The 121896-nt window shown below is 52.2% G+C and overlaps 1 protein-coding gene and 1 long non-coding RNA gene across 3 annotated transcripts; both read left to right on the top strand.

Moving 5' to 3' along the window:
- Positions 1–670: 670 nt before the first annotated feature.
- LOC144937737 (uncharacterized) lies at positions 671–14208 on the top strand. The gene is made up of 3 exons (XR_013637770.1): positions 671–975; positions 11552–12616; positions 14146–14208. It is a non-coding gene; the product is annotated as an uncharacterized LOC144937737 (long non-coding RNA).
- A 40-nt stretch (positions 14209–14248) lies between these two features.
- Positions 14249–80048, top strand: LOC144937832 (netrin-G1-like). 2 transcript variants are annotated; one of them, XM_078865340.1, is made up of 7 exons: positions 14249–14623; positions 32208–32851; positions 43211–43383; positions 44496–44516; positions 60615–60782; positions 68973–69107; positions 78869–80048. In XM_078865340.1, the coding sequence occupies exons 1-7, from the start codon at positions 14300–14302 to the stop codon at positions 79144–79146; spliced, it is 1743 nt and encodes a 580-aa protein (XP_078721466.1). In that variant the 5' UTR covers positions 14249–14299; the 3' UTR covers positions 79147–80048. The 2 variants fall into 2 exon arrangements, with proteins under 2 accessions (XP_078721466.1, XP_078721465.1); XM_078865339.1 differs by lacking the exon at positions 60615–60782.
- The last annotated feature ends 41848 nt before the right edge of the window (positions 80049–121896 follow it).

Here is a 121896-nt window from a genome sequence, read left to right as displayed (position 1 = left end):
GCTCCGCACGGCTGTGGTAATGAGTGGTGGCGCACGGCAAGATTCGATGGAAGGGCGAACTGGTGCTGATGATCCTGGCTGATGGTGGGTGGAGGGGCGGGTGTGTGTGTGTGGGGGGAGGATGAGGAGGAGGCTATGGGCTAGTAGTGGTTGGTAGGGGTGGCAGGTTGACCAAGCCTGAAATGAATACCTGGTGCTGTGCGTAAACATCAGTATGGGGGAGACAAAGGCGGCCGGGCGTGGTAATGGCAACTCACCCTTTCGTGTGCCGTTCCGGCCTTCACAGGTGCTCGCGAACAGTACTTGCCCCAACAGTCTGTTAAAGGCTATCCAGGGGATTTTGTATTTGTCTTTGGTAGTCGTGGTGGTGGTAGTGGTGGTGCGGGTGGTATTTGTTGTGCCTGTCTGTGTCATGGTGAAACTCAAAGGAAAGGGTGTGGGGGGAGGGGGAGGATCACGGTCGAGTGTTGCGGTTGTGGCGGCTGTTGCACGGTAAGACGAAAGGGAAGGGCGAGCTACCGTCGAATGATGGTGCCGGATGATAGTGGGTGATGGGTGCAGGGAACGTGTGGGGGAGGGGGAGGGGAAGACGAGGAGGGAGGAGGAGGAGGACAGGGAGGCGGAGGAACGCTCCAAATTAATCACTCACTTTGTGCAGCGACCTGCCTGCCTTTCCTGCTGCCTCGTTGGCGTGTTTGCGTTGCATGCCAGCATCACGCGCGCGCGCGCGCGGACGCACACACACACGCACGCACACGCGCACGCACGCACGCACACCGGCTGGAGAGACACGATGCAAGTCCGGCAGCTTAGGCTCCCACGTGCGGTAACCCCTGAAGGAGGGACACGCAGGCTTGACCGTCACATCCATCACTAGTGGCTCTTTAGCGAGGCGGCCAAAGACGGCTCCTGTGTGGATAAAGGGCGCGCGTAATGCCACCTTCAACGGCAGCGGCCGCGGTGTCAGAAGAGCAGGTGAGTGTAGGTGAGTGTGTACCTGTCTGTGCGACAGTCTGTGTGTGAGTGTAGGTGAGTGTGTACCTGTCTGTGCGACAGTCTGTGTGTGAGTGTAGGTGAGTGTGTACCTGTCTGTGCGACAGTCTGTGTGTGAGTGTAGGTGAGTGTGTACCTGTCTGTGCGACAGTCTGTGTGTGAGTGTAGGTGAGTGTGTGTGTGCATTGCTCTGTGTGTGACCGTGTGGATGTGTGTGTGTGTGTGTGCGATGCGTATAACACATCGGAACTCGGGAGACAAAGGCGGCCGGGCGTGGTGGTGCTGGCCACCCACCCCCTCGTGTGCCGTCCCGGCCTTCATAGGTGCTCGCTAACAGCACTTGCTCCAACAGTCTGTTACGGCTATACCGGGGATATTTGTGAGTGTAGGTGAGAGTGTGAATGTGTGAGCACGTGTCTGTGCGTGAGTGTGGGTTCGAGTGAGTGTGCAAGTGTGCGTGTTGATATCTGTGCACGTGTTCGTGAGAGAGAGAGAGTGTGTATGTGTCTGCGCACGTGTGCGCGTGTGCACGGACGTGTGTGTGTGCGTGTGTGCACGTGTATGTGTGCGTGTGTGCACGTCTAAGTGTGCGTGTGTGCACGTGTATGTGTGCGTGTGTGACTCGAGTTCGATTCTCGCTCACGACGGCAAACACCGGTGCCGGTTATCTTGAACATGTCCTGGGCCTCCCCTAGGTCGACTTAGCCTCAAATAAGTACCTGGTACGGTGTGAAAGCATCGCCACTAGCGCAGTTGGCTACGTACGGTGCGACAGAAGTTCAACTTAGACAATACATACATAAGTGTTCGCTAACAGCACTTGCCCAAAAAGTCTGTGAATGATATACAGGGGATGTTTGTCTTTGTATTGTAATGCACCCAATAGAGTCCTGCTAAAAATATACTGTCGTGGAATTACTGAATTGTAATGAATCTCAGTGTTTTCAGAATACTGTCTGCAGGGTGTGTATGGCGAATGTGTGTCTATGTAATACTCCAGAACAACACCTTAGCCTTAACCGGAAAAAACATGTAATTGGCGACGTTTCGGGTAATGACCCTGCTTCAGAGCATACTTTATGTGCGACATGAATAATGGGCATCACTCGATGAAGGGTGATCGCTTGAAACGTCGGTGTTTAAAAAATGCTTCTAAGGCCACAGTGTTATCCTTTAAGAATGCGTAGTTTGTATGTGTTACTTGTGTTTGTGCACCACTGCCAACGCATCAACAACAGCAGCAGCAACACAATAAGTTAAATGCTATAGAATATCGTAACCGCGTGAGTAACCGATGTGAAATTATCACTGACTGGACGGGCAAGAGATTTCACGCGTATTTTAGTTGAATCGTTTTCATAATCGATCACCGGTTCCGACGGCCGGGCACCGGTGATCGACAGTCATGACTTGCACAGATCGGCACGCGAGAAGCCGACAAACCGCACGGTGGCCCAAGTTTCCGTGGTTTCTCAGTGGCAAGGTGGATGGGGGCGAGCCCTGCAATTGCTCCATCACGCCTCGACTGGCGGAAGAGGCTCCGCGAAGAGCGGCGTTTCTCGACTCATTTTCATAGGGGGGATGGGGCCAATTTCGCCGATCAGACATCGTCAGAGCGAGGGCCCGCCACTCATTTAAAACCATTTCGGGTTTGGACACACGGGAGCGCGATGGTGGACAGCAGCAGATTTGTGTGGATTGTCGCGGGCCGCACTAAAGGCCACCACTGGGGCCGTCAGTGGCCCGTAGTCCTTGCAATGAAGAACTGTGCCCTCGAGGGTGTTTGGCCTACTCTTCCACCCTGACGGGACTGTCTTGGAAGAGGTGGCCGTACCCACACTTTGCCCCACCGCACGCGACCTACCGATACACAAACTGTGGTGAACCCATCTGCACTGCTCGGTGGACCGAGGCAATTTAATTTGGGGGGACGGGGGGACGGGGGGATTTTTTCAGCTGCCGCATCGGGAGATAGGAATCGAACCAGGCGACTTTCACTGATGTTGTCAGTGGCTGTGAGCGGGATTCGAACTCGGGTAGCCGGGTTTGTAGCACAGTGCGCTCAGCGCTACACTACCGAACCACATCTACTCCTACTCACTCACACACACACACGTGTTGTACACACACACACGTGCTACACACACACACGTGTTGTACACACACGTGCTGTACACACACACACACGTCCTGTACACACAAATACACGTGTTGTACACACACACGCACACGTGTTGCACACACACACACACACGTGCTGTACACACACGTGCTGTACACACACGTGTTGTACACACACACGTGTTGTACACACACACACACACGTGTTGTACACACACATGTGTTGTACACACACACACACGTGCTCTACACACACACACGTGTTGTACACACACACACACACGTGCTGTACACACACACACGTGTTGTACACACACACATCGGCCTAATCAATTGAAGTATTTCCTTTCAGTCAATCTTTCTGTTCAATCATCTCCGCTTTGATTAAGGCCCATCGCCCGAAACGTTAGCCCTCTTGTGTTATACAGTTTAAGATACATTTTGTTATACATAAATATATTACTTTTGCAGAGCAGTAGGCGTGCAACAATTTACTGTCCTGACGATTCGATAAAAAAAATAACTTTCTCACAGTTCAGAGTCGCGATTTGAATTCAATATACCAATTATATATTCAATAAATATTTATTTTAAAAAATGTAGCGCCCACCAGTGGCTGCGCGGGTCACATGATAATTGTTGTTGTTCGTTTGATTTTTAAACCACAGTTGCTGAGCGCGGTGCCCAAAGGCCAGCAACAAACGGCACCTCCAGAGTTTTGACAGAAGAGAGGAGAGAGAGAGAGTTAACGACGCTTCTTGTAGCGAGCAATGGTTGAAGTGAGCACGCCTAAGGCAAACACAGAGGCGATGATGGGAAGAGGTGAGAAGCAGAGAGAGAATCGTTTGTGCCATACTCACAATATCGATCCTGAACGCGAGCTATCACTTTTCATCGATGAGTCGATGCATTGTGACGTCAGTGCAAGGCGGTCATTATGGCAGCTGCTGCGGGTTTATTTATTTACTTACTTCATGCGCATGGAGTCGGTTTGATATTAAGCTTCATTTAAAAAAACTCGTACCAGTTTGGGATTAGGAGATAAATGTAATCCAGTTAGTCCAGGGTCCTTCGTTGCAAGGCCCGCGGGCAACTGGAGGCCCTTGGCGGCCTTCGTGCGGCCCTTGAAGTGCGGCCCCCGACACGACACAACGCGTGAACACACCAACACCATCACCGCGTGCTGCTGTCAAACCCCAAACGGTTTCTGATGTGTGGCGGTCCTCACACTGATGATGTCTTGTCGACGAAAGTGACCCCTCCCCCACCCCCCTCTGAAAATGAGTAAAGAGCGCTGAGTGGAATCGCCTTCACTGAGCGCAATGAAGGAGATTCCAGTTCCCCGTTCGTGTCACGGTTAGGGCAACCACCTGAATATTGATCGACAAAATTGAGGAATCCGATTAGCTATAAAGCTCTTTTTTCGCACATGTTAGGGCGCTGCGTTCAATTCACCGTCGCCACGCACTCCACCAACCCGCACGGACAATCGTCGTCTTCTTCTTTAGTACGGCCGATGTATGTTGAACTTCTTTCGCACCGTACGTAGCCCACCGTGCTAAGCCGATGTGGTAGTAGATGTTGACGCAGAGCGACAACTACAATGTCACATGCAGGTGGTCAAGCCAGACAACCTCGTCAAGGAGTTGCCGAGTGTATCGTCACTGCTGTGACGTCTCCTTCGTCGTATTTGTCGACCGGACATTGCGTCGTTACACGTTGTACGGTCCGTTCTGGATGCCCGCAGTCGCAGACTGGGGAGTGTTTCGTTTACAGTTGTGCATCGGGTATCCACATCTGCCACGGTGTGTGTCGTGGGTGCGGCTTAGGGTGGGCCAGGAGCTTCGTGTAAGATCAGAATCAGGGATCTTCTGCGTTGGGTCTTTGGCAAGTTGTGTGTTTGTGAGTTCTTTTGAATTCCATTCAGCTTGCTGGTGAAGTCTGGTCAAACAACTCCCTTGACCGATGCGATGTCGGGAGGCGGCTCTACAGCAGTGGGTTGACAGAGGGATTATGCACGGCGTGCGGTGTCGTTGGGGGTGTAGTCATGCATCGATGCATGACTTCATATCGATCCCTAAGCTCGTGATACATGCATCACATTGCACGCGGATGCATCGACGTTGTCAGATTTGTCTCTGTTGTGCATACGAGATTCACGTGACCCCTGCAGCCACGAGAGGCTGCTCAATCCACTACATTCACGGAACAATGTTCGTCAACGCAGTGGATATGTGGACGTATGCGGGGAGCGGTGGTGCAGCGGTTGGTTGGTTCCTAGGTTGACTCAGACACAAATTAGTACCTGGTGCGGTGTGTAAACATCGCCACTGGGGAGACAAAGGCGGCCGAGCGTGGTGCTGTCCACCCGCCCCCTCGCGTGCTTTGCCAGCCTTCATAAGTGCTACTCACTAGCAGCACTTACCCCAACAGTCTGTCAAGGCTATACGGGTGATCTTTATCCTTGTGTGTGTGTGTGCGAATCGATCGGCTGTGACCCAGAGGGCCAAGTGGCCCCGCGGGACAGTCGCTCTGCGGCTCGCGTCGAGGCGGGGGCGATGGTTGCGTATGGGCGATCAGCAAATAATTAAGTTGGCACAGATCGAAAGGATCGATATTTCGCTGGGAGAGGAGCTTAAGAATTCTGCCGTGAGCCGTTCGTGCCTCTGCTCCACCTCCCCGCCACGCCACTCCACCCACCTCCGCGTCCCCATCGGCGTCAGGCCACGTGGACGCAACGCAAACACCAGTAGCATGTATGTATGTGTGCTGAACGTCTTTCGCACCGTACATAGTGTGGTGGGCAGGGGCGTCCAAAGGGGGGGGGTGTGCGGGGCCCGGGGCAAACCCCACCGTGTGCCCCCCCCCCGACGCCTTCAAAGTAAACGGGGAGTATCACTTCAGACAACGTGACGTCCAAGCGCCCCCCCCCCCCCAAATTGCGGGGCGCGGGGCGGCCGGCCACAATTCGCCGTGTACCCTAAGGGACGGCTCTACTAACGGGTATCAGAAGATTACGCGTGCTTTAATTGGGGGGGTGGAGGTGGGGGGAGGGTACGTCCAGGCAAGCTGGCCACTCTCACCCCGACGACCCAATTCCCAGACAGGCACAACATCGCTCGACACCGCCTCTTTTAATCTGGACGAAATAAATAAACGACGGTGGCGTGTCCTTGTTGTCCCCCAGGCATATGCCCGCGTCTCGGCGTCACGTTCGGCCATGGATTCATTTCTCGCCGAATATATATGACGTGTTTGTTTGTGTCTCTGTCGCCGGTGTAAAGGAATGCGTGCTGCATAGGTGGGCAGAGCACGATTTGGTAGCCACAGCCTTACATAAACAGGGATACTGGGTGTGGTGTGCCGGGCACGGAAGTATACATTCATCACCGGCGTGCATTTTGAAATCCACTGCAATTTAGCGCTTGAAATGTTTAATTAAACGACGTTATTTCCTCCACTACTGTCAACATCAACCATGTCATAGACACTGTACATAGAACCTCATGTCCCTCTGTCATGCAGTAGTAATAATAATACGGCTGCGTTCAAGCAATCAGGAGCCTAATTAACGTCCTTTGTAAAATATGGCCCCACAGGACACGGCCGTGTCATCAATAATGACGGCAGATGCAGCAGCAGCGATGGCTGTTGTAGCAGCAGCAGTTGAAGCAGTAAAAGTTGAAGCAGCAGTTGTAGCAGCAGCGATGGCAGTTGTAGCAGCAGCAGTTGTAACAGCAGCAGTTGAAGCAGTTGTAGCAGCAGCAGTTGTAACAGCAGCAGTTGAAGCAGTAAAAGTCGAAGCAGCAGCAGTTGTAGCAGTAGCAGTTGTAATAGTAGCAGTTGAAGCAGTTGTAGCAGCAGCAGTTGAAGCAGTTGCAGTTGAAGCAGTTGTAACAGTTGTAACAGTTGTAACAGCAGCAGTTGTAACAGGAGCAGTGGAAGCAGCAGCAGTTGAAGCAGTAAAAGTTGTAGCAGCAGCAGTTGTAACAGGAGCAGTTGTAACAGGAGCAGTTGTAGCAGCAGTTGTAACAGTAGCAACAGCTGTTGCGGCAGTTGTAGCAGTATTTGCAGCAGTAGTCGTGGCAAGAGTAGCAGCTATAGCAGCAGTAGCAGCAGCTGTTGCAGTAATGAGCAATATCACTCGCAGCAGCTGCAAGAGCAGCGTCAAAAGCAACAGCAGTAGTTGCAGCAGAATGTTGCAGCAGCAGTTGCAGGTCCTAGCAGAAGCCGTAGCAGCAGGTGCAATAGTTGCAACAGCAGTAACAGCAGCATTAGAATCTTGGGCGGCAGCAGCACTAGCAACTGTAGCAGCAGTATCAGCAGAAGTTGCAGCAATCAGCAATAACAGCAAAGTCAGCAGCCGCGATAGCAGCAGCAGAAGCATCATCATCAGCAGCAGCAGCAGCGGCTTTAACAACAGCAACGTGTGCAGCAGTTGCAGCATCAGCAGCAGCAACTAAAGCAGAATCATAAGCGGAGGCAGCAACAATAGCAGCATCAGCAGCAGCAAAGTCATTAGCAGCAGCAGCGGCAGCAGGCGTTTTCAAATCTCACACCGTTGTATACGTCTGCGTGTGTGTGTACATTGTGTGTGGGGAGTGGTGGCGGAGTGGTCAGCGCACTGCACTACGAACCCGGCCCGCCCTAGTTCGATTCCCACGAACGAACAATAGGTGGTGAATATTTGAACCGGTCCTGGGCCTCCCGCAGGTCGACTCAGCCTCAACTTAGTGTAAACATCACCGATGGGGAGACAAAGGCGGCCGGGCATGGTGACGACCGCCCAAATGCCGCCTTGGCCTTCACATGCGATCTCAAAGAGCACTTGCCCCAACATCTTGTGCAGGGTATAAGGGGGATCTTTGTCTTTGTGTGTGTGTGTGTATATGACACTACCGCACCTCATACAACACTCTGGCTGCATTCGTCACGGGCAATCCATCATTTCGTAAGTCCACCCCTATAACGAGACACGAATGTACACACACTGAGCACACAGTGGCACAACGCGAAAACAGCTGATGCACAAAAACTGCACCAGGCACTCATTTGCGGCTGAGTCGACCTTAGGGAGACCCAACGCCCGTTCTGATGCTACTTGTCACGAGCCGCCGATGCGAGCCTTAAGCAGGGAACCGTAAAGCCTCGCCAGACTTTTTGGGACAAGTGCTTTTGAGCGAGGGCCGATGCAGCCCACCCACGAGGGGGTGGGTAAGGCCAACGCCACGCCCGGCCGCTTTTGTCTCCCCATTGCCGACGTTCACACGCCGCGCAAGGTCCGGGCACACACGCGCACAGAGCCGCTATCAGTGCGGCTCCATCGCCGTCTCCTTCGTCGCGAGTGGAGCGGCGGGGATGAGAGAGAGAGGAGAGAGGAGAGACGCCGTGCGGGTCCGCACAGCGCGGGGCTGGGGAGCTCCCGCACGTGGGAGAGACAAAGGCGGCCGGGTGTGGGGATGGATCGGGCCACTCATCCACCGTCGCGTGTCGTTGGATGCGGCCTTCGTTTGGCGCTCGCTACCATCATTAGCCCCGGACATTCTGTTTAGGGTTATAAGGGGTTTGGGGAAAGTGGTCGTGGATGTGGTCTGTCCACTTGTGGTATGAACCCGGCGACCCGGGTTGGTATTCCCGCTCCTCTAGATCGACTCAGCCTCAAATGAGTAACCTGGCGCGGTGTGTAAACATCGCCACGAGGGAGACAAAGGCGGCCGGGCGTGGTGCTGGCCACCCACTCACCCCCTTCGTGTGCTGTGTCGGCCGTCATAGGTGTCACTCGCTAATAGCACTTGCCCCGACAATCCGTTGAGGCTATTCGGGAGATCTTTGTCTTTGTGTACACATCACCTGTTGGCTGAACGAATTCATGAATGAACGGTGGGCTGAATGAACGAATGAACGATCGCGCAGACGAATGAAAGCGGACCGTTGAACGATTTGCCGGTTGTATGAATTAATTAACGTGGAGACGAAGGGTACAGACGGACGCACGCACGAATTAATAAACAGGCGGGCAGATTAATAAACAGATGCGTAAGCAGGCGGACAGACGAATAACCAGGCGGGAAGATGAATGCGAAGGATGGGTGACGAGCCCAACGCACGGCGAGGCGCGCCCATCGATCGCGGGCGCGGTCAGAGAGAGACAGCGCGTGGCGGCTTTGCGGATACGTTCTGCTGAGCTACACAGAACAGGGACATATGGGGGGGGACCCACTCCTTGTTTGTATTCATTATCGCGACACGCGCTCCTACCCCCCCCCCCCAGCGTCGGCCCATTGGGATCCGGGGCCGTTTGTAGTCCGCTGTGTAGCCCTCGGTAGACTGTTGGGGGTAAAGTCAGTGGTGTAGCTGCATTCGCAGCTCAGGGGGTGTTGCAATATTTGATTTGTCTCGCACGGTCAAATGAATTGAAAATAAACGTAAAACAAACCCCTAAATCAAAGTATTCTCGTAAAAAGAGAAAAGAAAATTTCAACCGCATTCTCATATTTTTTTGTTCTTTTAAACTTGAAAACAAATCTCAACGGCGGTTGTCAAGGGGGCCCCAACTCATCTTCTTGGTTCTTTCGGTAAAGTCACGTAGAATGGAAATAATAAAATAATAAAATAATAATTATTTTATTACTTTTATTTTTTTATTATTTCCATTCTACGTGACTTTACCGAAAGAACCAAGAAGATGAATGCCTGCAGTCACGAAAGCTTTAAATCGAAATTTAAGGGCCCCAACTCGTCGCCTTGGACAGCAGGGGGGTGGGGGGGGGCAAGGCACCCCCTGCCTGCCCTACCCTAGCCACGCCCGGTCGTCTTTGTCTCCCTCGTGGCGATGTTTACCACACACCGCACCGGGTAATAATTTCGCAGGGTTGCTGCTACTCTGCAGGAAGGTGGCATGCCGAGACTAGCAGCCACGGCCATAGCGACATGCATCCTCGATGTTGTGTGCCGGGCGCGCAAATATTTTACAGAGTTGCTGCTACTCTGCAGGTAGGTGGTACGTGGCTAGCGAGATGCGCACTCCACGCGGCACTCCGGCTGCGGAAATCTAATAACCCTGATTCGTTCCAACTTCAATCGTGCCCTTCGTCGCTGGCCGCCTGGCGCGGTTGGGGCCTTTCAGCCCTGTGCTTCCGCAAACCGTGATTTTTAAAACAAAAATAAAATAGAACGAGTTGGTGGTGGCGGTGGTACGCGTCGTTCCGGAGCCGCCGAGAAAGTCTCGGCGCGTCTGGCTCTTTCTGTCCGCCCGTCCGCCGGGGCGATGCGCTCACGATGTTGGGGGCGAGAGACGGGCTGCCAGGATTAATTAAGCAGCATTGCATCTCACGCATTAATAATGATAATAATGACGACGATGATGATAACATAATTACTGACTCCCTTCCATTAGCTCCCCCCCGACCTCCTCCCTCGACTCCTACCAACCCCCCCTCCCCCCGTAATTCCTCCGGATCGCCGGATCATCACCCCCCTCGCTCGCATTTGCAGCCCTGCCACCTTGTGCCGGCGAGCGTTCAGATGGTCTTGAAATTCTTCCCCCCACACCCCTACGGCATCTGAACAAAAAAGCAACAGCAGCAACAGCTACATGTTTAACGCTGTGGGCCACTCCGTAGGGCTACATCTGCATGTTTAATGCTGTGGGCCATTCTGCAGGGCTACAGCTGCACGTTTAATGCCATTCTGCAGAAATCCCCGGGCTGTTAGGTGAGCGCAGTAGTCGGCTGGTGGCTACGTTTGCTGCTGCACGTGTCTGCCGGTAACCCTCCAGCACTGTGGGGGCAGCAGCATAGGGTTGGTAGATCACGCGCAGACGGTGAGCTGAAACTCCCTTCCGATCCGTGGGCTTCCAGTAGGTGCAATACCCTTGGCTCGCCAGCAGAGGGCAGCAAGTGGACTGATCACCATCTGTTTCCATCGGTAGGGGGATAGAGTGTTGCTTCCCTCTCATCATGGATTGGCTCCAGTGCAGGACCCTCTTGAAAATGTGTCCCACGACTCAGCGTGGCATTCCTGGATAAACAAAGTTTCTTATAATAATTGTTATTATTATATAATAAATTGTCTGTTTAATGCTGTAGGCCATACCACGGACTCTGGGGTGGTAGCTGAGTGGAGGAGTCCGCTTGTTCCACCTGAATACCGCTACTCATTTGAGGCACCAACTACTCATTTGAGGCTGAGTCGACCTAGGGGAGACCCAGGACCGGTTGTGATAATGCGTCACCAATGTTGGCCGTGAGCAGGGGAATCGAACTCTGGTCGTCGGATTCGTAGCGCAGCGCACTAAATACCGCACCACCGTTCCCCTAATCATAGCAACCACACATATACACGGAACATCGAGTGGGTGGGCAGATGAAGATGATAATGACGATGATATTGACGGATGGTGGTGATCTTGATGAATGCTCCGTGCGAGTGTCGATAGGCCGGAGAGACCGAGGAGACAAACGCGGCAGCCGCCACGTCCGTGACTCCACAAGTGTCGGAGAAATTGTGCACGTGCGGAAGGAAGGTTGCCCTCTGACCCGACAACTGCCGGGACTCATCCTTCGCAGTTGATTATCACCATCATTAGCCAAGACGGCCGCCGGAAACAAATTAGCCTATCATTTGCATTCACACACACACACACGTAAACACTAACAAAGACAAAGATCCCCCGGGTAGCCTCTAACGGACTGTTGGGGCAAGTGCTGTTAGCGAGGACCCGTTCAGGCTAAACACTAACAAACACTCGCGCGCGCACACACACGCATTCATACATTCAAGCACTCACACACACAAGCAATCACAGGTCTACACACACACACTGACAAACACAAGCGTACATAGAACCACAGACACACACACAATGTAAACACACTCATACACACTTGCGCACACACACTCAACAAACACGCACGCAAACACCCGCCCCCCACTCTCACACAACACACACACACACAACACACACATAACACACACATATACACACCTACACACACACAACACACACACCACACACACAACACACACACAACATACACACCACACACACTCTCTCAGTAGAACCCCATTCCCCCCCCTAAAAAAGTATCAAAAAAGTCTAACCAATACGAACTCTGCTCTCACTTTGAAAATCAGTGACCTATCCATAATCGCAGCTTACATAAGCAGTCTTAAACGTGGATTTAGGAACGCTGGGCTTGTGGCAGTGCAATCTAAACCACCCCCGCCGCCTCCTTCCTCCGTTATAAAGGCAGCCAGCCCTGCTCCGGCTCTAGGTAACAGCATCATCATCGTCGTCGTCGTGGGCATGCACTTGGATATTCCAATCACGGTAATGGGACTCGGATCCTCCCGCCAGCGATAAGGGGGTCAATCGGCACGAGTCTTCATCATCCCCCAGGGAGCCGGTAATGGGGTCAGTGGCCAGCGGGAGAGCTCTCTGCGGAGGGCAGCCCGGCGCACGCGCTCAGCCGCAGCAGGAGCAGCAGCAGTCACGGAGCAGGTAAAGTCAATGGAGCAGCATCACGCACGCCTAGGAGTTGAGACGGCCCACGTGTACCGGGTGCTTCAAAAATATGTGAACACTTACATGGGATTCATCTTCTTGGTTCTTTCGGTAAAGTCACGTAGAATGGAAATAATAAAATAATAAAAATAAAACATAATAACATATTATATTATTTTATTATATTCTTTTATTATGTTATATTATATAATTATGTTATTTTATTATATTATTATTTTATTATGTTCAATTATTATTTAATTATTTCCATTCTACGTGACTTTACCGAAAGAACCAAGAAGATGAATCCCTGCAGTCACGAAAGCATTAAATCAAAAGTCTCCCACTTGTTCGCCAGCGTTGTGCCTGGAATCTTCTCCAGGTGGTCTCCAGAGCCTAGAGGCGCATTTCTAGTGGTGTTGTTGAAAATTCTCAGAAATGTTAACATTTTTTGAAGGACCCTGTAATCATTGTATGTATACATAATATCAATGTAAGAAACTCAACGCATCTGCTGATAACGCTGCAGCCTTAAAAGGATAAATGTTTAAGAAACAGGAGGGTTTTCTCCGCAACTCTGGCTGCCGCCTGATGATGCTGCTGGTAATTGCTGGTGAAACGTCGTACTCGAATTGTAAATGTCGTGGGTTCACTCTCCAACACATGCCGGTGTGCTGTACTAGTAACGAATTGGCACGTTCTGTTTACGTCACAAACATTACTAATTGGCTGTGTCGGGTGGTGGCGGGTTTCACGACACATTTGTATTTACGTGATCTAACCCAAAAACCTCTGTTATGGATAAATACGTATAATGCACAATGGCCCTTATTCATATGTATGTACTGTATGTTGAACTTCTTTTGCGCCGTACGTAGCCAACCGTGCTAATCGGAAGATGGGGAAGGACAACAAACTAAACACAAAAAGCAGTTCTAGAGAAATTTGTATTTCTGTCTAGATGCAAAAGTGCATAACTCCAGTGGCTTCCTAACAGCACACAGTGTGCTTGTGTGTGCCATGTAGAAGAGCAATTTTCAGAAAAAGTCGCCTGTTTCACTTCATTGCTTATTTTCCCGCAGAAATGGGCTCTTCCACACAGCACATACGAGCACGTCACGTGCTCTGAAGAAGGGCCACTGCACGAAACGTCGCCTGTTCTATTTCCGCGGCAGTCTCTTTGACGCGCATGTTGAGTCTGTGCTTGTGCACCACTTCCATCGCAGCCTCTTCGTCGCAAGTCGCAAGTTGAACTTCCTCGTTTGACAACACGTGTGTGTCTGTGTGTGTCTGTGTGTGTGTCTGTGTGTGTCTGCATTGTGTCTGTGTGTGTCTTTGTCTTTGTGTCTGTGTGTGTGTCTGTGTGTCTGTCTGTGTGTCTGTGTGTGTGCCTGTCTCTGTGTGTGTATCTGTGTGTGTGTCTGTGTGTGTCTGTGTGTGTGTGTGTCTGTGTGTGTGTCTGTGTGTGTCTGTGTGTGTCTGTGTGTGTCTGTCTGTGTTTGTGTGTCTGGGCACTTCTTGAACAGAACTCTACGACTCGCAAATCGTTGAGACCACCACCACCACCGCCGGCACCACCACCGCCGGCACCACCACCACCGCCAAAACAACCACCACCAAGCACCACTACCACCACCACCACCACCATCCTGGAGCCGTAACGCTGGCGTCCTCCTCGTGATGCTGGGAGTCGTGGGCAACACTGGACCTCGAGTCCCCGTCGTCCGGGTTCGAGTCCCGGTGCGGGTCGCTGTGGCTTGGCCCACGCTGCCGCTGCTGCTGCCGCTGCTGCTGCTGGGTCTGTGTCTGTGCGGCCCCCGCCGGGCGCTGGCGCAGTACGACGTCTGCAAGAGCACCGTGAGCTGGGACTCGAAGCTGCTGGCGCCCGCCTGGGAGTACTCGGCGTGCCAGCCGCCCACCGCCGACCTGGGCCGCTTCGTGCGCGTCAGCCTCGAGCCGCCCGACATCACGTGCGGGGACCCGCCAGAGCGCTTCTGCACCCTGGTGAGGGGGGCGTGGGAGAGGGGGGGCTGGGAGAGGTGGGGGGCTGGGAGAGGCGGGGGGGCTGGGAGAGGTGGGGGGGCTAGGAGAGGGGGAGGCTGGGAGAGGCGGGGGGGGGGTCGGGGAGAGGCGGAGGGGGGGGCTGGGAGAGGCGGGGGGACTGGAGATGACTCCCTGTCTGTGCGCGCTGCTGCTGCTGCGGCTGCTGCTGCTGCTATGATTATTGGACTCGTGGGTGTGACAGCGAGGGCCGAGCGGCGTGTGGCCCACAGGAGGGTCTGTGGTGCATTCGCTCTCAGCGAGGGGAATAACCCCAGCACGCTGCCCTGCGTTGATTTCCATATAGAACCCTAATGGGTGAGTGGACGGGTTCACGCGCGCGCGCGTGTGTGGAGTTGTGAGAAGCTGCGCTACGAACCCGGCGACCGGAGTTCGGCTCCCGCTCACGGCCAACGCCGGTGACGATTACTTGAACCGATCCTACCTCCCCTAGATCGACTCAGCCTCAAATTTGTCCCCGGTGCGGTGTATAAACGTCGCCACTGGAGAGACAAAGGCGGCCGGGCGTGGTGCTGGCCACCCACTCCCTCGTGCGCCGGGCCCGCCTTTCATAGGCGCTACTCGCTAACAGCACTTGCCCCAACAGTCTGTTGAGGCTATACGAGGGGGGGGGGGTTCTTTGTCTTTGTGGTGAAGTGTGAGGGCTGCAGACCCGGGGGGTGAAACACGCGGTCTGAGTTCACCTCCATCGCTCGGCTCATCGGATGGCGCTGATAACACCGTGTAACAATTTATATATTTTTGTTCCTGGGTAGTAAGTGTTATTTTCTAATTGCTTATGCCTCAAAAGTACATAAAATGGATATTATTCCCCACAAACTTTGCTTTTGTGACCATATGTTGATTCATATGTTTTATTTTTTCTGACTTTGTGAACGCAAAAACACAAATTCGCCAGTTCTCTCATTGAAAATAGGTCAATTTCTAAACATCACTGTCCTGGTCACAAAAGCAAAGTTTGTGGGAAATAAATGCAATTTTCTATACTTTTTATGCATAAGCAATTACGAAATAACACTTACTACCCAGGAAGAAAAAATGTGTTACCAATTATAATTGGTGAGAGTGGCCGTCCGATCCTCCTCCACACGCCCCCCCTCCCACCCCCCTCCCCTCCACCCCTCCCCTCCACCCCTCCCCTCCACTTGGGGGTTTTGCAATCGTGGCGAGGACGATAAAGGGGTACCGGCGAGTTGCGATGATTGCTCCCAGGCCCCGCGTTTGGCGTCGTCTGCGCAGATCATCGGGCGCAGCTCCCTAATTGACGATGCACGCTTCTATTAGGGGCTTAATCGCGTTAGGAGAGCGCGTCCTGCGCGTTTGCCAGATGCGATGCCTCTTGCTGCGCGTGTTTGTAGCGGAAAACAAACACAACACACGGCACGATACAAGACACACACACCACTACACACACCACTATACACTACATACACAATACTACACACAACACCACACACAACACCACACACACCACGATGCATTCCACATAAAACACTACACACAACACGACACACACAATCATACACACAGCACTATACACTACACACAGCACTATACACTACAATAACAACCGCCATTCGCCACTAAGTGGCGGTGACGTCACCACGACGCTTGTGCCAGGCTATGTGCACGTTGAGGCCACGTGAAGTGTCGAACGCCCGCTGGCAAGAGGTCACGGGGCAGATCCAGGTGCCACGGGTTGACTGACTGAGATGAGTGGCTGATGCACCACCTGTGCCCCCTATTGTGCCAACTTGCTGTGCTTTAGTCACCCTGTACAATCACCAGATCATCGGCATAAATAGCATTGTTGATCAATAGGGAGCCATCCCTTGACCACACCAGCGCATCGATCAGCCTCCCATTATATCTGTATTAGATGGAAATTCTTCCGGTACAGATATAGAAGGCTTCATGAACTACTTGGTGGATAAAGATGTTGAGTAATGTGGGAGCCAGAGGACATCCCTGTCGCACCACAAGGTGAACAGGGAATGGCTCCGACTCCCGGCCACGTAGTTTTACCAGGGCCTACACACACGACACTACAGACAGCACAAAATACTACACACACTACACACAACACTACAGACAGCACTATACACTACACACACTACACACAACACTATAAACATCACTCCACACCACACTACGCACAAAACTACACACAACAACACTACACTATACACTACTGGATGCGGCGTGCCGGGAGCAGAGATACATACTGCACTGTGCACTACAACAGCGTCCATCGTGAATGCATCTCGTTGGCTTCGTATCAGCTCATTCCCTCTCATCTCTCATTGCTCGTCCGTTCCCCCTCTTGCGTGGCGAGTGTGCATTATAGACATTGCTTTGTGGATTTGTTGTTGTTGTTCTAACAAGTAAACAAACAAACATTAGCCCGTCTCTCCTGATAAATGGATAACTCAGTGGCAGTGCATCGACCTGGGTCTTGCGTCAGGGATGGCAGACGATGTGGATCTAACACAGCGGCCGAACAGGATCGCGTCTCTTGACGTTGTGCCGAAATAGTTGGGGGTATTTGTGTCTAGATTTGAAGCTTTCGTGACTGCAAGGATTCATACTCTTAGGTTTTTTCGGTAAAGCCACGTGGTTGTCCCACCTGATGACGGACGTCGTGATTGATTATTTTATTTCTATTATTTCTAATATTTGTATTATTTATTTTTATTATTTATTTTTACCTACGTGACTTTACCGAAAAAACCTAAGAGTAGGTAATTGTGTCTTGGAGAAAGAGGAGTTCAGCCACGGGGACAGGGATTCGGCAGCACGGACAGCCGGGGGTGAGGGCGCGGTGTGAAGGGAGTTACAGCTGAGGGAGGCAGCGGTGGCGAGATGTTGACTACCTCGCCTGGTGTGGCTCGTGGGTTCGATGCCGACCCTGACGCCTGTTGTACATTTGGAGTTTGCGTGTTTCTCTCTCGCCGTGGCGGCGTGTATTTTTCTCCGCGTCTTTCCGGGTTTTCCCCCTCCTCATTTATAAACGCACGTTTAGAGTGTTTGGCTGCGATAGATTTCTACACGACCAACCACTTCGTAGGGCGATCGTTTGTGGCCAGGTACCTCCTGATAAATCCACGCGACCACGGGGTGAGCCATACAAACTCCAAATATACAGCAGCAGGCGTCTGGGTCGGGATCGAACCTACAACCTCCTGCATACCAGGCGAGGTAGTTAACATCTCCCAGCCACCGTGGGTGCTCACGGTGGCAACAACAGCGTGTTGTTGTTGTTGTTGGTGTTGTTGTTGTTGTTGTTGGTGTTGTTGTTGTTCTCACGGCGTAGGGTAAACGGTCACGTGGCGGCACGGTGACTCTTTACTGCCTGCAGCGTTCTCGAGGAGGCCGAGCAGAAACATTACTCCCCATTTTCCTCTGAGAAGTGTCAGGCTCGGCGTATTAAAATGAACGACCCTGCGACGGTATTTGTTTTATGCCGCCGTAGGTGTCACGCAGCCGAGCCCTCCTCGATGCCGGGGAGGATAAAGGAGGAGGCTTAAATAACTCTCTCTCTCTCTCCATCCCATCCGTGCCGTATGTCACACGGCTCTCGGGTGACAAATCGCGACGAACGGTGGTTTTCAGCCGGGCAAAGTAGAGGAGGAGGAGGAGGAAGGGGGGTGGAGGGGTGGTGGGATTCACGCGAACACAACAATCCGACACGGTGGTGGAGTTTCCAAATCAAAGCGCCGGCCACCGCAGAGAGAAGAAACGGTTCGCTCCCCGTTCGTCACGGCCGGATCGCGTGTGCCAAAGCAAAAAAAATGACATCTCCCGTCCCTTCGTCGCTTTCAAATATAAGAAAAAAAACAGATTGATGGGCGAGGTGTATTGTATCGGTTTTTTTTTTGGAGAGAAACAACATTTTTTGCGCCACGCTAATATGCCATTAAGGAACGCATATCAGTCGGCAGAGGGGGCAGCATAGCCCCGCAAATTATTTATACCGCTCGAGACAAATTTGCTTCCAATACGATCGTCGCTTAATTGCTGCGTGACAAATTAGCCGCGTGGGGAAATTTATTTTTGTATTATTTTGAATTCTTCTTGTTGTTGTTGTTGTATTTAATGCCATGGGCCCCCGCGTTTTTAAGACGTTTGATGCCGCGAGCGCCGGGAGCCGTGGGAGGGGGGGGGGGGTCGGTGGGTGGATGTAGGGGGTGGTGGAGGGGGGTGATGGAGATTGGGGGGGGGGTGTTGGTGGTTTGGGGAGGGGGGGGGAATCTTTACGCGATGGCGCCACGTGTTTGTCAGCTGATCCGTGGGGGAGCTATTTAGGAATCTGTCTCCACTCATTTTACCGGCGCGTGCAAAGCCCCACACCCCCCACTGCCCGCTCCTCGCCGGGTGTTTATTTATGAATCTAAATCTGGCAGATGGGGCACGAAACATCGGTGCAAATTGTGTTGGGAGCTTCCTGTGTGGCATTTGCAACAACAACAACAACAGAACCACTGGAGCTGTACTGTCGTTTGCTCCTTGACAACGCCACCTTAATCGCGCAATTAAGATTGAGGTTTTCTTTGTTCTTCTTCTGGTAATGGATTTAGAGGGTCATGAGAACGAACTCACACAGCCGGAGTCGCCCAGAATGACACCTGATCTCGGAAGCCAAGCAGGTGAGGGCCTGGTCAGTGCGGCGTTTGGATGGAAAGACCGCCTGCCTGGGAATGGCAGACGTTGTATCGGCATGGGCCACGAGAGGAATGAGAGATGCCGGATGGAGGCAATTAATTATTGAATCTGTCTGTGCGGAGCTTTGAGTATCACTCGTCTAATATGGGTGGTGGGGTTCTATCCGTGGGTTTCTGCCCGCACTGAGTCACTTTCATCAGTCAGTGCATGGAAGTGGCCAAACATCCCAATCAATGCGGCAGGATCCTCCCGAGATAGCAACTCAGCGGGGGGCGGGGGGGGACTATTTTCGGTACAAAAAAAATCGAACTTCACGGATAAATTCAGAGCCCGTTGCTGTACCTGTGCAGGAGTTTGCCAAGAAGTACTTTTTCGTTTCGTCCGTCTCACATAGAAGTGACTTGGGTCACGCCGTGGCACGCGCGAGCATGAGATACAAACACCTAAGGAAAAACATAAATCCATGTCGTGGCCACAGAACAACTTCATCCGTCGTGCGGGCGGCAGCGCAGCGTTTTTACAAAATACCCAGCCAAGTGCTTCGGGGGGTCGGTGCAGGCGGTTGACTCAGCCAAACTCGTCCCCTGCCATAGAAAGGTGGAATTTCCATCACTGGCTCAAGGCTGTTAACGCGAGATGAACATTTCCCAATGCTCATTTGAGTGCACGGTTTTGATTCACTCTCAGTGAGAGAGAGAGAGAGATAGAGATAGGGAGTGTGGTTCAGGGGCAATGGGAATCCACACGCAAGCGGGTAGGCAGCCAGAGCCGGCACCAACAATTGCCCAACCTCTGTGATCCTATATTGAGATGTGTGGCTCACTCCATTAACGAGTGTTTATACACGTTGGGAGTAAAAGTGGTGCACGCGGAGTAAAACCCACGCGTGCGAGGATAGGTTCACGCTCACTCCTCGGTGCGGATGGAAATCACAAATAGAAATCAACCCACGTGGTTGCACTGCCACACATGCCCTGGCCGTTCAGCCACGAGACGGCGACCGGGATGCTCACGGGGCTGGGAGTTTCACGAATGTGCGTGCGAATCCACCAACCCTCGCTGAGCCTCCACACGTTTCTGGACGAGAGTCCACGTGTGCGGTGCGCGTGCCGCCGTTAGACCACGTGACGCGGTTGCTGCTGCTTTGCGCAGCACGTGGACCGCGCCTCAAGGGAGCGTGGGGGAAACAGACCCCCGGGGCGCACGGCGGCTACGCGTCGAGGGCAACTCGAAATCCGCGTGCTCTCTTCCCTACACGGCGCCGGATCGATGCTGAGCCCGTCTGTCAGCGTCGCGACCCCACCAATAGCGCGCCGCAAGCCGATGAACGATATTCAGTGGATGAATATCGGCCTGCAGCCCACAACAGGCAATCTTTTGTACGGCGTCAGCAGCAGCAGCGCATCATTAGCAAGAACAGCTGCTCCGTGTCCTCCGAAATTCCCGAAATCGTTGCTTTCGCCCGCAAACAAACCGAAACTTTACTTGCCAAAGAGACACAAACCAAAGCGACGATGATGATGATAATGATGATTATAGCCGTTGCTTTAGCTAAACGCCAGTGTTGAAATTCACGTTGCAGCCTTAAGCACCACGTGTGCACCCCCCCCCCCCCCCCCCCCGTGACCTGCCACCGTGCCCATGGCTGCAAACGACCAAAGTGATTCTCTGTTCAAATCATCCGTGAGCCATCCGTGCTTGTCTCCTGCTCACAGCCTTCAGCCAGTGGTGGAAATTCAACGTTGCTATGGCGCGGAGCGAAAGTCTATCCACGGGACAACCGTCCACGATTGACTTGCCCGTAAAGCGGTGCTTTATTTTATCGACCCCCGAGGGAGGGATGTTGATTGGCTGAGTCGATCCCCCTACCCCAACCAGGAGTTGGACTCGCGTACCTTGCGATTGCGAGCCGATCGCTCTACCGCTGAGCCACTTGGCCAACGCGACAAACAAATTAATATGTGGGCTTTAAAAAAACTAGAGGCTATATCTATATACAGCCGTTGTTTTAGCTGAATGGCAGTTTGAAACTTCACAGGCGCTGGCGCATTGACATCAATAATGCCCGTCGCAAAACACAAAAAGAGAAAACTTTACCAAACAATGCCCCGGGTGGAACAAACGCACGGCGGGAACTCCACATTAAAAGGGGAGACAGAAGGCCGCGGCACGTGTGATGTCGGGAACGCGTCGCCTCCGCTCATCAGCAGGCCGCTCGCAAATGAACGCAGCGCAACCAAGGTTATTGTATTGCATGGGGGGGGGGGGGGTAAGATGTTGGTGGGAGGCTGGGGGAGCTAACAGCCCCTCCGCTCACCTCCCTTTCCCCGCACCACCCTCGCTCCCCGCAATTTTCATGATTCAGGGTATGCGATCCTGAACTAAAGTGCACACTATTTTTTTGTAAATTTTTTACAAGATAAGGGCCCCTCTGAGCTGTGCAGATCTTTTTGAAGAGGCGACCCGGGCCACCAAATGATAGCCCAACGAAGTGGCTCGTCATCACCACGTGGACATTTAGAGCAGCCGAACCGTGGTCGTGTGAATTTTTCTCCGGGCCCTCCGGTTTTTCCCTCCACATGTAGAATCAACATCACCACGCGTTTAAGAGTATTTGGCTGCTAGAAATGTCCACGTGATAAGCCGCTTCGCTGAGCTATCATTTGTGATCGCCAGGTCGCGTCTGAAACAAAAAGCTACGTAGCTCAGTGGGGGGGGGGTGGGGGGGTGGGCCTTACCTGGTAAAATAAAAAAAAAATCGTTGAGTTTCAACAATTTTTTTTGGTAAGTGGCAGCAGCATTTCGACAGCGCTCACACTTCAAGGCGCTTCTCGCGACCTCCCCCCCTCCCCCCGTAGCGGGCACGAGGGAAATACCCGAGCGCCGCGCTGAGCTTTGACGACAAACTTCCAGTGGCGTCTTCAAGTTAGCCAGACGAGCTTTTTTCATTCCTTCATCCGGTAGAGTTTTTTTTCGCACCGGCACAAATCGATTACACCGCGCGGCGCTGGCGAAGCGATGACGTGCGACCCCGCTACAGGTTACCGTCACCCCACCCCCCCGTCCGTGCCCCCTTTCGCTCCACAAATCACTCGCGAGGTGGAGTTTTGGTCAACAAACGTTTTCACCCTCCCCTCCAGGGTCGATTCATTGCATCCTGGTTCGAGAGCGGTCGTGCCACGTAACGCTGCGGGCATTCGCGACCGGCGATTGGGCGGCGCGCTGATTGACGTCACACCACACCTATGCAAGGCCCGAGTCCGAAGGACATTTGCAGGTTTTTGGCCACCGCCTGACGATGCTGGTTGTAACTCAACAAACGAAACGTCCGCACCGAAATTGTCAATCGTTGGGAGATTGCTCTCCCACCACACGGGCGGTGCTGAAGCAGGAATTGGCACGTTTGTTCATCACGTGACAACTCTATGCATTGGCCGTGCCGGGTGGAGGAGGGGTGTACGACACACATTTAACTTGCGTAATCTGACCCGAAAAACACAATTATGAATCAGTGGTCATTTGATAAATAGACTGTCCCTTCCCGCCCCCCGACCCCCACCACAATAACGTGGAATTTCCACCGTTGTATCAGAACCGCCAGAGGAGACGATTGGGCATATGTGCAGGAGGTCACTGTTCTAAAGCAGGGTCGTTGCCCGAAACTGTTGACAATCCTTCCCCCGCACCACCGATTAGCACCGTTGGCTACGTACGGTGCAAAAGAAGTGCCACACACCTGCGTACGATCCGTTTCGATCTCAGTTCGGGATCACTCTGTTTTCGCAAAAGCCACTGATGCTAGCGTCAGAGTTTGGACAGCTGAAAACCCGGATTCGAACCCGGCACCTCCGCCGTCGCTAGCTCGCGTGCTGCCGTTTGTCGCACGGCAGCACCGGCGTGGAGTGGGCTCAGGGCTAAGCAGGGAGGGCGACGCGGAGTCGCCAATTGGGAATTCTCGAGATGTGAAATGCTGAGCAGGATAAACCGCAATCTCATGAAGCTACAGCCAATAACGGACACAGCCTTCAGGCTCTGGGATGTCAATTCATTCAGTCACTGGATCTATCTTTTTAGGACTCATCACTCGTTTGTTTATTGGCTATTTATTTGTTTTCATCCAGGCCGGGTGGCCCAGTGGTAAGAGCTTGCAGCTCCCAAGCAAAAAAAAAGCAGTGAGTTCAATCCTTGGCAGGGCTCGAATCGTAACCATCATCCCTCCATGGGTGATACATTACAACTGCTTTGTGGGAAGTTCTAGGTACTGACTGCCCCCCACCCAAGCAATGTGGAATCTGTCACCACTGGCTCAGAGGCCGTGAACCACAGACGATCGCTACGGGACATCCGCGACAAAAAGGCTTCATAGCTCATCGGATTCCTCCAGCGTAAATACAGATTCTGATTGATTGTGATCGCTACTCTGTGTTCATTCGAGCAGGAAACCACTTGGATATTGCTGTCATAATCACAACAGCAAGGTACAACAGCCCGTTGTCGATCCACTTATGAATGTCGGTCATGGGGCTTGTTTAAGCATTCTTCACCAGACTCGTCTGTTCGGGTCGGTGAGGTAGAGGCCCAGCACCGGTTGCCACACTGCGCCCGGCCGCCTTTGTCTCCTCAGTGCCGATGTTTACACATCACACCGGGAACTCATTTAAGGTGAGGCCTGGGACCGGTTCAGATAATCATCGCTGATGTTAGTCACGGCCGGGATTATAGCTTAGGTAGCCTGCGTCCATAGTGTAGTGCGTTAACCACTGCACCTCCGTTCTGCACAAAGACAAAGATCCCCTGTATAGCCTTTACCAGACCGTTGGGGCAAGTGCTGTTAACGAGCAGCACCTACGAAGGCCAGCACTACACACGTGGGGGCGGGTGGCCAACACCACGGCCGACCGCGTTTGCCTCCCCAATCTCGATGGTTACACACCACGCCAGTTCCTCATTCGAGGCTGAGTCGACCGAGAGGAAGACCGGGACAGGTTCAGATAATCGTCACCGGTGTTGGCCGTGAGCGGGAACCGAACTCGGGTCGGCCGGGTTTTGTAGCGCAGCGTAGCGCTAACCGCTGCCATCACACACTGCTTCACTTCCCCAACATCCTTCATCGTTTTCTCTTTTTTCAAGTGACCTAATATAATTCCACTCTCCCCGTCTCTCTCCGTCTCTCTCTCTCTGCCTGTCTCTCTGCCGACGGCAGCGGAGTAAAAACACCGCTCTCGCCATCACGGGGGATTCATTATCTGCGAACGAGCTCCGGGTTTCTTTTCAATTTCACTTTGTTTAAATCCCGCCGCTCAAATTCTCATTCAGCAGGCGTTTCCATGCCCCCACCCCCCTCACCTCAACCACCCCCCCCCCCCGCCTTTCAGACGTATTAATTAGGCTATTTATGCAAATTGTCGGAACAGGATGGAGTAGGTAGCCGAATTCACCCAGTGGCAGATTATTGTTTAATGGGGCCTCTGGGGGTGACGGAGAAATGTTATGCCGAGTCCAAAGTTGTTGTGCTACTCCGGCTGGAGGATGGAAGGATGAAACAGAAGAAAAAATCCGCATATTTTAACCGCATTCCTCCGCGCTTCCCTATTTTATACTTGTTGCGCCCAAAGACCGTGGCGAAATATGGGCCCTTAAAGCGATTTTAACGTTGCCCTGATGAGTATATTTCTTTATATATTACTATTAAATGATAATAAAAAAAAACAGTCGGGACTCTTCGGATTAAAATGCCAACCCTTTTATTTCACTCATCGCAGGCAAATGTCACGAAGCTAATGAGATCGTGGCGCAATGACGGGCGGTGACGAGGGGCGGCGTGGCGAGCCGTTACATGTCGGGCGGTTGGCACGGGTCCTGGGGCGTGGGGGGTCAGATGTGTTGCCGGGAGGGTGGTGGGGGTGCTCCGTGCCCAATTTGCACCCCCCCCCCTCGTCCCCCGCTGGTGCCTCTTCCCACCAGGGGGTACAGCCACTGTGGGTTTAATGGGGGGCCGGACACCTCCCCCCCCCCCCCTCTCTCGGCTCCGGCTGGAGCACGCGTACCACACACATGTTGGTGATGTGCACGTCTTTTTCGAACGCTGGGGAGCCGGAAAAGCCCCTCTCTGTACCAGCTTGGACGGCACCCTCGTGTTCACCTTCTGAAGCGCTCGCTCGTCACCGTGGCGTGCGCGATGACACCACAACCACGTGACTTTTTTTGTGTTGTGCGTGGTGCTTTTAGCGCCACAGCGCGTCGATTTGTAGCGTTTATTTTCATTTTTTTGCTGGTGACTTTGTGTATTTCCTATTGAAATCGCCTCCAGTGCAATTGCTACTGGCGGTAATAAAAGTTGTTTAAAAGCCAAAAGTCTCTACCCGCCAGTATTTGAGATCCGGCTAAGAGAGAGAGACTCCGCCAGCATTTTGCGACAGCCCTGCTGGCAGTGCGGTATCCGTGTGCGGTTTTTATTCTCAGCTCAGACGCGGTTGGTCACAGGGACGCTGATTGTTTACTGCCGATGGCAGACACTTTAAGTACACAGTGGCGCGTTAACAGCGGTCCCCGTAACGGGTCAGCAGCCAGTCGTGGCGTAGATGTAATGTATAGAGCAACGGTGGTTCAGTTGAATTATGCATAGGTTGTTAATTATTACTTACGAAAAACACATGTGCTTTATCTTGTAAATACGGTGCTCTAATAAAATACCAATTTTCCTAGTCTCAAGGTGGGAGCCGGAGGGCGATCACCCACCCATCCACCCCGCCTTCCCCCCGCCACTGCCTGAAGGGCTCCCATCCGCAGTCTGACCCGGGTCAACCCTGCTCAAATGAGATTGGGCTCATTGTGCCGCCGAGAGAGGCAAGAATGATCATATTATTAAATAGAGGGAAATACAAATGTACGCCACACAATGGAGATTATGGTTCTGTTCTTCTTCTCAAAATGTAATTAATTGGCCTTTTGAAATCAATTTAAATATTGATGAATACCGTGCATGCACAAAAGCATTGCCCGCAGTGTAGCCTTCATAGTGCGCTGGGGCAAGTGCCGTTAGAGAGCACCTATTAAGGCAGCTACGGCGACATGAGAACACGGGAGGTTCCAGCTGACCGACCGTGGCTTATGATAATGGCCAAGTCGAGGGTGTTGTGGCAAGAAGCACACCTGGCCGCCTTTGTCTCCCCAGTGCTGATGTTTTGGCACCTTGCCAGCTACTCATTCCAGATTGATTTGACCCGGGGGAGGCCCAGGGCCAGTTCAGACATCACTCTCCACTGATGTGTCAGCTGTGGCCAACTGCTTGGTGAAGCAAAGATACGGGAGCGCAGAAGTACGGTCCAACTCTGCATTTCACTGCAAGCCCGCCACGTAGCCCCGCGACCTGTTGTGTGTGGTGGGTGCCCATCCAAGCCCTGTCCAGGCTCAAACCAGCTTAGCTTCTGAGATTGGGCGCAGTCCACGTGGTTTGCTCTTCCACTTTGCTCATCTCATGCTCCTCTGTTGATATTCATTTTCGGTTGACTACTTTCATTCATTGGCTTTTCCTGTAAGTTCGATTGGCTATGACCCACACCGTCAGTGTAATAATGATTACTGACCGCTTTTCACGTAGCGTCTCTGCGTTGTGTCTACATCGCGAGTGTGGTCACCAATGTTGTCATCATTAGTATTATCATCATCAGCTTTGACCGTTCGCCGATTGGACTGTTTCGATACTTGCGGGAGTAGTTAATTTTTTCAGATATTTCAATAGGAAAGGCGCCGTAACAAATAAATAAATAAAGTTGTCACGTGATTTTCCACGAGGCTTGAGTTCAGGCTCACGTTCAGGGCAACGAGTGCATATTTTACACGTTTAACAAAAGTGCTTATTAGCCAGTTTAGGACGAAACAAATCACAGCACTTAGTTTGAAACAGCTCCGGTAGAATTATAGAGCAACGCGTGGATCAGAGAGAACGCACGTGGGCGGGTTACAGCCATGATTTAGGTTGTCAAGAGGAGCAGAGTTGTGCTCGGGCAGGAGGGATGACGACCGATGATGAACAGCAGTGACGCAACGCCGCGTCGCGAGACCGCCGTCCGCTCGAGGAGGGTGGCGCGATGAAATTGGTCGCGTGCGTGCGAGGAGGGAGGAATTCATCCAGCAGTAGATCGACCACGGCTGATTGTGATGGAATTATACGGAGAGTGCAACGCCCCACCCCGCGCCCCCCGAAGGAGAACAGTCGTGAAGTGCTCGTGGCTTTAGTTTTTTGTTTGCAATTTGCGGATTAAGTTGTAATTTAGTTACACCGTGGCTCGAAGTTCAGAGGGCCTTTATGGCAGACGGCGACAGCGAAGTGGATTATTCGGGCAGTTATTTGTTGCCCTGAAATTGATTTCTCTCGAAAAAAATATAAACAACGGCAGTTTTACTTGGCAGCGCCGTGCGTTAATTACGGTGACGGCTACTCTGCTGCTACTGCACGCAGCTGCCTCTAATCATCCAGCACTGCGCAGACAGCAGCTAGGGTTGGTGGATCACCGCACAGATGGGGTGGTGAAACTCACTTCTTCCCGTTTGCGTCGAGGGGATGCCATCCCCTGGCTCTGCCAGGAGATGATGGTACGGCAACCGTGGACTCCACACGTTCTGTCGGTATGGGATAGTTTCAGCGGTGGCCAACTGGCGTCTCCCGAGCCGCATGCGGCTCTTTAATCCACTGCACGCGACTGTATCGAAGGGGCATAACGTAGAATGTACTTTCACAGTAGTAGCGAAGAAAAATGAATGTCTCCCGGGCTGTGCCAAAACTGTCAATATACACACTTATTCATAAAAATATGTACACTTTTCAAAACTCAAGGGAACTTGTTTGGCTCTTGGTCCATTACAGGTTGGCCACCCCTGGGATAGAGCGTTGCCCCCTCGCTCGCGTGGGTTTTCTTCGGGTCCTCCAGGTTCCCCCCACATGTAAACACTCATTAATTGGATGAAAACATCTTCAAACATAGAGAGGATCGCAGAGCTTGGGCAATTTGTTGGCACCAGCTCACCCCTGTCTGCCGTCTTGTGGTTCCTCCTCGTGCCCGTGAGTCATTCGGATACTGTGCTGTGGCGCGTTACACGCTGAAATGATTACCGAATAATAACCCTAGCTTACGGCTCTTGATCAACCGCTAGACGAAGGCCTCCCCCCCTCGTGTTCGTACGAGAGATTGTTTGAGCCAGACTTCGCAGGTCAGCGTGGGTCGGTGTACGGGAGGTGCAAGGGAGTGGTTCGAACGCACCGGGCCACTGATGTTAGCCGTGGCCAGGAATGGAACGTTGTCGGGTTGTCGAGTCCGTGGCGCAGTGCGCTGACCGCTGTATCACCGCTGACCACATCGCGGAGCACCCACACACGGAGCTGAATTCGTCGCTCCATCTCCTCGACAGACGTCCTTTCCGACACGTTCCCAGTCCTCAGCTGCCACTCCGTTATGATTCTGGATCATCGGCCATCGTTCCTTCAGGAGGCGCATCCCGTACAAGCCCCACGTACTTTTTCTCGACAAGTCTGTATGGTGATGCCGCTAACCTACACGCGTTCTCTAATCCACCTATCTCCCTCCGCGCTTCTTTGAGGCATCGCGCAGGGCCACACCCAGAGGCATTGAATGGGGACATTTTCTCCGAGCCCTATCGCACTAAAGAGGGTACCACAGCGGCCCTGTTCTCTTTGTTGGTAATGATGAAGGCGACTCCACCCTGCCCCAGGCACCTACTATTAGCACGGTTGGCTACGTACGGTTCCAAAAAGAAGTTCAACATGCGTACATGCAGGCCTCAAAGGCACACTCTGGACAATGTCCTCATGAAGAAAGTGCCATAGCATGTTTTATTGTTGCTCCGCCGTGGTGCCGTGGCAGGGCCCAGCGCTCAAATGTTCGCCGCTTACTGCAGAGGTTCACGGTTCGAATGCGGCAGGCCACCCTGGTTATTACCGGGCGTGTATTAACTGGAGCGACGCGTGCCGTCTAACTTCACGGTGGAGGACGTTTGAGATCTCGTGACGTCGTTTGAAACGAGTGAGATGTCGCGTGGCCGGGGTCACGATCCACACAAAAAAAAATCTGGAAAACTCTCCACAAATGACCCAATTGGGATAACGTGTAGAACTCATCCTCCCCGTGTTGGCGACCTGGCGCTCGTGCTCAGGTACAGGAACAGCTGCCAGTGGGGGTGCCCCTTTCAAAACGCGCTGCGATGAGAAACGACGCGACGCGGGTGGCTTAATGGCGTGGAGGCGGGCGGCTCCGTAAAAACCACAACATCATTACTAATATTATTACTCTTGTTATTATTATTATTTCATGCCCCAGCTGCCATATGTCACCGGCGGGGAAATTGTATTTCGGCTCAGCCGCTTAGAAATATAAACCGAGCCGGGGCTGAACTCCGCCGTCCCATTCACTAAATTGTATTTCGTGCGATGCCGATTGTGAGTGGGAGCACGACCGGAGAGGCTCTGATGCCCAATGAACCCGCTGTTAATCTCCACGCCCTCGACCGCCACTTTGTCACCGCGGGAGCTATCGCATGTCGCGCTCGGGCTGCGTTTAGCCGATGATCTACGGCAAATACGTTACGTTCCGTCAGATAGCTCGGCGGGCAGGAAGTGTTTAGCACAGCGGTTCTCAATCACCCAACGCCCCCCTCCTCATCCCCTTCCGCCACAGCCCCCCTGAGAGCAACGAAAGCCTTTGAAAGGGTGCAGGCGACGGCATGGGTACCGTGCAGGAGAAGTGCGCGGTTGGGGTAGGTGGGGGGGGGGGTGTTAGCGTCAAGTTGGGCTGACGAAACACACGGATTGACGAAATACACTTAACCACCAGCAATACGCAATGCGAACCCCGTGCCTCACGAACACGACGCTAATGCGAGGTACGAGACGTGACGTCTTTGTTAAACACCGCGTTAACTGGAGGCGTGGACGCGTCGCCCGTGTTTCCGCGGTTATGGAAACGGCGAACGTTGGACGAACTTCGCACGTAACGTTGTGACGCGAAACAGTGCTGGGTAAGCGGAGCGATCTTGCGTTTGTCTGCCGTGCGTTCCGCCAGGGAATCTCTCATCACCCCCGCGTGCATCGCAGGATCGGCCGTGACACACATCGCTTCCTTCTGCTCGTGTGTGCATTCCGCTGGGCCCCCCCACCCCCCCCCCAGCTATCGCTCACACGGAGTTCACAGCGCCACGTGGAGCAGCTGGCACGTTACAGGAAGGATAACGCGGCAGGAACCTTGCCCCGCCTAAGCTTGCGTCTCTCATCTCTTAACGCTCCGTCCCACCGTGCCCTCTAGGCTCCCAGTCTCTGATGTCCCTCACTGAGCCTCCCTCGCCCTGCTGCGCCCATTCTCGTTCTCTCGTTCTCTCTCCCCTCTCGCTCCCCTTCACTGGAACCAACTCCCCTATCACTACCCTTACCACTACCCCTATCACACCCCAAGCCCTATTACTATCCCAACCCCTGCTTAACCACTCCCGCCTGTTGACTTGGTCACCACGACTACACCGCCACTTTTAATGATTTTTAATGACTCCATTCTCTAGAATCTCAACCACTAGCATCTTAGGTACAAATTTCGAATTGGTGTAAAGCACCTCCGATCGAGGCGCTATATCAATGTTCCAACTTGTGGGCAACATTTGATTACAGTGGCGCTAACGGTGTTCGCACAAACGGGTAAACTTTGAAGAATAACCCCCCGCCACAGGTCCTAAATGTCGCACCGACATTTAATTGTCTCGACGTTGTGACTTTCTGCTCACGTGGGGGGGCGGGGGGTGGGTGTTCATTTCACGTGGCGGGGTTGCTCCGCTCACGAGGCCAATGTGGATTTGATTTGGTTCTAAGCGGGGGTTCTCTTTCATTCCTTTGTAAAACATTTATTTCTGTTTTTAGCTCTGCACGGCACCTTGCGACCTCCGGGTGAGGGGTGCTTCGCGAGAGTAAATTATTGTTGTTGTTATAATGAAGAGTTTAGAAGGGGGTGGGCATGAGTGCGGCACGTAGCGCTGCGCTGCGCTGCGAACCCGGCGACCCGAGTTCGATTCCCGCTCACGGCCACCAACACCGGTGACGATTATTATCCGAACCGATCCTCCGCTAGGCCGACTCAGAGGGAGACAAAGGCGGCCGGGCATGGTTTCGGCCACACCAGCCCCTTTGTGCTGCTACTCGCTCGCAGCACTTTCCCCCGGCTATACGGGGGATCTTTGTCTGTGTCCAGGGTGATCGTCACCCGCGTGGCAAGGCGGCCGCCGATTGAGTCTCCTGCCGCGGGGTGTCAAAACGGCGCTTCGCTGTTGCTCTGCTCTGGGGCTCCGACGCGCTAAGTCGCCTGATCTGAGAGGCAACTCAGAGAGAGGAAGAGAGAGAGAGAGAGACATCATCTACCGGCGTCAATCGGGACCGTTCATTGGCAACGTCCGCCCGTCACTCCGTGCTTCTCGCGTGATGTGTACTTGCGTGTGCATGTACACGAACTTCTTTCGCACCGCATGTAGCCAATGGTGCTATAAACTACAGTTATTTTGTTTAACCAGGTAAGGCCCACTGAGTTAGATAGCTCTTTTTCAGAAGCGACCTGGCCCCACAAACGATAGCTCAACGAAGTGGCTTATCACGTGGATAATTATTTAGAGTAGCCAAACATTCTAAACGCGTGTTTCTAAAACCAGAGGACCCGGAGAGAAATCCACACGACCACGGAGAGAGAACACGCAAACTCCAAACACACACGCATCAGAGTCGGGATCGAGCCCACGACCTGCTGTATACCAGGCGAGATAGTCATCATCTCGACACCGTGGCGCCTTGACCTTCTCCGCCCCCCCCCTACCCCCCCAGGAGAACCCGTACATGTGCAACAACGAGTGCGACGCCGGCACGGGCGACCTCGCGCACCCCGTGGACCTCATGTTCGACTACGAGGGCCGCAACCGGCCCACGTACTGGCAGAGCGCGTCGTGGCGGCACCACCCGCGGCCGTTGCAGGCCAACCTCACGCTGTCGTGGAACAAGAGCGTGGAGCTCACCGAGGACGTGGTGGTCACGTTCGAGTACAGCCGTCCCAAGGCCATGACGCTGGAGAAGTCTCTGGACCACGGGCGCACGTGGCAGCCGTACCAGCACTACGCCGACGACTGCGTCGACGCGTTCGGCATGGAGGCGCGCAGCAGCCGCGAGCTCGACAAGTCGGCGGTGACCTCGGTCATCTGCACGGAGGAGTACTCGCGCGCGTACGTGTGGGAGGACGCCAAGACGGTGCGCTTCGAGGTGACGGACCGCTACGCGCTGTACGCGGGCGCCGACATGCAGAACCTGGCGTCGCTCTACGGACGCCTGGACACCAACCGCGGCCTGCGCGACTTCTTCACGCTCACCGACCTGCGCCTGCGGCTGCTCCACCCGGCGACGGGCGGCACCTCCGTGGACACGGCCAACCTCAGCAAGTACTTCTACGCCATCTCCAACCTGCGCGTCAGAGGCAGGTGGGTTCTTCTTCCTTCTTACCTCCCGCCGCTTGGAAGCGGTTGGCCATCGCGACCGGTCGACCAGTTGGCGGCTGTCGGGTCCGTTCCGTGACCTCCTTGCTGGCGGGCCTTGCGATCACTTCGCGAGATTGTCTCGGTGTGTCACCCTCGACTGGCACAAGTGCTGAGTGGTGGAACGGCGGTTGTTGTTGTTGTTGTGTGGTGGTGGTGATGGTGGTGTGACGGTGGAGCCGGGTGCTGAGACGGTGGGGAGTGATGTTGTTTTGCCCGCTCAGACGTGATGCTGCCGTCAAGCACTCATACTAAAAGTTCAACACGCCCGTCAATAATCCTGCCCTAGAGAGGATTGTATGTAATAGGCGAACGCCCTTCTTCATGGTAAAGAGAGATGAAGACGAAGGGCTGTTTTCCGTAATGTCGCCCGTTACGCGTGTTGCCTCGTTTGTGCGGTGTTAATGACGCAATGCGGTTTATTTCGAATGTTATGTATTTAATTTAGTTCATATATTTTTGCAGGGGAGCCACACTGGGTCGTAGGACACTTTTCCAGGAGGGTCACGCTCCTGCGACGTTAAGTTTTTACTCGTTAGGCGTTTTCAGCCAATTAATGTTTACAATGCGCTTGGGAGGAAACTGGAGCACCCGGAGAAAGCCCACTCGTGCGAGGGGGCAACGCTCTATCCCCGTATCGATGGAATAAACAGATGTCGATTGAGTCTACTTGCTGAGACAGGGTTATGGCACCTCCTCGCAGTAAACGGGAAGAGAGTCTCACAACATAATCTGCGTGCGGTGATCCACCAACCCTTGCTACAGTGCTGGAGGATTACATGCCGGAGTATTACAAAGCGCAACCGCGTAGAAACCATCACCACTGACCCAGCCTGTGAACCAGCGTCACGAATCATCGTTTATAAATTGTCGCCAGTCGCCCAGACAGACAGACAGACAGCAGCAGCAGTTCCGTCCGGGCCGGCGGGCCAGTGAAGTGGAACAAGTTCAGTTGACTCCCCCCCCACCACCCCACTCGACCCTTGGGTCAGCACCACCCAGCCGGTTTACTATTCAGTTCGGCGCGCGCGGATTATTCCACTTCGTGACCGGAGGCTCGAAGTGACGCCGACAGCCGCACCACTCCACCTCCTCCCTCACCTAGCCTTGAACCCTGACACCCCCACCACCCCCTTATCCATATCTCAAGTGCCGCTTTAATTACACTGTTCCCGGCTGCTGGCAAACACTATTATTCCACGAATTAATTGACTGTTTTCAGAAAAAACATTTAATAGGCGTGGGGATACCAATTATCTCCCGATCGTGTTAGGCGACGCCTCGGAGGCCGTGGCAAATCGTTCGCATCACGGTTCCCGTCCGCGCGCACTCGATGAGAGACGCTCGTGCCGAGGATTTCGAGCGGAATTAGCAACGGAGACGGCGCCTCCTCTCGCGACGCCGTCCGGCGACACCCGAAACTTTCGCAGCGTGCTGTGGCGGAGCGCTTCAACGAGCCCGGGGAAAGAGGGTAGGGGGGGGCAGATCGCGATGCGATCTCAGCGACGCACAAAGACGAAAGCCCCCCCCCCTCCCCCCCCGTGTAGGCTTAACAGGACTGTCGGGGCAAGTGATGTGAGCGAGTAGCTACGAAGGGCGGCACGGCGGATGACGGGGGCCGGGAAAGCACCACGCATGCCCGGTCGCCTTTGTCTCACCAGTGGTGATATTTACACACCGGCACCAGATACTCATTTTAAGGCTCGGTCGATCGAGAGGGGAGGCCCAGGAAGAGGGGTTCGTAGTGCAGCTCGCTGACCACTGACCGCCACCCCCCCCCCCCGCACATGTGAGCGATACGCACGCCACGCACGGCACGCGTGCAAGACACCAACAGGAGGGGCCTTTCGACATCCACGAGACGCCGTATTAATCTTGCCCTGATGCACTTCCCTAATTTGGAATTAGAGGATTGATTTTTTTGCGTGCAAAAGAGAGTTTTATCTGATTTCTTCATCCCGAAATCCCTCTTCATTTCCATCGCAATATCCCGGGTTGCATAAAATCCCATCAAATTAAAATGGACTGCACAGGATGGGTGGTGCGTGAGGAGTGGGTGGAGTGGGTGGGTGGGAGTAGGGGGAGGGAAATAGGGGAGGGGAGTGCGAGACCTCTCCTGTCCACACTCCACGTTTCGACCGGTTTTTGAAGTGGTGGCCCAGAGAGAGAGAAAGAGAGATATCGATTTGCATTACTTGAAATAATGATGATTACTTTTAATTACGGGAGTAGCCAACGCCCTTACCAGTGAGTAGGAGCGTGGGAGGGGAAGATCCCACACGGACACGTGGAACCGATGCGGACCGAGGTCAAATCACGCGGTTTGAGTGGACCCGACTGAAAAGCGATTATGTGTTTTGACCGCCGATTATAATCTCCACAGACTTGATACGTATTTATAGGCGCGTGAATATACGTGCGTGCTTGTGTGTATTCTATTATAATGTGCACATATGCCTTTGATCTGTGGAACAATCGCAAAGCTCAAAGCCCTTTAACTTCCATGCTAAATCCCTGCCGGTGATTGTATTTGATAATGCTTTTTGAGATGTATTTCCTCACCACGCACCCCGACTCCTCCCCCTCCTCCTCACCACGCACCCCGACTCCTCCCCCTCCTCCTCACCACGCACCCCGACTCCCCCCCCTCCTCACCACGCACCCCGACTCCACCCCTCCTCACCACGCACCCCGACTCCCCCCCCTCCTCACCACGCACCCCGACTCCACCCCCTCCTCCTCACCACGCACCCCGACTCCCCCCCCTCCTCACCACGCACCCCGACTCCTCCCCCTCCTCCTCACCACGCCCCCGACTCCTCCCCCTCCTCCTCACCACGCACCCCGACTCCTCCCCCTCCTCCTCACCACGCACCCCGACTCCCCCCCCTCCTCACCACGCACCCCGACTCCACCCCTCCTCACCACGCACCCCGACTCCCCCCCCTCCTCACCACGCACCCCGACTCCACCCCCTCCTCCTCACCACGCACCCCGACTCCCCCCCCTCCTCACCACGCACCCCGACTCCTCCCCCTCCTCCTCACCACGCCCCCGACTCCTCCCCCTCCTCCTCACCACGCACCCCACTCCTCCCCCTCCTCCTCACCACGCACCCCGACTCCTCCCCCTCCTCACCACGCCCCCGACTCCTCCTCCTCACCACGCACCCCGACTCCTTCCCCTCCTCCTCACCACGCCCCCGACTCCTCCCCCTCCTCCTCACCACGCCCCCGACTCCTCCCCCTCCTCCTCACCACGCACCCCGACTCCTCCAACCCCCTCCTCACCACGCCCCCGACTCCTCCCCCTCCTCCTCACCACGCACCCCGACTCCTCCCCCTCCTCACCACGCCCCCGACTCCTCCTCCTCACCACGCACCCCGACTCCTCCCCCTCCTCCTCACCACGCCCCCGACTCCTCCCCCTCCTCCTCACCACGCCCCCGACTCCTCCCCCTCCTCCTCACCACGCACCCCGACTCCTCCCCCTCCTCCTCACCACGCCCCCGACTCCTCCCCCTCCTCCTCACCACGCACCCCGACTCCTCCCCCTCCTCCTCACCACGCCCCCGACTCCTCCTCCTCACCACGCACCCCGACTCCTCCCCCTCCTCCTCACCACGCCCCCGACTCCTCCTCCTCACCACGCCCCCGACTCCTCCTTGCGGGGTTTCTCCGCCCGGGCTGCTGCCCACGCACTCCTCAATCCGCTGCCGAGTCTGTGATACGCGCCGTAGCCGGGTGCTGCGTGCGCCGTGGTTCAACAGTTTGTGAGCTTTGAGGACTCTCTCGAACATCACTCTCCTCTCGAACATTATCTCTGCCTGAATGCCTGTCCTCTTGATCACGTTCTCCACTTTGGACACGGACTATGTATAACGCCAATGCATTTACCAGCAAAGCCTCAATGAGCCCCGGTGCTCTTTTAGCCGGGTGCTCGTGGCACCGCACGTGGCCTGTAACCCAAGCGGCGTGGGGGCGAGTTCGAGACGTCGCCCTGACCCAGCCAGGCCACCAAGATTGTACGGCTTGCCAAAGATACATAAAGAAGATACACCTCTTCGTCCCATTGTCTCTACTATCAACTCCCCCACTTACAAACTGGCTCGTTTTTTGTCCGAAATCCTACGGCCTTTCACTGGAAAAACCACCTCTGCAGTACTAAACTCTACTGACCTGGTATCGACAATCAAGGGGATTGCCCTGTCCCCAGACGACCTGCTTGTCAGTTTTGATGTGGTTTCCTTGTTCACCAAGGTGCCTGTGCCTGACACCATCGCAATCATTGAAGACTTGGTTCATCAAGGACTAAATGCTGGGGTACCCCCCCCTGGTGAGACACTGCTTAACCAATACATACTTCACCTGGAATGGAACCTTCTACAATCAAATTGAGGGCACCCCAATGGGCTCCCCCCTATCTCCGGTTGTAGCCAACATCTTCATGGAGAAATTTGAGACGGACGCCATCCAGACTGCCACTCTACGCCCGACCTTATGGAAGAGGTACGTAGACGACACTTTTGTCATCTGGCCACATGGCCGGCCTGCTCTAGACCAATTTCTCGACCACATCAATTCCATACACCCAGCCATCAGATTCACCATGGAAGTCGAAAATGATGGCAAGCTACCCTTTTTGGATGTCCTAATCAAAAGGAGACCTGATGGTTCAATGAGCCACTCTGTCTACAGGAAAGCCACCCACACGGATGCTTATCTAAAACCGGATTCCCACCACCATCCATCCCAGAAGAATTCCCTCATCAAGACTCTATATCATAGAGCCCAATGCATCTCCGACCATGAACACATTTCCAGTGAACTCAAACACGTACGCCAAGCTCTTAAGGCTAATGGTTACTCCGACTACACAATCCGCAAAGCCATCACTCCAACCATTAAGAAGGATCCTGTTGAGGAGCCTTTCAAGACCATCACCTTACCCTACATTGCTGGGGTCACAAAAAAGATCTCCAAAATCCTGATTAAACACAAGATCCAGGTCCGATTCAACACAGTACATAAAATCCGTGATCTGGTACCGTCTGTAAAAGATGTGATTCCAGACATACAGTACCCTGGCGTCTACAAACTAAGTTGCCTCTGTGGTAGCAGTTACATTGGGGAAACCAAACGACACGTCTCAGACCGCATTCGTGAACATAAAGCTGATCTAAAACACGGTAGGACAAACACCTCAGCCGTGGCAGACCACTGTTACAACTCAGTGGGCTCACATGACATTGACTTCTCCAAGACGGAGGTTCTCTGCAAGCCATCTGGCTATCATGAGAGATTCGTTCATGAGGCGATCCACATATACAAACACAGAGACAATTTTAACCGAGAAGATGGATTCAGGCTTAGCAATCATTGGAAGGACGTAATAAACCATTTCGATACACATTAGGGTGAGTTGAATAATACATAGTGTTATATTAAAATGTATAAAGTATAGGGTGGTTTACAGCAATACAGTATATAATTTAATGTTGGGTTTATCTATGGCAGTATATAGTACTGTATATGCTAAGAGAATAAAGTTTAGATGGAAGTATATTATATACTTCTTCCGACGGTGAATTGTAATTTATTATTTGTTGTTAGTAACTCAGCTTATTGTAGAGTATAGTAAGTATCAGTTTATATTTTAGTTTTTTATGTAGTTTTTACTTTGGTTTTCTACGTGGTTGTTTGGTAAATGCAGCTACATATCATTAACATTCCTTTCCTTTATTAACGCTGTTCCTTGCGCCCCCCCGTGGTGCTGTTGATCCTGCATAATGCATGGGCATAATGGGACTTTGAAACCCCTCCGCCCACCTCCTACGCATTGCCCATTGGTATGCTAAATTCCTCTTCATATGCACATTCTTTTGTTAAGGCGCTCCTCCTCGCTACACCTATATAAGCTCCTAGCTTGATAATGTCTCATTCTTCGCCTGATGACGGCTGCTTGCGTTGTGGCCGAAACGTCGTGAGAATTGTTTTATTATGTTTTATTTTTATTATTTTATTACTTCCCTTCTACGTGACTTTACCGAAAGAACCAAGAAGATGAATCCCTGCAGTCACGAAAGCTTTAAATCGAAATATATAGGAGGTCCCATGAAATAATTTATAGTGTTATATTTGCACGGCGTGGCTGCGCGTGATACGTATGGCTATGAGTGCGGTGCGTGGGAAGGGTTAACAGTAATTATTATTTCGCATCACGCAGAGCGCTCCTTTCGCATTAATTTTCACCGTGACTTCGTATTCCAACCCGAGCCCTTTCCTCGGCCATCCATTTCTTCCGATCCGTCTGTCCCACCACCTCCTCCTCCACCCTCCACTCTTGACCCCTCCCCTCCCGCCCCCTCAACACCACCCATAATGCAGAAGCACTCCATGCTCGAAGTAGCGTTAAATTTACCAGCCTGTTAATATTAAAGCGAATAAGGCCACCCCGAGCAGGGGTCGCGGAGAAATGTAAAGACACTTGTATGGAGGTCAAAACAAATGAAAATAAAATCTTGAGCAAAATTCATTTCTCCCAGTCTCCCACCACCCGACTCTCCCTTCCAACCACCCAGCCACTCGGCCACCCCAGCCACCCACCCAGCCACTCGGCCACCCATCCAGCCAAACGCCTACCCACCCAGCCACTCATTCAGCCACCCACCCAGCCAGCCACCCAGCCACCCACCCAGCCACCCATCCAGCCAAACGCCTATCCACCCAGCCACCCATTCAGCCACCCACCCAGCCACCCAGCCAGCCACTCAGCCACCCACCGCTATCTGTACCTCTCATTGCCACCGAGCGTATGTCGTGCTCAGGATTTCTGCCGCTGCGTAACGGTTCGCACACCGCGGTGTCACAGTTCACCCACCGCGTTCGCAGTTCAGAGGTCAACGGTTCCATTCAATCAGCCGGCAGCGGCAGTTAGAACGTTGAGGCAAAAGTCTTCCACCTCCTACCATCCCTCTCTCGTCTGCAGCTGTCTTCTTCACTCATCTGACACCATCTCTGTCTCTTGCCCACATCGCCCTCATTTCACTTCATTTCTGTCTCGTCTGCATCGAGGAGTTCATGCATCGACGGCGGGAGGTTCCCAAATAAACTATTCTTAAACAAGCCTCCACAAACCCCCACCCCCGCTTACACCAGCGCCGTCCCAAGCACAGAAATGATACACGGACACCACCACCTCCTCCTCCTCGGCACTCACCTCCCGTCCCCCGTCACCACTAATGACCGGGTTGGCCACGCGGCAGCAGCGGGGGTCTCTTCTGTGCCAGTCGATTGCTGGGCCGTGATTTGCGCAGCGTGCCGTAAAACGGCTTGGACGTCGGGCGCAATCGCAAGATGATTTTGCATGAAATGCTGGCGGTGCAAACGTGGAATTTGCGTGATCATGAGAAGCCCTCGTGTTAGCGATGGGGTGCTGATAATTATTTATGGATGCCACTAGAGTGGTGTGACGGTCGATTGCGCTGGATTTCAATGCAGAGCTTCGCCGGTTCGATTCAATCTCCCGGATCTGCAGTGGAAATAACGAGACGAGTTTATTAAATTCCTCTCCCTCCCCCTGCCGCCCTCTCCCTGATACCCGCTATTCGCTACCGCCTCTGTCCTGCCAGCAGTGTGAATGTGTACACCACTGTCGGTCGATCGACAGGCCGCATGTGGCCAGTCAGAGCATGCCTCTACTCCCGTCTCTCTTCGAGGGGCGCTCGAGCACTGCCTCCAGCGGAGGCCCTTCCGTCAGCAGTGATGTGAGCTGGCAATTGCAGTGCTGCGCCTTTGGCGTTGTATTATTATTATTATTGTTATTTTGTATTTCACCCGATCCTGGTTATTATTTGAAACACAGTGCACATTGTTTCAGCGACCTTAACAACTACATTTACGACAGCAACAACGACGTTAAGAAATACACAAAAAAAAACAATTGAGAATATATTAACAAGTACGTAGATTTCCATTTGCCGTTAAAAAATAAACTTGTTGGCAGATTCATCTGCGCCAAAGGCAAATTTATATCCTTAACAAGGGAAAAGTATTATCATATATTTTATTTGGTTAAAAGTGATAATAAATCCACGAGCCAACCTTTGTCCCTCCGCTATGCATAATGCAATGGATTTAAATTCCGAGCGCTCATCCACAATTAGGAGGAGTTATGCCCAGAGTGAGACGTTCAGCTTGCGAGAGAGGGCGAGAAAGGAAACTGTCAGTCTTTTTGTTTTTGTCCACGTGGCCCCCACTGCGACTCCCCCCCCCCCACGCGCATACCTCTACACCAAAGACAAAGGTCCCCCGTATAGCCTTAACACACAGTTGGGGCAAGAGCTGTTCGCGAGCACCTATGATGGCCAGAAAGGCACGCAAGGGAGCGGGTGGCCAGCACCACCCCAGTGGCGATATTTACAACACCACACCAGGTACTCATTTCAGGCTAAGTCGACCTAGGGGAGGCCCAGAACCGGTTCAGATAATCGTCACTGGGTGTTGGCCGTGAGCGGGAATCGAGCCCGGGTCGCCAGGTTCATAGCGCAGCGTAGCGCTAACCGCTACACTAATGCTACACACACTCACACACTCACACACACTCATACACACTCACACACACACTCACACACACTCATACACACGCGCGTGCGCTGCCTGATATTAACATGCAGGGCTAATTACCGCCGGTTTCAAGAGAAAGGCTGTGGCGGCTATGTCCCCTGACCTTTTTTTTAGAATATAAACTCTCACCGGTGAGAGATTACATTACCGTCTACGCCAATTTGTGTCAAACGCATCACAAACGCAGCCTGGGGGCTGTAACCTTCGTATTATATATACATATATACACGTATTTTATACAAAGCACATTTTTTTATAATTAGTCTTATTTTCTTTGAATAAAAAAAAACGTGTGTGTGTGTAGACGTGTGTGTATTTTTACTGATGACCTTGAAAGTGTATAATTGTCTGGCAAGAATTTAAATTAGTTTTGCTGTTATACACCACGCATGTGGGTGTTCTGTGTGTGTGTATAGAGGGTGGCCCAAAAGTCAGGACACATATGGTAATTTTATTTACTATCGCAAATGACAAAGGGTTATTTAATTTATTTTAAACCTTGTTTAAACTGTCTGCCAATAACACGCATACATTCTCTATTGGAATTAATTTGGGACTTTGTTTTAGGGACTACATGTGCAATATTTGAGCATTCGTCAATTGCGTTTTAATTTATTGAGGGTTATTGGTCGGGTTTTATAAACACCATCTGAAAAGGCGGAAGAAAACAATTGTCGTTAATAAGGAAAAGAGATTAAATATTAACTTAAAGAATAAATAAGTAAATGTTTGAATGCCAGTGTTAAATACATGTAAACCATCTGTCCTGGCTTTTTGGGGCACCCAGTATAATAACCCCCCTATGTCTCCTAACTTTTGGGCCACACTTTAAATTGCCGTAAATCTGCTCAAATCTGACGTTGTTCGTTTGAGCCGAGCTGCTATTTTCGTGGAAGAGGCGAGAGCTTTGGGTCAAGACCGCTCCTTGTTCGCTACTCAAGTGAATGATGGAGCGATCAGGATGTGGTGAGAGCAAATCCAGCCATGCCCTCCCTGGCAAAGCTCTTGCCCCCTCTGCCACCACACATTCTTGGTTTCTTACACACACACACCTACTGTATGCATAAATATCGCGAGACAAACGCGACCACTCACCCACCACCTCGTGTGCCGTGCCAGCCTTCATAGCGGTGCTCGTTAACAGTACTTGCCCCAACAGTCCGTTACAGGCTATGCGGGGGATCTTTGTCTCTTTGTGTGTTCCATCCTCACCTCTCCCGGTCTGTCCGCTGACACTCTCCGTGGGGGCCTCGTGTGTCTGTGTGCCCGTGTCGGCGACACGAGTGGTAGCATAGCGGTTAGCGCGCTGCCTAACGAACCCGGCCATCCGAGTTCGATTCCCGCTCACTTCAAACACCGGCGACGATTATCTGTACTGGTTCCGGGTACTCCCCTAGGTGGACTCAGCCTCAATTTTTTTGTTATTTCGCGTAAATATATAAATGTGTCGTTAAACCTGCCACCACCCGACACAGCCAATTAGTAAGGATTGTCACGTAAACAGAACGCGCCATCTAGTACAGCACACCGGTGTGTCGGAGAGCCAAGCCACAACATTTACAATCTGACTCCGACGTTTCGTCAGTAATTGCAACGAGCTTCATCAGGCGACAGCCAGACGGTCTGTCGAAGGCTACCACGTGGGGGCGCGTGGGGGATCTTCTTTGTCCTTTGCGCGCAGGTGCAAGTGCAACCTGCACGCCAACACGTGCCTCTTCAACGACGGGCGCCTCGCGTGCGACTGCGAGCACAACACCATGGGCACCGACTGCAGCCGCTGCAAGAAGGGATTCCGCGGCGGCGCGTGGAGGCCGGGCTCCTACCTGCCCTACCCGTCGGGCACCGCCAACCCGTGTGGGTGCCCGCACGGCGCGCCGCGCGCGCTGCCCACAGCAGCCTCGACGGATTGTTGAGGCTGCGCGGGACACGCCGGTGCAAACACACACACACACGTGGGTACACGGCTACACGCATGGATATTTTATATATATATGGACACGTGGACACAAAGACTAAGATGTCCCGTTACAGCCCCGACAGGTTTTGAGGTTCGGAGTAATATGTTGTTGTTATTACGATTGTGATTTTTTTTGTAATGTGTGGCGTTTACCCTGGAGAGATAAACAGGCGACGTGGGATATTGTCGGGCAACAACTCCCCCCGTGTAGCCTCGAACACCCTGTTGGGGCCGGCGTTGTCAGCGAGCACCTATTAAGGCTGACGCAGTGCACGCGAGGTGGTGTGGCCGAAAACTACGCCTGGCCATCGTAGTCTCCGGACTGGCGATGTTTACTACACTGCACCCGGTACTCGTTTAAGGCTGAGTCGACCTAGGGGAGACCCGAGAGCGGGTCAGATAATAATCGTCACTGGTGTTGGCCACGAGCGGGAATCGATCTCGGGTCGCTAACCACTACGCCACCGCTCCCGACGAGTTTCCAATTCTAATAAGACAAAGATCACCTGTATAGCCTCAACAGACTGTAGGGGCAAGTGCTGTCAGCGACAACCTCTAAAGGCCGGCACGGCACACGAGGAGGTCGGTGGCCAACACCACGCCCGACCGCCTTTGTCTCCCTATTGGCAATGTTTACACATCGCACCAGGTACTCATTTAAGGCTGAGTCGACCTAGGGGAGACCCGAGAGCGGGTCAGATAATCGCCACTGGTGTTTGCCGTGTGCGGGAGTCAAACCCGGGTCGCCAGGTTCGTAGCGCAGCGCGCTAACCGCTACGCCACGGCTCCCCGCTTTCTCCTACTCCACACACACAAACAAAGATAAGTATCCCCCGTATAGCCTGTAACAGACTGTTGGGGCAAGTGCTGTGAGTTACACACACACACAGATAGATATCCACACACCCGCACATGTAAACATGTTTGAACCTATAAAGAGTGTCTGCCGTAGCTCACGATGCATTCCTCCCCCCCCCCTCTCTCTCTCCTGTTGTCGTCGTGGTTGCAGGCCAGTCGAGTGACACTAAGCGTGAGTACGTTTTAAGTCTCCCTAATTTAGTTGTAGAATCAATGTTCACGGCGCGTGCAGCCCCGCGGTCGTCTCTGTCACCAAGCGAATCCGCGACTGGTAAATGGTGGGCCTGGTTATGTTCTGCGTCTCCACACGGGTACATTTGTCCAGCAGAGCAAGTGTCTGTTTACGCGAGCCCGACTCCGTATCGGTTTCGATCTTCTGGCTCTCATCAGCTTGCCAGGCGTCGTTAAACGGAACGCCGCGAGATTGCCACGCGTCACGGCTGTCGAAAGCGAACGCGCTGCGTGTTGTTGTTGTTGTTGTACTTCCGCGTAAAATTGGGGTCGCAGCGGTGGCGAGGTGTTCACTACCTCGCCTGGTATACAGGAGGTCGTATGTTCGATCCCTGCCCTGACGCCTGCTGTATACAGCATTTGGGCTTTTCGTGTCTCTCTCCCCGTGGTCGCGTGGATTTTTCTCCGGGTTGCTCCGGGTTTTCCCTCCACATTTTGAATCCACATCACCACGCGTTTAGAGTATTTGGCTGCTAGAAATGTCCACGTGATAAGCCCACTTCGTTGAGCTATCATTTGTGGCTGTGTCGCTTCTGAAAAAGAGCTACATAGCTCAGTGAGCCTTACCTGGTAAAAGAAAAAAAAAGTTGAGTTTTAGTTGAACTAGTTTAAACTTAGCTGTAATCATAATTAGTATTATAAAAAAACAGTGATATATTACACGCTTTTGTCAGTCTGCTAGATGATAAAGGCTTCTCAGCAGTCTTTCTGGCTGTTTGACCATACTTCACCACGCTGGTCACTGCATGTTGGTTCAGGAGAGAGGGAGGTTCCACGACAATGGGGTTCGAATGTCACTCGCTACTGATGTGAGCCGTGCCACCCATGAATAGCGTGCATTGCGCGAACCGCTGCGCCACCGCTCCACCCCCCAGTCCACAACAACGGGCGCTGTGTACAACAAGAGGCTAGCAGCCTTCAGCGTCATTCAAAACCACCAGTTCCTGAAGAACTGCATTGGAATGGTAGGGGGGGGGATTTTTTCCTTTAAGTCACCACGAATAAATTGAGCCAGTGTGACAAAAACAACAGGCAGTACTGTGATACGACAGTAGACCGGTTTCATACCATTTTATTTAAAACGTTAAGGACATTCATCGATGGTGACTTAAGACAAGATGACCACAGTGCAGTTCTTCAGGAACTAGTGGTTTAATTTGCAAAATCCTTGGGGCCGAGAGATTCTGGGGGCATGCAACATGCACGTGTGTTTGTTGTTGTCGTCGTCAACATTTCTTGTCCTCCACCCTGCACTCGTTTTCTTGACTATTTGCTGATTTGAATAAACCCCAATCACGACACCAACAACAACAGCCGACATTTGCCACCCACACAGGGGCGGTGACTTCATCACAGCGCTTGTGCCAGGCTAGGTGCACTTTGAGGCCCTGCGAGGTGTGGAAGGCTCGCTGCTGACAGGAGGTCACAGGAGAGACCCAGGTGTTTTATGTTGACTGAGCATGATGACTGAAAGATGCACACACATAGACAAAGATTCCCCGTATAGTCTTAACAGGCTGTTGGGGCAAGTGCTGTTAGCGAGCATCTATGAAAGCTGTCATGGCACACGAGGGTATCAGCGTGGCCAGCACGACGCCCAGCCGCCTCTGTCTCCCCAATGGTGATGTTTACACATCGCACCAGGCACTCATTGGGGCCGAGGCGACCTAGGGGAAGCCCACTACTGGTTAAGATAATCTTCATGGATAATCGAGTGACGGATAATCGAGTTTGACTGCAGGCCTGTAATCCAGATCGAAATTCTGGGCGGACGGAGAGGTGGAGGGGGGGTTCAGTGCGGGGGGGGGGGGGAGAATGGGGGGGGGGGATTAATAAAATTGCGACATCGCTTCAACTGCCGCGCCGGGCGATACAATAAAAATCGTGTCGACGACCTCGGCATCGCACGTCCAGTGCGCTCACCGTAACAACCACAGCAGCGTCCGTCGCCTAAATAGAAATATTCCTCGCATAAGTGGATTCTACTTTGCCGAAACTTTCATTTAGAAAATTACGGCTTTTAATTAACCGTGATTTTTGTTGTTGTTGTTGTTGGGTGTCCGAGCTGGGACCATCAACCCGACGCACTTGAGAAGCCGGTTGAACAGAGGTGCTTCCCAGGTTCATCAAACCCGCGTGCTCCTTGCTGGTGGCAGCATCTCACTGAGCCACACGATTCACCCCGACTCCTCTGTAATTCTGATTTTTTAATTAGTGCACACTGCGCGTTTCAAATTCGGTAATGAATGTTATTTTTTTTCCTTCCTCCCCGTCAACAATTTACTGCGCCGGCTTGAAATACTTTCATGGGAATAATTAGCGGTGGGAACTAATGAGCAATGTTAGTTTAATTTAGCTGAATGTGTGTATTTAGGGGGTTTGTGTAAAGAGCTAAATAGACGGACTTTATTTACGGTAACGCAAGCGCCCATTGAGAGCACAAGTCTCTTATTCAAGAGAGACCCTGGATTGAATTAAATACAGCAAAATCAGCACGGATTTACGCAAAGATACATTGACCTACAGAGACCCCGTATATTTGCATAGACACCCATAGCCTTACACAGAGACCCACGGCTTTACACATAGACCCATATATGTAAATTGAGAGCCACAGACTCATACAGAGACTTACATAGAGACCCACAGATTTTCACACTGACTGACGTCGAGACGTATGGACTCAGAGAACCATAGAGCAGAATTAAGCAACAGTACTTACACAGAGACCAACAGTCTTACATAGAGACCCATACACTTACATAGAGATCCTTCGACCTACACAGACACCCATAGATTTACACAGAGACACATCGATTTACATAAACACAAGAGCTATATGAAGAGGCCAGAGACAATTAAGAGGCAGAGTCTCCTAACTAAGGGAGACCTTAAGTCAGTAGAGCAGAACAGCACCGCCAGTGTTAAGGGCCCTGGAAGATAACATCACAGAACTACTGCTGAATTGGGATATCGAGGCGGTACTCGTTTCCTATTTACAGCCCTGAACCAGTGGTGGGAATTCCACATTCCTATGTCGGGAGCGAGTTTTGTAATAAAAAAAAAACACTTTTGACTTCCCAACAAGGTGGCCCTACTCATTGCATCCATCCTGGAAAAATAATGGGCTGAGTCAACCCACCCAACTGGGATTTGATCACGCGCGGCCTTTCCATTGCGAACAGCTCCACACATTTTCATTCCGTCTTCGACGAGGTTAGAGGACCCACGCTCTACCCCGCCGCTGACTGTGGTTGCAGCCATTTACACTGCTGGGCAGACAGAAGCTGGGCTGGGGGGTTTAAGAAACCTGCACATCGTTTTAACTGCCGCGCCTGGAGATGGGATAGAACCGGAGACATTTCGATTGCAAGTCCAGTGCGCTGACCATCACTCCACGGCAGCGTTCTCGCCGTCTGTAGTTCTAATGAGTTTGCAGGTGGTGCCATTTGTTGACCTGTGCCATCTCTCTCTCTCGCTTTAAACCAGCTCAGGCCTCCAGTAAACCACGTGACTTCTGTGTGGCCACACTCACTCTGAACCCCCTCCCCTCTCCCCGCCCACTGTGAGAACAAACGCCGCTCCTCTCTGTGCGGAAGCAGCGTCGAGACCCTGATGCAGCTTCTTCCTCCCTCTCCTCACCTCTCCTGAATCCTTTGCTCTGATTCTCCGTTCCTTTCCCATCCTTTTTCTCTCATTCCTCATTCATTCTCGTATTTCTCTCTCTCTCGTTCCGTTTGTCTTTTCCTCCATCCATTACGCCCTTGACTCTACTCCCCGTCACGTGGTGTAGCCACGGGTAGCAACGCCTTGACGTCGTTGAATTTTAAAGACAATGCTAGTCTGGCCTTTCCCACCCAGACCACTTGCATGCCCCATCACCGTTAAAATTATATAAGCCTGTCAATTATTACATGAACGAATGCCCTTGAAATAAACTGATGCCCTTAACATCCAAATTAATTTCTGGTTGGTGGAAGACAATGTAATACATGATTAGTACTTGTGGTGGAGACCGTTATTGGCTATTGTTCAACGTTAATACATTTTCAGACTTATTTGTATTTAATTAGAACAGAGCATTACATCGTGCTTTTCAATGAACACTTCTCCTGGCCCATTAACTACTGGCAGTCGAGAACAAACTCGGTCATGTCAAAAATAACATAAACAATAGGTCTATTAAACCTTGATGTACAAGCAAATAATTATATAATAAGTACTCATACAAGACTTACAAAAAACATTCCAGTTACGAATCATTACAATATCAATATTATTCGATGTAGCAATTCAAAGATGAATAATTCGATTATCTTGCAAACATATGTACACCCTTTGTCAATTCGCTAATACACGAGGCGTTTCAAAATATCTCTACTCTATCTCATGTAAAACGTAAAACTAAATTATGGCTGTAATTAGTTTGTAATGCACAAATCAAGTATTGTTAGACTTAACATGAAGCACGGTCTCCGATTCACAATCGATCTTGGGATTAGGCCACGCACCAACCTGGCCAAATTTACGTTGTTGAGACCTCCACCACTTTTCCAGCTCACCAGTGAGATCAAGAGCAATTCTCAGAACCACACTGAGCAGCAATCGGATGCGCCGTTTCGCTTGAAGCTGCGCCAAGCATCATCAGGACAAGATCCAAGAAGTCCGAATGATTTGAATCTGGAGGGTCTTGGGGCCTCACTCAAAAAAATCAATGACAAACAAAGCATTGTTGAGTGGGCTGTTTTTTTTTCTCCCCCAATTTTACTTTCTCTTTCGAGGGGGCCAGCAGTCACACCGCCCCTAATCACCGACCGCCGCCGCACTGAGCCAGTGCTCGTGACTTGGCTACGCGACGTCAACTTTCGCCCGACGCGAAGCGGAGGGATTGGCGCTGGGAGCCCTGTGAGCGCACGAAGCAATGGAGCAATCATAACCCGCCTTCAATCGATGCTCACCCACCGAAGCGAAATCAAACGACACCCGTAACAACGGCCATATGCTGCGGTGCGGGTCGCCCGGGGGGAGTTTTTTTTGCCTTTCGCGAGAGAGAGAGGAATTCACGAATTAATGGATGGGCAGAGCATCACGGGGAAGTTCACGGAATCAGACACCGTCGACAACTACTAGCCGCCTAGCAAACTGAATTTTGGAAGTGGCCGGGCGGCTCAGAGGTCAGAGGGCCGAGCAGGCGCTGACGAGTACCTTGGGTTGGAATCCAGGCAGCCAGCCCGGCAGCCAGCCAGCCCCCTGTGACCGCAGCGGGTTCTCACGTGCAGCGAGTTGATGGTCCGAGAGCAGTCGCCAACGGTTGCACAGTGCCGCAATCGCACGACACGCGGTTCCGCGCTTAGTTCGCCAAAGTAGCTGCTTCGGAGAGATGTAACATCTGAACCGGTCCTAACCTCCACTCCACACCCCGCAACGACCTTCACGAGCATGGCGAAGAATGGCCCAACAACCTCACCGCCCGCGACTGCTATGACGTGGGGATACTCTCGCCCAGCAGTGGATTGCCGACAATCAGTAAAATATTATTCTTGGTTATTATCATAATAAACGGATTGCAATTTATGATATTGTAGGCCTGCTAATTATAGGGTTATTCCCTTTTTTTCTGGCAACAAAATTGAAACCTTTTTACAAGGAATCATGTCTGTATTAAGCACAATACTTGTGGTCAAAATTCAAACAAAAAACACACTCTGATAATATATGCATTGTCCTTGAAACTGATTGGTCCACACCAAGGGATGGCTTTCTTTTGAGCCTCGTCTCAATTGGTGCTCGACCAGAGGACGCCAAAAGGCGTACAGCTCAAAGACAATGCTGCACTATCAAAGTAATGAGGGCTCGGGGTAAGCATCGACATCATTAGACCTCCTTTGCCAGTACCAAAATATAATGATAGGGTTTTTCCCCTTTTTTCTGTACGCCTTTTGGCGTCCTCTGGTCTAGCACCAATTGAGACGAGGCTCAAAAGAAAGCTGTCTTTGGTGTGGACCAATCAGTTTCAAGGACAATGCATATATTATCGGAGTGTGTTTTTTGTTTGTATTTTGACCACAACTATTGTGGTTAATGCACACATGATTCCTTGTAAAAAGGTTTCAGTTTTGTTGCCAGAAAAAAGTGGAAAAACCCTGTAATTATATTTTGGTACTGGCAAAGGAGGTCTAATGATGTAGGCCTGTTGTTATTGCTGTGCTGTATGGTGAAAACTTTGGGCTGCTATCGAGCGATATCGGAGTGTTAATGAGCTGGTTCACCCCCTCACTACCCCCCCCCCCCCCCACTATAGCCCCCCCATAGAAGAGAGCCCGTGGAATTATTCTTCAGAAGAACGCAACTTGGAAATACAGAGCGCTCAATTCCAAACCCAGCGCCAGCCCAGTCCTCGACAGCCCCCCCCCTCCCGCCCCTCCCCGCCCCTCCGCTCGCACCGCTCCCCCGTGGGAGATGGAAATGCACCACGCCAGAGGCTGCCTGTGCCTCCCAGGGGCTGTGGAAGAAGCACGCCAAACATTGGGCTCTGACTCTACGACGCCTTTGGCCTGGAAGCCGCATGGGTGCCTGGGAGACGCGCGCAGTCCTTCGAAACAAAATAATAATAAATACAAACTATTACGTTAATTAGACGTAACTATTTATATATATATATATTTTTTTTAATCTCAGTGATATTTATGACACGCAACTTTTTATACATAATATATTTACATATTTATAACGTAGCTTAAATTTCTTCTATTACATTTTTTTAAATTCATTTTTTTTTACCTACGTGACTTTACCGAAAAAAGCTCAAGAGAATGAATCCTTGCAGTCACGAAAGCTTCAAATCTAGAATGAAATTTCGAGTCGCTGCGGCATCGCAGGCGACCGGCTTCGGGGCCGCGGCGCGAACGTTCGCGTTGCGCGCGCCGCGATGGCTCTCGGGCGGCGGACTGAACTTTGCAAACGAGACGGGGACACGACAACAACAACAACAACATACAACACGGGAAGCGACGCGGAAAAAGAATCGTACGACGTACAATTGGTTCATATTCTTAGGTTTTTTCGGTAAAGTCACGTAGGCAAAAAAAATTTAATTAATAAAAGTAAAATAAAATAAAAATCACGACGTTTCGGACGCAACACAAGCTTCCGTCTTCAGGTGGAACCGTCACAGCACGATTGCTGTATCAAGCTATCGTGCTGTGACGTCATGATTTTTATTTTATTTTTTATTTTACTTTTATTAATTAAAATTTTTTTACCTACGTGACTTTACCGAAAAAACCTAAGAATATGAATCCTTGCAGTCACAAAAGCTTCAAATTTAGTACAATTGGTTAATAATCGAATCGCCCCCGAGCTTTAAATGCTCTGGCACGTGCATTGGGCTTTGTCCTGGTCGCCTTTTGGCGTCCTCTGGTCCGACACTGGCAATGAGACTGGGCCATCAGGAAGGCTGACTCTGGCGCAGGCCAATGCCGTATGCTATATTGCCAGGCATGGTTGTTTGCATGGTTCACCGCAAGTACTGCGTGTGGTCAATGCGAACTCGATTCCTTGCAAAGAGGTTTCTATTCGGTGTTGAAACATCTTACCACCTGTTTTATCGCCAGTGATTGTCGAATCATGACAACCACAGGTCGAGGAGGGGAGAAATCATTGCACGTGCGCAGTGGTAGCTGTTGCTGCTGCTGCTGCTGCCTGTAATCACCAAGCACTGTGGAGGGTGGGTGGATCAGGTGTCGTGAAACTCCCTTCTACCCGTGGGCGTCCAGGAGGAGCCGTTACCCGCCTGGGTCTTGCCAGGAGAAGGCATTTGTTTCCATCTGTACGAAGATCGAGTGTTGCCCCCTCGCGCGAAATTTCTCCAGGCGCTCCGGTTTCCTGCCACGTGTATAAGCACTCATTTATTGGCTGAACATTCCTTAATGTATAGGGGACCGCAGAGCTTGGGAAATTGTTGGTGCCAGCTCCCCGCCTGGCTGCTGCTGCTTTCCAGTTTGTCTGAGACCCCTCAGCGATTGTGAGATGCACAAACGACGACACTGTAAGAAAAAAAAACCGAAACATGAAACATCTCTAAATTAAAAAAAACAACCACATATAATTCTTTATTCATTCGTTGGTGAACTAGGGAAGTGGTTTAACCATACTTCACCACGATGGTCATTACAACTTTGGGATAGCCGTTGAGGTGGTGGGGACGGGGGGCACAGGACCGGTTCAGATATCACTGAACCACGGATGTCAGCCGTGGCCAGGAATCAAACCGAGATCACCAGAATCATCGTTGCAAGCTTCTCGCCGCCGCGCCCACCGCCACTCCAACCGCACTCGATACGAACAAATGTTCTCGCTTTCCGGAGAAAAAAAAAATCCTGCCGGCTCACAATAACCGCTGCACCGCCAATTGAAAAGCAATTACACTAACCGGAACACCTGAACAGATCATTAACTGCGGCCGTTATCGCGCGCCTGAATATCGCGCGCGCACTCGGGGCTAATTCCGTGCACGTGGTGGCGGGGGGTGGGGTGGGGGGGGGAATAATTCAACGATGACATGCGCAGGTCGCAGAAGAGGGCTTACGTGTTGCCGAGTGCGAAAGCGCCACCGCTCCACCCACTTTCTGAGATTCTGCCGTGAAGCTCGTGGGCCAGGGGGGGAAATTCACAAATAAAAACAACGGGTAACAACCGAAGGAAGCAACTACTTTAGTCGTACGCATTTATTAACGTGGCCAGTGGGAGTCAAGTACGTTGACGGTGATTTGAAACGAGCGGGCGATCGCACATCTGGCTGTCGTTCGGCCCACAGAGACAGACAGAGAGAAACTGGCGACCGCTACAGTGGTGCCAATCCCCCGGTGATGTCACCCCCAGGTGGCGTCGCTGGTCTTGTGGTCATCTCGGGGACGAGTGAGATATTTGTTTCCAGCTCACGGGCTAAACAACCGAGGCCGCATGGGAGAGCTTGGTGGCACGGGATGATCACTCAGCGCTAGCACGGGACCTTGCTCAATTCGAGAAAGCTATTAACTGCGAGCGATGACAAATTAGATAGCGCTGTTTGTCGCTGGCCGTTGTGCGTTTTGGGGTCTTTGGAGGACCTGTGCTCAGGAACGGTTATTTACGAGAACTGATTTGAACACAGTCACTCAAACACACACACACGCATGAACGCACAAACCACTCCACGCCCCAGCGCAAACCGACACAAAAACAAAGACCCCCCCCCCCGTATAGCCTGGACAGACTGTTGGGGCAAGTGCTGTTCGCGAGCACCTATGAAGGCTGGCACTGCACACGAGGGGCTGGGTGGCCAGAATCACGCCTGGCTGCCTTTGTCTCCCCAGTGGCGATGTTTATACACCGCATCAGGTACTCATTTGAGGCTGAGTCGACCTAAGGAAGGTCCAGGACCGGTTCAGATAATCGTCACTGGTGCGTGGCTCTGAGCCGGGAACCGAACTCGGCTCGCGAGTGTTCGTAGCGCACTGCGCTGACCACTGCGCCACCGCTCCCCCAACTGCTGTTCTCTCTACACGCATGCACGCACATACATACGCGCACACGCACGCCGCATCCATAATTCATGGATGTTCACCGGGGAGGGGAGGCAATCGATTCTACAGGTTTGCCCGCGATGGTCCTTGAAGGAGAGATGTTAGAGCTAACATGATCAATCCTCGGCCCAAAAAAAAAACCGGGGCTGGAAAGGAGCAGAAGGAGGGAGGGGGAGGGACATCAGCTGGGGAATCGGACCGGATAGTACAGGGGCAAGGTAAAGGTGCAGCCCTGCAACAGCTCGCTCACGCCACTGCTGGCGGAAGGGAAATCCACGATCTTCAGCGGGCGCCGTTTGGAGTGATTTGGTCTACTCCTCCTCAACGGTCAGACGTCTTGGGGAGAGGTGGGAGTGCCCACACTTTACCCCACCACACGCGCCCTGCCCATCATCTAACTGTGGGGGGCCCACGCATTGAACTGGGTGGACACAGACGTGGGGAAAGAGGGGGGGGGGGAATTGAAGAAACTTGCACCATCGTTTCAACTTAGAATATTTATTCATAATGGAGGAATCCGTAGAGCTATGAAGCTCTTTTTTTGCGTCACAGCTGTCCAGTATAGATGCACTTTGAACTTCTATCGCACCGTACGTATCGAACCGTCCTAATCGAAGGTGCAGGGGGGGGGGGGGGGAGACAACGGCGTTAGTGTCACTGCCGTGCCGCACGGAAGATCGAATCTAACAGGCGACCTGTGGATTCGTAATAAAGGTGGTTTGGGGTTAGGTATAAATTCGTCGTAACCCTCCACCACCCGACACAGCCAGTAATGTTTGTCACATTAGTTGCTACTTTTTAGCCTACCGGCGTGTTGGAGAGTAAATCCACGACATTTACAATGTGGGTGTTGTGACGTTTCGCTGCTAATTACATCCATCCAGCATCATCCGGCTATTCGCCAGCATATTGTTCACGTGACAAACCTTGCTGGCTGTGTCGGGTGGTGGAGGCTGACGACGCATTTAAATTTACGCGATCAAACCCAAAACGCCTTTACCATGAACAATATCGGTCGCGATAAGCCCACACGTCAGACTGACCTGTGGATTGCCAGAGCCGCTGGCCGCTGTCCACGGAGGACGAATTGGTTAGCAGATGGGAGGAATTGGCGTAGAGGGGTGGATGGCATGCGGCTGTATCTTCATTTCGCCGCCGCTCTTATCTTCAGCAGAAGATCTTCGGCAAAGAGATAAAGCGGCGGCGAAGCGAAGCGACAGTGCGGGCGACAGATTTTCTTTTTTTTTTTAAAGAAACGAGATGGATTGAGACGGACAGATCCCGAGAGAGAGAGAGACGCTTCTTGTGTTGTGTGTGTGACCCCCCCTCCGTGCCCTTCACCTTCTTCCACTTCCCATCGTTTAAACTTTACCCTCTCCTCTTCTCGCGGTTCCAGACGCTCTCCGCTTCAAACCTCCCGGCGCGGCACTTCAAATGACGAGCGGGGGTTCTCGAATTTCTCCCACGCCCCCTGACTCGCCCGGCACCCCGCCTGTTGTGTCCACGTGGCACCGCAGTTGGTTTGATTGGCAGGCCGTGTGTGGTGGGGGTGATGTGCGGGTACTCCAACCTCATCGAAGACTACTGGCCTGCGTGGAGGAGTAGGCCAAATACCCTCCAGAGGGGGTTCTCTCCAGAGTCTTCTAGAGGCCCCTGTGTCAGCAATGGCATGCGCTGGCGGTGACACTTTGGAATTTCCTCTCATAGTCTCGGTGTTATTCAAGATATGATAAACTTTCTGAATTCAAAGAAACGCATCAACCCTCATCTATTAGTGCTGCCTTTGGGCCCCAGTGTAAAAAAACCCAAAAACAATTGCAGGGCTCCACGTTTATCTTTCCAACTTGTTCTCTTCAAGTCGAAAAATACTGCAACCCTCTTGCTCCGCCACCCCCCCCCCCCGTCTCTCGCCTTACCTCCTTCCTCGCTCGATGCCCTCTCCTCAACCACCACCACCACCTCCCCCCAATCGCGCCATCGATCTGTGTCGGGGCTGCTGCGAGGGCACGACAGAGGCACACACACGCACGCGCACTCACTCGTGTATCGTTAGTGCCCATTAGGGCAGTGGTCGTTGGTTCGCAACAGCGCCCGCCAGCCCGCCCGCCAGCCCGCAAAGGAAGACCGCAGCCCCTACCCCCCCCCCCCCTGTCTGCGGGCTCGGCTCCGCGAACACAAACAAGCGGTCTGGATGGCTGGGGGTGGGGGCTGCAGTTTACGAAGCGGGCAGTCCAAAGCGGAGCCTCCACCCCCGCCCCCCCCAGGCGCATCAATCACTCACGGCAGAAAGGAGCGTGCCGAGACGGACAGGGCGAGAATATTGCCGCCTACACCGAGGAAGAGTCCCGTGTGGAAGGAGGGGGGAGAGGGGGGGCGAGGTGTTGGGGCTGTCGGGAAAGTGACAATGGAGTGCAATTATATAAACGATGATCATCATCATCGTGATGATGATCAACATGATCATCATCACCGTGATCAACATCATTATGACAATGATGATGATCGTTGTCATCGTGATCATCATCTGAATCATTAGCCGGGCGGTGGTGGCTATCCGAGGGTTGGTGAATCGCCGCGTAGCTGATGTTGTGAAACTCCCTCACCGTGGGCGTCCAGGGTGGTGAAGTATGGTCAAACAACAACATGTGGCGGCCTTCATCCAGCAGTGTATTGACAAAGGGCCAAAACATTTGTTGTTATATATTATTTGTTGTGTAGGAAGGACATCAGGTGCAGCATGTCAACATCCCTCGGCACGTGACATCGCAGCGTTCACGCCCGCGCCCATTGACACGGGGGCCGTAACGTAACCGCCTGCAACGACAACGACAAAATTCGAAATTAAATTGCGCGCTCGTAAAAATCAATCGGTGGGTGGAAGATAAAACGCGGCGCCGCACGCAACACAACAAACCGACGGCGGCGGTGATGGCGGTTTCGTGACGTTCGTTTCTAAATCCTCACCGCGAATCCACGCGGGGCTCAAACCCCGGGCCGAGAGTTTGGGATGCTGGGCCGCTTGCTGCGCGCAAGCGGAATTTGCAGAGCGTTTTCTCTTTATTTTGTTACGTAAAAAAACGTCTTTGTCCGTCCGCGGGGTGAAAAAAGGAAGCGTAAAATTACTTCACCGTCGCACTCGCACGCAGCCGCCGCCTCGTATCTCTCCGCTCGCAAAGCGCTCCCGAGGACCTAAAGCCCCAAGTCCTGGGTTCGCACAGATCAGCCCGGCCCGGTTATCCCTCTTGAGCCATCTCTAGCCAGTTCTACGAGTTTGTTACAAAGATGATGATGGTTATCATCATCATAATCATCATCGTCACATAGGAATTCCAAAACGACACGAATTCTCTCTCTCTCCCTCCCGTGAAGCCCCCTCGTCGTGGCTAGCAGACCACGACTTTGGCATTTAGCACCGGGACATCTTGCTGCCAAACGCAAGAATAGAATCGTCAACATCATCATCATAAGCAGCAGCAGCAGCGGCTATGTTCTAGCCACTGCTGCGCGAAGGCGTCCCAAAGCCGTCGCTATCACTCGCGCGGTTCCGGGGATGCCGACGATCCATCGAGCTCCTCCTACCTACACGCTGAATTCAACGATCCATCTCCGCGACGGACGTGCAAGTGATTTCAGACCGCGCTCCCTCCTTCGGCTGTCACTCCGTCGTTAGTCTCGACCAACCGGCCACTGTCGCCCCTTCTCCCCTACGTGTCCTGCCAAAGCCTGTCCTGCCAAAGCCTGCTCAACTTCCTTCAGTCAACGCGTTGTCGCTGGCACGTGGCATGCTTTGAGCCGTGCCCTCCGCTGCCTGTGTCAGTGTGACTCAAAACCACGAACCTCAACCAGTTCGCTTTTCCTTTTACACCGTCTCAGCCGGTTTAAAAGTCCCGCATAAGCTCTCCCCAAAACAGACAGCTCTTTGCTTGTAGTTGGATATCTCGACTGCGTGTGCTGGATTTGTCTGAACGTTTATATGCGAATGATTATGCAATCTGTGTTGTTATATTTTGACGAACGGAAAGAACACGACTGGACAAGCCAGACAGAACGAATGGGAAACAATACAAATGAGAGACGTTAAAATGAGTCAAACAGGAAAACAGTTCTGGAATTGAAGTTCAGTTCAAAGAGTTAAGAGGAGGATGGGGGGGTGACTACACTCCTACTTTGCAAGTATCAAAGTATGAAACATAAGAATAGGCTTTACCCTTTCTGGCAATACAACCGTTGTTAGCATGTGCAAACACTGGTGAGACTAGGCCATAAGGAAGACTGTCATCTGGTGTAGGGCAAATCAGTTTCAAAGACAATGCATTAATGATGATTATCAGAGCATGTTTGTCTGCATGCTCACCACAAATATGCGTGGAGACTTGATTCCATGCAAAAGGTTTCTATTTGGTGCTTGAGCATCTTCACACCTCCTGTTGTATTGCCAGAAAGGGTAAACCCTATTCGTATTACTCTTTGAATGTATTCTTATTCTACATTCCTACTCTTTGCCATCGCTGCGTTCATCTCATTGCATCAGCGCCGTCACTCAATTCGCTGCGAGTGACTCTGGCTCTGGCCAGGGTGACTCAGCGGTCGATAAAACGAGCACCACTTCATGGCGAGGCACAACAGTGGTTGTCCTATGGATAGACTCGCCCCCGCCATAGGAATGTGGAATTTCCACCACTGGCTCTGCAGGGCTGCAAAATGGGAGGTGAGCACCGTTGCCTCAATGCTCATTTGAGCCGAAGGAAATCGTTTTAACTTTGTGACTTTGCTTAGCAATTCAAATCGATTTTATTGACCCACCCCATACGCCCCAAGTGTTTCGGTCGCACTTTAGAAGCTTTTCTCCGGCAACGTGATGACAACTTTTAGCTGCGCCCGTGGTCTGGAACAGCCTCCCACCATCCTCCCGTGCTGCCCGCACCCTGGCCCCCGTTCAAGATGCCCCCTTCCTCTCTGCCTGTCACTCACTCTGCCTGCTGCATTCTAACAAGCAGATTACCTCCGCGATTCAGGCATACCGAGAGTGGTGATGCGGGGGGGGGGGGGGTGTTGCCTTTTGAACCGACGAGGACACCGGAACAATCAATGGGTCTTTTATTGCGAGCAGAGGCAAGGGAAAGTTGTGCTCGCAATTCCCTTCATGCCACGTACGGCCTAGCCCACTCTCCAGGGCTCCCCTCCTCCCTCCTCCTCTTCCTTGCGTCAATTTAATCTCAGAGTCAGAATGTTTAAGCCGGGGGAGGGGGGGGGGAAGTAATTTTGCCGTTTAAAGGAAGTTATTTATTTATTCGCTTATTTCATTTATTTAACGCAGGTGTTGCCCGTTGGAAGTATGGGCACAAAGCAGCGACTCAAGGTCGTTTGGGATCCGCAAGGGAATTTAAACACAGACCCAGCTGCCTGCTGGCGCAAGGGGAAGAGCATTCGCGTGGATGGACTGCGATCGTCGCAGTGGGGAAATGACATGAAAGGGATGAATTATATTCTGTTGATGGATTTCATTCATTTATTCAGATTATACGCACAGGTGATTGCAATAATAATAATGTTGATGCCCCTTTATTTGTCAAGGAAAGCCTTCACTGAGCCTCCACACATGTGATGCAGTATGCGTGTTGTTGCACTTCTTACGGAGTCAACCGTGCTAGTCGGAGGCGCGAGGTCCCTCCACACGGATGAGCTTTGGGCCAAATGCGTTAATCGGTCTTCGTGTGGGCGGAAACGGGAGAGCAACCCGGAGTTGGTATTGGTGCACAAGCACAGACAACAACAACAACACACTCAACACGGTCCGTGTCAATAACGCCGCTCTCGAAGGACAACACATTTATGATTGGCGACGTTTCGGGCAACGACCCTACTTCCGAGCAGAGAGCTCCGGTACGAATTGTTTCAAGGGTTCCATTGTTGTACTGTACTGCCATCTGTTTCACCTGGCAGCCCAGATGTGGGATACGTCGCGACCCTATGAGAAGAGAGAGGTGTTTAGACTGAGTGAGGCTGTTCCTGGAACACAAAGTATCAGCATTATTGTCATCATTAGCAATACTAATTAACAATAATTCATATTAACCTACGTGCGATCCCTGTATCAGTACCAATCAAATTGACACACATAAATCATGTAGAAAGTAAAATCCCGCTTTGTGTGTGTGTGTGTGTGCGCGTGTCCCCTATGTCTGCGTATGTCTCTGTGTGTGTCCGCGCGCGCGCGCGTACATGCGTCCGAACACGTACCCATGTCTACTCGCGCGCACGTGCCGGTGTGTGCGTGCGTGTGTACCTCTGTGTCCGTGCCTGCGTGTGCGCGTGCCCGTGCGCGCGCGTGTCCGCGCACGTGTGCGCACGCGTGTGCGCGCGTCCGTACGTGCCAATGCGTGCGGTGTGTGCGTGCCTATGTGCTTGCGCGTATCTGCCCTCCCCTTCCCTTGGCTGGTTTGCGCCACCCGTCGTGTCTCCCCTTCCTCCTAAAGACTGCGAATGCCACGGCCACTCGGAGCGCTGCAGTTACATCAAACTGCTAAACCTTGTCGTGTGCGTGAGCTGCAAGCACAGCACGCGGGGCCAGCACTGTCAGTACTGCCGGCCGGGACACTACCGCAACGCGTCGCTCCCGCTCAGCCACGAGAACGTGTGCATCGGTCAGTCTACCCTTCCACGGGAGTCCAACTCTCGCCCTCACCCTCCGCCTGCCTTCCCCATCATCGCTTAGCTCGCTCAGCTTGTTCATAGGATGAGGGATTGGGGGTGATGTCCTGCCTGGTTTTTGGATTCATCATTTTTATTATTATTATTCATAATTTTTTTAAAATAGTTACAATGGGATAATGGATGATTCGTAAATATATATAAATATGATCCAAAAATGTGACGTCACAGGAAGTGACTACTATGACGTCACGCCCATGCGAGCGAGTGTTCCGAAAGGAGTTCTTCGCCACGTGACCGGTAGAAGATGGGGCGAGTCGGGCGGTGAAACTGGCCAAGACGTTTCGGCAGTAGCGATCAGCTCGCGATCGGACAGGTCGCGAGTTCGTCTCCTGGTTGGGTGGTTGACCCAACAGTTTCATCCCTCCGCGGTCACTAAAATTGGCGACCACTTTTTGGGGGATTTTTAACAGTGGCTGTCCTATGGACAGTCTCGCCTCCCGCCATAGCAATGTGGAAACGTCACCGCTGCAGCAGAGCTGTAAATAGGCAATTAGCAACGCCTCAATGCTCATTTCAACAGGTAATCACATCGACTGTTGAGGTATGTCAGTGGGCAGGCAGGTAGGTGGATAGATGCGGAGGTGGGTAGGTGGGTGGGTAGTAGGCATACAACGATTCATCACCCCCTACCCGCCCCCCTTTACCGGCGCACGACGTTGGGTGAACTGTCAACATTTGTGGTTGACAATCCAATTGGATCGCGGGCGTTTCTCTTCCCGCCTTGCTTTTTTCACATCTCATTGGTGTTGCTGTTTCGCGCATCTCGCTCGGGCTGCATTGTTCGTGCCACCCCGTCTGCTTCATCGGTCAACACGCCGCATTTGCACGTGCCCTCATTGTTTTGCTGCATGCACGCGATTTGCACAAAAATCGTAAATAATAATCTCATCTAGCGTGGACGCATCGTGGGTGCGAGTACTGCTTTTAGTGGGTGGATCGATGGCGTCGTTACACTCCTTGCAGATAAGCAAGCACGTAGGCAGGTAGCAGAGTAGGGAGGTAGGTGAGGTGGGTGGGTAGGTAGGTAGTAAGTAGTGGGGTGGGTGGATATGTATTAGGAGGGTGGCTTGGTGGATAGGTAAGAAGGCATGTGGACAGGCAAGTAGGCAGATAGTGAGAGACGCTGGTAGATTAGTGGGAAGGTAAGTAAATAGGGAGGTAATTAGCGAGTTAGATGGGTAAGTAGATAGACATAGACGTAGCCCCTTGGGAGGGTAAACAGGTAAGTAGGTAGCTAGACAAGCAAGTAGGCAAGTAGGTAGTAAGTTAGGCAAGTCGGTGATTCGGAGGGTAAGAAAGTACATAGGTCGATAGGTAAGTAAATAGTTAGATGGGTAGGCAGATAACTAGATATATGCGTGCGTGGGTAGTCACACGGATTGGCAAGTTGACGAGGTTGGAGCGATTAATGAAATGTGGATTCAATGACCAAGCCAGACTGGCAAATGAATCTATGGGAAACCCGCCAGGGCAACTGGGACAAGAAAAAACAATCGAATTGTACCGAGCGAGCCTGACCTGCCGAGAGTTATTCCTCGCTGGCAATACCTGGATTTAGTTCTTCTTAAATGGAATAACAAAATCAAAATATTCGTCAATAACACCCCCGGGCTTGGCGGTTTTCCCATCGTTTCCCCTTCTTAACAACACACGTGGCCCTACTTCACAGCACACGTGGCCCTTCTTGACAACACACGTGATGATGCTGCTGTGACGGTGACGGTGGTGGTTTAATGGTTCAAGCGCCTGACTTAAAACGCGGAGGTGGCCGGTTCAATTCAATCTCATGGCGCCGGCAGCCGAAACAATGTGGCAGGTTTCTCAGAAGCCCCTCTGCCCTGCCTCGGTCCAGCCAGCAGTAGTAAATGGGTTGCGCCACGCGTGGTCGATCGGCAGGTCGCGTGCGGTGGGGTGAAGTGTGGGTACACTCCCATTTGAAGAGGAGGCCGAATGCCCCCTGCAGGGGCCGTAACTCGGGAATCGAACGCGGGTCGCCGAGTTCGTAGCGCAGCGCGGTCACCGCCACACTGCCACTCCCCAAAGACAAACATCCCCCGTGTAGCCTTGACACATTGTGGGATGCAAGTGGTTTTAGCGAGCAGCACCTATGAAGGCGAGCGTGGCAGAGTAGGCCACATCACCCAACAGGAGGAAGCGTAAAAGATTTCCAAAATCATTAACAAACACAATGTCCAGGTTTGATTTAACACAGTACTTAAAATTCGTGATCTGATCGCATCTGTGAAGGATGTGATCCCTGACATGCAATACCCCGGCGTCTACAAACTAAGCTGTGTCTGCGGCAATAGTTACATTGGGGAAACTAAGCGACATGTCTCGGACCGTGTTCGTGAACACAAGGCAGATCTGAAACACGGTAGGACCAATACCTCGGCCGTGGCTGATCATTGTTTTAATGTGGTGGGCTCACACGAAATTGATTTCTCTAAGACGAAGGTACTTTTCAAACCCACTGGCTATCAACAAAGATTCGTTCATGAAGCCATCCATATATATAGACACAGACACAATTTAACCGAGAAGATGGGTACAAACTGAGCAATCATTGGAACGGCGTTATCAACCAGTTTAAGTCATAACTGGCTGTGATGTTCCCAGCCTACCACCTTCCGATGTTAGTTGATTTTTTCGGCTCTCTGATTTTCTACATGAACAGATTAAATTTCTCACTTACACAGCTACCTAACGCACCATCCTCGAGGCTGCTGCTTCACGATCTGCCATTAACATGCTCATCTCTCACATTAACATGCTAATCTCTCACATTAACATCGCCACCTTGGCACGCACGCCGTGGAGGATGCTCTGCGATCTTGCATTGACATGCAAATTTTTTGCCTGGCAGCCCTTTGATTGGTGGAAAATCCACCACCACCGCCGCGGTCGCTGCCCACCACTTGCATCGGCATTGGCTGCTGACATTTGGGCTACGGCAATTTCAAACCTTTATAAGCAGTTGTCTTTAGAAGCTAACCCTCCTTTTCCTGATGACGATCGCTTGTGTTGCGATCGAAACGTCGTAGTTTTTTGTTATTCTTTTGAACCTATCTACGTGACTTTACCGAAAGACCCAAAGAATATGAATAGGAGGAAGCGCACTTTAGAGCTCCCTCGAAGTACGTGGGCCCTTCCGTCAGCAGTGGCGTGAGCGGGACATTGCAGGGGCCGCGCCTTAACCTTCGCCGTGAGCATCGCCTGACCAGCAGCCACGGAGCCACTGAGCCACGGAGCTCTCTGCCCCCCAAGCACATTGCGCGCATACTGAGCGCGAGAAGCGCAGCCGCTGCCGCCGCCGTCACAGTATTTTAACGTGGCAATTTTCAACTCTGTTTGCTCGCAATGATGCGATTAAGGCGGCTCCCCTGAAAGCTGGGGCGCGGGGGTGGGGGGAGGGGCACTTCGCTAAGAAGCCAACAGCGGGGCCCATGACGTCTCCCAGTACCCCGGCAGAAGCGTCGGGTTTTTAGTCATTAGGCAGTTTGTTTTGTTGTTGTTGCTGCAGCTGCTGTTGTTGTTGTTGTCAGCCAGTAACTTTCCACAGCTTGGCAAAGGCCCCCCACCCACCTTCCCCCATTCTCTCCCATTCATTTCCTCCGTTTCAATTGGAACAAAAAGAGCCGCGCGAACGACACCACGCGCGGAGTGGACGCGTGGCGGCGTGCCCGTGACGCCCGTTAGGCGCCATCGAGATACACTTGGTGGGAAGTAAAACGAAAGTGTCAGAAGTCAAATATTTGGTTCTTCGATCGAATCGTGACCATGAATCACGACAATTGATCGAACCATTGGGTGGGTGCCTGGGTGGAATTGTTATGTGCCTGACTGCTCTGAGTTCGACATCGGCTGCTACGCGCCTTGGATGAGGGGGCGGGCGGGAGGGTGGGGTCAAACAACTTAAGCGAATTCTGTTCCAACCCTAAGTCAAGGGAACATTCCTCAGTTTCAAGGTTCAAGTTGAACTTGTTGAACAAGGCGAACATTCAAAAGTCTCGTTTACAAAGAGTGATCGGGCTCACCCGGAATGGGCAGAGAACAAAAAACAATAGATAATATATATATCACGCGATGACGAATTGAAAATATGGCAGAACACAATTCCGGGCACCTGGTAAGGATGCCCCCTCGGTAGACTCCCCCTGGAACTCTACGGGGCAGCAGCAACTTGGCACTGGGGGAAGACCTCGGGGCCGGCCCAGGACACGCTGCTGCTGGTGGTGGGACGATGTCGCTCGGCGGGCCTGGGAACGCCTGGGAATTCCCCAGGGAGAGCTTGGGTCTGTGTATAGCAGTCGCGTAGTGTATGGTGTGCATTAGTGTAGTGAATATAGTAGTGTATAGTAATGTAGTGTATAGTGTAGTGTAAGAGTATATGGTAATGTAGTGCTGGAGTCTGTCGCCGGGGAAAGGGAGGTCTGGACCACCTTTCTCAACATGCTGCCGCCGCGACCCTCACCAGGACAAAAAATTAACGAAACCAACAATTTCCCCGCAGTGCAAATCGGCTCGGGCAGATCACCTCCAAATTGAACGTGGCACAAATGAGAACAACTCGGCTGCGGACAACATTCACGTAAACAAACAGTATTGTGACTATTCTATGGTTCTTTCGCTAACCGCTACACTACGTCTACGTGACTTTACCAAAATAACCATAGAATATGAATTCCTGCAGTCACGAACGTTTTAAGTCAGTGTTGTGACGATATGTAATTCGACTTTTTTTGATATTAGGAATCCTCTGGAGCTATGCACTTCTACATTTAGATGGAAAAATCATTTCTTTAGAACTGCTTTTTGCGTTTAGTTTGTTGTTCTGCCCCCGCACCTCTAATTATCGTGGTTGGCTACGTACGGTGCGAAGGAAGTTTAACATGCATACAAAGACAAAGATCCCCCGTGTAGCCCTACAGACTGTAGGGGCAAGTGCTGTTAGCGAGCACCTATAAAGGCTGGCACAGCACACGAGGGGGTGGGTGGCCAACAACACGCTCGGCCGCCTTTGTCTCCCTAGTGTGGATGTTTATACATAGCACCAGGTACTCATTTGAGGCTGAGTCGACCTAGGGGAGGCCCAAGATCGGTTCAGATAATCGTTACTAGTCTTGGCCGTGAGCGGGAATCGAACCCGGGTCGCCAGGTTCGTAGCGCAGCGTAGCGCTCACCACTACACCACCGCTCCTCCCCCAAACATACATACACACAGACACACACAGGGATAGAATGTACCGTCAGTTGCTGCGGTCCAGTCGTAACCTCTGAACTCCGTCGTCCGCGTCTCACTGCCGCCTCTTCCCCTTCTCTCTCCGCCTTCACTCCGCAGTTTGTTTCACGTCCCCCACCCCCTGCCCCTCCTCGTCAGCTGCTCTCACGACGCTGCCCCCCAGTCTCGCTCGATTTGCATTTTCGAGCTTTAACGGCAGCGTCGGTGTTGCCACATTGGCGCGCTCTCCAATGCTTTTTTGTCATCAGAATTATTATTTGTTGTTCTTGTCTGTGTGTTTTGGGGAGAGGAATTAATTTAGGTGTTGTTATAAACCGAGGCGAGCCCCTTGAAGGATTTCTCCGACATTTAATTTCACCGCACCGTGAATGCACCCATCAAAGCGCACGAGTTCTTTGTTAAATTAGGAGCGATTCGAGACGTTAAGTATGTTGCCAGACTAAACTTTAAACTGTTATTGTATTTGACCAGGTAAGGTCCACTGAGCTATGTATCTATTTTTCAGAAGCGACTTGGCGACAAATGATAGCTCAACGAAGTGGCTTATCACGTGGATATTTATAGCAGCCAAAGACTCTAAACGCGTGATGTTGATTCAACACGTGGTGGGAAAAACCGGAGGAACCCGGAGAAAAATATACGCAAACTCCAAATATACAGCAGGTGTCGGGGTCGGGATCGAACCCACGACCTCCTGTATACCAGGCCAGGTAGTTAACATCTCCTAGCCACCGTGAACCTGCCAGTCCACCACGACTACCGTCTCACAGACTCCATCCGATCTACACCTACTAGGTCTCAGTTCGTGTATGTGTAGGGGAGTGGTGGTGCAGAGGGTAGAGTGCTGTCACTATGAACCCGGCATCCCGAGTTCGATTCCCGCTCACGGCCAACACCAACGCACGATTATCTGAACCAGTCTCCGGGCCTCCCCCTAGGTCGACTCAGCCTAAAATAGGCGACGTTTCGGGCAGCAGCCCTGCTTCATAAAACGTGTTATTGATGAATGTGTTGAGCTTTTTGCGTGTCGTTTGTGCTTGTGCACCACTGCCAATTCAGCAGCAGCAGCATCACTGGATAATGCGCTTGATTCTGCAGTAGGATAAGTAGGTTGCTAACTAGCGATGAGTGTCAAAGTTTGGAATTTTTACTTTTTGAGGACGATTTTCAGTCTTTGGTCACCTCCTGCAATAATGCAACGCGTCTTCGTGCTGACAAAAGTGAGGTCACCACAGGCCACAAGGATATCACCCTCGTCAGTGAAAGCACGGCAGTGATGGAATGTGTGATGTCATTTCCTGTGACGTCATACTTTCGGATCCGATAAAATAAAAACGTTTGGGATTGCCTGAAAGATTATCGCAAGGGCAGTTTTTTTTCAAATTAATAAAGAAAAATGATCCCTTTTGCTAACCTCTCCGTAATGAGTTTAAGTGTTATCCCCCCTTACCACATACGCGGGTTTTCTCCAGGAACTCTGGATTCCATCCCAGATGCGAAATTGTACTCGAAAGAGGAACTGGCCAATCACGTCCAGTATCGATCAATGAATCAATATGTTTTAATGGTTCTGACGGGGTGTGATGTTCACTGTATAAATAAATAATGTCTATGTTTTAGATGTAAAATGTTTGCAGAAGTGCCATTAAGTGTTTGCTCAGTAAGGATCAATCACCACCCTCGGCCCTCTTACAAATTGAGATGTTCCATCTCAAGACATTTTACAGGTCAAATATTACAATTCATATACATATATATGTATCAATTAATTACCTGAAGGGCTCCGTGGGCTTTTCTTGCGCTTGCACCGCTGGCTCTCCGATTTGCGTCGTCCGGTCGTCGCCGCTCGTCGTTCGGCACGGTGTCCGATGTTTCGCTTCAGACGCCGGGGGGGGAGCTTCTCCAGGAACCGCCTAACGTCAGGCACCGGCCCGGACCCACGCGTGGGGCGACCCAAACCGTCGTCGGGAGAGCTCTTTCCCTCTCTTTCGAACATTTTCTCGATTCTCAGCAAGGCCCTCTCCCGTCTGAGCAGGGATTACTCTTTCGACGATCGTTCGTCCCGAGTGCGAAAGCTCTCCGGATGGCTGCAATAAGCGAAACGTTCCCCTTGGGTCTGTATCGACTTAGGGCAGGGAAACAATTCGCTTAAGTTGCTTTACCTTCCCCCCATCCCAGGAGTGTAGCAGCTGATGTCGAGCTAAGAGCAGTGAGTCATGTAACAATCCCACCGAGCGACTCAGCCACCTACCCACCCACGCATCTATGCACCAACCCACCCACCCAATGGTTCGATCAATTGTCACGATTCAGAGTCACGATTCGATCGAAGAATGTACTATTTTACTTCCGACATTTTCGTTTTATTTTCAACCGAACTGTATCTCGATTGCACCTGACGGGCGTCACGTACACGCCGCCACGCGTCCGCTGCACGCGTGGTAGTGTTCGAGTCGGCTGTTTTTTTTCGAGTCGACACGCAGTCGGCTTTCGAAGCCAACGTCGCGGATTTTACAACAATGAATGGCTTTTAGACCCGGGGGGGGGGGTGAGGGGGGTGGGAGGGGCGCGTAAGGATTTGGCCAGGTACATTGCACGTCCTAAGACACCTCGCCCACCAACCAAACCTAGCCAAAGAACAAACGGAACACGTGTGTGCATCCGTGTGCGTGCGTGCGCCGCCCCCCCCCCCCCATTACTGTTTCAGCTCATTCATTCATTGATCACGCAGAGTCACCGAAGGACCGTTGCGCCAAATCTGTGACCTCTTCGGACAGCGTTCACACGAACCGCTCTTGCTGCCATGCCACTGCTCGCTCGCCGGTGAGAAGTTGGAGGCGATCGGACGCTAACCGCCCCGTGTCTCGCACCTTTGCAGCGTGCGAGTGCAACCCGTTCGGCTCGGCGGGCGATCGCTGCAACGGCACGGGGCAGTGCGAGTGCAAGGAAGGCGCGAGCGGACTCAAGTGCGGCGAGTGTCTGGCCGGCTACTACTGGAACCGCGGCTGCCAGCGTGAGTCTCTGCCCCATCGCACCGCACCGCACCGGCAGACGAACGCACCGCGCGCACCACCACCAACGCCGGGGGGAGCGGGGGTCCCGTGGCGAGGCCCTGGGCCGACGCCGCGCATCTCTCAGCGGTGTCGAGGAAGGGGGCATAACGCGCGCATTCTGTGTGCCGGAGCTGCCGCCGTGGGGATAAGACACTGGGAAGTTTGATTTAGTAAGCAAAGGGGTGAGAATCGCCACCTCAAAAGTGATTTCCTGCTAAAATCAACCCCGCGGTTCAAATTATGTATGGGGAGGGGAGGGGGGCAGGTTGATTCGGCCCATCATCCCCCCGGGGTCGATAAAATTAGTACCACATTGTGGTATTGTCCGTAAACAGGAGGTGCCAACCAGTGCCTCGATGCTCATTTGACGCAGGGAATCATTTTGGCTTTTTTTGTTTAACACGAAACACTGCGGCAAGTTGAGTGTCCCTCTGATGCAGACCCTCCCCTTGGAGAGGAAACGGGCAAACCAGTGTGAGGAGTCCCCCCACGGTGGCTCTGAGCCAGAGGGACTTGGCAGCCGAGCCATCGCCCGCCTCTCCACCCAGCGCGGCGCGACACTCGAGAGGAGACGGCCAATGCTCTCACCCTGTCGCTCTCCCCCGGCCACCGCTCTCACAACCTGCTCGCGATGCCAGCCGCTCGCGTTTCCCCGAATGCTTCCCCCCTCTCTCCTCGAATTACCTTCGAGAATTGACGCCCGTCACGTTTGATCTCCTACACTTTTATTGTTGTTGAATACGCGCGCGTTTTTTTTTACTTGACGTGAAGGATGCCGTCCACCTCCACCGCCACCATTGCCTCTCTCCCACGCACCCCACCCCCAAACTCGCCTGTCGCCGCTCGCTCGCCTAGCGCGTAGATTTCCATTGACGGAATCGTCGGTCCGCGAAAGTTGCTCGGTCATCGGCGGGGCTCCTCCTCTGCGCCTGGCGCTGAAGGTTACATAGTGGGGCCCTGCGGTGGCGAGATGTTAACTACCTCGTCTGGTATGCAGGAGGTCGTGGCTTCAATCCCTACCCAGACGACGCTTGTTTATTTGGAGTTTGCATGCTCTCTCTCCCCGTGGTCACGTGGATTTTTCTCTGGGTCCTCCGGTTTTTCCCCTCCACGTTTAGAGTAATTGGCTGCTATAAATGTCCACGTGATAAGCCACTTCATTGAGCTGTAATTTGTGGCCAAGGTCGCTTCTGAAAAAGAGCCACGTAGCTCAGCGGGCCTTACCTGTTGAAATTAAAAATAATAGTTTGGTTTTAGTTTTTACATCGAACCCAGATTTTTTCGATTTAAAGCTTTCGTGACTGCATGGATTCATATTCTTGGTTCTTTCGGTAAAGTCACGTCTTCACCTGAGGACGGCTGCTTGCGTTGTGGCCGAAAAGTCGTGAGAATTTTATCTTATTATGTTTTATTTTTATTATTTATTATTTCCCTTCTACATGACTTTACCGAAAAAAACAATAATATCGAACCCAGACTCTGCAGAGCGAACGGAAGACCGGGGTGGCGGTGTGGAAAAGAGTCCGTGGCCAGAGATTTTTTTGCCGTGAGATTCGCAAGCTACCATCCCGTGGCCCGATGCTGCCCACAGCCAGCGGCGCGCCTGCAATCCAAAGAGGTCGCCGGTTCAAGTTGATCCCCCGCAGCACGAGGCGTGCACCGCAGTCGAAATAGGAGCTTGCAGACGGCACATGCGCCAACGGTCTAAAAGGTTGAATCGGCAGGTGTGGGGAGTTGGTGGCAGGGTTGGGAGGAGCGGGGAGAGAGAGGGGGGATGGCTCTTTACCGGTTATATATACCGTATAGTACAGTATGAAAGGGACACACATAAAAAACACTGCTTGAAAATGGGAGGCCTAAAAGTTTTGGCAACAGAACTTAGCAAGAAATATTCAGCAGCCCAGGGGACGATAACATCTCGGCTGGCGAATGGAAAGGCGATGGTCCCCTGGGATTTTCGGCTGGGCGATGCGTGTGTCTGGGTGTTTCATTTGTGGTGTCAGAAGTCGGGGAGGATGTGGGGGGGGGGTGAGGACGGTGGGAGTGAAAGTTCCAGATGGAGTATCCCCGATGCTCGGACTGGAGTAGGAGCCGGGACCGAATGCGACAATTCCCGAGCTGCACGCAACCAGAATTAGATTTTATAAAAAGCTAATCGCAACTTTTGGCATTTCTCACTGTTGCCCTCCAATCGTGCCGCGGGATGATGCGTCTGCTGGGATCTCGTGCAGACCAGCGCATAGCCGCATGTTGGAGAACTGTCCGCGCAAGGAGATGTCAGAGAGCTGCTTCTGAGTTCCCTTGTAGTGACTTCTTATCCACACTTTGGGCGCTGCACTACTGGCTTCACCTGCTATTATTCTTCTTACGATCACCATCATTGTCATCAGCCATCCGAAATCAACGACTGGACGAAGGCCTCTCCAAGCTGTCGCCATCTGTATCACACACGTTCGTACTGGGCACGTGACAATTTCACCTGTTTGGCTACGTCAGGTGGTGGGTGGGTCTACGAGACAGATAACTACGCCGGCCCAGCCCAAGGACCCTGAATTCATTATAATCGTGGCTCCAACAAAACGCGCACGTCCGGTTAAAACTAAACCAAGCTACTTTTTTATTTCACCAGGTAAGGCCCGCTAAGCTATGTCGCTCTTTTTCAGAAGCAACCTGGCCACAAATGACAGCTCAACGAAGTGTATTATCGCGTGAAAATTTATAGCAGCCAGATACTCTCAATGCACGTTTCTAAACGTGGAGGGAAAAAAACGGAGGACCCGAAGAAAAATCCACGCGACCACGGGGAGAGAGACTCCAAATATACAGCAGCAGGCGTCAGGGTCGGAATCGAACCCACGACCTCTTGCATACCAGGCGAGGGAGTTAACATCTCACCAACGCGGCGAGGTGTTCACGTGACGACACGTCGGGTTCCAAAGCAGAGCAGATGAAGAAGAAGCGGCTAGGTTGCAGATCCGACACGAGTTGCCTGCGGACCAGCGTTCGCGATGTTTGGCACGCCAGGAGTAGTTTGGAGAACGGCTGTCGCCGGCCAGTGCTGAGCAACCCCCCTCCCCCTCAGGCTCCCCCCCTCCCGGGCACGTGTTTTGTGCTAATTGATGAGAGGGCGTCGAATGGTCAGCAGGAGGTGCCCCCCCCCCCTCGCAGAGTCTGACACCTTCGTTCTCCGAGTCGCAACGTTGATGCGGGCACGTGCTTTCGGGGGCCATTTTTATGTCCTCGCAACTAATATGGCGACGCATCGCTATCGCGATCCCGCACTTAGTCATCCCACTGACACCATCGCAGTTTTCAACTTACAGTGGGATTTAAGGGACATCTGAAGAAGGAATGCGTTTCCCATGTAGGTGGTCTGCATTGTTTTTTTTACAGAAAAATGTTGAATACAACACTTGAATGCGTGCCGCGGTGTAAACGGATAGCGACCAGTTGAAACGATGGGGCCGAGTTTCTTAAATCCTTCCAACCGTAGCAATGGGTACCTCACTGTTGATGGGCAGGTGGCGTGCGGTGGGGTAAAGTGTGGGTACTCCCACGTATTCTGAGATGTTTAGCCGACGTGGAAGAGTGGGCCAAAATAGCCTCTGGAAGGGGCTTTCTAGAGCTCCCATGAGTAGAGGCACTTAAGGTTTCTGTGGCAGACCACTCTCACAAAAGACAAAGATCCCCGGTATAGCCTTAGCAGACTGTTGAGGCAAGAGCTGTTAGCGAGCACTTATGAAGGTCGGAGCTGCACACGTGAGGGTCAGTGGCCAGCACCACCACATGCCACCTTTGTCTTCCCAGTGGCGATGTTTACATACCGCACCAGGTACTCATTTGAGGCTGGGTCGACCGAGGGAAGGCCCAGGACCAGTGCAGATAATTGTCACTGGTGTTGGCCGTGAGCGCGAATCGAACTTGGGTGGGTGGGTTCGTAGCGCAGCGCGCTAACCGCTAGACTCAAAGACAGACAGACACCAGCCCTGAGGATATCAGAGGTCAACGGGCAGTTCTGGTGGACTGTCCTGCACACAATCCACATGTGGCATCACCACTCTCACACTTATACCTGTGGGGCCCTGTGAAGGATGGCCCACGTGGGTTGGGGGGCGGGTATTCGTGAATATCACGCCACCGTTATAGACGTTCGCAACTTGCGCACTATACTTGTAATTATAATCGCATTTATAATAATAAAATAAGTAGTTTCGCATTACTAATTCATCGCGACTGAGTTACGCGCGCATTTAATAATTTACGCAGCCACACACAAAAAAACGCATCGTTTAATTTAATATTTACTCTGTTGCCCGCCCGCTCATAAAATGTCGGGGCCTTTATCACAAAATGCAAATGACCTGAGGCCACGAAGAAAGGTGGCTCTGGGAATCTCGCCTCCGCTCCTTTTGTCCGGACCGCGTCGCATCGTTTGGCAATTTTCTCGTCGACCGATAATCCCGGAACGGCGGTCAAGTAGCGACGACGGTTATAATTTGCATGACGATAAACGGATTTGGTTATTCCTCGCATTTTGTTTTTGTTGTCATTTGTTGCCAATCTCCGCCAAGGCAGAGGCCCCCCTTCTTCATTTTGCCCCCACGCTTGTGCTGCACAATGGGGCGGCGATGGCTCGATTTGGCTTAAAAGAGTTGTCATTGTTTGCAGGCAATGTGAACGGATGGATTAAAATATTCCCGCCGACAACTACACAGATGCACACGGTCAGCCTCGTAGATTACAGGCAGAGAGAGGCAAGTGCTCTTAGCGTGCACCTTTGAAGGCCAGCATGGCACATGCTGCTTAAATGAGCACCGAGGGATTGGGGATCATCTCCCGTTCATAACCCTGCGGAGCCAGTGGTGTAGATTCCACATTTCTATGGCAGGGGCAAGTATTTACATCGGGTTCAACGAAAAAGTGGTACTGAGTTTATCGACCCCGGAGGGATAGGATAATTGCCCGAGTCAATCCCCCCCCCCCCTTTCCTCCGCACCGCAACCTACACTTGCTTCGAAATTCTCAACCTTTCCGATTACGAGCCGTTCCCTGGCTCGCCCGCCCGCCCGCCCGCCCGCCCGGTCTCCCGCTGAGGCTCCCCGCAGGACCCCAAATATGGATTGGGCCACGTCTCTTGTTTTGTTTACTCGGCGACAAAAGCGGTGGCCGCAGGACGAGGCCCCATCGGGTGTTTCTGCGAGAGCGTGCGAGTAGCGAGCAGCGCGAGTTCGCGGGGCGGGAGGGCGACAATTGCGTTGGGCAACTTCGCTCGGTGGGTTTCCGAGCACGGGCGGCGATGGCGCGAATTGTTGATCTCGCGGGCCACTCGGCTGACCTCCTGGGAGGCGTTCTGTGCGCGGTGCGAGGTGAGAAGGCGACGGGTGGCGCAAGGTGTACACTGGGCGTCTGTGAGAGAGAGCTTCGTAGCCCGTCGGATCACTCCAGGTTAAATACATATTCTGATTCTGATAAGGAGTTTAAAAAATACAATGCTACGGATTTTTAGGGGGGGTTTCTTTCGCACGCGTGCACAGTGCAACGCTGTTGTTCTCGGAAATGTTCAATTGGCAGTGCGGAAGTGGACGGGTAGTGCCGTGAGGGCAAAAATGCACCTGCGTGCTTGCAATTGAGTCTCTTTAATGATGTTTAGTTTTATATAGCCGCGTCGTTCGTAGCAAATTGCATCTCACAATCGCCGAGGAACCACCAACGAGCTCCCCAAGTGCTCGACATGTTACGATGTGTTCAGCCAATTAGCGAGTGTTTGTACAACCTCCTTGCGTCCGCAACCTTGTGGCCAACCCCCTTTTGATCAGTGTGGCTAGATTTCAATCGGGCTACTCCTGAATAGCAGCGTTAAATGTACGCTCAAGTTTCGTTTGTATTGGAGCATCTTCACAGGAGTTACTGTGCCCCCCCCCACCCCCTGACGTGATAGGCGAGATGGACAGACAGCCGGACAGATAGACAGACGGTCGGAGCAGGGTTAATGCGTTGGGCAAGCGCAGAGCATTTGACGTAATCGACGTCTCGCAAAGCCAGTTTCCATGCGCCGATGGACTCGTGTCGGCTTAGATTTCTTTCTTTCTATTTTACTGTGTAAGGCCCACTGAGATATTGAGCTGTAATTACCAGCGAAACGTCGGTCTCAAATTGTAAATGTTGTGGATTTACCCTCCAACACACCGGTGGGCTGAAGTCATTATCTAATTGGCACGTTTTGTTTCAAGTGACAACCTTTACTAATTGGCTGTGTCAGGTGGTGGCGGGTTAACGACACATTTACGCGATGTAACACGAAAAAAACTTCATTATGAATAATAAAACTAAACTATTTTTATTTTACCAGGTTAGGCCCACTGACCTTTTTCGGATGCAACTGGCTACAAATGATAGCTCAACGAAGTGGCTTATCACATGGAAATGTATAGCAGCCAAATAACTCTGAAAGCACGTCGATTTTAAATGTGGAGGGAAAAACCGGAGGGACCTGGAGAAAAATCCACGCGACCACGGGGAGAGAGAGAGTGAGAGACACGCAAACTCCAAATATACAGCAGTCATCAGGCTCGGGTTCGAACCCACGACCTCCTGCATACCGGGCGAGGTAGTTAACAGCTCGCCACATCAGCACCCCGCCGCGGCTGTCTGGGTGACGAAGGGCGACCCCGGGCCCTTCCCGCCAGGGGCTCGCGGGGATGATGCATTTGTCTTGTAGAGCGTGGGCCGGAATCTATTAATTTATTTATTATTTTGAGGCCACCAGATTTTCTTGCTCGCTCAGCCAGACTAAGTGTTTCTCTCTTCTTTTTTTAAAAGGGGGAAAAAAGTGTTTCGGCGAATTAATTCTTTTTTGCTCTCCTCTCCGAGATTAAAACAAAGATGACGCAAAGGACTTCCAACGTTGCGCATCGAAAATGTTACGCGGTATTTTCTTATTTAATTCCGCGCAGCGGGTGAACGCCGGAGATTGTTGAATAAGTTAGCGGTTTAAATATAAACATTTGGTGCACGCGGCCTCGCCGCAGCGGCTCCATGGCGGCGGTGTGGCCACGTGTGGGTAACCCCTCCCTCTGCCAGCACGTCTGGTTGGTTATAGCGTGGACGAGTAACCCGCCCCAGACGATTTGCACTGGGGGTAAGGGGTGGTAGGAGGGGGGGGGAATTTAATTTTCAGCCTTGCTTTAACGTTGATCGATGTTTGCGATATTTTCGACTGCTTTAGCTCAGGCGTCGGCAACCTGCGGCTCCGGAACCGCGTGCGGCTCTTTAAGGACTGCCCCGTGACGTTGTCCGCGTGCATTGCGGTTCTTGAAATATTGAGATTTTTTTTTTATACCGAATTCGAAAGAAAAAAATGTGCTTCTCTTTGTCATTGTGGTTTAGTGTTCGGTCTCGTCGCTGTTCACTTCATCGCCGCACTTTTATTTGTTTTTGTTTTCATCAACTTGGTGACCCGGATCACCGTTGCAAATGAGACTCTACCCCGGGTCTCTTGAGTTCTCACCCGGTTAAATAACCACCCCCCCCCCCCCACTTGAATTAGAGTAGGCCAAGTACTGCTCTAGAGGGGGCTCTCCCGAGCTCCATTGAGTTGAGGCTCTTTCCGCCAGCATTGGCCTGAGCGAGAATGTGCAGGCATGCACCTTTACCTTTATAACCTTTACTCCTCTGTTTACATCAATTCAAGCTCTGGGGGAGGAGGAGGTGGTGGGGGGAATGTTTGCAAAACCTAACACCGCTAACTGCAAAGTCGACACGCAACATCGCGTGACATCATCACGATCTACAAGACTGAGGTCGTTACGTTGTGTGTGTGTGTTGTCACAACAGCCCCAAATTAACAAAAAATAAAATTACCACGAAATGTTACTCGAACAAGATACCATATCGGCCGTCCCCTGAGCGACGCCAATTACCCAGATCTCAGTGCAAACGAAAGCCACTACATTGCACCGGGCTAATGAAAACGCCGCTAACAACACGTAAATAATCGACACCTCCCTCAACAACAACAACAGCAACAAAATAAGACGGCGATATCGCCATCGGGAGCGGCTAGCGGAGTGCCACGCGGAGATCGGTGAGCACAGCGGGCGGTGACCCGAAGCCAGAGATGGTGACCTTGATGAGACCGTGAAGGTAGAAACGGCGACTGTAAACAACCGCGAGATCTAAGAGGGGGAGAGACGGCATGGGTACGAACACCTCGACCTTGGTCAGGGTGTTCGTGACCATCGCAGCGGTGGTTATGAGATGTGAACTGCCTTGCCTGGTACACAGGAGGTCGTGGGTTCGACCCCGACCCTGACGACGCCTTTATATTTGGAGTTTGTATGTTCTCCCCATTTGGCTGCGATACATTTCCACGCGATAAGCAACTTCGTTGAGCTCTCATATGTGGGCAGGTCGCTTCTGAGAAAGAGCTATATAGCTCAGTGGGCCTTACCTGGTAAAATAAAGCATAGTTCGTCGCAGTTTAGTAGCCTAAAACTCTCCACACATTCGTCAATGACATCGTGTGTGGCTGTAAAATGGAAAGTATATAATAGTCGACGTTTCGGTCAAGGGCCCTTCTTCATGGCACGTAAAATAGAGTGGATAGAGGGGTCGAGCAGATAGGAGTTTGGGACTGTATTTGATACCGTGGGTCCCTAATTAGAATTTCATTTCTAATTAAGGTTTTCTGATTAACAGTAAAATAAACAGTTACCTATTATTGAGTAACAGATACGTCATTCTATTATCGAAAACGTATTTCTAAATAAACGTATTCGCATTCTAAGTAAAATTATAACATTTTGCTGGCACATTGCATTATGGGTAGAACTTCTGTCGATAGTTAATTGAATCCACAATTAGCATGATCCACGTAGCTACACATTCATGGGCCGACCTACAGTCCATCATAACTACAAAGTTGCGGAAAATATGCGGTGCTCCTGCTGCTTGCTGTATACTCGCTTGTGCAACATCGCAATGTCGCAGTATTTAAAGGTCAGATCAGCATCCGGTGGCGGCACAGGGGAAGTCATTCTGGGACCGGGCGGCTGCTTTCATCTCTGAGGCGACCCCTCGCGAGGAGGATCTCCTTTGTCTCCAACGACAACCATCCCTTGTAAACTATACATCACAATTAAATAGATATTATTATTATTAATGAGCGACCTGGCCGCGGGCACGCTCGCACGCGGCCAGGTCGGACCAGCTCCTTCCTCTGCTGGCACTGAGATCGCCTTCGGGGTTCACTCTGTTCGGCCAAATCGTTCCAAGGCAATAACCGGCACTTGAATACGCGTGTGAATGTCCCTCCCTGCCTCGTCTCCCTCCCTCCCTCGTCTCCCTCCCCCGTCTCCCTCCCTCCCTCCCTATCTCGTCACCCTCCTTCCTTGTCTCCATCCTTCCTTCCCTCATCTCCCTCCCCCGTCACCCTCCTTCCTCATCTCCTTCCCTCCCTCATCTCCCTCTCTCGTCACCCTCCCCCCCCCCTCATCTCCCTCCCTCCCTCCCTCGTCACCCTCCCCCCTCATCTCCCTCCCTCCCCTGTCACCCTCCTTCCTCGTCTCTATCCTTCCCTCCCTCGTCACCCTCCCCCGTCACCCTCCTTCCTCGTCTCCTACCCTCCCTCATCTCCCTCCCTCGTCTCCCTCCCTCCCTCGTCACCCTCCCTCCCTCGTCACCCTCCCTCGTCTTCCTCCCTCGTCTCCCTCCCTCCCTCTAGAGAACGCGTGCGACGAGGAGCTGCTGCGCTGCCAGAACGGCGGCGAGTGCCGCGACCGGCAGCGCTGCGCGTGCGCGCCCGGCTACTCGGGCGCGCTCTGCGAGGAGCGCAGCAGCAGCTGCCGCGGCGGCGGCGGCTGCGGCTCGGGAACGACGCCGCGCCCGGACCCCCGCGGGCTCCTGCTGGCGCTGCTGCTGGCGGCGCCGCTGCTGCTGCTGCTGGTGCAGTCAACGACCCCGGAGTTGCCGCGCTCCACTGCTGCCCCTGCGTCGGCCTGAGCGCCCAGAGCCATGAGCCAGAGGGCCGCAAGTGAGCGCCGCGCCCACCGTGAGGCTGGGACGCGGTCGCACGGACGAGCGGGGTTCTGAGTCAAGCGGAGCCGCTGAGAAGTCGCCACTTTAGGGCTCCCCAAATAAGTGCCCCCTTTGCCCAGCGCGGGGGGTTGTACGTGACAATCTGCCCCCCCTTCCCCCCACCAAATCCCCCCCCCCCACCCACCCACGCCCCACATATCCACCAGGGAATCGCGCTCGCAGAGTGTGGCCGGTTCATATCAGGGTCCTCGTAATGGATTTTCTGTGTTCTCCAGCCTACGATGCAACCAGCGAGTGAGCGAGCAAGCTAGAGGAAAAGAGTGAGAGATGTGACCTGGAGCAATGTGGATCGCAAGGACGGCTGCATCACGCGGGCGTTAGTTCGGCCGAGTGTTGCGCACGCAGATGTGACTCAAAGGAACGTGGGGTTGGGGGGGGTGCCCAGGGAAGAGGGTGTTCGGGTTTGAGTTTTTGTTGTTGTGTGCCCGGCGCTGGCCACGGTCGGTGTTCGATCCAGGAGCCGGCTTGCGAATGGCTCCGAGACGGCGGTGGGTCACTCATCAAGGGGGTTGCGTGCGCGCGCGTCGCCTGTCACAACCGCGACAAAACTAGGGCAAAAATCCCTCCCCCTCCCAACACCTCCAACTGTAGCCTTTAACGCACTGTTGGAGCAGGAGCAGGGCCCTGTTAGCGAGTAGCGCCGATTGAGGGCGGCGTACGGCACACGGCGGGGATGGGTGGCCAGCACCGCGTTTTTTGTTTTTTTCCCGAGAGACTGTTCGGGTACGCTGGAGGCCCAGGGCTGGGCCAGCTACTGCCAGGGATTGAACCTAGGTTGACGGGGTTTGGCGCAGTGCACCGACTGCCAGGGCCACACAAGGGCGGTGGATGGGGGGGGGGGGGGCAAGGGGGGGTGGGGCAGTTTGCCCCAGGCCTCGATCCAAAGGGGGCCCCAAAGGAGGTCTAATCTGACATTTTTTCTCGGGCCTCCAAAAACCTTTTGGCCGCCCTGTTAACCAATGCACCACCACTCCCGCGTGCACACAAACACGAATACATAGACAAAGATCTCCCTGGTAGCATTATAGACTGTTGGGGAAAGTGCTGTTAGCGAGAATCTACGAAGGCCGGAGTGGTGCGGCTAATACCACGCCCGGTCGCTCTTGTCCCCCAAGTGATGATGTTTACTCACCACACCCGGCACTCACCTAATGCCGAGTTAACCTCACACACTCACACGCACACACAAGAACAACAACCACCATTCGCCACTAAGTGACGGCGACGTCCCCACGGCGCTTGTGCCAGACTAGGTTCACTTTGAGGTCACGTGAAGCGTGAAAGGCTTGCTGGCAGGTCACGGGACAGACCCATGTGCTCTGGGTTGACTAAGGTAACTGGCAGATACACCACTTGTGTTCCCCACTCTGCCACCCACCCACACACACATGTACGCACAAATGCACATGCAGGTAAATATCTCCAAAATAGCCTACAAAAGCTGTTAGGACAACTAATGTTGGCAACCTATGAAGGCCATGTACACATAGACATGCACACACAAAGACAAAGATCCCCCGTATAGCCGTGACAGACTGTCGGGGCAAGTGCTCCTAGCGAGCACCTATGAAGGCCGGAACGGTGGGTGGCCAGCACCACGCTCGACCGCCTTTGTCTCCCCAGTGGCGATGTTTACACACCGCACCAGGTACTTATTTGAGGTTGAGTCGACCAAGGGGAGGCCCAGGACCGGTTCAGATAATCGTCACTGCTGTTGACCGTGAGCGGGAATCGAACTCGAGTCCGCCGGGTTCGTGGTGCAGTGCACTTAACCACGACAACACGGCACACACAAACATGCACACACGCACAGCAATTGCACAGCAGCAGGCTGCACGCACTTGGCAATGCTGTAGCAATGCTGTGCAGATCAATCATGAAGCCAACATCTTCCTCCGCTTCCCTCCCCCTAACAACTCTTGGACTTTACCTTCTTTCTCCTTTTTTGTTTTGTAAAATAATACTAATTAAATATATTTTGTTACCCCCCCCCACCCCCTCCCTCCTCCCGCAGCTCCTTTCGATTCAAAATCTGCAAAATGCCAACGCCAAAAAGAACCCCTTGCTGCGGCAATGTAAAGCCATCGTTGGATCCCCGGTTACTTGGAGAAGCGAGCGATGCGTCCCGTGGGCAAAAGTCAAAGTCGAAGACGTTCGCTTTGTTGAAACCGCACGGAGAATGAGGGTGACGTCGTCGCCTTACAGGGGACCCATCCGGTGTTACCATCATCCGCGTTAGAACATCATCATCATCATCAGCAGCAGCAGCAGCCGCAGCAGCAGCAGCAGCAGGTCCATGCGCACATCACCTTCGTGGATGGAAAATGAAACCCAAACATATGGGCCGCGTAGTATACCCATTTAGACCAATAGAGATTCAGAGCGAGAGGCAAGCCACAGTCGTGTGATTGTGGGCAATACGACCCGAACTATGGGACCGCATACGAAACCCATAGAGACGCAGGGAGATATTGAGAGACCCACAGGGACACATAGAGACAGAGACTCGTTGAGATACATTAGAGGCAAGGCACAGTAGTTGCGATTGTGGCCCTACAACCCACACTACGGACCACACAGTTAACCCATCAACGGTGGAAGAAGAGGAACAGCGGACACGATGTGAGCCCTCTCTCTCTGCTGAAGCCCTCTCGTCATGGCCAGCAGCAGCAGCAGCAACAGCAGACCTCCTCGGACATTGGGGATTCAGCTGTCGAGGCACTTTGCCTGCTGCCGTCTTGCGCTATGAATAGAAAAAAAAAATGGGATTACATCGATCGGGAGCAGCTGACCGTCGTGGAATTCGAGCCGCAGGTAAAACGAACGTCCGCACGCAGGATCGCGGCAGGCCGCACGGGCACCTGCCAATTTTTGGCAACTTCACTCGCAAGCACCCTCTCTGTATCGCCACTCGCAGCTGTAGCGCTGAGCCTACTAACTACCGCCAGCACGGTGCACGAAGGGGCGAGGTTCGGCCAGCGTCGTGCCCTGCCTGCCTGCCGCCGTGTTCTTCTCCCCAGTGCTGCTGTTTACACGCCCGCACCGGATACATCATTTGGGGTTGAGTCGTCTCGGTATAACGGAGGGTGGTAAGGGCGGTTATGATATCGCCCGACCACTGATGCTGGCCGTGGGACAGGAATCGAACTCGGCTTTGCTGGGTTCGTTGTGCAGTGTACCAACTACTGCGCCACCAACTCCCCGCGTACACGTGAAACATATACAACACACAAAGGATCCCCCGTATAGCCTTAACATACTTTTGGGGCAAGTGCTGTCAGCGAGCACCTATACAGCATACGCACACGCACACACACGAACATGAAATAGCAGCAATGTATTTTGAATTTATAAATAGCAATTTGAGTCCGTGTTAAGAGTGGGAAGCCGACTCCGATTTTACGTGTACTCATCTTAAATGTTAGTATGTTTTATTATTATTACATTTAATATCTTTTATCCCAGTTTTTTGCTTCACGTAGCGAGTTATTTTAATCTCGGCCGAGAAAAGACTTTCCATGGCCCGCGTGCTGTGACCCCGAGGCAACTAATGGATCTGCTTGCGTAGCGTCAAAAGTTTTTTTTTGTTACTGAATATTTTCAGGGCCACTGGAGTCAGCGGCAGGAAGCTCGTAGCCGCAGCCATGGCGAGAGAGGCATTCTGGATGTGGTGTGCAGGGTGCGGAAATGATTTCCCGGCTTGCTGAACTGGAACAGATTCAGCTCTGGCCTCAACGTTGTTTGTGATATGTTCGCAATTAAACACAATTCTGGTAAAATCGCCCGATGATGACGTTGGATGTAATTACCAGCGAAGCGTTGTTAATGTTGCTAATGTCGTGGATTTACTCTCCAACCCACCTTACTAATTGGCTGCGTCAAAAAAAACCCCTTTATTATGAATAGTAAAACTAAACTTGTATTTTTGACCAACAATAATGACATTCTATGTTTTTAGCTGTGGGAGAAAGCCGGAAAATACGGAGGAATCCCATGAAGTACAGGGGATAACATACAAACTCCACGCCGATAGGCGCCAGAGACGGGAATTGAACCCAGGTGCTGGTAACGTTGCCGCTCGATCAGAGTAAAGGGTCTGCTCGCACACCTGCACTTCCAACCTTGATGTGTAACTGCTGAGCACAGGGCTCAAAGGCGCACAGTTCCAAACGGCCAGCAGCAAAGAGCAATATCGCAGTAATAAAAACGAGTTTAACAACATTTCTTGAAATTAATATTGGCGGCTACCCGGCTGCCCATCTCCCGATCATGCCTCCTCTTCCTGCCTCTTTGGCCGCCTCCCTCCGTCACCTCGTCTCCTTCCCAGTGACAAATACAAGGCGGGGGGGGGGGGGCGGCTATGATGGCGATTACCCCCCCCCCCCCCCCATGAGACTCCGACAATTGGTATGCCATTGATATTCACCAGAGAGGAATACATTGAAAGTAACGTGGTTCCCTATTTAAAAATCATGAAATTTCGGAATCGCTCCCGTACCACCACCTCCCAGACCCGCTTGTGTGCCCCCCCCCCAATCCCGCCCCCCCCCCAAGCCTCTTGTTTTCACGGCGCAGATCTCAATTTCGCCACATCGTCGAGTCATCGCGACCCCCGCGGCGCGTGTGAAGTTTATTGTGACAGACGAGATGAATGGACGCGATTGCGCGCGGGTCTGAACTTGGTGTGGGGGGGGGGGGTTGGTGGTGAGGAGGTCGCTGTGGCTTCTGATTCGCGGGTGACCCCGGCGAGACGCACTTCTCTTTGGTTACCTGTGAAGGACTTTGCCGTGGGGTTGCCCTTTCTCAGCAGAGCGAGGGCGGGCGGGCGGGCGGTCTTCGCGTGATACCGGCGCGACCTTCCTCCCGCCCCCTTTCAAACTGCACCCCAGCACGGCGATTCCGAAACACAAACCAATTCCATTACCGCCGCATCGCACGCGAGCACAATGTACGGGCCCTTGTCGCCAGTCCGCCGCTGCTTGAGGGCCTCCCCCCCCACGCAGTCCAACATCCCGTCAGTCGCTGCTCCAGAGAAGTGGGATATAATGTGGGAGATGTGAAAGGTGGGAGATGTAAAATCTTGGAGATAGTGTAAAAGGTGGGAGATGTAAAATCTTGGAGATAGTGTGAAATGTGGGAGATGTAAAATCTTGGAGATAGTGTGAAAGGTGGGAGATGTAAAATCTTGGAGATAGTGTGAAATGTGTGAGATGTAAAATATTGGAGATACCGTGAGAGGTGGGAGATGTAAAATGTGGGAGATAGTGTGAAATGTGGGAGATGTAAAATGTGGGAGATAATGTGAAAGGTGGGAGATGCTGTGAGAGGTGTAAAATATTGTGAGAGTTGGGAGATACTGTGACAAGTGCGAAATGCCACGATAAGTGGGAGACCAGTAAAGGTAGAGACGGTGAAATGTGGGAGATATTTTGAGAGGTCTGGAGATACTGTGAAAGGTGGCAGATGCTGTGAGAGGTGGGAGATGGGAAAGGTGTGAGATAGTGTGAACGGTGGGAGACACGGGGGGTCAAGAGGTGGGAGCCACGGACAGTGGAGACACGGCGAGAGGCCGGATTCGGGAGACAGCGACCCGAAACGAGAGACGGGAGGGAGGGAGGCACGGCGAGCTACGGCAGACGATGAGGAGCGGAGGTCAGAGAGGTGAAGTGAAGGGGGCCCTGGCTGGCCACGAGTGAGGCGCCACTGCAAAGCCACGCAGAGGAGGAGAGATGGCTCGGCACGACGATTTGGGGAAACCGCCGAGCGCAGTGTGGGTTTGTGCGTTCATTAGCCCTTTTGATGGCCGTGGCTCAACCCACAGACGCATCTACCGCACGCATCCATAGTCCGTCATGCGTGCGTGTGCCTCTTAAAGGGCGAGAGACTAGTAGATCGTGATTATCGCCGCAGGAGTAGTAAAGCAACAGCAGCGTGCGTGGCTCGCGTTCGTTTCGAACACCTTCACCTTTCGCACCTCCGATTAGCGCGTAAAGCAGTTCAACATACATACTCTTAGGTTTTTTTTCGGTGAAGTCACGTAGGTGAAAAATAATAATAAATAAACGTGACTTTACCCAAAAAAACCTAAGAGTATGTATCCTTGCAGTCACGAAAGCTTCAAATCTAGTTCAACATACAGTCCATACATACATAGCACGGTTGGATCTGTACGGTGCGAAAGAAGTTCAACATCACAGCACGCAGACGCCAGTTCGCCACCCCCTTTAGGCTCGTCCGAGACGCGCCGAGCAGCGCGCCCTGGGTCGGGCTCGGAGATCGCGCCTCGCGGGAGGGCTTCGTCCACCTCGTGGCCGTCCGCGCGAACCCCACGGGCGCCTTCAGATTCCCAACGTCGCTGTGTGGTGTGTGGTGTGGTGTGGTGTGTATGTGTGGTGGTGTGTGTATGCGTGGTGTGTATGTGTGGTGGTGTGTGTGTGCGTGTGTGTGTGTGGTGTGTGTGTGGTGTCTGATGTGTGTGTGGTGCGGTGTGTAGTGCTTGTGTGGTGTGTGTGTGTGGTGTGTGTGGATTGTGTGTGTGGTGCGTGCTGTGTGGTGTGTGTGTGTGGTGCGTGGAGCGTGTTGCGTGGTGCGTGCGTGTGGTGTGTGTGTGTGGTGTGTGTGTGTGTGGTGTGTGCGTGTGGTGTGTGCGTGTGGTGTGTGTGTGGTGCGTGTGTGTGGTTTGGTGTGTGGTGTGTGTGTGTGTGGTGTGTGTGTGTGGTATGGTGTGGTGCGTGGTGTGTGGTGTGTGGTGCGTGGTGTGTGGTGCGTGGTTTGGTGCGTGGTGTGGTGTGGTGCGTGTTGTGTGCATTGTGTTTTGATTGATTCCACTCCCTCCCTCCCTTCTTCCACCCCCACAACTCCCCAACTCTCCAACGCCGCATTATTTTTTTGTATCTGTTCCTTTTCTCTCCCCATTTTGTCAACGATGAATTGTATCTCTCTCCCTTCGTTAGGCTTCCTCTGAAGGTCACGGAGCCGCAGCAATTCCCGAACATTGTTGCGATCGCTGTCTGTTGCGTGCGACGTTAGGGGGGGTGGGGTGCAGGGGGGAACACGTTCAATCGGGGGACCGCGTTCGTTCAATCGTTTTCTCGCGCAGTCAAAGATAACCGCGGTTCCTTCGCGCACCGCGCACGCGAACTAATCTGCGCGCAGAGTTTGTATTGAAGTTATATTTTTATTTCCGTTCTTCAATTTACGAAGCTGAAATTCTCAACCCCCCCGCCCCCCCCCCCCCTGCCAATCCGGGGACGACCCCTTTTTCCCTATCTAAAAGCGGCCGAGGGGAGGCAATGGGTTTGCATCGTGAATTTTCCGCAAAATAAAGAGTCGCGGTTTGAGAAACTTCACCACTTCGCTTCCGTGTCAATTGCATTGTTTGTTTAATTCGACTCATTTTGTTGTTTGCACGCAAATGTAGCCGACAATAAGGCGTCAATTTGCTCTCATTATGCAGCCTGTGCCTCTGTCGCAGTCTCTCCAACTCTCCTATTTCGCCTGCTCTCATCAAACTCCGTCTTTCTGCCTACCTGGTGGCTTTTGTCTGCCAGTTTTTCTGTTGAACGGCCATTGGTCGACATTTCGCCTATTGGAAATTTTTTTGTCTCTGTTAAGGCCGCAGTTTTATTGAAAAATGCGGTCTCCTTTCTGTTTCTTTGCAGGTATTCTTGTGTCTATGTATTTGTCGGTCTGTGACCATCGTGTCCCAGTTTGCCTACCTGATTGACTATCTGCTGTCTAATTCTAGATTTGAAGTTTTCGTGACTGCAACGATCCATACTCTTTGGTTCTTTCGGTAAAGTCATGTAGATGAAAAAAATTAAATAATAATAAAAAAAATAATAAGAAGAATAAAATGAAATTTAGTTATTTCATTTTATTTGTATTTATCATTTTTTTATTATTATTTTTCATCTACGTGGCTTTACCGAAAGAACCAAAGAGTAGCTGCAGTCTACCTGCCTACCTATCGTTCTGCCGCTGTGCCTCCTGTCAATCTGCCTGACTACCTACCTACCGACCTGCCCACTTCGCTGTGTCCGCCTACCTACCAACCTATCTCCCTGCCTGTCTGCCTACGTCACCCCCCACCCCACGAACCCACCTACCCCATCCGCGTGCTCTCGCTATCTCTCCGCGCTTACAACCCCCTTTACCCTAATCCCGAGCCGCGACGCCGCCACGGCGCGGCATGAAAAATAATATATCTGAGAGGATCGCGCCAGCTTATCGGCCCTGAGTGGCACTGATGGCTTAGCCGACGATGCATGGGCCGTGCCACCACCCGGTGCTCCACCGAGATTCGGCAATCACGCGCTCGCATCTCCATCAATGTGACCATGTCACTCTTTATATTGTTGTTATTATTACGAGTACTACTATTTTGCGGCGGCGCAGCAGCTCGGCAGGGTGACCCGCACGTGCAAGGTCATGGCCCTGATAACATCAAAACAACAACGTCACAACAACAACAACAAGGTCAAACATGAGGCTGGAAGAGCCACAGAGCGTTGAACGTCGACCGCAAACCCGATGGGGTCTTCCTTTTCTCGCTGGCAAAATGCCACCATTTTTCATCTTGGTTCGTTCGGCAAAGTCACGTAGAAGGGAGATAATAAAATAATATAAATAAAACATAATAAAATAATACAATTCTCACGACGTTTCACGCCTCTACTCCGGTCACATGCTTGCTTGGCTATGTAGTTGGCTTGCGTGGTTGGTTTGTTGTGGTGTATGTTAACGAGTGGACGGTAAGTGTATGTGTGTGAGTGCAGAGGAGCGATGCTCACAACAACGAGCGGAGCGCCGGGAAGCTAAAACACAGCAAGTTAACACAGTAGAGGACACAGGTGGTGCATCTTACCAGTCATCTCAGTCAGTCAACCCATGGCACCTGGGTCCGTCCCGTGAGCTCCTGCCAGCTAGCCTCGGATACCTCACGTGGCGTTAAAGAACACCTAGCCTGGCACAAGCGCCGTGGTGATGCAACCACCACTTAGTGGCGAATGGCGGCTATTGTTGTTGATGTTGAGTGCCTACATGAACAAAAAAACAAGTCCGGATTGTAAACAGCCTGCCAAATACAATACCTCGATAATTAAAAGTTAAATCATTATTCTGCCTTTAACCATTGACCAGACGCAGGATTTGTGGGACTGCCTTCACAATACGTGGTGGCTCTGTAATCAAAGGCGCTCCTTAACCATCGAATCCAATACATTCTGTCACGTCCCGAGACCCACATGACCTTATTCATTCATCGATCTGCTCGGCTATTCGCATTTGCTGAGAATCGCGCGAGCGAGCTCGGCATGGCGAGTCCCACAACTCTCTCCCTGTCAGCGCCTCGTGATGGTTCAGGTCGAACCCGCGAGCAGGTGCCTTGAACATTCATCCCATCCCATCCTCGAACGCTCCCGATCTCTGCTGTCCATCTCTGGGCCTCCCTCGCCCCGCTACTTCTCCCTTCTCGCTCCCCTCCACTGGAGCCAAGTCCCACTTCAGCACGCACAGAGAGCGATCATCTTCACTACAACCGGCTTCCATTCCTCTCTTCAAACAACCCCCATCTCTTATAGTCCATCATCCTGCAACTCCCTGCCACCACTCCACAGCTATGGCCAGTTCTACCCCAACGCCTGGAATTACCCCTATCACTACCCCAACCCCTATCTCTACCCCTATCACTACCCCCAGCCCTGATATATACTCAGATCTCTACCCCTATCACTACTCCAACCCCTATCACTACCCCTATCACTACCCCAACCCCGATCACTACCCCTATTACTACTGCTATCACTCCTCCTATCCCTATCACTACCCCAACCCCTATCACTACCCATACCACTACCCCAACCCCTATCACTACCTATACCACTACCTCGTCTGACCCTCTCCCACCTGTTCTCCTTACTGTCACTATAATTACACCACCACTTTTAATCAAATAACCCCACTCTTTATTTTAACCACTATCATCTTACGCGCAATTTTCAAACTAGCGTCAAGCACCTTGGAGTCAGGCGCTAAATACATCTAAGACAAGATAACGGGGAGATTCCTCTCTTCCCTCTCAATCGGGTGCCACTCTTTAAGGACTGCATTGCAGCTCATGACCATGAAAGTTAAACTGGACCATGGGAGTTCAGTTCACCATGGAAGTCCAGTTTACCATGTGAGTCCAGTTCACCATGGAAGTCCAGTTCACCATGGGAGTCCAGTTCACCATGGAAGTTGTTTACCATGGGAGTCCAGTCCACCATGGAAGTTGTTTACCATGGGAGTCTAAATTCACCATAGGAGTTGTTTACCTTGGAAGTCGAGTTCACCATGGGAGTACATTTTACCATGAGAGTCCAGTCCACCATGGGAGTCCAGTTCACCATGGGAGTACATTTTACCATGTGAGCACAGTTTACCATGGGAGTCCAGTTCACCATGGAAGTCCAGTTTACCATGGGAGTCCAGTTCACCATGGAAGTCCAGTTTACCATGGGAGTCCAGTTCACCATGGAAGTCCAGTTCACCGTGGGAGTACAGTTCACCATGGGAGTCCAGTTCACCGTGGAAGTCCAGTTTACCATGGAAGTTGTTTACCATGGGAGTACATTTTGCCATGGGCAGGGTCGGCAACCTGTGGCTCCGGAGCCGCATGCGACTCATTAAGGACTGCTGCTTTATGGCGTCATTTATTAAAGAACCACCGTCTCGTATTCACGTGCACTGTGCGGATCTTGAAATATAGAAAAAAATTCATAGAATTCGAAGATTTCTCTCGTTGTTGTTGTTGTTGTTATCTCGGTTGCCGACACACATCTCCGGTACTTGTGGGACAGACCGCGCCCGGCACACACGGAGACTTCGTCAGATGGTGGCCCAAGCGCCGTGAGGTTGGCCCCGGATAGCGAACGTCGTCGTGACGCGACGATTTGATTTGCGTGCCTCTTGGTGTCACGTCATCGCAAGAAACTTGGGTCTGCGTGCGAGCAGTACACTCACCTTGTATGTAAATTGAACTCATTTCGCACCATACGTAGTCAACTTGTGCTAATCAGAGGCGCGGGAAAAGGACAACAATCTAAACACAAAAAGCAGTTCTAAAGAAATGTAATTGAAATCTAGATCATTTGAAAGTGCACAGCTCCAGTGGCTTTCTAATATCGGAAAGAAGAGCGTTCCAGACGGCCGCAGAAGCGCATCCCAAAGCGTGCGATGTGGTGACCGCCTTTGTTCGATGGCGCGTCAAACGCTGCTGCGAGGATCACCGGAGTTCGCGTGATGGTTTATCTTCCTTGTCGAGGTGAAGAGAACGGCCGAGGGCGACAGCGTCACGAAACTACATCTGAAGTCGCTGCGTCATTTCTAACGGATGCTGTTTATCCACGTGATCAGGGCTCTCAGACACCTACGTCCTCTCATCTCCACTGACATTGCCAACACATTGGCATGTTGCATAGTTGGGTCTCGCCTTGACTATTGCAACTCCGTCCTAGTCCGGACCTCCACTGGCAACCTAAACAAACTTCAAAGACTACAAAACAACCTGGCACGCGTCGTCATTGGCCACACTCATCCCCGTCTCGACTCACTTGCCTCTCTCCGTGCCCGCCGCTACCCATCACCAGTAGGGTCACATATAAGATCGCCTGCCTCTGCCACAATGCCTTCACATCTGCCTGCCCGCCGTACCTTTCTTCATTATTGACGACTTGCAGCTCAGCACACGGCAGATGCCTGCGCAGCGCGACTCACGACCTCCTCTTGATACCAAGATCCAGGACGGTCACGTCTATGCGCCGCTTCTCGGTGGCAGCCCCAACAGTCTGGAACGCCGTCCCTCTGCACATTCGCAGCATCACCTCGATCGCCTCCTTCAAGAGACTTTTAAAGACTCACCTCTACAACCACGTCCTTTCGTGCGACTCTGAGCTTGGCTCCGCGCCTCTGAGTTGCGGCCGTTACGTCCGCAAATTTGCGCGCGTTATAAATTGCATTATTATTATTATCTGGGTTCGGGTATCACTCGCCACTGATTTTAGCCGTGGCCCACAATCGAAATCAAGTTTGCCGAATTCTTAACTCAATAACGCTAACCACTGCACCCACGTCTCCGATCCCTAATGCAGTAATACTAACATACTTTATTTACCCGTAAAAAAATAATGCTTCACCGATCTCTTGGGGAAAAGTTAAGACTCCGCGAGTAAGCAAGGGAATTACATTAAATAATATAAATAAAAGACACTAAACCATGGCAATGTCTAGAAGCATGCCGGTCATACCGCCCCCTATGCCCCACGTAGTCGCGCTGCATGAGCTCTCTGGACCAATCACGAACCCCGATTTCCAAGCACGGGATTGAGCCACCACGCACACGATGTCACTGGCACGATCGTGGTGCGGTCTGCAATATGGACATGAGCGCTTGCCTACCTACTACCCACAAAAAATAAGAATAGGTGTTACCCTTTCTGACAATGAAACAGGTGTTAAAACACCAAACTGAAACCTTTTGCAAGGAATCATGTCTGCATTAACCACACATACTTGTGGTGAACATGCAAATTAAAAAAACATGCTCTGGTAGTATACGATGACGCATTCTATTTGGAACTGATTGGTCCACACCAGAGACAGCTTTCTTTAGAGGCTAGTCTCAAACAGTGTTTAGACCAGAGGACGCCAAAAGGCGAACAGCACAAAGACAATGCACTACCAGGACATTGAGAGCTCTGGGTGAGCAGCTACAGGGAAGTCCCATGATGAACCTACTACCCACCTACCCAGGTACATACCTACCCATTCACCTACCGATTCACCAACTTTTAGCCTGTCTGTCTGCTTGTTGGCTAAGTGACTAATTTACCGACCACTACAACTATTCACCCACCCACTCACTTGCCTCACTGGCCACCTACTTACCTACCTACATACCTACCCACTCACCACCTCACCCATCTAACTGCCGTCCGATCAACCCACTTACTCACCCAGTCTCCCACCCGCCTTGACTGCCTTCCTAATCAGATAGGTAAATTTGGTAGCTATCGACTGGTCTAATCTTTCTACCTATTCACCTACCCACTTACCCACCCACCCACAGCAGGGTCAGTCAGTCCCAAGAATGTCAAGCTTTTAAACAAGGCCCTACATTGAATGAAAAAAAAACCCATCGTCAATGTATTTTCTATACTCCTTGGGATTTTTCGGTAAAGTCACGGAGGTATAAAATAAAATAAATCACGACGTTTCGGGCGCAACACAAGCGTCCATCATCAGGTGGGAAAGCATGGTCTGCTGCTGAGGCAGACGCTTGTGTTGCGCCCGAAACGTCGTGATTTATTTTATTTTCAGCCCACGTGACTTTACCGAAAAAAACAAAGAGTATGGCTTCCTGCAGTCACGAAAGCTTCAAATCAAGTCTTTTCTATAGTTTATTGTCAACACGATGCCAATTTTTGAGGGCACTCACCCTTCTACCCCACCTACCCCACTCACGCACGAATACCGCCCAGCCAGTCAGCCGGACCTGCGGCTATACTCTTTGGTTCTTTCGGTAAAGTCACGTAGATTGAAATAAAATAAAACCAATCAGCTGATGAAGATCGCTTGTGTTGCGATCGAAGCGTCGTGATTTGTTTTATTTTATTTCTACCTACGTGACTTTACCGAAAGAACCAAAGAGTATGGATTCCTGCAGTCACGAACGCTTCAAATCTAGATTGGACCTGCGACTGCTGTTACGTTCTCGGGCAGTGCTCACCGCAGCGGTGGGAGGGCTGCCACCTCGACGCTCAACAATGGTAACATTGGGGGACAAAATGAGGGCGAGCTGCGAATGTTGAGAAGGCAACGAGCACACAGCGAGCGAGCGCGGTAGCGGGCGACTGCTACATCCATCAATTCCATCAAACTCGTTTCGGGGTTTTGTCTTCTCCCCCTAAGCCCTACCTACCCATTCGAGTCTCTCTCGCTCTCATTCTTGGTTCTGTCGGTAAAGTCACGTAGATAGAAAATAAAAAATAAATACAATTAAAATAAATTTAAAATGATAAATAAAAGCAAAAATCCACGACGTTTCGATAGCAACACAAACGGTCTTCATCACACGGAGAGAAAAGAGGGGGCACAGCCTTCAAATGCAACTGTGCCTTGACTGCATTTTGAAAGTTTAATCACACCTCGCTTGGAACGGAGGCGTCGGGAAAAAAAAGGCATCTGCCTCCCGACACCTCGAGAGAGATGTTGCGCGATGTGTCGGCACAAACCGGCGTAAAACCGCGCGACACCGCGGAGAGAAAGCGGGGAGGGAAGGGGAGGGAGGAGTGGGGTGGCGGCAGCGGCTGGGATTTCGTATCGGAGAGCAGTTGGGACCTGCATGGGAGACATCGGCAGGGGGGAAGGAGGGGAGGGAAGGGAAGAGGAGGAGGACGGTCGGGGAGGGGGGAGAGTGGGAAATTGGGCAGGGAAAAAGAAATAAATAAAAATTCATCACCCCACTACACACGGAACGGAGAGAAACGGAGAGACGCCGGGGTGGGAACGCAGCGATGGAGAAGAGGACACGCGGGCACAGCGCATGCATTTTTAACGGCGCAATAAACACCGCTGATGGCTGTCACGATCGGTTGCTTAGATTGAAGTGCATCGCCATGAAATATTTATCTGCTGCACGACCCGCCCAGGAAGCTGCAGACCTGTTGCATCGATTGCCCACTGACCTGGCATGGAGGACATCTCGTAGTTAAATAAATAAATAAAAGTTCCATTCGAGAGGAGAAACTTTGACCGCTTGTGCGGGGTGGGCGGGGGGCACTTTAGCCAAAGCGCCCCCCCCCCCCCCCCGATGGAGCGACTCGTGGTGTTTTATCGGCACTCATGTCACGCCCCCCCCCCCACCCTCTCACCCGTCCCGCCACCCTCTGTAATTAAAAACCATTGTGCAAAAATGTAATTGGAAATTATGATGTCTCGTAATTATAATTACTATAGAGGAAGGTTCTTTCTTTTAATAGAACGTGAATGCCGTGTGGCTGTCGGCTTGTCAAGCGCGGTGGTGTTTAATTAAAACGGGGAGTGGGGGGGTAAATCTCAGTCGCTCACCTCCACTTCCTTCCAAATCTTATTGCGATTTCCTTGCTGACAGCCGCGCGGTCTCTGTGGGCCCCAATACATCTCAGTTGTTGTGGTTGTTGTTGTTGTTAAACTGAGAGATTCTTTCCCGTATAAATGAGAAAAACGTACAATTTTTCGCACACACGCGAACGCGCGAGCATTCAAATAATTTAGATGGCTATTTCTGTGAAGTGCAAACGCACGGTATTTTGGAAACGTACCGCGTAGCCTGAATGTGAGCGTTATTCTTTGTAAGTACAGTAATCTCCGTTGTTGTTTAAATGTTGACTAACAGCTTCGCAGGAGTTTGCTTCTCGCTACCAAACGGGACAGCTTTAAACACAGCACCCAATAAAAGCAAATCCTGCGCCATCCCACGCCGCACGCAGCAAACACTCCACGTCCTCAGCCATCGATGACATGCGGGGTTCCCTCGGGAACATGCGGCTGACCTCTTTCCACCCGAAAAATGCGGTTTGAAATCACTCCGATGCGGCCATGCGGTAGGCACGCGAGACGACGTTGTCTGTGCACCGTGTGCGCTACTCGGCAGGCGGTGCAGTGTGGGTTTGCGTGACTGGCTGTGCAGTCCACGGTTTCGCTTTGTGCCGCATACAGCGATAGGGACATCTGTCATTCTGCACAGTCTAAAAAAAGGATACAGGTGCAGCCCTGCAATTGCCTGTTCACGCCACCGCTGACACAAAGGGCGCCCACTCGAGATCTCGATAGGCCACGTGGATGCAATTTTGGCCTACTCCTCCACGCCGGCCAGACGTCTTTGTCAGAGGTGGGGAGCACCCACACTTCACCCCACCCCCACGTTGCATATCGCTGCCAATCGACTCACTGTGGTGAACCCATGCATACCGCTGGGATAATGTCTGTATTGCATCTGCAGCGTGCTAAACTAAACTTTTTTTTTATTGTACCAGGTAAAGCCCACTACGATAACCATTAAACTACCGTCACAGCATCTCCATTCGGCCACTCTGCACCGTACTTCATGCAAGACAGTCCGCTCGTCTGAACAGCAGCTTTATAATTGGAAATAAAAATCCCAATAAACCAGACCATGCTTGCTGAACTCTTGTGGCTACGAAAAAACAACCGAAAAAAAGTAACAAAAAGTAAGTTATCCTGCTTAGGTCAGTCCAAAGGTGACCGGTGCAATTTTGTTTTGTAAATGACTCATGACTTAATTATTCTACCCGGCGTGGTGTGCCGTAATTTCGGGGGGGGGAAGGGGGGGTTGGAGAGGGCCGTATCAGGCCAAAGGGACTCCCATCTCAGTTGCGGCGAAGCAATCACGACCCTTAGCCTCAATCATCTCGCTCGCCGCGGCGGAGAGCTCAATTGGTGAAAATGACTGCCGCCCTGCGTGTGCTCCATTGCCAGCGAAAGCTCCACCACTTCAATTTGCAACTAAAAACTTAAGGGACCGCCCCTCGACCCACTCGCCACCCCCCCATCCCCAACACCGCCTGCCCGTTGCTAGCGTCAGATGAATGAGATAACGGCGAGAAGCGAACACGTGGGGGTTTCCGCAGGCCATCACTTTTTTTTTGGATTGGGCCACGCAGTGATTCGGGCAAAAAACATTTGTGTCGTCAAGACCCTCTACCACCCGACGGCAGCCAAAACAAATCAAATCGTCACGCGTGTGTACAAGGGTTTACGGAACGTCAATTATTAATGTCGTTTATCAAAGAACAAATCCGACACAACGTAACAATTAAGATACAAATTTGTTGAATGTTACAACAATCGGTCGTCAGATTATACATATAAAAAAACATGTTTAGCAAAAAATGTACAACATGATCATCGTGGACCCTCGTTGTATCGTGCGATACATCGTAGCGTGTCGCCATATCGCGGCGACCCAGGTCATAGCAGACAGCGCTGCCACGGGTGGCGTTCCATTCTGGATGTGGGCGGTCGGTGATTGAAATGGGGACTTCTCATGCGAAGGGACACGTGCATTAGCAACACCTTCATTTGCACCGACAGTACGGCAATAGTGCAAATTTTTATCGCGAATTTCAATAGAATTGCGCAAAATAAAGTATCAAACTTACGGGAGACCTGATATCGCGATAATCGTAAAAAATCACAGCCTACCCTTCACGTCAACCAGAGTTTATTTTTAATTTAACACAATTGCGGAGCGCACGGTCCAAACTCCAGAAACGTCAAACGTCCAGCTACAAACAGCACTGTAATTTTTTCAAAGAGACAACACTCAAGTAAGCATGGAGCGTTGTCGCAACCTTGTTCCAATGGTTAAAAACCACATGCCAACAACGTTGGACCGACGTTGCTGCAACGTTCAAAACCACATGCCAACAACGTTGGGTCGAAGTTGCATGTGTTCTTGAAAATAGCATCCTTCAAGAAGGGCGTCGCGAGTGTTTGGAATGATGATAATGATGATAATGATTTCGATTTAAAGCTTTCGTGACTGCAGGGATTCATCTTCTTGGTTCTTTCGGTAAAGTCACATAGAATGGAAATAATAAAATAATAAAAATAAAATGCTTTATTATTATTATGTTTTATTTTTATTATTGTATTATTTCCATTCTATGTGACATTACCGAAAGAACCAAGAAGATGATGATAATGATGTTGATGATAATGATGATGATAATGATGGTGATGATAATGATGATGATGGTGATGGCTTTATGCACCCCCTTCACACGCACGTGGCAGGGGAGTCGTGATGAACACGACGCCGGCGTTCATGCGGCACTCCGCCCTGGGAAGGTGATGTACAATCCGGGGAGACACAGCCACGGCCCCTCCCGGAAAAAGAAAAAAAAGCCACGTGATGAATTATTCACGGTGGTAATGCCGCAGTATATTTAATGGTTTACAGGTGCGTAATGCGACTCATTCACAGCTTCACATGTTTTTACTTTGTTGCTTTTATAGAAAGAAGCGATTTTATTGATACAAAACACATATATATTAAAATATAAAATAATGAAAATTACTGCCCACAATAAAAAAAATACCTATATATATGAAGAAGTGCAGAGAGGACCTTTAAAAAAATCCAATATGCACACGCGACAGAATTTGTATTCAGCTTTTGGGTTTACGAGGTGCAAATTGTCAGACGGAGCCCTGCAAGAGCTTGCTGCTCGCTCGACTTGCCGGGTGACTGAAAGAAGCTAAAATTGCCCGTCTAGCATTGTATCTTGGCCCACTCTTTCAGACTGGCCATGCATCTTGTAAGAGGTTGCGAGTACCCACACTTTACCCACCACACGTGGTCCTCACTACGACTGACTGCCGTGTACCCATGCTCATTGCGCTGGTGGAGGTAAGGAGGCTGCCACGCCGGGAGATCGGACTCAGGTTTAATTATTTCGGCCGTTGAGGCCCCATTGAGCTAAGCCGCTCTGCTATAGAATGACGACGACAGTCCGAGGCACATCGGCAGTGGCGGCTGTAACAGGACATTGAAGTTACATAGAGAGCCACAGATGTGCATAGCGTTACATAGAGATCCATATAGTTACATAGAGAGCCATGGTGTTAGAGATATATAGAGTTACAGAGAGACTCACGGAGTAAAACAGAGACCCATATAGTAACATAGAGGGCCATGGTGTTAGAGATCTATAGAGTTACAGAGAGACTCACGGAGTAAAACAGAGATCCATATAGTAACATAGAGAACCATGGTGTTAGAGATATATAGAGTTACAGAGAGACTCAGAGACCACAGCCAAAGAACGTCGGCAGTGGTGGCAGAAAATATGCCACGAACACAAACAAATAATTTCGATTTAAAGCTTTCGTGACTGCAGGGATTCATCTTCTTGGTTCTTTCGGTAAAGTCCACCTAAAGACGGCTGCTTGCGTTGTGGCCGAAACGTCGTGAGAATTATTTTATGATGTTTTATTTTTATTATTTTATTATTTTCCTTCAACGTGACTTTACCGAAAGAACCAAGAAGACAAACAAATAACGTACACGCAAGCCACGCCGCAGACAGGGTAACCGATGAGACAAGAGATAATGATCGCACAGAGCCATTGCACCACGACAGCAGCTTACAAGGACGTTCACCAAGCCAAAGGCCCGCCAGCGACAACACGCGGACACGGGGAACACGGGGACACGGGGACGCAGGGACGCGTAGTCACGGACGCGTTCAGTCGTTTGGAAGGGCGCGGGGTACGGAACGGAAGATGCAGAGCGACTCCACGGGGTTTTTGCTGACACATTGGATTAGACAAAACACTGGGAGGGGGAGGGGGACAGGGGGTGATGAGGGGAGATGGAGGTGGAAATAGAAATGGAGAGGACATCAAAATTTCATAAACTATATATGTATTTTTTTTTACACGGAGGGGATTATATGAAATGGCAAATGGCACCTTCTGCTGTGGAAATGTTTATGAAACAGAGCTAAAGCGAGGTCGGGGCCTCGCTCCACCGGGGCCACAAACACCTGCGTGCTATTTTGCCTTCAGACGTCATCATCATCATCATCATCCGTGCACTGGGTATGAGGCACTGTCCTGTGTTTGATTCCCTTTGCATATATTCTGTGCGAGTGTATTCCTGTTTGGTTGCGAGTGTGTGTGTGTAAGTCAGTGTGTAAGGCGGTGCGTGTGCATGCTGGTGGGGAGCGGTAGTGTAGTGGTCAGCGCGCTGCGCTACGAACCCCGCGCCCCGAGTTCGATTCCCGCTCACGGCCAACACCAGTGACGATTATCTGAAACGGTCCTGGGCCTCCCCGAGGTCCAATCAGCCAGTAGGGAGATAAAGGCCGGGCATGGTGCTGGCCATCTTTGTCTTCATAGGTGCTCACGAACAGCACTCACCCCACAACAACAGTCTGTAATAGCACAACAGTCTGTTTAGCATCAGTGTTGTGTGAACATGAAGGAGGATGTGTGTGCTAAAGTGTGGGTACGGTCACGTGTCCCAAGGCGTATTTCCAGTGTGGAAGAGCAGGCCAAGTATGGCTTTGCAGCCCCCTCTTTGTGATGCCCCTTCCGCCAACAGCGGGCAGCCCCTTCGCCTTGGCAACTGTGAACACGGAAAATAAACCACGTGGTGAGTTTGTATTCTCTCCCCCCGTTCTGCGTCGGGGTTTTTATTCCGCGTTCTCCGATTTAATTCAAACGTCACACGCATCTGAGTTGCTGTATCTGAGTTGCTGACAAATGGCGTAATACTCGAACGGGATTACACACAACCTTAGAATTGCACGGTTGGATCCGTACAACAGCAAGTGGCAACATTGCCCCCCCCCACCCCACACTCAACCGCAACACTTGGCAGGACCCTCTTTAAAAAGAGTCTTGAGACTCCGTGAGGCTTTCCTGGGTGGCGGGCGGGGGGTGGGAGCTCGGGTAAAGAATTTAACGACACCGAAAACACACACGAGGCGTCACGTGAACATTCACGACCAACACCGCCACGCGCGAACGGGTGTCGAGAGATCGTTGGTGGAGTCGTCCGAGCGCGCCCGCGTTGCTTCCACTTCCTCGTCGTTCCAAGGGCGACAGATTGACGCGGCGTGGTGGCTTTTTGGGGAGGTTCTGCCGGGTTGTTTGTTTTTATTATTGCCTCCTCCTTCTCCTGCTGCTGCGGCTGCTTCGTCTTCTTGCGCGCAAAGGGCTCCGGGTACCGCGGCGTGGAGATGGAGGCGTGCGGATCGACGCTTTAACTCTTGGTGGGGGGGTGGGGGGACGGGGGGGGTGAGGGGGTGGGGGATGGGGGGATGGGAGGGTGGGGGCGGTTAAAGGGGGGGGGGGGTGCTCGCCAATTTCCGTGCACCCGCCCAGATGGTTCTTTCGGAGTGACAGATTTAAATGTGTAAATTAAGAGGTTTTCTCACACAATGGGGCTAACCTGACGTTTCATCATTACTTGTGAGTCAGCCAGGGAATTAATTTATGATTTGAGGTGTGGAGGTGGAGGAGGGGGGGATGTGTGGGTTGGAGCCGCAGAGAGATATCACGGAGTTATATTATTCATGCAAAAAGAAGCTACATTAAAAATGTAAAGTATATAAAGAGGAATGCTTGATATATCTTTTTTGGTTTCGTAATTTTGGATTCAGAATGTCGTTCAATAGGAATGCGCCCCGCTATCGCCTGTCACAAATCTTGCATTCGGATTATACAAACCTTAAGAGTTGATCATCATCGGCCTTATCGAAATGATCACCTTCATTGTCGTCGTCGTCATCATCATCATCATGTATTCATAACCATCACTGTCATGATCATCAACACTTGTCATCATGACCGTTATCACCTTCAGCATTGTCATCATAATCATCACTGTCGTCATCACTGTCGTCATCATCTTCACTGTCGTAATCATCTTCACTGTTATCATCATCACTGTTATCATCATCATCACTGTGGTATCTGGCGGCGACAAATAAATGCAGCAACGTGACCAGAACATTTCTTACAAATTGTCGCTTTGCTGAAGATCCCATCGCTCGCTGTCAACCCGCAAACAAGTACACACATGTGAAATCCAACGTAATAAAACATTAAAAATAACATTGTGTTCCACGTTTCATTTTCTGTTTCACTCGTAGGCGACAAGCCTGAGATGTCACGGCACATCCAGCGGGGCATGGCTATTAAGTGTGCAGACGGTGCAGCTATCGCTGAGGCTCGGAGGTGGGGGGTGGGGGGGGCAGAGGGGCCCCGCGGAGGGCTACAAAGACTTTGGGGGAAATTGGAAAGCGGGCCCCACATTACATTCCGTACACCGGGCCCACGCCAGACACGCAACGTTGCCTCCGTTGCAGAGGCGCAAGACATTTGATGTGAGGCTGGAAGAAGCCGGTGAACCGCGAAGCTCCATTACCCATTTGTGTTCTAGCGCTATCCCGGGATCGGCCAATAGCGGAAACAAATTCGGGAACGTTGCATAAGGAATAGATGAAACCCCAACGATCGTGCGTTAACTCAATACAAGCCACGTGCATCGGCATCTGCTGCTCCTGCCTCGGTTTTGTGCAGCGGATGACGACGCCCCTGAGGTTGTGTGGGCCAGAAGCTTCGCAAAAGCTCGAAGCCACGGATTTTCTGCGTCGTTGGGTCTGTCGCGAGGTGGGGTGTCTTGTTTGTGGCTATCTTATGATCGCCATTCGACTTTGCAAGCTTCTTCATCATCAGCAGCATCAACGTTGGAGTTGTATTGCTGAAGGCCAAGCATGTGGGCCCATAAGGGGCATTGTGCGACTTCATGCGGTAGTGGTGGTGGTGGTGGTGCGGGACCTCATTGACATCCTGGTGGATGTGGAGACTTCGACTTTCCACGATTCACTCAGCGGCCTATGTTGCTTAAAATAACAAAACTGTCTATCCTGATTGGTAAAACTCTATCCATATGTGAGAGACGGTGGCGATCGCCTTGCGCTGACAAAAAATGCGTGCGAATACCAAAATGTGCTGAATTACCATCATCATCATTATTTAGTTTTTGTTTTTATCAGACGCGAAGCTACAAAGACCAAAGCGATGCGATAATACACATCCCCGCAGTTGCCAATGACGTACGCGTACAATCGCGAGCAATTAAAACCATGAAAAGCGATTCCACCCTTGCGGCTCCACAACTATATTGTTTGTTCTCTCTCTCTCTCTCGCGTCTTTCAGCTCGGAATATGACTTCTGTGGAATTTCGGAATCCAGCGCCACGTTGCTCACAACAAATGCGACGGGGAGATAGGCATCTGCCACGCGTGCATTGTCACCAGCCTTGTTGAACACACGGCATTTGGAAACATCTCATTTCCATTCCGTCTCTAGTTTTGTAAAAAAAAAACACATACGAAATAAACCACCCTGCTCGAACAACTTTCAATTAAATAGGAATTTTACATCTACATATAAATAATCTCCCCCCTGGACTCGCACCCCGCACACGTAAGCTCACGCGGAAGCAGACGAAGACACATAAAGCCAGAGACAAAGATCCCCCTCCCCCCGTATAGTCTCAACAGGCTGTTTGGGCAAGTGCTGTTAGTGAAGTCACGGCAACTGCTGGGTCTGTCCTGTGACCTCCTGTCAGCAGCGAGCGTTCAGCACTTCACGTGGCCTCAATGTGCACTTAACCTGGTACAAGCGCGGTGCTGACATCACCGTCACTCAGTGGCGAAGGGTAGCCGATGTTGCTCGTCTCGCGTGCACGAGAAACTTACCTCCTCGCAATTCTCATCGCGCATTTCTCACGGCGCTTGACATCGAGCACACAATTGTACGTACGATGATCGTGGTTGGAGGCGACGAATGGAGTAAAAAAAAAGTGGTGGTGGTCATTTTTTGTGACGACAACAACAACAACCACAGGCGCGAGTGTTAAGGAGAGGGGATCGGGGTAGTTGTGGTCGTAGCTGGCCGGGGAGGGGGGGAGGAACGGAAACGTGTTGAGGCATCGCATACGGAACGGGGCATGGGAGTTGTTGGCCAGGATGCAATGCGTGGGAACAGAGAAGGGAACGGGAAAGAGACCAGAAATAATCGAATTCATTTGGATTTCAAGCGCATCAGTTGATTTAAAGGGCATTCGTCAATGCAATGATTGACAGGTTTGTATGACTGTAACGGCGATTGTCTTTCAAATTTAAATAACGTAGCTCCACCACGTGAAGGGGAGTAAAGTCAAGGATGGAATGGATGGATACAAGACAAAGGGAACGAGAGAGAGAGAGAAAAAAAAAGATAAGAGAATGAATGTGGAATGAGCGTAAAATGATGAAAAAGGAACGGAAAATCGGGAGCAAAGTTTTCAGGAGAGGTGAGGAGAGGGAGGAAGAGGCGACCCCAGGGCCTCGATCATGCTGTGGCTGCTGGACGGAGGAAACGGCGTCTGTTCTCACAGGGGGCGGGGACAGGGGAGGGTCACGTGTGGGTGTGGCCACACAGCAGTCACGTGATTGACGGGAGTCTTGATCTCTGGTGTCATCTGGCCCTACACCAATGGGGACTAGGCTCTAAAGAAAGCCGTCTCGGGTGTGGGCCAATCAACTTCAAGGACAGTGCATATTATTATCCTTATCAGAGTTGCTTCTTTTTGTTTGCTTTATTGACTACTTGTGTTGTGGTCATTGCAAACATGATGCCTTGAATAAAGGTGTCAGTTTTGTACCAGTTAAAAGGGTAAAAACCTACCATTATGTCTTGATCTGGTTTAGATGGCGAGATGTGTCCGTGCTGCGTGTGTGGTGGGGAGCGGTGGTGCAGCGGTTAGCGCGCTGCGCTACGACCCTGGCGACCCAGGGTTTGATTCCCGCTCACGGCCAACACCCAGTCACGATAATTATCTGAACCGGTCCTGGTCCTCCCCTAGGTCGACTCAACCTCAAATGAGTACCTGGCGCGAAGTGTAAACATTGCCGCTGGGGAGACAAAGGCGGCCGGCCGTGGTTGTTGGCCTCCCGCGCCGTCGTGTGCCGTCCCGACCTTCATAGGTGCGACTCGCTCACATCACTTGCTTCTGCAGTTTGTTGAGGCTGCACGCGTAGGCATGCTGTGTGTGTAGTTTTATGTAAAAAAAATGGAAGAGTACTGCTTGTTTACGGCACAAGTCGCAAGCAATGCATTATTCATATCTAACGCGACTGTGGGCGATTGTGAACATTACGGTTCATCAGCTGTAACAGAAAGAAAAGTGCGAAGCCTCATGCGTTGCTGTGAAATCTTAAAAAAAAAACACGACGGGGAAAAAAACATTATTTATTTCAGCAGCAGCAGCAGCCAACAACAAGAAGAGCGTTTTCACAACGCCGGCTCCAAAGCAAATAAATCCCTTAAGATGGATAATGTTTGATAAATTTAAAATACCCCCCCCCCTCCTCCACCACTCCTCATTAGCCAATCATGCGGTCTGTTTACGGGGAGCGAAGTTGCAGGATCGTGACCAGCAGACTCATTATTACCTCCCGTCAGCCAACGCTCTCCGGGCACGATGGAAGTCACGGCTGGCGCGTGGCGCGCTGCCAATGGTTTTGCTTTTAGAGTTCACAAGCGCCCCATTCAGGAGTCCGAGACCTTCCCATTGTGTCTGTGGTAGGGAGCGGTCAGCGGCACCCCGCTACCAAACCCCCGCTTTCGCACGAGTTCCACTCCCAGCTCACGACCAATACATGGGTTGGCAAATCTTTTTTTTAACCGTTCCTGGGACGTCTCCCCTAGGCCGACTCAGCCTTGAGTGAGTGCCGGTGTGGTGTGTAAACATCGACACGGGGGAGACGAAGGTGGCCGGGCGTGGTGTTGGCTACCCGCTCCCCTCGTGTGGCGTGCTACTCGCTAACAGCACCTTCCCCAAGAGTCTGCTAAGGCTATAAGGGGGATATTTGTCTGTGTTCGGGTTAGAGGGTTTGGTGTGGTTAGAGTGAGAGACAGGTGGACAGACACACAGACAAGTAGGGAGACACACATACAGACAGTGAGGTAAGGCACGTTGACAGACAAGCAGATCGACAGACAGAAAACCGACATCCTGGCAGGTGAACAAACAGAGATACAGATAGGGTAGACAGACGACGGGCACGCGGACAGACACATACGCTTGCAGACCGACGGCCAATCAGAAAGACAGGGCAGACAGAAGACAGACGGACAGATAAACACCCAGAAGGAGACACACACACAGAGGCTGAGACAATAGCTAAACCCTATAGAGACAGACTGAAAAGCCCTAATCCTCGCGAGGCCCATCTGGAGCCAGAGCCATTGATCTGCGCGTTCCAGAAAGCACGTGGGTAGCCCTGCTCAGCTCCCTTCCGCTGTTGCTCAGCTGAAAAATACTTTTAGGCCCATCCGCCAAAAAAGTGGAAAGGTTTAAAATGTTGTTGCTGTTGTTTGCATGAAGTTGGGGGACATACACACAGGCAGGGAGGCTTCTTGCGCGCAGAGCGGGACATCTCATGATTACACAGCCACGAGTAATAGGGTGACCTTAGGGAAAGAACGGGGGTGGGCGGGGAGAAATTACATCCAATTCAAAGCCGTCTTGTCGCGACTTAATTTAATCCGCACGGTGGGGAGGGGAGGGATTCCCGCGCGGAACGCTCTGCAGGACGGCGCGGAGAGCGAGGGGATTCATTTCGCGCAGAATATTCTCCGGGTCGCTGGTATGAGACTGGGGTTGTAGTAGGTGGCACGTGGCCTTTAGTAGCCAGCGCGTTATTGCAGGCGGTATACTGGATGTGGTGTGCCGGGCGATACGATTTGACAGGTTTGCTCCGTGACGATCCATGAAGGAGAGATGTGAGCGCTAGGACGATCAATCTTTGGCGCAAAAAAACTGAAACATTCGTGGTCGGAAGGGAGCAGGTTGGAGGGGAGAAGACACGAGCTGGGGAATCGGACTGGGTCGTACAGGGACAAGGTAAAGGTGCAGCCCTGCAATAGCTCGCTCACGCCACTGCTGGCGGAAGGGAGATCCACGAGGGGGAGCTCCAGCGAGCCCCATCCAGAGGGCGTTTGGCTTCAACTTACACGTTGGCGGGACGTCTTGGAAGAGATGGGAGTGACCACACGTGATCCCACCGCACGTGACCTGCCCGATCGACGAGCTTGGAGGGACTCATTGACGCTTCTGGGTGGAGAGGGGACGGTGACGGGGGTGTGGATGGAGGGGAGATGTCATCAACTCGCCCCCCCCACTCACCCCCTCTCCCCTCAACGCCACTTTCAATTATGGTGCCAAAGGCCAAAATCGCGCCGGGAATGACGCCCGATCTCGCCAACATCTCGGATGCTGAGCTGCGTTGAGCCCATGGAGTGCTTGGGTGGCGTGCGACCGCGCGAAACACAACAGGTTGTCATAAGCGGCATCTGGGCAGCAGGGGGCAATGCAGCCGAAGACGTTATTGTACTGCACGGCTATGCTGCCTGCATTCGCCAACAAGCCCTCCAGCCCGTGTTGACTCGCGTCGTCGAGTGCGCTCAACTAACCCCCACGAACTTGAGTGGTGCGGGGGATGGCCTTCATCCAGCAATGGATTCACAAAGAGACTGTAAAAAAACATTGACAAAAATCCCTCGTATAGCCTTTAACGGACTGTTGGGGCAAGTACTGTTAGCGAGCACCTATTGAAGGCCGGCACGGCACACGAGGCGGTGGGTGGCCAACACCACGCCCGGCCGCCTTTGTCACTCTCTTGTAGCATTATATTTATTTGGATAAATTTTAATATTTCAGGTGAAAATCAATCAAGCGCCCGGATACGCGCAATTTGGTTAACTGTGTGAGATCCCCCCACCCCCCCTCCTTTTTGCCTACCCTTCGCGTGCTACTTTTAAGGATCATTCATCAACTCTGTAAAATCCCATCGATAAGCTCTGTACATAAGGACGCGCACGACCTGCAACGCCGCGCGGCCCATGCGTCGTTGGAAATGTGTACCGTACGGTCGGAAACAAATTGAATTAAAGAGAGAATCTTTAACCAAATATCTGCTCGGGTGAAATGTTTACACGGCGGTACCACGGCAGCTGCATCGTTCCACCGAGCTGGCATCTCTGGTGTGGGCAGGAGGGGTCGGACTCTCGGAGCCTGGGTGCCCAGGTAACAAATGACCTCAAGCACCAAGACGAATGTCGATCAGCCCGCACGCGGCCACCGCGCTCACTCGCACCGTTCCTCCGCTCGCTCGCTCACTCGCTGGCCCGCTCCTCCACACGCCGTCAATACCGACCAATGACGTTCCCAGGATGCCTTTAATGTTTAATGAGAAGCCATCGAAGGGCAATTATGGGGGTAATTGATCGGGGGGTGGCGGTGCGTTTGGTAGGAGGAGGTTCGGTCACCAGGAGAGTGCCGCGAGTTGGACAGCGCCTCGCTCCTCCGGTGCCACCGGTTGGCCGCACGTGCTCCCCCCCCTCCCCTCCTGATGGCGGTCGTCTACAGCGATCTGATAGATGTTTGCAATTTGGGGTACGCGATTCGATTCATCATCAACGATTGTTTAATCCACTGCTGGATGAAGGCCTCCCTCCCAAGCCGTCGCCATCTCTCACGAGCCTGCGATGCAATAATCGACATACGTCTGTGTCTCTGTGTCCATTCCTCTATGTCTGCCTCTTTCCACGCCTCTCTGTCTCTGTCTGTCGCCACGCCTGCGTCTCTCTCTTTCTTTCCTCTATGCGTGCGTCTCTCAGTTCATTTCAGTGTCTGTGTCTCGTTCCGTGTTCATCTCTCTCCCTCTCTGTCTCGGCTCCTTCATGAACCCCCCCCCCCCCCTAAATGTCTCTCCGTGTGTCTCTCTATCGCCCAGTGTAACTGCGTCTCTATCTCTGCATCTTGTTCTCTGCCCATCTCCGTACGTGTCTCTAATATGCGCGTGGCTTTCTGTGTGTCTCTCTCTCTCAGTCGTCCGCGCGTCTCTCACGCGCAGCGTCTCTGCGCCTTCCTCCGCGTGTCTCCGCATCCATACCTCTCTCTCTGCATATGTGTCCCGTCGATGTCCCCCTCTCTGTTAGGTCCCCAATTATGAGTCCTCTCCCCCGTGTCAACTCAGGTCTCGGCTCATCGCCGAGACGGCTGCAGAGGTACCACCCGCACGTGCCCAGCCCCTGGCACCACGCGCGACTGCGCAATGTGTCATCGGCTAGTTTTATATTTAGCCAACAGACCCCCCCGCCTGCTACGCTGACGCGGTCCCAGCTGGTAAGTGCCATACGGGGCTGCTGATGTAACGCTGGCAGACTCCGCCACCGGCAAAGTGCCACTTAGCATCGCCTCGCCGGCCGCGCCTGTGGGCTTCACGCCGGCCACCCGCCCGGGGCTCCATTAGAGCGCTCCTCGTGGACTCCCCAATCCTCCGGAATCGTCAAACCGCCCGGCGCATCTCCTCCTCCCTCCTCCTCCTCCTCCTCCCTCCTCCTCTTACGCTCTCTTCTATTTAGTCTCCGCTTCGCACGCCACGGCCGTGCCGGTCAAGCGAATTACATGAACCCATCAAGACAAAGATAACTACCCACCTCCCCTCGCTCATACAGTCTTCACGCAATGGCTGCTGGGGCAAGTGCTGCTAGCGAGCACCTATGAAGACCTGAACGACACACGAGGGGGGGGGGGGTTATTGCACTCTCCTACCTCCCCACCCCGCCCATCTCAACTCTACCCCGCTGCACGCACTCTCCTACCTCTCGTCTCGCTCTACCCCCCTTCACTCACTCTCCTAGCTCTCCCCTCTCATCTCACTCTACTCCGCTCCACACACTCTACGCTCCAGCAAGCAATCCTCTTTGTGGAAGCCCTCACAAAACCTTCGCTCGATGGGACGTCGCTCATTCTCCTCCGCTGCCCCAGTTGTCGGGACCTCCCTGCCCACAGACATTCGTGCTATCAGATCCCTGCCGCTGTTCAAATCGAGGCTCCGGATCTTCCTCTTCACCTCCGCCTATGACTGACCGCCTCGTTTATCTCCATACAATAATTATTCCAACGGTTTCTTTACAACGTCTTCAAATGTGGTCGCATTCACATGTCATGGAACTGCACATTTTATTTCCCCATAGACTCAGAGACCCAGAGAGAGACACGACACAACACAGATGCCAGTTATCCACCATAGACCCAAATGGCCACACAATAAACCCCTACGCTTGCATAGCGATCAACGATCTATGCACAATAAATAAAAATGCCCACTATTTCTGCACAATGTCCCAAATCCAAACCGTGCTGTAATTGTATTGGACTGCTTTCAACCTCCTGATCAAGGGTCAACGCTTCATCGTTGGACAGATCCATCTCCTCGCTCAGGGCCCCACTGCTGTGTGAGTGCCAGGTGTTAAATCGGGGCGACTCATTCCCTGCTTCGTCCCGGGGGGAGAGAGAGGAAGAAAGGAAGAGAGAGAGAGAGAGACAGAGTTTGTGTTTGCTCCACTCGGCTCTTCCCCGGAGAGCGAGCAGTGAGCATGGGCAGCTCAAGAACTAAGTCGAAGTTGAGAACTTAAGAAAAAAATAGACACCAAATAAATAAACATTTGCCAGTCATTGCACTTGTGACAAATGCTCCGTTAGGGAATGATACTTGAACAGGGTGCAAAGGCGAGAGAAAGAGAGGCACTGACGATATACAGAAGTTGAAAAAGATGCCTAATTGCTAATGTAGTGACACAGAATGAGTCACTGGAGCGCGTAGCGCTGGGGACTGGTAGACAATTGAATTGGGGGTAGCAGCCCGTTCTACCAGTTGGACCCGTGGACGAAGCCCGGAGCCTTCTGGGGGATCCAGAAGGGGGCGTGACCGAGGGCGGAGCCTGGCCACGCTGGGGAGGATAAAAGGCGAGCTCCGACTCACAGTCGGGGCTGCTGTCATCTGGAGTGGAATTCGTCTTGCTGCCATCATTATGGTCTTCGCCTCTTCGCAGCAGTGGGTCAGTAAGCATGTTGGCTGTCCTGACCCGGTGTGTAGTTATCCCCGATGGCTGTAACGGCCGGAATAAAAGAGAGAGTGCCTCCTACTAGTGTCTCTGAATTAGTTCACGACACTAATTTATATTCCTGTTGGGTGGTATTTCTTTTGTCGTGGTTGTTGCAATCTTTACAACATTAAAGGGTTCACTCCCCAGTTCATTCATTCAAACGTGACGCACGTGTTGGGAGAGGCAACGCGATTCGATGCCGTGGAAGGGAGAAGTGCCGCTGCCCCCGACTCGCCAGATGAAGGCAAGGCGGGCGCCTCCAATCGCTCTCTGAAGCTCGTTCGCGGACACATCTTCAAAAAGGCCATCGCAGCCTTTGAGAGCAACAGAGGGCATTAGTTCCACAAAGAAAACGACGAACAGAGGCGAGAGGAGATGTGTGGGGGGGGGGGTGAGTAAGAAAAATCGAGATAGAAAACAAGGAAGTTAAGGAAGAAGGGGATAAGCGGATGACTGACGCCGCCTTCTGTAACTCTTAACGCTGAGCGAGCAGATGGACGGGACGCTCAGAAAGGGAACTTCAACAGCGCGTGTCCGTGCTTTTGTTTTTTTGGAGATTGTTTTCTGCTGCCCGTGCTGCTTTGTTATCGCTTTGTTTAGCCTTTCATGACCTATAAGTCTCCCTTGAGAAACTAGATTTGGGTCTTTGACGGGCTGTCGCGTGACAAGCGAGATTGCGATGTGTTTAGGCAGCAGCAGTGGCAGCAGCAGCATCGGTGGCAGGGTGGCAGCAGTAGCTGCGGTAGGGGCAGCAGCAGTGGCAGCAGCAGCATCGGCGGCAGGGTGGCAGCAGTAGCTGCGGTAGGGGCAGCAGCAGTGGCAGCAGCAGCATCGGCGGCAGGGTGGCAGCAGTAGCTGCGGTAGGGGCAGCAGCAGTGGCAGCAGCAGCATCGGCGGCAGGGTGGCAGCAGTAGCTGCGGTAGGGGCAGCAGCAGTGGCAGCAGCAGCATCGGCGGCAGGGTGGCAGCAGTAGCTGCGGTAGGGGCAGCAGCAGTGGCAGCAGCAGCATCGGCGGCAGGGTGGCAGCAGTAGCTGCGGTAGGGGCAGCAGCAGTGGCAGCAGCATCGGCGGCAGGGTGGCAGCAGTAGCTGCGGTAGGGGCAGCAGCAGTGGCAGCAGCATCGGCGGCAGGGTGGCAGCAGTAGCTGCGGTAGGGGCAGCAGCAGTGGCAGCAGCATCGGCGGCAGGGTGGCAGAAGTAGCTGCGGTAGGGGCAGCAGCAGTGGCAGCAGCATCGGCGGCAGGGTGGCAGCAGTAGCTGCGGTAGGGGCAGCAGCAGTGGCAGCAGCAGCATCGGCGGCAGGGTGGCAGCAGTAGCTGCGGTAGGGGCAGCAGCAGTGGCAGCAGCATCGGCGGCAGGGTGGCAGAAGTAGCTGCGGTAGGGGCAGCAGCAGTGGCAGCAGCATCGGCGGCAGGGTGGCAGAAGTAGCTGCGGTAGGGGCAGCAGCAGTGGCAGCAGCAGCATCGGCGGCAGGGTGGCAGCAGTAGCTGCGGTAGGGGCAGCAGCAGTGGTAGCAGCATCGGCGGCAGGGTGGCAGCAGTAGCTGCGGTAGGGGCAGCAGCAGTGGCAGCAGCAGCATTGGCGGCAGGGTGGCAGAAGTAGCTGCGGTAGGGGCAGCAGCAGTGGCAGCAGCATCGGCGGCAGGGTGGCAGCAGTAGCTGCGGCAAGGGCAGCAGCATTGACATCAGCAGCAGCAGCAGTGGCAGCAGCAACAGTGGCAGGGGCAGCAACAGCAGCGGCAGCAGTAGCGGCAGGAGCAGCAGGAGGGTAAAGCGACGGTAGAATTTTGTTTCGGCGCAGTTTCCTGCGCAGACTTCGCACATCTCATGGCTATTATCATGAAGCAGGTCATGACCCGAAACGTCGCGGATTATGTGTTTTTTTAAGGCCACACACAGTGTTGTTATTGACCAATGCTTCGAGTTGTTTTTCAAGTAATCTTGATTATTACTGCGAATAAGCAGCGCAGCAACAATGCAATAGCAATGCGGAATACGATTACAAAGTTGCGTGAAACGGATATCGCGATAACCGTCATATCGCGATAACCGTCATATCGTGCAAAATTGATGCGTCGTGTCGCATTGGTATCTTTCTTCCGGCGGTTTGAGTAATGCGACCGGACGGAACGTTCCACATGAGCGGTTTGCTTCCGCGACACACCGCATGGCACGGCTGCCAGACGAAAGTATGTCGAACGGGGGCCTCCGAATAATCGATTTCACTTCCTCTTGATGTGACTTCGGGATATATAAATTATTCAATCGGGCTGTTATCTGACGGTGACATGTTACTTTGGCTCAATATTTACACGTTTTAATAATTCAAATAAGTTGGGCGCAGCTTTAAAAAACAACAACAACAAAAAACCGCCCACATTTCACTACTCTAACCTCTCAAATATGCATTATCGTCAAAGCGCCTCTGAGTAAATATATTTAAAGTTTTCTCAAGAGAGCCCGAGGAAGGATGGAGGAGATCGGCCCTGTCACTCTCAAAGTGGAACACTTCCTTTGCTTATTTGATTCACCTTCCATCGAGCGTAGCTCAAGCCGGTGGCTCCTGTCACCTGATTAAAATTAATCTTTGCCGGACCAATTGGGACTGCTTCTATCGAACTGACCGGTACCCCCACGCCAACGCTGCAGCCTTCCACACCCATCAATCGATGGCTGAGCGCCAGGATAATTGTGACATTGCCACACGAAGGAAGTGGATTGGCAGATGCGGAGAGATGGATTGTTGAGCCAAGGTGAGGGCTCGAGGACTGGGAAGGGGTTTGTGGTCTGCTGACCCCCAGAGGTTATCCCAAGAGCAGGGTGCCACCCACAAATACGCAACGAGACGATGGCCCACGCTGCCAATCATTTCAGCTGTTTATCAATTTCATTATTCCACATTTGCTCTTGGCGTTAAGCCACGAGACGAAGCACCTCGTTCAGAAATCGCGCATAGGGGCGTGGCCCTGCGTGTTATAGAAACGCACCACAGAAGCGGATACTACAGAACTTATTTTTCGACATCCTTTCACGTGACCTCTTAGGGGGCAAATATTTTACGACCCGCCCTGCTGTCGAGAAATGTGCACCACGTGATAATAATTCCAATATTTAAAAAAATGTAATTTCAAATTTGCATAGCTCGATACTTGCATGGACTAATTATATCTTTACGTTGATTAGGATTCCAATGCAAGCTGATAATTTCATGCTCCCTAAATATATATTGTAATGTCCATCCTTGCGCCTCTTAGGGCGCTATGCTTCTGCTTGTGCCTCGCAGCCTTCAGTGCCACGACGCCCGGCGGTGCGCGCCACGCAGACCGGCTCGCCAGCTCGGCAGAAGGTCACATTCATTTGTTTCGTCGCACATAAAAGAGACGGAGAAGAAAGGCACAAGCGAGTTACATTTTTAAACGAAGCATCGGTTTAGTTTGTTCGGGCGAAGTACCCCGGACGTCAAACGCAAAGACGGTGGTCACCGCATCAACGCCCGCTTTCAGGTGCGCTTCTGCGGCCGTCTCGAACGCTCTTCCTTCCGATATTAGGAAGTCACTGTGAGCTGCGCTGCACTTTTGAATCATCAAGATTGAATGTTTTTTTCTTTAGAATTGCTTTTTGTGTTTGGTTTGTCGCCTTTCCCCCATACTTCCGATTATCACGGTTGGCAACGTACGGTGCGAGAGAAGTTCAACGTACAGACATTACAAAATACAAAAGCCAAACGAGCATCACCGCCGCCCTGGAGTTCGACACCGAACGCGCGATCCTCGAGGTGGGGGGGGGGGGAACGAGAGGCGCGCAAGGGAGGCAGTCACTCGGTCTTTTGTTAAACCCAGCAGCTGAATATCCCATTGTGAAATTAACTCCTCCGCCCAATACCCTCGCAGCCCCTCCCCTACCCGTCCCTCCACCCCCCCGCCCCTCTCCTAACACCCCCCCACCACCCCCCAGCGCTGCCGCGAAAGCCAATTTCCTTCTCAAAAGCAGCCTAATGAAGGCAAAACAGTTATCCCTACAACACGCGGTGCCGTCGGCCCTATTAAAATCCCATCTTTATCCAAAGGTACGGCAGCAAAATAGACGGGCGGGGAGGGGAGGGGGGAGGAATTCGGTGAAAGAAAAATTCCATAATCATCAGGAGCGCATTTCCGAATTATCACCGTGGCCCAAATGTACCTCCACGCATCGCGATTGGTCACGGACACACTCTGTCACGAGTCATCTGCTCGCCGCGGCCCCTCGGCCCTCGCCCCGGCGGTCGGCGGGGGACGAATGTTTGATTGGCTCTCGGACACGCGAGAGCCTCTAATTTATTGTGCGCTTCACGGCTGTCGGCTCGCGTTTACTCACTCACCCGCAGTTCCTCGAACGCACGGCACGAATTAAAATACATAAATACACGGCCAAAGGGTGGGGGGGGGTCTTTACCCCCCCCCCACTCCACCACCCCTCCTCCCACACACCCAATATGCTATTGTTTGAGCTCTGCCACGCGGCGTGGAATCGGGGTTACGCAGTGCGATCCCTTGGAGCGTGCGGAGGAAGCGTCGTGAGGCTTCTTCAAGAACCACCGCATCCAAGGCGCCCCCCTCCCCCCATCGCCCCCCAACTCCCAGCACGTGCAGGAGCGGCGCGAGCAAAGGGGAGACGGGAAAAAAACGCCCACAGGTCTGCGCCTTTCCCTTGCTGCAGGAGTTTAAACAAATTAACTTCTGTCAGGCTTTGGCCACATCCAACGATCTGCTGATGTCACCCAGGAGCTGGGACCCTCCTGGCTGAGCACCGATCGTCTGGAACTCTCTCCCAGTCTACTGCACATTCGCAGCGTCCAAGCACAATCTCACCTGGTCCAGGCTCTCACCTGTTCAGGCTCACCTGTTCAGCCTCTCACCTGTCCTGGCTTTCACCTGTCAAGGCTCTCACCTGTCCAGGCTTTCACCTGCCAAGGCTCTCACCTGTCAAGGCTCTCACCTGTCCAGGCTTTAACCTGTCAAGGCTCTCACCTGTCCAGGCTTTCACCTGTCAAGGCTCTCACCTGTCCAGGCTTTCACCTGTCAAGGCTCTCACCTGTACAGGATCTCACCCGTTCAGACCCTCACCTGTTCGGGTTGCAAAAGGAGCTACTTTGAGCTCTGGCTCTCCGCCTCTGAGTTGTCGATCGAAGATTGCGTCCGATTCCACAAATACGTGCGCGTTCCAAGTCGGGTTGCTATTGAATTATACGAGGGAATCATATAATTCGTCGGTGTTTAACTTGAGACTTAAAAGCAGCGGATTACTTAAGGATGATATCGATCGGCAACGATGTCCGACGTTTCGCTGCTCACGCCGGTGTGCGTGAGCTTCTTCGGGCGGGTACTTAGTTGAGGAGGCTCCCAGCACGCGGAGCGAAACGTCGGACAACGTGCGAGTAGGCATAGCCCGACGACGCCCCGGGGAGCTTTGCAGTGCTCTCTAAACCCCAACGCATTCGGCGCCGTTTGACCTCTTCAAACATCTTCCAGCTTTTTGTTCGCTCGCCGCCATCCTGCACCGCACGCTCCTCGCGACGGGAAGAGAGAGACGGAATCACTCGAAGTCTGGGGGGGGGGGGGGGGTGGGTAGGGAGACGCGCAGGGCTCTTACTCGGCCTGGTGACCCTGTCCCAGAGTGCCGTCTCTGTAGCCTGCCCCCAGCGGTGGACGGTTCAGAGGTCGCCTTTTCAGTCTCCCCGCGCCAGCAGTTGGACAATCGGCGAGGCAGCGTTCGTAACGTCGGCCCGCTTATGTACACTGCAAACGTGTGAGCGGGTCCACAACGCAATCAGCTGGTCCTGCCGCCAATCAATCATTGCCACCAACACCATCATCATCATCGTCACCACCAAAACACTGCCACCACTACTACCACAATCAAGATACGACCACCACGGCCATGAATACCACCATCATTATCAGCATCAACACTCCCATCTCCACCATCATCCTCAGCATCATCACCACCACGACCATCAATGCACAGCCACAACCAATACGACAATCAGGATACCACCACCACCAACACAACCGTGAGAACCATCATCACCAGTACCACCATGACCACTACCACCACCATCACAACCGCGATGCACGGATACCACCCCCGTGCCACCGACAAATTAACCGGCTCCTCCGCTCCTTCGCTCGCTCGCTCGCTCGCTCCCACGTCGCTGTCGGATTTAGCGCCCAGTAATTAGGCTGTCAGTAGCGATCAAAACATAATTAATCTACAAAATGATTCGAGCACTGGGGCCGGAGCTAAATTGGTGGCCTAATCGTACGGCGGCGGGGAGGGGTGTTGGAAAGAAATGTGAATTATTCTATAATAAATATAGGATACAAAAAATATTTGATGTCTTTAGAAAAAATATGACTATTTTCTCTGCGCGCGTGCATTTGCCCAGGTCTGTGTGTATTATGACATTATCTCTCTCTCTCCATTTTAGCGATTTGTAATGAAACACCTTTTTGTGAGTTGCATTTCTCTTCACATTTGACTTCATTGTTTGCTCTAGAGGGGAAGGAAAATGATTCTTAAATCGCAAGGGTACTGCCCCTATTGGTGGCTCACGCCACGAGGTCGTTGGTATTTGGCCCCTTCTCTGCCACGTTGGCCAGACGTTTCGGACGAGATGGGAGTAACCTCCACTTTTACCCCACATACCTACACATGGGAGATCGCCCAGCGTGCTCACCGCTATCATCCACCTTGATGCCATCCATCTACCTTGATGCCATCCATCCACCTTGATGCTAACCGCTACACTACCGCGCGAACACACGAGCATAGACTTATATATATACACACATACACACAGAGACACACACAGAGACACACACAGGCACAACATTCCATCCCCGTCACCTGCAAATCCATAAAATCTGCCGCGATGAAAGCCGCGGAAAACATTTAAACGAGCGCACAAAACTGCCGACATTTCAAAGTCGCGCCACCTACAACAAATAAAGAGAGTTCTTGCAACAACAGTTTTAGGGTAATCATATGGACGCAAAAGAGTCAGATCTCGCAAATCTGAGCAGCGTTGAGTCTGCGTCGCTGGCTGCTGCTGCTGCTGCTGCCGGTTGTTATTAAAGAGCTTGGTCGAGTGACCACCACGCATGACCCAGGCGCTACAGTCGGCTGTGCTACGTGGTGCACAGCAGACGGGCAATGCAGCCAAATCCACTGTTGTACTGTACGATGTTCCCGTGTCTACGCTCCCTGTCCAAGGGCGAGTAGAAGGCATGCGGGGGGGGGGGGAGGTTCGTGCGATCACACGATGCGCCCCTGTCCTTCCACCGTCGTGGTTTAATCCTATATCATGGACATAACTTTTAATAAGCACAAAAAATATGAGAAAAAAAAGCGATGCTCTGATCTTGCCAAATTATATTAGAAATGTAACGCAGCGTGTGCAGTGGTCCATTTTCTCCGAGCATGCCACGGACCTGCGGGACGCTCTAGTGCCGTCGCTGGGAATGAGTCGCGGGACAATAACAAGTTTTGCATCGTATCAGCGGAACCACGAAGTCGACGCAGGCCACACGCCACGCGGCACATTCGAATCGCGGTCGCTCGAAGCGATTTCCTGCTCGCAGAGCACCTGCGGTCGCGCTCGTCCTCTTGTACTCTTAGTTCTTTCGATAAAGTCACGTATGTAAAAAATGAAATTAAAATTTAGAAAAATAAAAATAAATATATATTTAAAAAAATAAATGTATTTCATTTTTTACCTACGTGACTTTACCGAAAGAACTAAGAGTATGAATCCTTGCAGTCACGAAAGCTTCAAATCTAGAATCGTCCTCTTGTGTTGAAGCCGCCGAGTTTCGCGGTGGGAATTCCACGTCGCCCGCGGTGGGGATGAGTCCCATGCGTAGGACGGCCACTGCGCGCGTAGGGCCTTTCGCAGCCATTATTTACGATTTCTCATAGATGTTTGGGCCTGGGCTACCGTAATGGGCTGGCCAAATGTCTGCGTAACCTTCAACAAACACGGCAAACATTTGGCCAGAGCATTACGGTGGCCTAGCCCAACAATCAATTATGAATCAGGCAGGATAAGCACTATTGACTTCCCCACAAAGTGGGTACTGATTTTTATCGACTCTGGAGGTAATGATAGGCTGAGTCAACACCCCCAAAACCAGGAGATGAACTTGCAACCTATCCGATTGGGAGCCGCTCGCTCCTACCGCTGAGATATTCAACCCACAAACAGTTCCAAAATTACGGCCCTGGTCGCACCACGTCAAACACGTGCCGAAACGGATTCACGAATTGCACCGATGGAAATTCCACCTTCCCCTGACGGGGACGCTTCAGTCCACAGGACGGCCAATGTTGACCTCCCCGCAAAAAAAAGTGTTACCGATTTGATAGACCCGGAGGGATGATTGGGCTTCGTCAGCTCAACCCACGCCCCTCTACCAGGTGGTGAACTCGCAACCTCTCCTCCTGCGAGCCACCACCAAGGCTGCAGCGACGGGTAGCGTGGGCGAGTCGCTACGTCGAGACACGGGGCGATGGAGCTCGCGCATCGCGACGCGCGCGATCTTTCGCCGCACCTCCCGCGTCTGCTGAGCGATCGCTGCACGAGCGAGGTGAGAGCGCCGCGTGGCTCAGGTCCACGCCGAGAAGATCCGAGGGGACGCGCAACTCGGGCGAGGACGCTTCTCGAATGAAATCAAATCGAGTGTGCGTTCGCTCGCCGTTGGCAAAGAAGTTCCACGTACATACTTCGTCTGCTTCTTGCGGAAAACAAATTAACGAAAGCATATTTAAAAATAACCCCAAAAAACGCATATACATGCATTTATAAGAATAATGATAATTTTCAGCACGTTGTTAATCCACTGCTGGATCATGGGGTCTATAAACTTCTCAAGCGGGGGGGGGGGGAGATTTGAGAGGGGGGGGTGAGGGGCGGGGTGGGCACCATACATATCGCTGAAGGCTCCCAATGAGCCAGCAGCACCGCCACTGAACGTTGGAACTGTAGAGAATCGAGTCGAGTCGGTGCCGGCCGAGAAGACTGCGGCGATAGTTTAACCCCGGGCCGCAGGGAGCCGCCGCGTGCATAATTACGCGCACGCCGCGGGCACGGCGCGTTAGCGCGGCGCCAGGGCTGAACAAATGTGACGGCGACAGCCCTTCATCATGCAGAGGAGAGGATGCGGCGTGGAAGATGGGGAGCGTGGTGGGGGCGGGTGATTATACACGGGAGTCACAATGGGAGGCGCGCGGTGGCGAGGCGGTCGACGCGTTGCGCGCGCCTCTCCTGCCGCAGAAAGAATCGATACGATTGGCACGAGGAACGAGCGATGCCCCCCCCCCCTCCACCTCTCCCCCCCACCCACCCTTCCCCCCACCCTCGTAGAGACTCTAAACAATCCCACTGGGACCCCCACGCCGTCAACATCGGCAGTTCACCGGCATTGACCCACTGCTCCTACATTGGCATTCGCCCCAGCAGAGACAATTGTGCCTTTAACGCAGTTTGCGGGATTAATTTATTTCAGAACTAGTCTAGTTTCGGAAAGGTTAAAGTTTGATACGTTAAATAGTTTTACTAAATTACATTGTCCTAATTAAACGCGTTCGTCAATTGATAAGAATAATTCGTTGTAATAATGAATTTTCCTAAACTTTCGCTTTTGTAAAGTATACTAATTACAAAACGGGTTTTCTGGACGGGTTCATCCCACAGGTCAACTCAGCCGGAAATTAGCAGGACCGGCTCCAGATAGGGCCAAAGGTTTTACCCAACCCATGCGTACCGTGTGGTCGAATTGAATTCGCTGTGTGCTGCGATGCTGATGATGATTTGTTTAACAAAAGTGCCTTTCCTTAAATTTATAAACAAAGGTTCTTCAAACTGAAGAAACGATCTCAGCGTTGAAGTGACGGACAGCCTCGTGATATCGCATGTGTCTCTGTTCAAGCAAGCCAGTGGGACTATAGTTGTAAAGTTAAGCCCTTTATAAAACGTGATACTATTTGGCGGATAGCCCATTGAGCCGACCGATATACAACACAGTGCTCATACAAAAGTTTATCACAAATGGCGAAGATTATTATTTTATTTTGATAATGATGATCATAACAATCAACGCAATCCTGTTAACTCGAGGCAAATTTGGAAAACGTGACAAGCAGTCTCTGGAGTAAATTTTAATTTAAAGCTTTCGTGACTGCAGGGATTCATATTCTTGGTTATTTCGGTAAAGTCACGTAGAAGGGAAAAAATAAAATAATACACATTTTTAATTAAAATTTCTTGCTGTGGATTTCACACCTGATGATGATTGCTTGTGTTGCAGTCGAAACGTCGTGAGAATTTTTATTGTTTTATATTTGTATTATTTTATTATTTCCCTTCTACGTGACTTTACCGAAAGAATCAATAATATTAGTCTCTGAAGTAGTTTCAGTGGGGTGGGTGCGGTGGGTGGCGTGGGTGGGGTGGGTGCAGTGGGTGGGTTGGGGGGGGAGGGGCAGGTGGGGGGGGAGGGGCAGGTGGGGGGGGAGGGGCAGGTGGGGGGGGAGGGGCAGGTGGGGGGGGAGGGGCAGGTGGGGGGGGAGGGGTGCACGTGAACAAAGAGACAGCGAGAGAGATCAGTGCTTCGTGGAGATTGCGATAGAGATCACTGGTCCCCCCCCCCCACCACAATTAGACTCCGACGATTTCCATTGAACGTAATTACCAGCCATTAACCTTTTGACCAGGAGCCACCACGTGCGCCTCTAATCGCCGCTGATATCTCGCTCCTCGGAATTCTCTGCTTCAGTCGGCCGCGTTCGCGCTTCGCTAATCTGCGAGGCGCGCTGCCGCTGCCCCGGGCATCGCTGAGCCGGGCAGCGATCGGGCGGGCGGGCGAGGGCCGCGGGGAGTTCTTCAGACGTGGCGAGGAGGCCCCTTTAGGCGGGGGGCGGGGGGGGCGGGGGGGGCGGGGGAGCGGGGGGGGGCGGAGGGGGGGCGGGGGGGGCGGGGGGGCGGGGGAGGGGGGGCGGGGGAGGGGGGGCGGGGGAGGGGGGGCGGGGGGGCGGGGGAAGGGGGGCGGGGCGCGGGGGAGGGGGGGCGGGGCGCGGGGGAGGGGGGGCGGGGCGCGGGGGAGGGGGGACGGGGCGCGAAGGAGGACGGGGCGCGAAGGAGGGGGGACGGGGCGGGGGGGTGGTGGGTGCGCTGTGCAGAGCGACAATACCACCCTCTATACTAAAATAAACAAAACATTTGCGTGGTGCGCGCGAGCCGCCTTCAACCGGATTATAAGACCCCCCCCCACCATCCCCCACCTTGCCCAACCCCCCACCCCGCACCTCCGATGAGCACGGTTATCTACGTACGGTGCACGAACGAAGTCCAACATACGCAGATATACCCCGCCTCTGTATTTGACATGGAAGCGAAAAATCAAATAGAAACTCTATAAAATACCTGCGCACGTTGTCGATGTCTGCGCGACGAACGTTTGACGAACGTTCGAGCGCGGAGCCACCGCAGGCCACCCTCGGCTGCGCAACAATTCAGCGGCGGGGCGCCTTCGTTTTTTTTCTCCTGCCAATTTAAACGCTAAAGGAAGCTAATGAGGCACGCGGAGATTTAATCAATCATTAAGCCGAGCTCACATTGTTGTTGTTGTTGCTGCTGTTGCTGCTAAGAGAGAAAAAGTTCCGACACAACAACCGACACCGTGCGGAAAAGGTGCGCAATTAACGCCGACACGAGCCAAAGATGTTAACAAAGAACGCCGTTGTGAGATTCATGTTTCTTTCTGTTCTTCCTCTCACCCACCCCGGTACAGAATTCAAAGAAACTAACAATTAGTGTGTTCGACACGGATACGTGTCACTCAACAGGTACGCTTTGCTGAGCGACAATACCACACTCTATACTAAAATAAACAAAAAAATTCGTGCAGGCCACAACGTAATAATCTGACTACATTATTCCGTAAAACCCTCCGCCACCCTAGAGAGCCAAATGCATTAAATAGTCACGCGCACAAGGGCTTGACGCGACAATGAATCGATTTGTTTCGGCCCACGGGTTAAGTTAAACATCTGAAATCTGC

The sequence above is a fragment of the Lampetra fluviatilis genome, chromosome 20, assembly GCF_964198595.1.
Source record: "Lampetra fluviatilis chromosome 20, kcLamFluv1.1, whole genome shotgun sequence".
Lineage (NCBI taxonomy): Eukaryota > Metazoa > Chordata > Hyperoartia > Petromyzontiformes > Petromyzontidae > Lampetra > Lampetra fluviatilis.
This window is presented reverse-complemented; position numbering and strand designations above follow the sequence as displayed.

Coding starts and splice junctions, on each gene's coding strand:
- LOC144937832 (XM_078865340.1), top strand. CDS start 14,300: ATGCTGGGAGTCGTGGGCAACACTGGACCTCGAGTCCCCGTCGTCCGG. Junction 60,783..68,972: donor CCACGAGAACGTGTGCATCG/GTCAGTCTACCC, acceptor GCACCTTTGCAG/CGTGCGAGTGCAACCCGTTC. Junction 69,108..78,868: donor CTGGAACCGCGGCTGCCAGC/GTGAGTCTCTGC, acceptor CCCTCCCTCTAG/AGAACGCGTGCGACGAGGAG.